Genomic DNA, 126,510 nt, shown 5'->3' on the forward strand with positions numbered 1-126,510 from the left:
TTTGTATGTAACTATATAACTTATATTTGCTTTTATATAAGCACAATTTGCAATGTACAAAATTGAAAGTACTCCTTACATTGACATCATGGTAATATTGTTCATTTTTGCAATACTCAACTTAGAATTAATTGATAATATATTATTTTTTATATAAAATTTCAAGATATTTTAAATTTAATTGATATTACATATTTATTTAATTGATATTCTAAATTTCGCTCCATTCCATTAGCTTCTGTAGTTATTATTATAAATATTTAGTAAAAAAATAGATTCATCTACTAATTAATTAATTTAGAAAAATGTTTTCCATCCCTTGGAAATTCATGTAACAAGATTTTAAATACATGGTCCCAACTCCCAAATAGCATCTTTTAATTATTACAAGCTTTTTAAGACAACTAATTAATAATTGTGGAGTCTGTCATGAATGGTTTATTGGGCCAACCCGTTTACTTGCCCCAAACCGCGTTATCACCATGTGTAAAAGCTTGATTTTACTTTCTTTGAACAGCTATATGGCTATTTATTATAATGCTAGTGTCCGAAAAGGAACACATGTAACCCAAGTGAGGATACATGTGATCAAACATTTGCATCAGGCTTCTGTTTTAGAGACCTGATCATATATAGAGAGAAAAAGAAGAAGAAGCAAAGATATCTATGGAAAGGTTAGGTCACCCGTATCCATAAGAGACGGTATCTAACAAGTTTGAGGTTTAAATCCTAGTGTCTGCAACCTTTATCTTATTCACGATCTCTTTTGCATCAAAAAATTTCATGGGAACAAAGCAAGACTTGAATCAAAAAGCTGTTTACGAAGATTCAGGATCGTCGAAAATGAAGGTACTGATGACAATTTTTTTATTTTTAAAACTGTTAGGATTTGAATTCGAGTTATGCAAATTAAAAGCCCAGCACCATACCAACAGGCTGTACAGCCGGTGATGCATGCTATGGCTTATTGATGCATAAAAATCACAAAACTGATGATGTTTTGTTATGTTATATTGTGCAGGGCAAAGAAGAAAGCAGTGATGAGGAAGAAGAGGTGGGAAAGTGGAGCAAAGAAGCGTCAGAGAAGAGAAAGACAAGTCAGAGGAAAAAGGTTGAAGCCATTGAATATAAATCTGAACAATTCCAGCAAAATATTTAGCCTGTGAAGCTTGTTATATATTTGGTGGTCCTGAATAACGAAGTTCACCTGTAATATTTTTTTATTCTTTAATTGCGGCTTTTTATATATAAAAAAAAATTAGTGGTTCCATTATTAACCAAAAAAAAAAAAATTTAAGAAGTGTTAGGAATGGCCAACCTGGAGAAATTTCAAGTGAGGGAAAATTTCAGAACAATTTTTATTAAAAAATTAAATTAAATTCTCTCAAAGTACAGGGAAACCGATGCAATTTGACAACTTCAGCTGGCCGGCTTCCTCCATTTTCCACAGACTACGTTTCACATTTCTTCATTTTCCACAGGCTCCGTGTTAGGCTCCGCGTTTACTTGTGTAGCCAATTTGCAATCACTGGAACTACTTGTAGAAATGTAAATTACTTAGTGAGTTATTTGACTGATCTCGATTGTTGTCAAATTGAGTTCGATTGAAATTAGATTATCGTCTAAGTTAAAAGTTTAAATTAATCATGTAATGAGTTAGTTAAATTTTAATAATTTAATACTCAATTCGAAAAGTTTTATAATCTTAATTGAATTTAAAAAAATTTTTAATATATTTAATAATAAATGAGTAATAAAAATATAATATTTATATCAATATTTATAATTTTATTTACATTTAATAATTTAAAATATGACAAAAAACGATACAAATAAGATAATTTAAAATTTTAACTAAAATCATAAATAAATTTAATAAAATAAAAAAATATATTTAATATTTTCAAATCATAAATTATACATAATAAGATACGAATTATCAAATCTAATTTATTAAATTTATTGAGCTTAAGAGCTAGAACGATTCTATTAAATTATGAGCTAAACTCAAGTACTAAGAAATGAATTTCAAGTTGTGCTTCTAACCTCAATCGAATATGACTCAAACCGAAGAATATATCATCTCAATTCGGCTCAATTGCACCTAGCTGTAGCATTTCTGTTACCGATTTGAATGAAGCTTTCTAACAATGATTTCTAAGAACATTAAAACTTAACTGGAAATTTAAGGCATCCGAAAATACAGGGAGGGATGATTTAATATAAAACAATCACTAGCTTATTATATATGAACTAAGCAATAGTTGACGACATGCGCCAATCCAAAAAGACAATTGGCCATGTGAGCATTTTTCAAGAATTAGAAAGGAAAAAAACTAATATTAACAATAAAACCATCTTCATGTGCTTCCTCAATCACTTGACACAGCAAAAACTACTAAAATAATACTCATTTTCCTCTGCATTGTTGCTCAGAATCTTGCTGCTAATCCAATTCTATGCATCTTTTTGGGTATCTCAAATCCAATTTTGACCCTTTTCCTTGCATTATTACATCTTCGTCGGCGAAATCCATAAGCTTCTGCAAATGGAAACAGAAAATGAACATAAGATCAGTAATCAGATTCATAATAGACATACACTATCTAACTGAGAAAATGAACATAAGGCTACTGGATCAAATGACAAAGACGTTGAGAAAAAGATGGCTTTTCCGGATGAAATGAAAATTGGATGAAAGGGATCTTATACTGACATATACAATGTAGATCTGTAGATGGCGTTGCAGGGACAACAACTTCATAATACTAACTTCGTTTAACCAAAGCCAAATCCTTCACTAGCTTCGTGGATAGCTAGCAGCAAACGTTGCCGAAGCTGTTCCTTGGAGGAATACTCGGGAAGATCTAGCTGGTTAAAGCTGGAGAGCAAAAATTAAAGGTTAAAAATAAATGAAAAGCAAATAAATTATAACTCCTAAGTAGAGAAAAATGAGGAAGAATTTCAATAGGGCAGACAAGAATTATTCTTCACCATGTATGTGCAGAAGGCAGCCGCTCAGGAGCTCCATATGACTTGTGAATCTGAAACCTTTGTGGACCAGAGATACCCTGCAATGCCTTAAAACCCTCCAATGGCACCTGAACACGCCCAACAGAATAGATAAGGATGTCAACCAACAAGACCCCAGAACATTTAATATAATCAATAAAAATTACCTTTGATGTTCCAGTGACAAACTGGAGCAGCCTTGCCATGTCCTCTTTATTAAAAGCTTTAACAACTTCCCAAAACCATTGAATAACAGGAGATGCAGCTGTGTAGCCAGAATACTCAGTGTTGGCCTTTAGATCATCCACTGCAAAATTACAATATTGTTAAGATGCAAAAAGAATCACAGGCAAACTCAATGACAAGTAAAAAAGCATAAGAATGGTAAGCTTACAATCAATTTCAGGAAGTCCACTGATTAGTAACTCAAGCTCTTTATCATTAAAAATTGAAATAAGTTCCCGTGGCACCAATTCGTTAAATCCCTCAAGGAAGGAATGGATTTGAGGACGGATAGCATTTGTCAAGATATGATCAGCAACAAGGTCTACATACTCATGTTTTGTTTCTTCAGTAACTCTGATATTTCTTCCTCCAGGTTTAAGCTCATAATCGGTAACCTTTTCCAAGCAAAAAATCACAACAATTTTGAAAATATGTGAGATATAACAAGAAAAGAAAATTCTTGGAAAAATATTTCATCATACAGCATTTACATACCTCGGTTTTTTCATAAAGTATGTGCTTTTCCTCATCAGCATCCATGCTGAAAGTCAGGTCAGGTATGTCACTCACATCGTTCTGGAATAAATAAGATCATTAAGAAAGAATGATGGATTAGTTCTTCATATGGACTCGCTGTAATGAACTATGTCAGAAGTCAGCTAAAAGAACCAGGGAAAGAAATTGCTTAATTAAACCAACCTCGAGCATCCACTTCAGATTCTTGTAATAATCAGGATCAACTGCCTCTATATCATGGTAAGTCACCTTAACACCAAGTATGTGCTTGTAAAAGGATCGAGTAAAATAAACATCCAAAAGTTGACCATCAAATAGTGCCTTTGCAACCTGCATTTGTGATTCACAGAATGAGAAAAATAAGAATAAAACTAATGCAAATCATGATAAACACCCAACTCAGAACTTAACAGCCCATTGACTTACAACACGGCCAACAAATTTGAAGTAAGAAAGATGCTCAGTCTGGTAAACAGAATTGGGATTTGGCTGGAATGTTGCATTGCTCCCCACAGTAGTAAAAAGTAATGCTCCTTTGTCAAATATAACCCTTGACAGCAACTGATACCATTCTCTTGTCAGACCACCAGCATCAATACCCTCTTCACCTTGAAACTGCACGTTCAAACGACCCTTTAAATCCTGAGTTGGCCGCATTCGTAACTGATTGTAAGAGTCTTCCAAAACATATGCCCGCCGCACACTTATTCGCAGTGTGCCAGCAAGGTGCTGTTCTTGCTGTTGTCTTATTCTTGAACAGAAATATGCTCTCTTGTTATCAAAATCGATCAATCTTGGAGCTTTCAGCAACATAGACACTGATTTTTCTAACAAGCCAGGATTCTGCCTAACAAAAGCATTCAGAAGTCGGCGATGCTTCTCGGCAAACCTTGCAAATGTGACAGAACCGTCAAGATTCTTCTGAGAATCCCCACTGCACTTAGAGGATAAGGAAGCAAAACACTCAGCCGACTCTTTTACTTCTCGTGCAGTCACATTTACGAGATCTTGCTGCATGATAGAATGATTTGCATGTAGCTTTTCACACAAAACAAAGAAAGCCTCAATGAAAGGAAGGAGTCTCTGAGTCCCGGGAGGAAGTGGTGATGATGAGGATGTTCCCTGTACATGCTCCCCAACGTTTATGTTAGATACAGTTGGACAGAGTGAGCGATGAGCCAGCTGTGCCTCAGTCATGCCAATGCAATTACTCAACTCTTCCCACAATGGCTCTAATGATGCATTTAATTTCACCATGGTAGCTTGCTCTTCCTGTTCTCCATCACCATCCTGTGGTGTATCATCACCAACATCAGTTGAAGTGAGTGAGCTAAGCACTTGTAACAGACGTAGAATAGCAGCTCCAACCATGGAACCTGCACTCAGACCCAGCATCTGTGTATTCCTCAGTGTCACAAGCTCATTAACAGCCGAACTACTCAAACTATTAGCTAATTCTGAAAGCTCTGACGCAAAGAACTTGCGATGGGTCACAGCAACTGAGGCCAACTTCTTCAGCACCTCACCAGCTAACATATAAACTTTATCTGACAGCCTGAACAAAAATATTAGAAAAGGTCAGCAGTGAAAAGAAGATAAAAAGATTTTCCAGGGGAAACATGGGAAAAAAAAAGAACGTGGAGTTAAAATCACAACTACTATAAGTAACTTTCAACACATCCTAGATAAGAATCAGAAAATAATACCCCTCACGACCAAGAAGACGGCACAAATTGCGCAAATCAGTCTCTGGCAGCTGCAAGAAAATATTATACAAATCCACATTTCTATAGCCATTGGATGCAGAGGATTCAGCATTGGTCCGTTTATCCTCCTGATTAGACTCTGGCTCTGATAAAGGATGGTCCTTATGAACATCACCAGAAGCTTCATTTGTGAGCAGGTTATGGGTATTTGTATTATCAACAGCCAGATTAGAGAGTGACCAGTTTTCTAATTTTGATGCTGCAGTGTAGACAACTACTTTAAGCAAGCCCACAACCTGCACCATTAAAAACCATATTAAAATAAATCGAAGAATAAAGGATATTATATCAATATCCAAAAGGAGTAATAGCCAAAACTAATGCATCCAAGCTGTTTAGAAGAGCAATTCATTAGAAGAGTACTACCTGCTCGAGATGGGCAGTGCCACGCAAAGACGGCGGGCAATTCAAGAGCTTGAGAAATAATATTACAGGAACATCCCCTTCCCAAGAATTTCCAAAGGGTTTTGATGCATCTCCATCCATAATTTTCTCTTTGCCTTTATCTTTCTTGGTTTCTGAGTTTTTTTCTGAAAGAATTGAAGGATCATAGTGGAACAACATATTTGCAACAGCAGAGTGATTTGTAGCCAAATAAGTCAAAGTCTCTAGAACTTGACGTAGAACAAGAGGTGGAAGACCTATTGCAACATGCAAAATCAAAGGTAAGACACAGGAAACAAATGCAGAAAGAAGCAATTACATCAGATGAAAGCATTACCGTCGAACAACTGTGACCGGCCATAAACAACATTTGACTGGCAACCATAAAGCCTTAGGGAATTTATTCTTGACAAACCATTGCTTGAGACTTCAGTTTCAGATCTAATCATATCAAGCAAGAGCTTTACCAAAGTTGCCCTTGTAACACTATGTGCACAAAGATTTAACAGAAGCCTTTGCAGAAGGCCTTTCCCAAGGGGCTACAAACAGATATATAAACAAAAACCAATATGTTAGAAATGTACAAGAGTTTTCAAAATTTTCACTAATTATTTGGACAAACTACATTACAACACCACCATAGTCTTTCCCGGACTAAAACTGAATATTGCATTTCAAGCATCAGATTGATGTTAAAAGTTGTCAGTCTACAACCACTTTGGCAAATTGGTCAGAGTCAGCAAGCCTTGCTTGTCCATTGAACCATGAAAATTAGTAAATAACAGTACCTGTGCTAGTCGTAGAAGGCGAATCAACGCTTTCAAAGAATTTGCATTCAGAAGAGGCTCCCCTTCAATTTCCTTCACTTTTAAGCTATCTGAAAGGGTAGAGCCCGGCCTTCGACCTATTGTAACTCCAACACCCCTGTCCATCATAGTCTGCCTATCCAAACCCAAACCATTCCTCCGATTATTTAGCCTGTGGCTACCTCCAAAAAGACTACGTGCCTGGTAATGACTCATTGCTCTGTCCCTAAGCATTTGAGCTTCAGCAAGTAATGAAGAAGGTAATGCTGACAAAACTGCTTCCGAAGAAGTCAAAAGCACCTGGAAAAAAGGCTAGAAAGAGTTATTATAGTTCAGTTATAAAGAAGGTGAAAAGTTTCTTTTTTTTTTTTTGGATAATTAAAATATTTTGTAATTGGTGAGATTTGAACCTTTGACCTTTCAAAGTTGCATTAAAGACCTTCAGAAAAGTTTATATTACAAACCTCTTCACGCAGATCAGCAGGGAAGGTGGCAATGATCGAAGCATTATCCATGTTCACAGGTTGACCCTCAGCTAGCTGTGCAACTCTCTGTGCTCTTTGCTGTGCTAACACTTCCGCTTGAATGTCTGGTGGAAGTGCAGCTAAAAACTCAGGATCAATATCATCTGCTGAAGGTGGCACATAAGTTGGAGGTTGAGCAGATTGAGCATGTTGGGAAGCCAAAACTTCTGCCCGTAGATCTTCAGGTAGTGCCTCCAAGAAGGTAGGATCAATGGCATTAGCACCAGGACCCTCATTATTAACACTAGTTTGTTCAACCTGATTAGCATCCTGAGCATCTAGCGTGTTTTGTCGAGAAGCTGGCTCCTCTGCACCAATTTCAGGAGTAATGGATTGTTCAGTTTGGTTCCCTTCAGCATGAGTTGAATTCATGTCGACATCAATACTTTCATGAAATGAAGACGCATTAGAATCACCTGGGTTACACATCTCCAAACCAGAACCTGCTAAAACATGATTACCTGCCTGACCATCTGCTCCTAACAATCCGTCAGCACCCATGGCCTGTAACGACAGATTTTCAGGTACACCAGAATCCCCCAAAGCCAAATTAACCATTTCAGAAACTCGCTCTACTTGATCAGCAGCAGTGTCATTCCCTTCCCCAATTTCCATGTTACCACGCTCATCTGGTGCACTGTTCAAAGAAATCGGCTGAGTTAATATCCCTTCATGTTCCTGAATAGATTCAGCTATATCACCAACGTCAGGCTGAGGATTGAGCTGCTCATGGCATGAAACACTTTCAACCATTGGATTAAGTTCATGTGAAACTTCATTAACATTTTCTTGCTGCTGATTTTCATTTAGCTGATTGCTGGCATTTTCTCCCTCTACCACAGTCTTGCAATCATTTGATGCAGGAGCATCTGATGGTTGCGTCTCCTGTATTCCAGAATATTGTGACTGCCTTTCTGCAAAATTATTGGTTGGACCTGAACTGCACAAATGAGATATAAACTGTTCCTCTACTGCCTGTGCAATTGCTGCAGCTTGAGCACATGCTTGTGGCTGACCGTCATCGGTCCACCGTCCATCACCAGGCCCCCTTCTCCCTGTCAAATGCAATGAGTCCATGCCTACAGAATAATCCGTCAAAGGTGGGGGTGCTGCACTGCCCAATCGATCACCAAACAGACTACTTGGTGTATGATCATATCGCAGAACAGGAGCATCAAACATGTAGAAATGAGTAACATCAAAACTCCCAGATGAGAGAGCTTCGAAATCCCTGGATGGATTCCCACCTGATGACCGCATTGAGCTTAAATCCCCTGACTGGGATGGTCTTGACAGAAGAGGATGTTGAAAGCCATTTACTTCTGTAGCAGTACGCTCAAAGGAAGACCTACCATTAGATCGCCTGCGTTCAAAACCTACAGGCCTATGAAGACCATAAAGATCATCCACATTCACGCCTTCAAAAGGCTCAGCAGCAACATCAATCAAACCACTTGCAGCTCCCGGATGACCGAGTACCTGCAAATGATCTAACCCATCAAAGGCTTCCCTCCACCTTACCTCTATAACACGATGCTCATGAAAGTCATCATCTTCTTCATCAATCGTGTCATCATTATAGTCATCTCCCAAACCAGTATCATCATGGTCCTCCATATCAGTATCAGCTAAAGACATCATTCCAGCACCATCTTCTGCTATATCATCATCCTCATCCTCCCCCTCATCATCATCCTCATCATCCTCCCCATCATCTGCCATGTCGTCATCATCATCACCCATATCATCATCTGCCCTATTCTCCACTCGGAATGTCATCTCAATTTCGTCGGGATTGTGTAACACACCTCCTTCCATTTCTTCACGCATGAAATCCATCCCCAGTTCCATGGGTCTATTGCTAGCTGCTGTCTCCTCCACTTCAACTCTCATATCTTGCTCGATAGAATCATTTGGGTTTGTGTGGTGATTGCCTTCACTTTGTGAAGTTCCTTCATGTTGCTGTTGTTCAGTCTCCTCCGCATCTACAACTACTTGTTCACCACCCCCATTCCGATTGTGCTCTATTGCCTCAGCAGCAGATAGAGTTACCTGATCAGCATGTCTTCCGTTTGTAGACAATGACTTCTTCTTGTTGGACCCTTCAGACTTGAAAACCTGCTCATTCGCATTAGCAGCCCTAGTCAGGCTTTCCAAAGCCCTGAGGATCAGATTTACAGTTTTGGGTGCATCAGGATGATCCAAATCAATCACTTCAAGAACGTTGGTTAGACACTGAACCACTCCTCCTTCAATCATGCTTCTTGCTATATCTGGTGAGAAGCCTGTACCAGGTAAGTTGCTCGATGACGAATTCTTCGACAAAATTGAATATGTCAAATCAGCAAAAGCAAAAACCCTTTTATCAGGCACCAATGAGCTATTCATTGAATTGCTCTCCAAACTTGAGAAAGAAGATAAGGCTTTCACAAGTTCATTAATCACCCTTTTACGGCCTTCACTAGAACGACCACATAGAACCACCAGAAACCATGAAGCTTTTTCTGACAACTTGTCCCTCCATTCATCAGGTCCTGTAGACTTATTAACAGACTGTGGGAGCAACCTATGTGAAATATGATAAAGAATGCCAAGGCTTCCAGATCTATCTGATTGATTAGAAGCACGAAGTTGACCCATTTCTGAATCCTTTTTCAATATGACACCAACCGCATGCACATACATTAAAAGAATATCACTCAGCAACTTAAGGACAAAAGTCACCTGAGCAAGTTGTGCAGATCTCTCAGTTTCAGACTCCATTTTCCTTGTTTCTTCAACCTTTGACTTACCCTTCACCTTGCTTACAGGTTCATCAATCTCCATTGAAGTTAAGTCAGTTGCACTATCTTCCAGGCCTTTGGCAGAAGGATGTTTCAAAACTATTTCGAGAAGCTGATCAATCACTTGAGCAAGACTGGCTGGAATCCTTTTGTGGCCTCTTGAACATCTACCTGTTCCGTCATTTACCTTATTCTCAGGAATTCGCACAGATTCATTTGAAGAAAATCCAAGTTCAGCACCAGAAGGCTTCAATTTGTCCTTATCTTTCTCCTTTTCCTTCAATAGAACTACAAAGGGCCTTCCCCCTGATGACTCCAACTGACAAACTGCAGCCGCAGCTTTCATAAAAACTACAGGATCTCTACAGATAACAGGTGCCATTAATGTTAAAAATTCCCGAGGTGAAACACGGCCGGCATGCCTGCTTCCACTCAAATTCTGCCTAATCTCCAACTCAATAGCAGTTTGCAAAGTCTGAGGATCTTCAAGGAGATGTCTGATAATGGCAGATGCAACAGTATCATAACCAGGGAAAAAACAATTTCTTGGAAGACTAAAAAGAGCAGCCAAGCCTCCATTCTCAAGAAAGTGCAAAGCTAGAGCATGTGATTTTGTTAAGCGAGCACATAACTGCAGAACAGCCTGCATGACCATCGCTGGAACATGCTGTCTGATTAGGTCGCAAGCAACAAGCAGCAACTTATGACTCTCTTCTATAGTCAAGTAACCAGTAGATTTACCCAATATTTTCTCAAATGTAGTTATAGAGTCTTTCTCATTCACATCTGAAGTTGATTTTTTCTCTGTCATTGATTCCGGAACTGACAAGGAAGCATGCTCCCCGGATGAGTGAGGTTGAGATACTGTCTGAGTACCCTCCACCGTCTCAGAAAATATTCTTGGACGAGACTGCAACATGTTATCCAAGATCAACAGTAATGCACTAATACATTTTGGCGCCACGATTTCATTCCCCAACTCATTTTTAGCCTTGAAGTTCATCAAGATATCAATAGAAGCAGGTACTATGCCATTCTGGGCAGCAATTTCACGTGTATTTCCATCCTCAGAAAGAAGCAGTGCTACAACATGAGATATCGTACACAAAGTAGTGGAATCTTTGGAAAAATCCAATGGACAGAGCCTCAGCTGCTGAATAAGAAAAGAGAGCACTCTTGGACGGTCTTCTCCTTTGTTACGATTACAAAGTGTTACAAGCAAGTCTGTCAGTGAAAATGCCATGTTATCACTACTCTGAAACAACTTCACAGATGCACTGAGGATATCATCAATTGGAGGTTCTGCAGGCCGGCCTTCTTCTGTCATCACATCCATTGGCTTGTCAACAACATCAACTTTGGATGTCTCTGATGAATTTCCAAGTGATAAAGCAAGCGCACGAGCTAGTTCATCATCCTCTTGCACAGGATCCTCAGCATGACTAATCAGCCACTCCATGGCCATTTCAACACTATTTGTTTCAACTCGTCTCAGTGCTTCCTCTGCCCTAGCCCTTGAAAAACCCATCTCAACAATGGTGGCTATGGTACCTTCATCAGGTGGTGGGGGCATGAAATGTTGGTTTGTACTTCCTGTCATGCCACTGCGATTTCGTTTCACATCTCCAACACCTGAATATACATGCATGACGATTGAAACAACAGAAGCCACAAAACCAGGACTACAATTAGGAAACAAAGGATGGTTCCAGATAGGTAGAATCACATCCAGAACATGACACTGCAGCATGCGCACAAAGGTTTCTGGGTCCCTTGGAACAGGGAAAAGCCCAATTGACAAACCAGCAGCAACTGGCTGAACAAGCAGCTGAGTCTGGGATGTAGAATTCCCAAACAGAAGTAATGTAGAATTAACAAAATACTCAAGCACACGGCAGTAGCATTGTAATGTATCAAGTAACCATGTACTGTGTGAGAATTTAGTTGCTTCACCTGCCTTCTCATCTTCAATACCTGGTGTAGGGATAGAGTATGGTATTGTCCACAATAACTGACTAGTAGCTTCAAAGGTGGTAAGTAGTTCCTTAAAGGTTCCATGGACATAAAAATTATTAATCATTGCTGCATAGCATGTACGCCGCCTGCTGTCAAATGACAGTGCTCCCATGTCATCAACAACTTTTCCAAGGTAGCGACACTTGACTGAAAGGGACATATTAAGTCCTGAAGATGAAGAAAACCCAGAGAAATCCAATGCCTCAAGAAATATTTTAGCCAGAGCCACACCAAGGGTCTTTGAAGCCGAATTTAATGATCCTGCATCTGCTCTACGACGGTTTGGTGAGGTAAACCCCTTGACAAGAGCTGTGAAAAAGGATCGTAACGTGAAAGCAAGCTTGTTAAGAATTTCTATAATTAGAAGATCAGGACTTTTTGTTTTCAAATCCAGGAGAGATGGCATCTCTGGTAAATTGTGAGAAGCTTCAAAATCAACATTTAAAGCATCCAAGTGTCGACCATTCCTTCCACCCCTTAAACGGGACAAACCATGTCTACTGCGACGGTGCAAACTTTCACCAGAACGAACAAGTGAAAGATACTCTCGTTCAGCACCCCACAAAGACTGAGAACCGTTTCTAATAGAAACTGGATTCATGTATCTCACAGCTGGAATACCGGTATCATCATCACTTTCTCTTCCAGCAGCAGCATTTGATGTACCTGTATCCGTACTCTCACTTTCTTGATCAGCATTCCGCTTCTCATTAGCCACGGAATCATTAGACAAAGAAATTTGCCATATTATTTCCCTATATGCCCTCCCAAGATCTTTCAATACATCAGCATCTGCAGTGCTCAATTCAGAGACAACACTAGTAGTGCCCTTCAAAAGAAAATTGGAGAGAGACAATATACCATCAAGACTAGAAAGAGATCTCAAAACCTTAGTCTGGTTTCCCGGTTCAACAGTAGCTAGCTTAGTTTCCCCAACTGAAGCCAACAGTTCATTTGTTGACTTCAGATGTTCTCTCAGGAATGAACAAACTGCCTGAGCCAGAGATGCAGAATGCTGAAGCGAAAAGTTCTTGAAGGCAACAGAAATGCTCTGTCCAACTGATGCTGAAAGAGGCATTAAAGGCAAGGTAAACAACTGTAGGACAGCATCGATCCCTTTCTTTTCAACAAACAAACGGCAGGTATCAGCATTCTGAAGAATGTTTTCAAGAAGACGGCCCACATTGCTTATACATTCTGGAAGAAACAATTCAATATTCGCCAAAGAAGGATCAGAAGAGGGCTCAGCCGTCTGCTCTGAACTCTCAATCCTTGAAGTTTCCCTGTCATCTCGATGAATCAAATTCCTCTCTTCAGCATCAGTTTCCATGGGTACCGGGGCAGACGATTCAGCAACAAAGTAAGAATTGTCAACCCCAGATCCAATTCCCACTATGACATATAAGATCTCAATCACCATATCCACTCCAAGCGCACGCAATGAAGAAGCATGCCGCATAAGTTCATCCAAGCCACTTGACAAGGAACCAGGAGTATCCCCAGTAAGAGAACGTGAATATGTTCTAGAAGTAAATATTTTGACGAAGCACCTCAAAGCATTGCGATCTCTTACAGCCTGAAGACCGTTAGGATTAAGACACAGGGCATCCAAACACTGAGGTATGCATGTTATGGCTTCCGCAGAGCAGAGAACACCATCCAATATAGCATCTAGGAAGGCAGATGGAAGACCAGCTGCATCTAGGACAGGAAAGCAGTTAGGATCCTTGTGTATTAGTTCACTCATGACGGTTGCAGCAAGAGCAAATACACCCCCACCAAAATCTTTTGCTCGTTTAAATATGATGCACAAGCATGGTGGCAACAAACTCTCCTCAGATCCATAAAGACGAGCAGTGTTTCCAGGGGCATATGTTCCAAGAGATATAGCACGTAATAAATATTTCATGAGCAGCCGACGGTGATAGGAAACTAATGCTTCAGAATATAATGGCTGCATGTGGTCAAGATCAGTTGAAGCACCTGCAGCTCCTTGTGGACTCCTCCCACTACAGTCAGGATTTTCAATTTGTTGCTTTGGACTGTTTTCAACATAAGAAACTTCAAGTTTCAAGCGAGAGATTGTATCATCTAAACCACCCAAGTCTCTGAACAATGCAGCAGCAGCAGAATTAATATACTCCATGAAGGCTTCTAGAATATTGACAGCTGTACTAACCAAATGCAGATGCTGCGGATCAGTATCTTTAAGCAGAGGTAGAAGTGTAGGGATAAAATCTGCTTCACGCATGGCCGAGCAACGTGATGATGAGGAAACCAAAACATAGACAAGAGATAGCAAACCCTCAACAAACACAACAGAGCACTTTGAGGTATTGCTAATAACAGAATCAACAGCTTTCTGTGTGAGGCTGGATAGAATGCCGCGGTGTCCACCAGATGTGACCGCAGTCAATACAGTCGGTTGGCGGGACCGGTCTTGACAAAGAGCAACCAGAGAAAGCACACATAAAATTCGAATCTTCTCAGGAATTGCATCTTCATAGCTCAGTAAAGTAACTAACTCATTGACAAACTCAGGCTCGTTCTTAAAGAAAGAAAGTAGGTCATCAGCATTACTGCATGCCTGAACAAGAACAATGAAGGCATACAAGCAAATGCGTGTATACTGCTGCTGAGTTGTAAAAGAGCCAAAAGCCCTTGCAAATCGCAATCTTGACAATAAAGAAAATCTTAAATTGGTGGGTACCTTATACTCACCAACTAATTTATTCAAGAGCTCCAAATCAGTCTCTGGATGAGTGTTGATATTAGGTAAATGAATAACTTGTAAACCTCGGGTTGACTGTTCTGAGGCAGAGAACTCATTCGATGAATAGAACTCAAAATGAAGAGTACACCCTAAGTCATAAGCAACTTTATCACATTCATTCTGTACAGCACATGCAAGCAATCCTAGACCCTCTTCTTTTCCCCCCCAACCTTGTGCAAGAGCAAATAACTTGGAATTTAGAGACGCATCTCTGATAGAGTACTTTCCAATTGTTTTCTTCAAGAAAGCAGCAAAAGTTTGCAAGCAAGCCTCAATGACATCAGCATCTGTAGATGCAAGCAAGGATGAAAGATGCTGCTGCAAATTGCAAGGAACCAAAAACAAGAAAATTAAGAAGAGAGGAGATAAAGAAGTAAAAATGATTGGCATGTTTATAGCCTCAAAGTAATTAATATGCCTGATCTCTCACTTGGAAAGAAAAGCAAAAAGATACCCAAGATTGTAAAGTATACAGATTTACTAATATATTTTTTGAAAAAATAAAATCTAGTACATAATGTAAGATAGCAGGATTTCTAAGACCAAAAAAGTACCTCATAGGAGCTATAAAAATGCTTATTTGGGCAGTTTTCCAAGACTATTCTTATAACACGAAGAATTTGAAGAACTGCTTCCCTTGGGAAAGGAGGATCAGATCCCAAAAAATTATCCTCAACCTGCAAATCTTTTCTTGATTTTATATGCTTATCAAAAAATGTATCAAAATGGTTAAAAAGCTCAACCCAATGATGAAAATCCCCCTGCATCAATAACAGCAAATTGTAAATAACTGCAGTACAGAAACTAAAACAATTTATCAAATAAAGGTTATAAAGGCACCTTATCAAACTCCCAAACAAAATGTTTTAGGGGTTCCTCTATATTCTCAAGCGGCACAGAAGTGACGCTATTGATGAAGGATCTGATTTTGGGAGGCTGATACCAGTCAAAAAGAAAAACAGTTACTTTAGTTTTAGGCATCAACATATTCCTGGATATTCATATCCTACCAACATAAACAGAAGCCAGATTGGCAAATCAAAAGAGACAGAAAACAAAGAAAAATACAGACAGTAATTAGGAAAACAAACCAATGGCAATACCTCAACAGCCTAAAAAGTTCATTAACTGCTTTCTAGAAGGGAAAGAAATAAGCATACCACAATGGAACCAAGTTTTGTTTCCATAGCTCTCTAAACATATAATCTCAAGCCTCCTCATAAAACCATTGCCAATAAAAATAGATTGCCCACCTTTCAACAACCAACCCTCTTAGCCAAGTAGATGCAACTTATACAACCAAAAGAGAATAAAACCTGTTAAGAGATCATCCTATATGCACATCAGCTACATTTGGCAAGCCCCACCACAGCCTACTGCTTGGGCACAAACCTAAGACTTACATGTATCTCCAGGCTTTTTGCAAACAACAGACAGAACTATGTTGCCACAAATGTAAGAAACTTATTTTCTTCAAATTACTAAAATGACACCACATTCAGAATTCAAGTAAACAATGCCCCACCATGTTGCCAATAAAATGTCAAAAAGAGAAGGTCAATTTTATTTTGACTTAGTTACTTATTTGATACCATAATTCTATTTGGGTTTTTCAAAACTGGAAGTCTGCTTCAAACCCCAAATGAGTTCAAAAGCCCTATCAATCAAATTTCAAAGTAAATATTAAGTTCATCTCAAAACTTTGCCACTAGTAACAAACTCCAACCAATCAAAAACGTAAAGAAATAAAATAAAAATAAAATATTTTACCTTGATCAATAAAAAAGAAATAAAAATTCAAACTTCACAGCATTTAAACAGCTTAAAAAACACCAAAAAAATATAAACAAACTAAAAATACAATCAAATTGAAAAAATGAACAATATTTTACTTACCAATTCTAAAGACCTCCTCCGCTTGAGCTTCATATTGAGCAAAATCGGCACATCTCACAAATTAAAAGTTACGATTTTGAGAATCGATCAACACTCAAGGCAATCGGGAATTGATCGAAGAGTTGAAAATGTTAGAAATTAAAGAAAAAGTTAGGGCTTTTTCCTTAATTATCACTGTTAAAATATTGGGATCAAAGAAGGATCCTAAAATTGGGAAGGCAAAAAGTGGGACTGACAATTAGAAGGGAATTTGGGGAAAAAGCTATGATTTTGGGATCGGAAATTAGGGTTTCTGATAAGATCAAAGAAAGAGAAAGAAAAGAAAAGAGAGAGAGAGAAGTGTGGGAGAATTGTGTTAAACTTGAGAAGATAAAAAAGAGTGTCCTGTAAATATTTATATGAAAAAGTTGAGATATTGCTTGAAGAAAATGAAAAGGAAAATATTTTTTTTTAATTTCTTTTATTTATTTTTTTAATTTCTTTGTACATTTTTTTAAATAAGTTTTAATTTTTGACATCTCAAAAAAAATAAATACCACAATGACATTACAAAGAAAAATAATACCCCACTATTCAATTTGAATTATTATATTTATTTAATAATTTTTTATAGTTCATTTTATTAATCTATTTTAATTTTCTAATTTCAAGGAAATTTTTGTATAATAAAATAGTTTTAAGACATATAATTATTGTTTTGAACTCTAAAAATTTTTTAAATTTTATTTAGTATATTTTATTTTGAATCAATTCAAATAAATTTATATTGTGGAACCTAATAAGTTTTTCAAAATTATTTTTATAATTTTTTAATAATTTTTTCTCCTTTTTATATTTTTGAGAATGATAGTTGCATTTGTTTGGATTAATTGCATCATTCCTTTGCAATTTGTTTGTAGCTTTCATTGTTCATTTTTTTTCTTTTACTTGAAACAAATTAATTAAATTCTAGTTATCCTTTTGTCCGATTTAAATTCCCTTCTTTAAACTATAAAAAATTTTAGATAATTGACTTGATAATTGTAGATTTAATAACATGATATGATATTAAAATAATATTAAAAAAATAAAAAAGTGATACAATTTAAAATTTTGTTAAAAATTATATATATATATATTTGATAAAAATAAAAATATATATTTTATATTTGACATGTTAAAATAAATTATAATATGATAATTTTATATTATATATATTTAATATAAAATAAATACGATATAAATATATAAATTATTATATCTATATTATATTTATAACATCTAACAGTTTTTTTTTGCCAATTTTTGAAATCTATTTACTTAAGATTAAAATTTGACTAATTGTAAATTTTGATTGAAAAATAAATAAATAATAGGAAAATAAAGCCATGATTTTTCAATAACAAATTGAAAATATCAGTATTAGTAGGTGAAACAAGGTGCTGTTATTTTCACTGAGATTAAAAAAAAAAAAGTTAGGGAGTAATCACAAAGATTAATTCGAGACGATGTCACCTTTAGGGGTCCCATGGCAATGGGGAAAAGAGGAACAATCATGTGCTTTTGTGGAAAACTTAGTAGAGAAGTTAAAAAGTTCTAGCTTAACACTTAAGTCCTCAATTCAACTTTATTTTTTTTATTATTTTAATATCCAAAATATTATTTTATACAAATATGTATATATACAAAATAATTTAAATTTTAAATGATATGATTTATAATAATTTTATATTTATAAAAAATTTATGATTAAATATTTAGATTTTATTTTTTAAAAATATTTTACACCGTTAATTAATATTATTAATCAAAATATCGATATAATAAATATTAATTAATAAAAATATATCATCTATCGTGATATTATTTTTTACTACATTAAGCTTCTATTAATAAAAATAATATTTAAAAATATTTAAAAGAAACAAAATTTAACTATTTAATCATGAAAAGTAATATAATTTAAAAGTTAAATCATAGGTTAATTACTTAAACCCTAATTTCACATCAGAATAATTTAAAATTTTGTTATCATATATATATATAAAGATTTAAATATAAACTTATGAAATGTCTTTTGTGAAATAAAATTATGAGATCTTCGAGCTAAAATAAACAATACTTCGCAAGTAAGATGTAGTATTTACAAATTATATCAAAATGATTACCTGTCAGATAAAAGTTAAATGCTATGTTGTAAAAGTCACTTCTAAAATCTTATAAGAGTTAAGTGATACACGGTGGGGACTTCTGCTAGAATTATAATTTTTAATGTGATCTTATAATTTGTATATATTTTATGTTAAACTTTTGATATGATTTAATAGATTTATATATTTTATGTTATATTTGATAGGGATATCAAATTTTTTCAGGAAAAATTTGTGAGATTTCAATTTCACATCACCATAATCTGAAAATTTATTATGATATATATATATAAAGAAATCTAAACTCAAATTTATAAAAAAAAAATTTATGAGATAAAATCATTAAATTTTTGAATTAAAATAAATAATATCTCACAAATTAAATATAAATCTTATTCTAACCTACATATAAACATTAAGTACCAATTAAAAAAAGTTGGCATCTATTTTATTATTTTATATTTTATGGATGAAAAGTATTGGCGTCTCTTTTTATGTATAAAAAATGACTAAAAAGTCATCTAAAAGGTGTCAAAGGAAGCCCTAATGGTGTCATGGCTGAAGTGGCATTTTGGAAAATTATAATAGAAAAAAATGAAACTTTGGAGTATGAATTTTACTATGAATAACAGAAAATTTATTGTGTATTCTTTTTCTTTATATTTTAATCTCATTTGTTTTTCTCTATGAAATTTTGGGGGCAGATGAGGAATATAAGAGGAGGAATAAAAATTGATGGATTAGCCAACATTTAATTTATTTTGTAATTTATTGATAAAATATTAAATTTTAATTTTAATAATTATGATTCGAATATTTTAAAAATTATTATATTCAATATCTTTTTCCTTTCACGTTGAGAAAGATAAAAAAAAACTTAAACAGCAATTAAAGTAAATATTATTTTTTGAATGTAAAATTTAGTTTCATTGATTTATATAAGTTTTTTTTAAGATATAATAGTTTGAAGTTTAAATCTTAATATTTTTTTTTTATTTTTGAGCTATGATTATAAATATAATTGAGCTGAATCGAATTAATATATTATCATGCTCGAATATTACTAAAAAGTTAAAAGTTCAAAACTTGATTAGAATTTTAATTTTTATGTTTGAACTTGACTTATTACTTAATTGAGCTATTTGAGTTTGGTTTGATAAACTCGATTTAGTTCGATAAAATTATAAATATTGACATTAAATATTAAATATTTTTATTATTTATTTATTTATATAATATATTAAAAATAAAACTTTATTACATTTGTAAATTTCTTAAGTCAAGTATTAAGTTATTCAAACTCAATTTGATTCATTACTCGAATAATTTAAAATTTAAATTTAAAATCAACTCAATAATAAATGAGTTAAATTAAAATTTTCTCAAATCAAACATAAATAATTTATGAACAATTTGGCTTATTTACACCTTTAGCTATGATCACTTTGTAAAATAAAAAGCAAAAATTATTCCTTTCTTCTGGTCTACTTCATTCTTGAAACTTGATTCAATGAATATGATTATAACAGGACATGCATGCATAGGAATTGACATTTTTATGTTTCCTGTTTCTCCTTCTAGACTTTGACCCTTCCTAAGATGAACTGGTATCAGGAAACACAGGTTTAAGCCTATAGGATATATATCAGGTGACGTTTAATAAGGGTGTGCTCGAGTAAAAGATAATACAGTGAGAACCTTTTGAATCAAAATTTATTATTCGAAATTTAGTTCTTGAATTTTAATTTTTAAATTTGAGCTTAATTTAAAATAAAAATTAAATTATTTGATTCAAGTATTAAAATATTTAAATTTAATTAATTTGATAAATCAAATTATTCAAATTAAACTTAACAATAATCAAATAAAATTTAAATTTTATCTAAACTGAATCTGAATAATTTATTAACATTAGTGTATCATTTATAGTCTAAATGTCTGCCAAGACAAATCTAAATGATCAAATAGAGCATGACTTTCATGGCTGCTACCTGTTTATTACTTTAAAAACAATCTGATCATGGCATGGACTCTTAGAGGTCAAAAGTAAAATAAATAGAAGCTGAAGAAACAAGGCACAGCATCAGCCTACAGACAATAAAATCCTGGGAATGGCCGATTGAGAACACAAGTGTAATACATAGGAGTGGAGTAACTTTTTGTACGTAACCATTCGTATATTTGTATTATGTTTATATAATATAAAATATATTTAAAATATAAAAAATTATCATGTTAAAGTTATGTCGATATATTAAATATAAAATATAAATTTTTTTTGTTAAATTTATATATGTGTTTAACAAGAAATATATAAAAATTTAATAAAATTAAAAAATATATTTTATATAATATAAATCATGAGATATAATTTTCATTTAAAATTCTATATTTTCAAACAAAGTCGCCTAATGGGCAGGTCCAATTCCTAGTTTGTTTCCATCTATTTAGAATCACCACTTTAGGATTAAACTGAGCCCAATGATCATGGCGACGCCGAGCTTGGACAAAGAACATTTTTGGCAATTGTCACTGAAACAAGGCCCAATCCAGACTAGCCCAGTCTACGCTTTGGAGCTTCGGACAAGCTCTGTGTCACGGACCTAAGGGGGAGTCCTGAATCCCACATCGAACATAATAGGAGGGTCCCTGGGGTATAAAAGGGTTCACACCATCTTCGCCTTGAGAGGCGCCTTTTGTAGGACAAAACCGTGAGGCTAAGGGGGCCAGAGCGGACAATACCTCACAAGGGTGTGAACCGTGGCGAGAAGGCTGATCTGGGACGCCGGAAGGGTGAATGCCCGGGTCCCGGAGCCGCGCGGGTTCGGAGCTTGAGTCTCGACCCGTGACAAGTGGTATCAGAGCCAGCCCTAAACCGTTCGATCCACGCCGAGCGCCTCGAGGGAGGTAGGCAGGGTGGCCGGCCTCCGTGACGAGGGCGTCACGAGGTTGGGTGCGGGAGAATGTCACGGACCTAAGGGGGAGTCCTGAATCCCACATCGAACATAATAGGAGGGTCCCTGGGGTATAAAAGGGTTCACACCATCTTCGCCTTGAGAGGCGCCTTTTGTAGGACAAAACCGTGAGGCTAAGGGGGCCAGAGCGGACAATACCTCACAAGGGTGTGAACCGTGGCGAGAAGGCTGATCTGGGACGCCGGAAGGGTGAATGCCCGGGTCCCGGAGCCGCGCGGGTTCGGAGCTTGAGTCTCGACCCGTGACACTCTGCCTGCAGCGTGTCAATGTGCGGGACTGATACTGGACGGTTATCCAGAAAAACAACCAAAGAAAACAAAATATAAGCTCATTGCTTCGCTCTGGTTGGCTTTCAATACGAGATTTCAGAGCATCAATGGCACAGGTGCTATCTCTTCGTGTCTTTCTTTCTTCACACACACAGAAACCTTCCCCCAAGTCGTTGAAACTCAGCAAGAGAACTAACAAGTCTAACACATCCATTTCTACTGCTAAAAAAGGTAGCTTTTTCAGTTTGTTTCCAGAAACTGTTTGAAGATTGAAAGTTTTTAAGACCCAGAAATGAAGATGGAAGACTGAAAGAACCCAACTTTTAATATAGGCTGCCGGTGTCTGGAATTCAACTTTCAATCCTTTTTTGTAGCATGTTTAGCTTTTGTTTTACATTTATATGAGTGTGAATATTGTTTTATTTATTTTTTATTTATTTTAGTTTAGTCTTATTATGCTTTGTTTTGATGATGAATGTGTCAATTCAGGTCTTGTTAGTCCCTCACACAAAATCCAGAAGTTGAATTTGGAGGTTTCTCCCCATAGAGCTGGTAATGTCAGCTTCTCTCTCTTGTTTCTTTTGGAATTCATTTTATTGTGTCAATTTTTATGGTGGTGTGATGAATGGTTGAAGTTATGGTTACACTTACAATGGCAAATGCATTACTTAATACTCATTTCATGCCTTTTTAACATTTGATTCTACATTTCTACTAGTACAGGTGCGGTATTTTTGCATCCATATATCATATCCCTTACTCTGGTTTTTTGAGATTAAATTTAAGGTCAGGCAGTTGGTTTTAAGAATATTCTACTTTTTTTTTTCTTATGTGGATTTTTTTATGATCTGTGCAGTATCTGCTGTGAGGTTGCTGAGAATTCAGTTTGGTGGTGCATTTGCTGACCTTTTAAATGAGAAAGGAAAGGGTTCTGGTGATAATGAGATGGGATATGTAGAAAGAACTCTTGGTTTTCGGACCCGTGATTTAGATGATCGGGATCTTAGATTGGTCACCTGCCTTTTACCTTTCTTTTCTTTAATGTGCTTTTGATGCTCTTTAAATATTGTCTTAGTGCAAGGTTAGTCTAGGAGTCATCAAGATAATTTTAAGAGAGTTTTATCTTCCTAATGTTAATGCTTAATCTAGTTTAAACATGCTGTATCTTGTGTTTCTCCATTTCTAACAGATGTTAGAAATGCTTTTTGTAAGGAATTTCTAGATTAATTTAAACAAGTCATATAAATGGCATTATGTTTTCAAAAAAAGTCATATGTGTGGAATGTTATAGGTTACAGATATTGTTGGAGGCACCATTCGCTGGAGGAGATATCTTGATCATATAATTGGATCACTATGCCATGATGAAAGTGTCTTTAGAAGCATGGAACCGCTTCTTTTACAGGTACTTTTTATTCAGATATTTTGTATGGTTCTGTTCTTACTACCGCATTGTCAAATATGCTTTTTCGTTTTATTAGTAGCATTCTCAAGTATGCAAGTGGCATATTCAATGTGGAAGTACTAACTAGCCTTAAAAGGTTATGTTTTTGGAAAAAGTATTATTCATTCACTCTTATGTGGTTTTTACTTATTTATTTTAATACTTTAAGCTGGCTTCATAAAGTGGATTTCATTGATAACAATCTACTAGTTTATCCATTTCCTCTTCCGAATTACTTGCTTCTGTGCTGACAAACAAAGCAGAGTCAATTTGGAGTGTTGGAACCTGAATATATTTTATTTTCTCTTGTCTATGCTTTTAGATTCTCCGAATTGGTTTCTACGAGATTCTCAACCTTAATATGCCACCATATGCTGTTGTAGATGAGGTAAAATCTGTTCATTTTTGTTATAACTGTATGTTTCTTTCTTCTTTCTACCTTGATGATCCTGCATGAGGGAATTATCAAGTTTTTTAACTCTGAAAGCTCTATATGTGATAAAATATGTCAACTTGGATCTGACCTGAGATAAGATTCTGGCCCAAAATCTTTTTTGTTGTCAACTTTGTTATGTATAAGTGCAGAATGTGAAACTTGCAAAGGTTGCTCTTCGGCCTGGTGCCGGTAACATGGTCAATGGGATTCTTCGGAAGTTAGTTTTGGTTAAGGTTTGCCACTTTCTTTTTATGTGATTGAAACAATGAGCAATCATCAGGTTCTTACATCTTCTTCACTTGTGGTTTGCAGGAAAATAACTCCCTTCCTCTACCCAAATTGGAAGGTGATGATCGTGCACAAGCACGTGCTCTTGCAACTCTTTATTCTCATCCTGTTGTAAGTCTGTGATAGTAAACTTTGTTTGTAGTTCCTATAGGATAACTTGGGATTGTAGTTTCACAATCCTGGCTGCCAACTTGATCTTTGATTTGTCATCAATTTGTAAATTGAAGAATAAAGCATTGTTTTATTTCATAATTTCCTAACTTTGTCCATATCCTTGTTGCTAACTTTTATGCTACCTATTTATTATTTTCTAGTGGATGGTAAGGCGATGGACAAAGTATCTTGGACAAGAAGAAGCAATTCGGCTGATGATGTGGAACAATAGTGATCCCAGTTTCAGCTTAAGGTTTTTGGCCACATTTTGCTTTCTTATTCATGTCGTTTTGAATCTAAGACTAACTTGTTTGATACTGAGGTCAGGGCAAACTCTGCAAAAGGAATTAGTAGAGATGACCTTGTGACGCAGCTTAATTCGTTGCAGGTGCTTGATTGCTGTTTGTAGTTTCCATTTTTCCTCTATTCCATTAAAAATTTGAGGTTATGCAAAATGTGCACATGATAGTATTGCTTCTAGCAATATTGCATTAAGTATGTGTTTCCCTTTAATACTAAATGTACTTAACTTTTATTATCGAATTCTTCCATCACCCCCACTTTTATTTTCTCATGCTTATGCATGCACATGGTGTTTTATCTGTTATAACTTACTACCATACGGTGCCCCATATTATTAATTTTCTATTTTTGACTGCAGGTCCCACATGAGGTTTCTTCGCATTTGGATGATTTTGTCCGTGTAAAAATTGGTTTGCAGGTAGGTGTTTGATTTATGATTTTGTCCAACATGAGTTCTATGCTCATATATCGTATGGGCGCCACTTTGGAGCCTATACTATGTGGCTACTAACTGTGTTGTAAGTTGAAATTTGTTGTTTTGACATTCACATTGATACATCAAATGTAGTTTGTCTTTCTTTCTGAGAGTAAATTACGGTGTCTCTACCAAAAAAAAGCACTTTGTTTGGCACCTGTAACAACCAATAGTCATGATTATCAAGAAACTGAAATTACTGTTCAGCGTTCGATATCTTGATCACCTACTTATCCAATTTCAGAATGTCATACGAGCGGGGTTGCTGAAAGAAGGCATCTGTTCTGTCCAGGATGAAAGTGCAGGTAAAGTTCACCATCCCAAAGCTCATTTGGATGAATAAAAGTTAAAGATACATAATCAAAGTATGATATATTACAATAACATTACAGTATGTTGGTAATGCTCTTTTTATTTCTTGATCAATTGAAATTGTTTTTTCCTTTCTAATTCTTCTGGACATGATTTGGACTTTATACAACTTGTCCTTTGAATTATATGACAACTTCATTTCAGGTCTAGTAGTTTCTGTTGTGAATCCTCAACCTGGTGATGACATTATCGACTGTTGTGCTGCTCCCGGAGGAAAGACTCTTTACATGGCATCTCATTTGAGTGGTAAAGGTATATTACAGGCTTCTTTTGATGGGCATAAGAACTTGTTTATTGCTTAAACTTACTTAACAGTCATTTTCAGGCATCAAAATATTTCATTTTTATATTAACTCCTCTTTTGCACTCGTGTATATGCACACACAATAAGAATGAGATCTTCCAACTTGAGATTGCCTTCTGGTCTGGCAGAATCTTTTAGTTAATAACACGAAGCACGGTCTGCATTTAGAACTTATTTGGCCATGTTAATTTGATTTTATAATTTCTTATAATCAGATGATGCAAGAACTTATTCATGTTGTTGGTTCTTATTAGGCAAAGTGCGCGCAATTGACATAAACGTAGGTCGTTTGAGGATTCTTACAGAGACGGCCCAGATGCAAAAAGTTGATGGTGTCGTTGCCACAATCCATGCTGATCTTCGTACCTTTGCGGTAATTGCTTGCCCTCTTAAAAGCTTAAAAATTTCAAGGAATTCGGAACTTCTTACATATATCTCTACTCTAAAATTTGTAGGTCAATAGCCCACTGAAATCTCATAAAGTTTTGTTAGATGCTCCCTGTTCAGGACTAGGTGTTCTCTCCAAGGTAACTTGATATGACCATGTATCATTAAGCGTTCGCTTTTAGCAAGCTTTTAACCATGTTTAAGATTTTCTTCTGATCCAGTTACCAACTTTTCTATTCTGGCGCGTTGAGCTTTTAACCATATTGTTAAGGTATAACTAACCGCTCTTTTTTCTTCTTTTACTGATTTGAAGAGAGCAGATTTGCGCTGGAATAGAAGATTAGAAGATATGGAAGAACTCAAAAATTTGCAGGATGAGCTCCTTGATGCAGCTTCCATGTGAGATCTATACTTTCGTCTATACGTAGTGTCTTACTCTTTGTTTGAATGTATTTGTTTGGAATTTATAGATTGGTGAACCCACAAGGAGTATTAATATATAGTACCTGCTCGATTGATCCCGAAGAGAACGAAGACAGGGTGGATGCATTTCTTGTCAGGCATCCTGTAAGAGCAATGGCTTTTTCCTGAACCTCTGTGCTAATAGAGAGCACATTACAATTTTCAGATCTTTAAGCATAAGATTAGCTGACTTGATTGTTGTCTTAACTTCCCTTTTCAGGAATTCAGAATAGATCCTGTGGGTAGATATGTACCATCTGATTTTGTTACAAAACGAGGCTTCTATCACTCCGATCCTGTAAAACATTCCCTCGATGGAGCCTTTGCAGCTCGTCTTGTTCGGACCTTGTGAAGAGCTCACTGGACAACCGAGTTCTCTATGTAGTACTGAGCCAATGCAGTGAAGAGCTCATGCTTACAGCATCAAATAATCAACCCTACTTTATTGAATCTGCCATGGAACTATACAGTGGTGATGGATAAAGATTTTACCAATGCTTCAGCATGGCCCTTGAGAAAGAGATCATGCCTATGCTTTAGCCTAACATATTGCCTCAAGATACAAGTTGATAACCAGGGAATCTGATGGTTGCAGCCTGGTGATGACAATAGCAGCTGCTTGAGGAGCCTGTTCATGGAATGTTAAAGCTCAATACAGTTGAGTAAAACCAGCCGGTCGTTCGCAGCGTTGGTGAGCTTATGGACGCGTTGGCCAGATATAATTTTTTTTTTTTTTTTGTCTTTTGGGTTACGACTAAAGTTCGAACTTGCGTCCTCAATTCGATACGTACTTTTTTCATGATTAATGCATTAACATCGTTGTTAAATGGATTATCCAGTGTTAGTTAATTTATATAATCACTTTTAAAAATTATATTTTATAGGTTTGAAGTATAAATATAAATGATATATTAGTGATAGTAAGTTATTTGGATTCAATTTAGATAAAACTTGAATTTGATTCAATTATTATCAAGTCAAATTTAAATAGTTTGACTTATCAAGACATTCGAGTTCGAGATTTTTAATATTCGACTTCAATAATTTACAAGTTTCATCGAATTTTTATATTTTAATATATTTAATTATTATTTAATTAAAAAATTATAATTTTATTTATATATATAAATTTGAATTTAAGTTTAAATTCGAACACAAATAATTAAGCTTGAAGTCAATAGAATAAAACTCTATTTTTATTTGATAAATAAACTTAATCGAATGAATTCATAATGTAACTTTTATCTCAAGCTGAGTTTGAGTTTAAAATTTAAAATTTAATTTAATTCAAGTCAAGTTTTAAATAATAAATTTTAAGTCAAATTTAAATTTAAAATTTTTATTATATCGATTTGATTATTGAATTGTACATTTCGAACATAATATATATATATATATATTAAAAAATATATATCAAAATTTTTTAAAGGTATATGTCTAGGTAAACTATACAAAAAAAAAAAAAAAGGAGGTTTTATATCAATTTAAAAAAAAAAGGGGAAAATCCCAAAAATATAGGAAAGAAAAAAATAAATTTAAATACACACAAAACGACATCGTTTGGCATCCAACTGCTTCGGCTTTTTTACGGCCTACAACTTTAAGGTTTAAACCTCGAGGCCCAATGGCCCAAAAACCCAAAACCACATCTCATCCTATATCCCCTTCTAAAACCCCCCACCACCACCACACCCGCCGCTGCTGCTGCCACCATCATGCTCTCATGAACACCACAAACCACTGGCCCAGGCGGGCCTTATTCCTCTCACGTGTCCTATCACGTGCCTTCTCCACCACTCCCACACCTTCCTCAACGTTCCCTCTGAAGCACGTGACACGATCCAACTTCGACTCCGTGCTCGTTGAACTCCGTTCTCACGTGCGAGCAGCCGACTTCGTGGCCATCGACATGGAGATGACGGGGGTCACTAGCGCTTCATGGCGGGAATCATTCGAGTTTGACCGGTTCGATATTCGGTATCTTAAAGTGAAAGATTCCGCCGAAAAATTCGCTGTTCTTCAGTTCGGCGTTTGCCCTTTTCGCTGGGATTCATTTAAGCAATTTTTTATTGCTCAACCGTTAGTTTTCTCTTTCCCTCATTTGAATAAATATTGGTGAAAGGGTAAAAAAAAAGCCCTTGAACTAAAATTCAATAATCATCCAAGCTCCTGTTGTTTTCGTGTAATGAGGGCTTAATTGCGTGAAAATACATCATAAGGGTTCAATTGAATGAAAATAGATGTTTAAGGGTTCCATTGATTTGAAATAGAAGATTCGATTGATTGCAATAAATTATCATAGGCTTAAATGATTATTGAATTTTTATTCGAGGGCTTTTTTGACCCTTATGCCATAAATACTTAATACTTGTTAAGAAAATAATCCATATCAAATTTTGTTTTTCTTTTCTTTTGAAGTTTATGTTTATACTTATTGTTAATGCCATTTCATGGTGAAAATGAGGGTCATTTCTTGTTATTTTAGAGAAAAAATGGTTTTGGATGGTTGAATTTAGCTTAATTTGAGCTGTTTTAGTTGTTTGATTGATGATAAATTAAGAAAGAAGAGGAAAAGAAAAGGGAATTTAAGTTCTTTACATGGAAAGATAGATCTTGCAGTTCTAAATACTCTAAACACAACACAATGGGATGATACAAAAATAATACGAAAAAAAGAGAAAGTGACATGGTTTAAAATTTTAGAAAAAATTGTATATGTATTTGGCAAAAACTAAAAGGATGTATGGTAAAGTTAACAAGAACAACGGGAGAAAGAAAAGGAAAAGAAAGAACTTTGGTGTAAATTCATTTTAATTGCTATGAGGAAAGGAAGTAGGATCTTTGTTTTCCCTTTAATCTGCAAAATTGAGTCTTTGAATCATGTTCTTATTAATGAATTCGACTGCATAATTTCCTTGACAGGCACAATTTCTTTGTATTTCCTCGTCAAGAGATTCAACTTGATGGGCCCTCTTATGAATTCCTCTGCCAGACAACTTCTGTGGATTTTTTGGCTAAACACCTGTTTGATTTCAATGCTTGCATACATGAAGGTTCTTTTACTTATCTTCCATGTCCCAATTCATCATTGTTTCCTTTGATGCTTGAGATACAGTTTCTTCTAAGTTGCCCTTACCTTGAGAATTGTCATCTCAGGAGTATCTTACTTATCCAGAGGACAAGAAGATGAGGCCCGAAAGAGATTAAAATCACTGTATGGAGATCAGTTAACTAATCCGTCGCATGATTTTAGAGAAACAATGGACTTGCCATTGGTCCGAGTGGCAGATGTTCTCTTCGCTGAAAGAATGAAGAAAAGATTGAGTGAATGGCGTGATGAGTTGTTACAACATAGGGTCAGTGGGTCTCAAGGTCATGGGGTTTCGGATGACTTAAATCAACAATTTCAAACAGTTTTCTTCAAGATGCGTCCTGCTCTGAGTTTGAATGGATTCACTTCTCATCAACTTAGTCTGATTCGAATGGTATATGTTGTTGCTTCTCTGTCTGACTCTATTTATAATGTCTTCTCATTTTATCTGATCTCCTATATTTAGCCTCTTCATTGCGGCTTTCATTTGGAAATATTCTTTAAGACCATTTTATTCTTGTATCATTAAGTTATAGTTTTAACAAGAATTATCTTTTCAATGGCTTTATATGAAGAAATAAGATTTTACTGCAGGTCACAAGGAAGCATTTCAAAGATCTTACTTATGTTCATTTCAATGGTGAAAGTTCCTCACAAGAATTAGTGGTTTATACAGATTCAGAGAGTGATAAGGATAGACTTGTGGTAAGATACACTACATCTGTAACGAAGATCTGTCAATTGGTTTCATATATTAGATGATGAATATTCTACTTTTCTTCTATATGCAACACTATTTCCTGTGTTCATGTTAGAGAAATTTCTAAAATTTTGAACCATAGATTCTATTCTATTTGTTTTCTTCCAGAGGTAGAATGGGTCTGCATTTTGCCTGGCAATGCTTTCTGAGAATTTAAGTTCATGAGTGCAGTAAATGGGAAAAAAAAAAAAAGCTGACCATGTCATGGATGTTGGTATGAATGTAATCTTATGCACAAACCTGATGGTGCTGAAATTACATACTGAGGCTATATAAATGGAAATATGAATCTGACTGCTGCATTTGGTGTGACATCATTTGCATGTTGTGATAACTCTTCTCCTGTGCCCCGATTTCCTGTAGGAGGAGGTGAAGAAAGAGCATCACAGAAGGGCAGAAATGAAGATAAATGCTGCAGTGGGGTTTCGTCATGTGATTGATCTCCTTTCCTCAGAAAATAAGTTGATTGTTGGTCACAACTGCATCCTAGGTATGCATACTAGTCTCAAGTTAGAGATGTCATATTAGTCAAATAGATTACTGAAATGCTTTTATTTTGGTGATACAGATATTGCTCACATGCACAGCAAATTCCTAGGTCCTCTTCCTTTGACTGCTGAAGAATTTGTCTCCTGCATTAACAAGTACTTCCCAAATATCATTGACACCAAAATACTATTGAATGCTGACTACACATTACAACGGCAGATAAAGAAATCTAGCACATCATTATCCTCGGCATTTTCCTTATTATGCCCAGAAATTGCTCACGGGTTTAAAAGTAAACTTCTGCCTTCTCAGCCATATGTTAAAGTTGAAGTCCATGTGGATGACATGAGGTTTGCCTTCCCTTTCCCAACTCTCCCTAAAATGTATAGGTTAAAAGCTGTTGATTCATTTTATCACAATAGCTGGAACTTCCCTCTCTATCCTCTCCCTTTCTCTCCTCTCTTAAATTCTGGCTAGTTTTGCAATCTCAATCGTATAGCTTAATATTAGCTCTTTTTTTTTTTGCATATTTATTAGAGAGATCTCATTACCCTTTATCACCCCTTGAGACTAATAAACTAAACACGGGCATTTTTTGATGGATGTTAGCATTAATAATGAATCTATAATGCTCCTTTCCCAAGTTGAGGAGCCAACTGTAGGTCCTTTTACACTAAAACTGAGCTTTAACTTGCAGGTCCTCTGATTGGAACTCTGGAGCCAAGCATGAAGCTGGCTATGATGCTTTTATGACAGGCTGTGTGTTTGCACAGGCGTGCAGTCACCTAGGCATTGATTTTCAACTTCATTCACCTTCTGAAAATCTTGCCCAGAATGAAAAGCTCCAGAAGCACGTGAACCTTCTGTATCTGAGTTGGATTAATGGAGACATTATCGATCTAAGGACTGGTAACCAGACTGCAGAGTTGTTGGGCTCTAATATCAAAAGAAAGCGATTTCCACCAATCTTATTTGAGAACAGTGTTTTAATCTGGGGATTCCCATCACAGCTGAAACCTGGTGTGATAAGAGAATGCATCTGCAAAACCCTTGGCCCTACCTCTGTTATTTCCATCTACCGTATTGATCAAACTGCGGTCTTCGTTCAATTCAGCAAGTCGGAGTTGGTATCAGACTTTCTGATTTTGAAAGAAAGCCTGGAGCAAACTAACGATGCAATTTCGGTTTTGCATCCTCTTTCACAACTATTGGAAGGTGGAAATACTTATGCCGCTAGATATGAAACTTATAAAGAGATCTGTGCGTCACCTATGTCAGAAGTGTTATTTGCAGATCAAGCAGAGGCTGTAGGTATCAAATGGAAGACCGAATCGATACCATCCAATGTAGGGGAAAATGCATCGGATACCCCAGAGGCTGTTGAAAAATCCAAGAGAAGAAAGACAGAGGATGTAGGGAATGATTCATCAAAGAAACAGTTGACATGTGATGAGATCATTGATTCATTTCTTAAAGTGGAAAAGATTAGAAGAACCACTAATTTGTAACTTGGGCTGTAAGGCCATTTTTTGAGCTCGTTTCCCTCTTACTTCATTGTGTAATCTGTATGACATCGAGATTTTGGTATACAGATGTAGGTTCTGAATTCGAAATGAAGGTTACATTTTGATGGCAATTTTTAAGCCATCTTCTGTACATGAATAATACTTTGTCTTCCAAATATAATTCCTATTCTTGACCAGATTGCATGTCTCTTTTGAATGGTTAGTTTATTCTAATTATTTTCTGCTCAATTAAAGTATTGAACAATTAAACAAATAAATTTTGTTCCGAATATGTACTACTAACCAGTATTTTTTTTTATTTGAGATTATCAAAAATCAAACTCTAATCACTGAAATTAAAAGGATTGGAAGTGCTATTATATGAACTTCAGACCTGTAAGATGTTACCTCTTAAGGGTTATTTGCATGAATCAAATGAGTTAAACTCTGGGTTCATCATATGTTTTAGACTTTTAAGTCCTACATTCATAAAACTATATGTTTAACATACAGTTATGTTTGTTTTGATTGCATCAGAAGCTCATCACACTAACATTGATAGATTCTTTATATTATTACTCATTAGATTTGTGGAAGAAAAGGATGATAAATGGACACCCATGATTTGTTTAAGTACATGAAATTGAAAGATATTCTAAACACCTTTTCTCTTTGTTTCTGCTGATGGCAACATGTGATGAGGTATTGGATTGGAGGCATGATTCAAACAAGCTACAGATGGAAGATCAATGCAGGAGGCTTAAAAACTATAACATGGATCAAAGAGCTGTGAGTTCACTTGTCACATGGGAAGCAAAGAACTACTCAGGAAACAACTATGAAATTTGAATGTAATATGAATTTGTCAGTTTTGGTCGGTTTTGGTCTAAAGTCTCATAGTTTTATCCTACAAAGTCTCTACATATATAATAAAATGGATCTTCAGAATATCCTCTGATATATGGGATTGGGGTATTACAAATTAGGGGCAAGAGTCTAAATCTAACTCAACCAATGGAACGAATCAGATGAACTAGCAGTGGCAGATCAGAGAAGGGACATCTCAGAACTTTGGAAAGCATATTATCCTCAGATTACAGAAAGAGACCACATAGTTCAATACAGTACTTTTGAACTCAGACTAGTGAACTTGGCAAACTTAAACGAATTAACACTGTAATAATGCTCTAAAACACAATGAAAGAATCAAACAATCAATGAATTTTGTATCTGAGAAAATGAAATCTAACTCAAGCAGTTGTTTTGTGTTGTTAATCATCGGAAACAATGTCCTCAACAGTTAAGCTACAAGAGAAAGTGAGACAGGGTTTCATCTTTGGCACAGCTATTGGCTCTGCCTCATTATTAAGGATCTGAAGGACTCTTCTGATTGAAGGCCTCTCAGCACTATCAGGGTGTGCACAACTCAAACCTACAAGCAGCAGCTTCCTCATTTCTTCCTCTATGAAATCCCCATTCAACCTTTTGTCAGCAGCTTCAGTGATCCTTCCCTGACCATGCAATCCCCATACCCAGTCAACCAAATTAACCATTTTCTGGCTGTTTTGTTCCCTCTCAATTGGCCTCCTACCACACGCCACTTCAAGAATAACAACACCATAGCTGAAAACATCAGTTTTCTCAGTTGCTTTCCCATACTGAAGATACTCAGGAGCAAGGTAGCCCATGGTTCCAGCAGTAAGTGTTGAAACTGGACTCTTGTCATGATCCATCAGCCTTGCCAATCCAAAATCACCAAGTCTTGGATTAAAGTTCCCATCAAGCATTATATTACTTGTCTTTATGTCTCTGTGAATGACTTGCTGCTCACATTCTTGGTGCAGGTATGATAAGACACAGGCCAATCCAATAGCAATGTTGAGCCTATGGGACCATGTCAGCAATATGCCAGTCTCAGGTTCTGGATGAAGCACCTTATCAAGGCTTCCATTAGGCATAAAGTCATAAACAAGTAGCAATTCACCCTTCTCAGCACACCAACCTTGTAGCTGAACAAGATTTTTGTGCCTCAAACAAGCTATAATGGACAATTCAGCAAGAAATTCAGTTTTACCTTCATGGGATTGTTTTGATCTTTTCACTGCACCAACAGTCCCTGAAGAAACGAAAATAGCCTTGTAAACATTTCCAAATGCACCACGTCCGATGATTCTACTTGAGTGAAACCCTCTTGTGGCTGCACATAGCTGTTTGTAACTAAACTCCCTTGGCCCTGTCAAAATCTCTGATTTGAGACACTTTTCTGTTCTCATATCCATCCATTTCTTCACAGAAACATAACCAAAAACAACAAGAACCACAAAAAAGAAAGCTGGACCGGCAATCCCAAGCCCTAAACCAAGCCTCTTGTGGTGTTTATTAGTAGAATTTGACACTGGAACATCTGATATTATTGTAACTGAACTATCAGACACATTATGAGGATGTGATCTTGGTCTCACAGGAAGGAAACCAAAGGTCTTGAAACTCCAATTCTCAATCAAATGAACTTCAGTGCTTCCTTCTGTTGAAGCTGAAAAGCCAACAAACATATCCTCTTTAAGATAAGCAGAAAAGTCAATATCCACAGACAATAATGGCGTTGGAGGCTTTAAAGTTGAATAGCTCAAGAAAACATTCAAGACCCTCAAATCATTCTTGTAATCAATCCAAGCAGTGATCAAATTCCCACTCTTTAAATCAATATCTTGCAACAATGCATCAGCTGTCTTGATTGAATTGAGCTCGTTAATATCTAAACCAACATGGTTTTCATTCGGGTCATTGAATTGAGTATCAAGCTTGGTATCAAATTCAATGGCTAAAAACTTGTTCTTGGTCAATGCTGACGAGTTAACGAGACCAAGATACCCACCTGGACTCCCAAGAGTTTGGTTATCAGGTGAAAGAAAAAATGTTAAGCCATCACCAAAAGAGCGTGGATTGACATTGTTGATGGCAAAAGAGAAAGTTGTGGAAAAAGAAGCTGTGATATTGGATTCTTGGTCAAAAAAACGAATTGGTTTGCCATAGATAAAGCTGCCTGAGCTTGAACAAGGAACACCAAGCTCCCTGGTGAGGCCTATAACGCCAGTTTTAAGATGGGAATCACCAAGAAGAGTGAGGTTCCTGACAGTGAAGAATGGGAAATCAAAGGTGGTGTTTTCAGCCAAGAAGGTGAAGGGAATGGTGAAGAGAAGCAAGAAAACAAGAAGGCTTGTTGGTAGCATTGTTTTGTTGGGATCAGATTCTTGGAATGGAAATGAAACTACCAAAACTGGAGCTTTCTGCAATAAATGAAAGGTTGTAATTGATACAAGCTATGAAAATCTGAAGCTTCTGCAAAGAGAATTCATGAGAAAACAGAGAAAGAGACAAGAGAAGTGGGGAAATGTGGTTTAAACTGTTGGAAAATAGGCGCCTGTGGGGTTTTGAAGAAAAAGAAAAGAGAATATTTTTCATAGGTTCTTATATATATATATATATATATATATATATATATATATATATATATATATATATATATATATACACTTTAATAATATGATAGTAAAACGGTTAGAAATATTGATGTCGATTGGGGGAATGGTGCTACAATTAGGGGCGAAAAAAATTAGAAAAAATCAGAATTATTGAAAATTGTAATGTTTGATTTAATTTAAATCGATTTTAATATTTGATTCGAATATTAAATATATATATATTAAATTTAAATTAAATTTTGAATTAAAAAGTAAAATATTCAAAAAATTAAATGGAATCAAATTATATATTTTATATTTTTATTAGATTTATATATTTTTTAAATTTTTATAAAAAAAAAAAAATAATTTTATATCAGAATTTATTTAAATATATTAAAATTTTATATTAAAATAATATATTAAAAAATTAAATTTTAAAAAATCAACTAAACCAATAAATTTTGATTTAGATCAAATCAAATTATATTAAAAATCGGTTCGATTCGAATTAAATTTTAAAAATTTATTATACTATGTGATATTCAAAAAATTTGAATTAAATTAAATTTAACTTGAATCGTTATCACTCGAACATAAATTATTTATTTGAGATAAAATGTGTAAATATAAATATTTTTGTATTATAATTTATGTAAATTTATTAAATATAAAATATGTTTTTTAATATTTATAAAAATTATATATAATTTTTATTAAAATTTAAATTATACAAATTTTTTTATATTTTTATATCTTAGATCCAAACTTATATTTGGTAGGGGTTTTCAAAAGTGACCGTTTTCAAGGTGGGTGGGGGCTTGTTAATAGATTATGGACTGTGCATTCTGATCAATTATTATTATTTATTAGAATTATTTCTGCCACAGCCACGTGAATAAATTTGATTCCTTTAACCAAGTTCACATTTGACCCAATAATGATGATAGGCTGACCCCACAAATATAAAATTAATGGGGTTGGAATTGAAATTGCAAAATAATATATTTATTATTAAATTTATAATTTGTTCATTTACAGATTTACTCAATAACTTAAATTCAAACAACACTTTTTTATATAAAAAATAAGATGATATATAATTTTATTTTCAATTCTAAAATGATATTTTTAAAGGAATGAATTGCCAAATTTATATGAGTGAAACAAAGTTTTTAAAATGGAAAATGATTAGAAAAGGATTAAACAATTTGGACCCGATATCCTTAAATCCTTCATCCCATGAATGAATAATAATGATGCTAAATTCTAGTGGAGGATTTAATTTTTTTTAGAAGAGTATTTACTTATAATATATATAAAAATTTATTAATAAATTTTTAAATTTCACCCATGTAAATGATGTTCAAAATTTTTTTTTTAAGATGTTCATTGAAAGGTCTTTTATAAATTTTATTTTTAAAATTTTAAAATATCTAAAAAAGATAAGTGTCTAGCATAAAATTTTCTTTTAAATTTTTTTATTTTTTTATTTTTGGTTATCTAGAGTTAATTATTTGTGTATTTATATTATATAAAATATTAAAATTTATATATTTATATTATATTTTATATAAAAATTATATGTTATATTTTATATTAATTAAAAATATAAAATATATTTTTATTTTATTAAATTTAAAAATAATATATAAAACTATTGTCACACTTTTTTCGTACCATATTAAACTGTTACGTCTGACAGCCCATTATAATGTAAATCTGTCACCGCTAAATTCCATGAGAAGTACTTACTTCAAGGTGGACCTTTTGGGCGGTGATTTGAAAAAGATTTGGGCTTGGAATGTCAAACTTTACAGCTTTTTGGGTGAATTGCAGACCCTCTAAGAATTTTTTAATTATATATATGGAATCTAACGGCAACATAGAAAATGGATCACAACGTAGAAAATGAAAATCCTAATTGCAATAGCATTTTCACGTCATGGAGCCGTTACAGAAATACACAATTTGTCCCCTACATATATGGGACACAATTTCTTAAATTTAAAATTGAATCTAAATTTAACAATTCGTCTATTTGAATTATTTTTTATTATATATAAATTTTACCGTATTTTTTATTTAATATGATTAAATTTATTGTATTATTAGTTAAATTTAAATATCAATTTTAATAAAATTTATTTAAAATAAATTTCTTATTAAATTTTTTTAGTAACTTCAGTAATTTTTTTTTAATTGTAGCTGTCATAACTTTATTATTAATTTTAATTTCACCAAAATTAATCTTATCATTCATTTAAATAAAATTATATTGTTTCAACCTTTTTGTCTGCAAAACTTTATTGCATTTTACGAACAGGTACAAAAGTTATTAAAAAGATCAAATACCTCTTAAATTTATAAGATACTTCTGGGCTTCAAATTCTAGGAATTGCTATCAGCCAGGATGATGGAAGCAGTGTTTATGGAGGGATTGAGAACTGGGACAAAACTTACTTTGGATTACTTGCTGCAGCTTCAATGGCGCTGAGTTATTGAGTTGAATTATGTCATTGAACAATAAGAGGGTTAGACAACAGCCATTAACATTGGCAACTTCGAATTTATAAGCTCTTAGCTGTTAGCAGTTAGGATATACATCATTTGCTACATTTTTGGCAATCTTCAGCAAAGCAAAAGAAATGTTGGAATCAGTAATCAGTAATCACCTGTTCTTAGTCTTCCAGAAAGTCTCTGTTGACTCTGCCACTAAAAGCAAATATTCATTAGAATATTTCAAGTAGAAATAACAACGAGACGAGAGGGTTTTTCTTCGTTTTGAACTCAATTTAACTATATATAATAAAAATTTGATTCGATATTAAAATATTATTTTTAATATTTAATCCAATCATATTTAAATATGCATAAAATTTTAATTGACCTAATTTTATTTGAAATTAATAAAATATTTTATTAAATAAAATAATATTTTTAATATAAATATAAAATTAAATAAATTATAAAAATATTATATATATAAGGTCGAAGAGGGATGAGTTTGCTTAAAACCTAACTCCAACTTATTTAAAAATAAAAATTTTAATTAAAAAAAAAAATTTAATTCTATAAGGTCGAGTAAAGTCAAAACCTGATGAATTCAGAATGGATTACCAACCCCAATTTCAAGCCATGAAGAAAATGACAGACATAACTCACTTGAATGGAGAATATCTATAGATAAACCGACAATTCTGTGTGTTCATCTTATGTAAAATATAAAAATTGCATGATGTACAAAAAAAATGAAATATATATATTTTTTATTAAACTCTTATATGATTTTTGTTAAAATTTTAAATCATATATATATTTTTAATCATTTTTGTGTGATATCATTGTTTTAAATTGTCAATTCTATCCATGGAGGTTCGGTTTTTATAAATTGGTAGTTGCCTCAGCATGTGATTTAGGCCTACACTAGTTACCGATCCCAAGAAGATAAGGCCAGTGAAACTGAAGAGACAGTGTACCTTTATATCCTAAGCAAGAGCTCTCATTGAGTCAGCAGAAGATACAATGGTTTTCAAAACTGTACCATCCAATTTAACTGGCACGATTTTGCTGGAGCTTTCTTGGCAAGAGAACTATGAAAGAAAATACTTCTTAGTTCAACAGCAAATGACATAGTATAGATTTAACAGTTTGTACAATATCACCTTGAGCAATACTGAGAAAGCTTTCTGGGGGGAATATTATTTCTGGATCCACTTTTTGCTGGGAAGTGACAACTAGAGCAACATGATTTTTGCTGCAAAAGTCACCAAGAGTCAAAGACTGGTTTTCTGGAACAAAGAGCTGAAAACATCTTAAGCTGGAATTGGAAACTTATTTTAGGATGAAAATTTGAGTTACATACCTGGCCCATGAAGGAATAAATTTGCTATTGGGTTCATCAACATCTTCTTCTTCTTCTTCATCGTCCGAAACTTTGTATGGAGAAATATCATATGATTGTTCCTGGCTTGTATCTGCAATCAGGCTATTGCTCTCTGTTGCTCTATCCATGGTGCTCATTACCTGAGAAAGGTCAAGTCTCCACATGAGGCTCTAATGAAAAATATTTGACAACCATTGAAATTAGCACAAGAAATGCCCAAGAGATGGTTTCAGTTAAAGTGGAATCAATATAGCAAAATATATAAGCCTTGAATAAAGGAGTAATCGTCTTTAGTCTCCTTGATGTCACAAAACATTGCAACAAAGAGATGCATAAATCTGTTTGAAAGGTGTCGCAGTTGAATCCTAAAGGTCCATTTCATTAGTTTGTTGCAGCACAGCTGCTGTCAAGCTTTTCATAACAATTCTCCTTAAGTTGGACTCTCGTAAGAAAATCTCATTTCAATTGCAGATGTCGCTTTTTTTTAGTGTACACGTACTATTCTCACTGAAAACTGAGAGAATACTTGAGCACTTCATGCATAAGGCTTAACATTGTCTGATCAAAAAGCTTTTCAGATAGTTTAACGATGAAGAGACATAGCATTTATAGTTTAATATAGCAGTAATACTGAGAGGAACTCTTAAAATTCCTTTGATTTAAGCCAAAGAAGGGATAATATCTTGACGATAAATGACTTTTCCAAAAATAAAGATCTGAAAAGTATGGTGCTAAAAGAACTTTACCTTTGCATTATAATCTTCAATGGCTGTGCTAGCTTTTCCAGCATCATAAGTTGAAACAACCGCTGCACTAAATTCCATCTCTGAAATTGTTCCTTCATTCTCGCCTGGTATTTCGTTTTGCATTTTCTCATGCTTCACTGCTTCATCATTAGGAACCTTCATTGTTTGTGCTCTCTCATCCTGAAGCAGATATCGACAATTAATGCCATTCAAGAAAGATTTAAGAACAAAACCTTGTTTACAGCACCAGTGGGTTTACCGGAGCTTGGCACTTCTTTTCTTTCTCATCCTTCTTTGCACATAACTTTTCAACAGGAGCACGCTGTTGCCTCCGTACATCCTCCATACGCTTTCGTTTTCTTTCTTTTTCCAACCTTTCTTCTTCTTCCCTCTGTCTCTTCTTTGCAGCCAAATCAGCCTCTTTTTTCTTTCGCTCTTCTTCTTTCTTTTTCTTCTCATGCTCCAACTGCCTCAAATTTTCTTGCTCCAACCTCGCTCGTTCAAGTTTCAAGGCCTCCTTCTTCATCTTACGATCATTCTCTTTCTTTTCTGCAAGTTTCTTTGCAGCTTCAGCAGCCTCCAGAGCCTTCACTTTAACATCTCTCTTCCCTAAAAGGAATTAAAGATAACTTAAAGCATCTGCATAATCTACACGTAATACAGCTTTCATAAAATGCTAGGGAGAAGTGAAAAAAAAATGATTACCAGTGATAATAGAAGCTGCTTGTTTTTGCTGAACAATTGGAATGAACGAAGTGACATTTGAAACTATATTATTGACCTTTGACTCCTTTTGTGAGAAATTTGGCCCACCTTTTCGCAGACTGGTTTTCTCAGATAGTTTTGGTTTACTGAACCTATTACGAAGTGATTCACTTGCCCTTTTGGTACCATTTTCCCCTGGTAGTATACTCTGGTTCTCTTTCAATTTCTTTGTATCTCTCCTCTTGCTGCCATTGTGTTTCTTAACCTTTTGCTTGATCCCATTCTCAGCCCCAGTGAAGCTGTAGGCTGTGTTCACAGAGTCCAGACTATCTCTAACAGTAAATTTTTCAGCTCCAGAAACTGGTGCAGGAATGTTTGGACATTCCCTAATCTCGGCAAGTGGTTCCCTTGTGACAGAGCAAGTCACAACTTCCAAAGCAGTGCCTTCCTGAAATGCATCAACCACCTCGTCTGTGTTCTCATTTTCTTCATTAATGCAGGGAAGCTCTGGATTTAGGCTACTTTGCTTCTCTGAAGTACCAGAGTTTGATGGAATTCTATCCCAGAGCTTCCCAACAGGTGAAAGATAAGGTTTCTTTACATCTCCAGTAACTTGAGAACTAGAAAATGGCAAGCAATCAGAAAAGTATTCTCCTACAAAAGTATGGTTCATATCCTCCCCGAAGCAACTGGTGCTAACTTTAAGTTGACCTTTTCTATTATCATTTTCGGGAAGGGTGCTCCTCAGTTCCATGCATTCTAGAAGTCCATTGGGAACAGACTGGTAAAGATCAGTTGTTCGATGCAATCTATATGTGGTTGGAAATTGGGACAATGGTGTATGGATGCAAGCAGACTTGCAAAGCTTCTCCAGAAGGCTAGCACGTTCTATTGTAGTCTTTGGAAGGCCCAACTTATCAAAGCTAATTCCATCTCCACCAACGCATATTTGTCCACTGTCTGTCTGCATAATGAACCCCTCAATTTCTGGTCTGCTTTCATCAGCATTGATCAAGTCTGTAGGTGGTTGACACGGAGAACTAGAGGGACAAGTTGAAAACTCACCATCTTCTCCAGGTTGAGATTTGCTTTCTTTCTTGCTCCTTTCATCACAAGTCAAACGTTCAATATTTCCACATTCTGATTTATCCCCAACATTCAACAAAATTTGGTTCTCATCTGCAGTGCAGTTCCTTGTTGAACCAAATATAATGCTGGATGAATCTACTGCTCTTGTTTTCTCTGCTGAGTGATCTTCAAAATTTTCAAGGGTCTCTTGGGGCAAACTCGAGATAGAAGGGGTGTTTTCATTTCTGTCCCTCTCTTTCCAAGTACATTTCCCCTGGCAAGCACAATAATAAGACATTCGCTTAGATAAAAACTGTTCTCTGGCAAATAGGAAAGCAACCTGTGCAATTATAAATAATCTGTTCCAGATATGTAAATATGCTACCTATGAAATGGCGATATAAAAGACCAGTAAAGAATATGCAACCTTCTAATAGTAACTGAGTTCAAAATAATATAGGCACAAAGCAAAAGAAATGATCAAGAATTTCAGATCAATTAGAAGAGAGATTAAGAGGAAAACTAGCAATCAATGGCAACCATCTATTGAGATTAACACTGTAAGTCTAAGCATAGCTGCTATCCTGATGACTTGGGAATGGCTGTGAAATCTTTTGCCTCCTAAAGTTTTTCACCAATTCAAGAGTAACCTCTTAAGAGGTAGTAGTATCATTGAAATTAACAGATAAGTTTAACTTAGTCAGTCGTTTTCATGACAAAGGTAAAAGTTAGTGAAAGTGTAAGCATTTTATAAAAGGAAGATAAAGTATATGAAATCAGTATCACATTGGAAATCCTAGTTATTAAAATAATAAGGAATTAAAACCAAAGGAAGATTCAGATCCGCCCATTATGTAACATACCGCATTCTGATCTTTTTCATCAACCAGAGACTTATTGCTATTTAATTGCAGAACATATTCCTCCTGAGATACGGAATAAGTGCTGAGATTTAAGATATGCTTTGGATTATCTTATCTAAAACTCAGTAAATACACTCAATTGGCTTTACCTTCAAGCTTAATGACAAAGACAGGGAATTACTTTGTTGACCATCAGTCTTCCTCCGCTTATGAGGCCATGAACCCACATTGGAGCCAGAATGTCTACCCAGCTGTAATGACTGAATTGCAACCTTATTTTCACTGAACTTTGCATGTGCGTGATCTAGAACTGAATCAACGCCATCAGCAATACATCTTCCCATTGAGTCTGCATTTCGATTATGAGAAGGACTTGACACCGTTTTCTGTTCCACAGAATGACCTTTAGTTTCTTCAATTAGTGCAGCACAAGGATGCTCAATTGCATCACTGGAAGTTACATCTGCTTTCCTTAGCAACGCAGGGCTACAAAATCCAGAGAAATAAATATTTGCTGAAATTGTAGGACCACAACATTCATCAGCATTAACATTACTTGCTTCTGGGACTGGCATTACAGATTTTACTACTTCAAGCTTCTCATAATCCTTCTCAAAGACATAATCCATCCCTGTATCAGTGTTTAAACTTGAAGTTCTACCTGGTCCAGAAGTCTTATTCAAATTTGTTCCAGACAGTTTCTCTTCTTTACTAAAAGTTTCTCGCTCGTCTGGGAACTGCTTTTCAAGGGATGAGTTGTATTTTCCTTGGTAGTGCACAGAACTTACTTCATCCAACTTATCTGCAGAAGGAAGTGGTGTAAGAGGCTTTTTCTCCAATGATTTGATCACTTCTTCACTCTCCGATACAAGACAAGAAGCTTCATTCAAAGTGGGCTCTCCCAAATCATCACAATCAAGTTGCCTGGGCATCACCATCTTAGCAGATGCAGAGTGTGGGTTTGTTCCTATGACTTCCATCTCAACTCTTCCACACCTATTCATTGACTTTGCAAGAGGAGGACCGTTAGCACCATCCAAGTTAGATGCAGAACCAGCTGAAAGAGTCTCAACTAAATCATCAGAATCTGTATTAGTGTCTGCTACAATCACATCACATTGATTCAAGTCAGCCAGACCACTGTCATCGGCACAAATCTGGGAATTTGCTTGAGCGCCAGAAACTTCCTTAAGTTCAACTCCTTCAGACCTGTCTGATGACTTTAAGTATGGGGACCTTTTGGAAGCTTTTGATTTGGACCGTGTAACTTCATACTCCAGAGTATTAGAGGAATTGACAGGTTTAAACAAATTTGTACTACGATTAGCTTTTGACCTGGTTCTACCATCATTATGTTGATCTACAACAGCATTCTCTTTTGTTTTGTTGTCACTTGTTTTGGCCTTTATCCCACAACTTTGATCGGTGATGTCAGAAAGCTTAATCAACTCCTTAAGATCATTAGCATGGCAGGGCTGTATTGATTTACAGATGCCATCATCCATGCTCCTATTGGGACAGCTATCCAGCTTTAAATGTTTATTCACACAGTTATGCTGTTGGCTAGAACTTCTGGATCTAGTTAATCTTCCTTGATAAACATTGTTTTCCTTTTCCTTGCTTCGGTGGTGTCTTGCTTTCCTAGAACCACAACTTTCATCAGAGATAACAGTAGGCTTTACCAATTCCAATAACTCATCGACAACATTAGGCTGTTGTTTTGATTCGCTGATGGATTCTATAAGCATATTGCCATCACACTTTGCAACATCAGAACTTTTTCCTGCACATGAAAGCCCATTTACAGACTTGGGAGATTGTACAGAACTTCTAGATCTTGTGATCCTACAAGAGTAAATATTTTCACCCCTTTCCTTGCTCTGGCATTGACCTCTTTCTTTCTTTGCTACCACACAAGTAACAATATTATCAACTGGTTTGACAAATCGCAATAACGCAGCAGCAGTCTCAGGCTGTAGTCTTGATTTGTTAATGGATTCTTTGAGCATAATACCATTTGCAACAGGAAAAATCTTCCCTGCACTTGTTGGACTGTTGACAGACCTTGGAGGTTGAACTGAACTTCTTGACCTTGTGATTCTACCGGAGTAAATATCTTCAACCCTACCCTTGTTCCTGCATTGACCTCTTTCTTCATTTTTCACTGCATAACTGACAGTATTACGAACAGGTTTGACAAATTTTGATTCCAGTAACTCATGAACACCATCAGGCTGTTGACTTGATTTGCTGATGGATTCCTCGAGCATCATACCATCCTGCTTTGCAACAAAAGAAGTGTTGCCTGCACGTGAAGGCCCACTCACAGACTTGGAAGGTTCGATAGAACTTCCTGATCCTGTGACTCTACCAGAGAAAACATTGTCACTCCTTTCCTTGCTTCTGCATTGCCCTCTTTCTTCCTTTCCCACCACACAACTCACAACATTATCACCAGATGTGATCAATTCCAACTTATCCAAAGGGTCAGACAGTAAAGAAGCAATCTTAGACCCTTTGTTTTGACTACTGCCAGCATCAACATTCTTTTCAAAACTCTCAATATTTTTACATGATTTCGCACTATTTCGGTGCTCTAAAGCCCGTTGCCTAGACTTAGATCTCTGGATTCTTGCCAGAGATAAACCAGGGTCAGGACAAATATCTGAGGTCATCCCATCTCTACAATCTTGAGGAGGAGAAGTAGCACTAGGATCAAGCTCAACAGCTTTGCCAGAAAGCCACTGATCTAAGCCTTCATTGGAAGCATCAATCCGGGAGCATAAAACATGGGGTAACTGCACATTATCTGTTGTAACAACTGGCTGTTGGAACAGAGAACAGTAAGGAATGGAGGGTTGGGGATGTGGAAGTAAGAGTCCTGAGATACGATCTTCCTTATTCAATTCTGCAATTAAAAAGCAGACATTTCCTTATTTAAAAATCCATTAAACCAACTGATAACAAATACGAGACGCATAATTAAAGTACTTGCTTAATTAGGTTCCAAAATCGAAATGCAATCAAGAATTCAAATGAAAAGAAGACCCTTTTTTTGGCCAAAAATAAAAAGATCACTTTGATAAATGAATTTTGAACAAAGAAAAATTTTCAAAAACTAATTCAAGTTTATGTACTTGAAAGCAGGAAAAAAAAATCTTGAAATGAAGGAAACAATCCTGCAAACATTTTCTATTCTACGTAGAATCAGGAGTGATACCATTTCAGTTTGGATTGAATTGGATTAAATTTTTTAGATAATATATAAAATTTTAAAATTCGATTTAAATTCAAAATGAATTTTCGTAGTATTAAAACTAAATCAAATTATATAAGTTCTATTCAGTTAATTGATTTTTTAAATTTAAATTTTTTATTTTTTATATATTATTTTAATATATTTAAACAAATTTAAATATAAAATAATTATTTTTATTTAATAAAAATTTAAAATATATATAAAAACTAATAAAAATATATAATTTGGTTCAATTTATTTTTTTTTTCATTTTTTATTTTTTGATTTGAATCTAATGTATATATTTAATATTTGAATTTAATCTAAATGAAATAAAAAAATTAATCCAAATCAATCCGAATGCTATAATTTCAAATAGATTTTTTCTTTTTTTCATTTTTTTCTCACCACTACGTAGAACTAAGCATTAAATCAAAATTATTGAAGTAATTAAAAGGTAAAATCCAAACACTAATCGAATATTTGAATTTCAAACAAATTCAAAGAAGGAATTCCATGAAGAAATTAAAGACGCCATTGCTAAAGAACACGTCAAATTGATTATGTAAAATAATAAAAAAAAAAACCCGAAAGAATCGAAAGAAGAAGAAATTTAACGATTTCAACGGAGAAGAATCAAATCTCAGCATTAATAAGTAAACTAAAACCACATTATCTCCAAGAAATTGTTGAAATGAATTAAAAAGGAAGAAATGAGAAATGTAAAGCTGAAAAAAGAGAGGAGAAGGAGATCACTGTACCGGTAATCTAAAATATGACATAATGACATTACATGAATATGATATGAAAAATGGATACCAATATTTTAACAACAAGAATACACAGTTCAGCAGGTCTAGAGATTACCGGAGGGAGAAGCGGAGAGGAGCCAAGGTGGAGGAATGAAGCCATCGATGAGACACTTGCTGGCGAGGTGTTGATCGAAGAGAAGGATTTGCTGCTTCGCGTGGTCGATTATTCGATTCTTCCTCTCGAAGATCTGAATCAACACCTTCTCCATCGTCGACGTTTCTCTTCTTCTTCAATGGCCGCGATTTTCCATCTACAGCAAAAGAAAGGACAAAGAAAAAAAATGGAGTTTTTTCGATTCTTTGAGAGAGAAAGAACGGCGCAGAGATGAGCGCGGCTCTCGAATTTGAAATTCAGGGGTGAATCTGATAATTTCTCGACTTTCAGTGGCAAAGTAGGTATTTCAGAAGTATATTGACTTCTACGACGTCGTTTTATAGCTCCTTTAAAAAAAAAAATTTAAATTCGATAATTTTAAATAAAATAAGTGACATGATAAAAAAAATTTGTGAAAGGAACACAATTTAAAATTTAATAAAAATTATATATAATTTGTTAAAAATTAAAAAATTATTTTTTATTTAGTGTATTAAAATTAAAGGTGTAATTGAGTTAAATCAATATAGTTAAAAAGTCGAATTCAAATTTAATTCCAAATTAATTATTTGATACTTAACTTGAATCAATTTTCAAATTTAAATTCAGTTCGATATAAAAATTAAATTACTTAAACCAGCTCGATTAAATTCTTTAATCAAATAAAAAAATTTGATTCCTATGCTCGATTTTAAATTCAATTATTTGTATTTAAATTTGATATTAAACTCAAATTTAAATTGATAAATATAAATATAAATAAAATTATAATTTTTAATTAAAATAATTAAAATATATAAATTTAATTAAATTTATGAATTACTCGAATCAAATATTATAAAATTTAAATTTACATTGTTTGATAAATTAAAGTATTTAAATTTAAAATCAATTCAATAATAATCAACTTAAATTCAAATTTTTTAAAAGCTAAATCTAAATAGCGGATAAATATTGGTATATTATTTACATTCTTTCCAAAAGTGAATTGCAACAAACGTGAAATAAACTAATAAACGAAAAGTCTGTCACAAACAACGCCGCTTAAAGTCAATTTACGTCAGGTATACGACGTCGTTATTGACACGGGAGATAATCAACAACTCCTCCCCTCTTTTCCTCTCTGCGTTTTCTTCGACTATAGAACTCTGTTTTTTTTTTTTTTCTTCAGAATTTTATTACTAAAAATAAAACAAACCCATTACTTAAAATGGAAATCCCGTTGCCTTTGGATAAACTTTCTCTTCCACCAATACCCAAGTTAGTTCCTTTCCTTTCCCTTTTTTTTTGAATCAATTCTCTTATTTTTCAATGCAAATTACTAATTTTATTAAAATAATTTCTTTTTTTTTTAATGATCAAAGTGGAGATAAAATTAATGTAGTTTTAGTAGCCACTGGAAGCTTCAATCCTCCTACTTTGATGCACTTACGCATGTTTGGTAAGTTTTTATTTTATTTTTCTTTTTTTATTAGTTTATTTTTTATTTTTCTTTTTTTTATTTATTTTGATATTGTTTTATGGTTAGAACTGGCTAGAGATGCGTTGAATTCAGATGGGTTTTGTGTTATAGGAGGCTATATGTCACCTGTTAATGATGCATACAAGAAAAAGGTTAATCTTTTTTATACTTCACTGAATTGTTAATGATAGATCTACAAAATTTTAAAATATTAAATTGTTAATGATAGATTTCTGTTTGTTTATATTCGTTTATTAAGCTTAACAAACGAAAAGAACATTTCAAGGGTCGTCAATTGAAGGAACAAATCATGAATATAACAAATTTCATTCATATTCAGATCGTGTACATTCGAGAGGGTAAACGAACAAAGTATTCGTAGAACATTGCGTGAACAAGCTTGGTTTACGTTCATTTATGTTTATTTATTAAGTTTAACAAATGATCACAAATAATAGTTCTGGGTTTGTTAGTTCAACAAACAAATCATGAACATAGCAAAATTCATTCATGTGCGGTTTGTTTACACTCCTAACAATTGGTGTATAGAATAATAACCCGAAAACAAAGAAATTAATGGATACTGGCAACAGTGTATCTATCGGAGTTTATATGTGCTATGTTGTTCTATAGTTATATACAACAATTGAGTAGCTTTGACTGATGATGCAGGGCCTTATAGCTGCAGAACATCGTAATGAGTTGTGCAATCTGGCCTGCAAAAGTTCTGAATTTGTCATGGTTGATCCTTGGGAGGTACTATTTCTCTGTCTCCAGCTTTGTTTCATTGGAAAATCCGAGTTGAATTGTAAAGAATATCGATTGCATTGCAAATTATGATTTGCCTTTGTATCTTTCCAAGCTTGTTTCTGTAACCAACTCAAATTTTTATGCTTTTTTCACAGGCAAATCAAAGCTCTTTTCAGCGCACTCTAACTGTTCTGGCTCGAGTCAAGAGCTTCCTGACTGAGGGTGGACTGATACCCAAGGGTATGTATGCAGAAAGTTATGCTTGCTTTCCTTGCTTTATAAATGTTACAGACACACAGCGATACACATAATTGATAGTTATAGACATGCATACACTTCAGTTGCAAGAGTGGGTTGATACGGGATTACATTGGATGATCTGGTTTTGTTTTCCAGGAACTGTCGCCATGATCTATCATATTAATTCAACAATTTCACTACCTTTTTATTTATCTTCCCATTTAGCTCTCCTCCTAATTAGGGGTGTCTTTGAGTCAATATACTGTAAGGCTTAAGCTCAGCTTGACTTTAAAACTCGAGGCTTGAAATTCAACTCAAGCTCTACCGGGTTTCGTTTTTTATACTCGAACTTAGCTCATAATTTAATTAAGCCACTCAAGCTCGGCTCAATTAAGCTTAGTAAAATTGTAAATATTTGCGTTAAACATTATATTTTTGTAATTTACGTTTATATATTAAAAAAATAGAAACTTAATTAGGCTCGCAAGCTCTACTTGTTACCTAAGTAGCGCGAGCTTGGCTTGAAAATAAATGAGTCGAACTCAAGTGTTTTTGAGTCGAGCCCAAATAGCTCACAAGTAGCTTGACTCGTTTACACCCTTACTCCAAATGCTGTTTATATGCAATTTCCTCATTGTCCCATGGGAGATACTAACAGCAATATCTCTGGCTTTTTGCAGAAACCCTTAAAGTCATGCTTGTTTGTGGTTCTGATTTACTTCAATCTTTCAGCATTCCTGGCTTTTGGATTCCTGAGCAGGTATATGCTTATATTAGTTTGTAGAGAAAGGATTGTAAGAAACAGTTATTCCACATCAGCATGTCATTTCCATTCAAATCATGCCACAAAATCATGTTAATGGAAAAGTTAATCATTTATTACACATCACATGCACAAGTCTGTTGAAATAAATATTTACCATTTAATTATCACATGTGATGTGTAATAAGTAGTTGACTTTTTCCAATAACATGATTACGTGGCATGGTTTGAATGGAAAGGACATATGTTGACGTAAAGTAACTGCTTCATATTCCTCCTCGTAGTTTGTATGATATAGGTGTTATTGGATTGAGGGGAGATTTAAGTTATGATTATTTGGTCCAAATTCAGTGCATACTCTAGCATAAGTTTAATCTGAAGTCACTAACCTTATGTTTTGCATCGAATTTCAGGTTCGAAGCATATGCAAAGATTATGGTGTGGTTTGCATTCGCAGAGAAGGACAAGATGTTGAAAAAATCATCAATGATGATGAAATTTTGAATGAAAACAGGGTTAGTAGAATTTCTTTGTTCTCTCCAATTTTTCACAAGAAGCAAATCAAGGTCTTAGTTCCTGGCCATTACTCTTTAGACGATTTTTGAATTTGGTTAACTCAAGAGTACTTGTGTCGTATTTATTTTGTGTCAAATATATGTAAAATAAGAAAATTATTGTATCACAATTTGTGTCGACACAGGAATAGGAAACATATTTTTTTGGTTTTCTCCAAACTCATATATGGTTTTTTGTCAAAATTTTAAACTGTACCATTTTCATATATTTTTTCGTGTTCTTTCAGGATAACATTAAAATTGTGGATGAAATTGTACCAAACCAAATCAGTTCAACTAGAGTGAGGTAAAGAGCATTAGTTATGGAGCTACTAGATACTGAACCATATATTAAACCTTATTCTCAAAGCTAATATCAATGGAGGTCTCTTGTTTTCTTCATTTGTTTCAGGGAATGTATTTCAAGAGGATTGTCTATAAAATATTTGACTGTAGATGAAGTGATTGATTATATCAGAAAACAGCACCTGTACTTGAACTCAGATGAGAAATGAAGATCAACTAACTGATCATATTCATAATTTTTAATTCTTATCTGTAAAGACCATTGATGATTAAAGCTCTGTTTATCATTAATGGAGTAATTTGTTTTCATTTGTATAGGAGCAACAATTCTAATATCTTACCAATCTGGCAGCCATTGATTGAACTGACTCTATCACTATTAGATTAAAGTTTTTAATCCTTATCTCTTTTCATCTTCCCTATCAAGGAAAGTTTAAAAATCCAATCTATAAGAATTGGTTTTCATTTGGAACATATCACCTACATTTATTATAGTGCAATTAATCAATTATAATTCAGTATTATATGAGATCCATGAAAAAGGAACTTGCTACATGTTTCCATAAATGGGTTCCAAATATTCTAGTTACTAATTTCAGATTAAAAGTTTATTTGAATGGATGACAATTCCGGTGAAATTAGAAATAATGACTGTGAGATTAGTTATTATATCGACAACATTAAAATTGATAATGAGGGTATGTGATTAGATGAAAACGTATTACAACAACAACAACAAATTAAGTCTTATATTTTATAATTTTAAAAAATTTTTAGATCAATTGTATGAAAGGGGAAAAAAATTATGTTAGATCAATTTTTTGAATTTTTTACATCATTTATTTTTATCAACAACAACATTTTCATTTATTTTTTTGACCATCATAATTTTTTATTACTTGTATTCATATTTTTTATGATCTACCTCTATAAATTTTGATCTCTCTTAAATTTAAAAACTCATCTTTTCTAACTGTTGCACAAATGCAACCGTATCGATGATGATAAAATCGGGTAAAACAATATTGAAAAATGTATGCAATTTTAATGTTACACTAAATCATGCTAGAGTGCTACTCTGACTGCTAGCCAAATGCATCATTTAATGTATTTGGGAAGCATAAAGGGGAATGCGATGGAATCCAAATACACCCTAAGCCAACGAAAACAAGAAATAAACCATTATGCATGTTTGTGTCAAACTTTGATCTTAAGGGTTTTTTGGAACAGTAAAAGAAAAGGACGATTTAAGGCAAAGTCAAAAAATGTTCTTTACGATTGTATTCCAACATGCAAATCAAAATAGGTAAGATCCAAAAAAAAATTAATAAAGAGAATTACGAATAAAATGAACTTATCATAATAGTATCTTAATCTTTATATTTATAAATAAGTAACGAGAAATCATTAAGGGATAGTTAGACATGACCAAATTGACGTGACATTGAATATATTAAACTAACTTGATATATAAGATCAACATAAACGTGAAAAATACTTATAATTGTTTGCTAAAACTTCTACCAATAATAAAAAAAAAAAAATATTATACCCTTATTACCACTAAACGCCTCCAACAATGCAAGTCATCTATTTTGGTGTTGTAGCAAATTTGTCCGTCTATTAATCTTATCAAACATTATCTATCAATAAATAAATAATCTTATCAAACATTAGTACCAGATAAGAGGGTAGAAAACCAAGGGACTGAATTTCATTAATCCTTTATTTCAAACACAACAATTGGTTACAAAAAAAAAAAAAAAAAAAAAACCAAATAAGGCCATCAAAGAACTTGCCTATCAGCAGCTTCAGCAACAATTGGCAATCTTGGCAACTGCCCAAACAAGCAAGAAGAGGAACCATAGATCAAACAAACCAAAAGGAACAAAAACACAGTGCTATCCAAGCTCATCACCAAATCCAAACCCAACCCTTCTCTTGGATTGAAACTCCTCTCCAACAGATCAGGAAATATCAACAAAACATCAAGCACAATAGCCTGCATAGTGTTAAACCTCAAATACCTACTAAAATTTGGGTTCCTAACAACCGCAAAGTACAATGTTAAAAACACTAAAAACCCATTTAAAGGGAAGCTTTTGAACAGTTTAATGGCTGGGAAAAGTGGTTGTATCAGCACCTGAATTGGAGTGAACTGTGTTATAACATACTTGCCATATTGTATGCCATCAAAGAAGGGATAAAAATAACATAATGCTGAAATCAGCCTGTCTGGGCCATCAGCTGAGTCATCACCACCTTTGGCTTGGACTGTGAAACGTTTTCTTCTTGTTGGGTTATTTTCTTTGCTGGGAAAGTTTGGTATGGTGAAAAAAAAGGGGTGGTTTTTGAGAGATAAAATTGAAGGGGAAAAATGGGTTTTTTGAGATAAGGTTAGAGGAGTTGGTGGTGAAGAAAGATGATTGAATATAAGCATCCTGCTTTCAAGATTGTTTGGTTGTTTTACAGAACAACAGAAACTAGGTTCAGAGAGGAAGACAGGAGGACTTGTAAGGTCTTGGTTTCTTCCTGCAAGGGAAAATGAGATAAATTTAGGAAGATTCTGTCAATATTTTTGCGCAGGGAGCACATCCGTTTTATAATATTACTAATTTCATTTATTTATTAAAGGCCAAAGATAAAAATTAAAAAAAAAAAAAGGATCCCCAAGTGTAACCATCCAAGTTTTTTTTTTTTTTTAATAATTAATTAAAATTTTAAATATTTATTTTCTATTACAAAAAATAATTAATTGTTTATGTTAAATAGAGATTTAACTAAGTAAAAATAGATGTATAAATGTTTAAAATTTTAATTGATTTGTAATAAAAAAATTCAAAATTTAATAAATTGTAATAAAATGTAAAAAATTTAAATAATTATTAAATTTTTATTTAGGAAAATTTTTTGACTCTTGTGCCTTTATTAAAACCATCTGACAGAATATTACTAAATGAATAACAGAAAATGAATATATTTCTCTCTTGGATTATTAGTCTATTGAGATGGCAATGCAAATAGAATGGACTTGGATTCCATGGATGAATTCAAATCTAAATATTATGGAGGGTAAATTTCAGATAAAATTTTCTTTTCTCTGAGAAAACAAATGAGTTGATCTCATTTTAGTTTTAGGATACATAATGTTAAGGAAATTTTTGGGTTTGATTAGAGCAGGATTGAAATTGATGTTTAGCTGGTCAGCTTGTTAGATCTGTCAAAAAAATAGAAGTTTAATGGTATCTAAATTAAGATTTCGAAATATATTCCGATGCTCAAAATAACAACGAAATATTTTGTTTACAAAAAAGAGAAAGTAAGTTAAGAAATAGATAAAAATATAATAAAATATATTTTACATATCTCGTATCATTTTCATCAGATGTGATAATAATTCAAATCAAATCATATTTGATTTAATTTAATTTTTTAAAATAATATATAATAATATAAATTTTTAAAATCTAATTCAAATTAAAAATTATTTTTTATATGATCTGAATCGAATCAAATTTTATTAATTCAATTCCATTTAATTCATTGGTTTTTAATTTAATATAAATTTTTAATATATTTAAATAATTTTAACTATAAAATAATTTTTTATTTTATCAAAATGTAAAAATACATAAAAATTAATAAAAATATATAATTTAATTCAATTCGATTTTTTTTAATTTTCACTTTTTTTTTTATTTTAAATCCAATCCGAATTTAATTTATACATTTAATATTTAAATGTAAACTAAATCAAATAAAAAAAATCGATCTAAATTAAACTAAACACAATAATTTCGAATTGGTTTCTGATTTTTTTGATTTTTTCTTACCCCTGCCTCAAATACCTATAAAAAAGAAAAAAAGCCGGACTGAACGACGATGGAAGGATGTATAACTAGATTTACAACAAGGCTACAAAAGCTTTTGTAATTCCCCCTGTCCCCCGACAGGAAAAAATAAAGGGCAGGAAGATGTTAATCAGCTTAGAAAATGGTATATTACAAATCTCTGCTCATCAATCTGACAAAAGGCACAAAGTTATTCCAATTTTCAACCCTAAATATACCATCATTCATTCTGAAATAAGTAAATGATCTTACAACTTCTGTCTGCCGATTATAACAGTTTGAATGAATTCTCCTTAGTCCACTCTGCAAGAATTTTTAAGAAAGAGTTCAATTATGAGTTATGTTAGTCAGAAAATACTGGCAAAAATAGTTAAACCCATATACAGTTTTCGTTAAAATTATAAACTGTCACTTTCGTATCATGTTATCGAGTCGTGTTTAAAATTGTTAAGTTTAATCACAAATGCCATACTTATCCTTACCAGAAAAACAAGACTGTGCTAAGAATAAGATAGAATGATACCTTGTCATGTCGTTCTGTAGTATTTCTTCCGATCAACTTAATTATCCTTTTCTTTGAAACAGACTGTATCTGCAGTGAAACTCAAAAGGTCAAAGAAATTAGTCTTTGGCACAAGAGAAGCACATGAATGAGACAAGTTGCATCAGATATTCACACTCTTTAGCAGTTATAAACCACATAACAACCTCGTTTAAACTTCCTTATAACAGGCAACAAAATGTTTCCTCTATAGTTGTCACAGATTACAACCAAGTTCTCAGGGGAAGTACAGAAAGAAGGTAAAGCAGAATTGTTTCTTGAAATATTGTATCCAGGGAGAAACTTTCGAGATATTTTCATAATTATACCAGATGTCGAGAAAGGATTTAGGCTTTAAAGGTTACATTGATTATGATAAATATAACATATTAGTTCAGTTCCCTTTGTCTTTTTATCTTTTAGGCACCGGCGGGTGAAGCCAATCAAGCCCTAAAAGTACACAGAATTAGGCCCTCTTATTACAAAATTATGGAGATTGAACAATGCTTCTTTTTTTTTTCTTTTTTCTCTTTTCAAGGGGGAATATCTGAGAGGCTAGACATGTAAACATATTTCGCTAAATACCAGATAGGTTCGAGACATCCAGTTGTAATATCATATACAAAAATTCTTTAATCAATTATAGCAATGAATTCAGATAGAGGAATAGTACTGTTTGTAGATTTAAACAGCTAAAATTGCAGCAACTAAAATCACAAATTTCAAAATCAAAGAAGAAAAGAAAATTTTATCAATAACGAGATGATTCATGCCTGTTTCAGTAATCCTTCAGGACTGCAAAGATATGTTGGTGGGGTTTCACTGTCCATCATATCTAAGCAGCTGCAGGGAAAGTTAAAGAAAATGAAAAAGCTGGTAGAAATACGACTAAATAGTAAATATCTACAACTATCAGACAGGCACGAACTTAGATAAACGGAGGGGAGAGACAATGAAGTAGCATAGAACTTCAACAATGAACAAAGCCAAACTTCAAATGACATTGATGCTTGATATTCCCTAAGCATCTTATACTTCATCTTGTAAATTTTATCCTTAAGATTTTATCAATCTACAAAAAGAAAGAATCAAATTGGTTTCAAACTTTCTACAAAATAAAGTCTCATTCAGGAGATTCACAGTCCTGCATGTGGATAAGTCCACTCTATTTTCAGGCAAGTATCAGTTTACAGCAAATATTGCACCAAACTATTTTCAGTCATTAAATGAATAATGCATTATGCTAAGGATTTTAGAAAAGAAACCCAACCAAACAAAAAAATGTATCTATGTAAAGAAGATAGAGAAAAAAAAAATGAACTAACTAGGGATGAAATTCTCACGGAATATGCAAAGCAGCTCCATGGCGAGAAAATACTGAGACGACTGGATCATAACCATCCCTGAGAGCAGTGTTGTAGTAACCAGCAGTAAGTTCAGCAGGGTGTGATACAGTCTGGTACCACCAATAAATTCCACCAATTTTAGCCACTAACATAACAGAAGTTTGCTCATTTTCTTGGTATTTGTTCAGTATCTTTGCTGCCTTTGCAAGAATGGCATCTGCATGACAAATTAGCCTACCACTGTACCATTCCTGCAAAAGATCATTCCAAAGTCTGGTTTTTTAGGTTCTTAATAACTCTAAGTTTCCATAATCATGTTTAATATGAGGCAGGGTATTGCACACTAGGTTTCTGAAAATATGATGTTATAAGCAAATTACACTTTTCCTAATTAATATATACCTATGACTATGAGTAACCTTGGTCTAAACCAATATATAATTTGATAATTTCTGAAATGATTTGATAGCTACTGATAAGGAAATAATGACTCCAAACAGAAGGAGATTTACCCCATATATCACCATTTTAGTATATGAATACCTTCTTACAAAATAAAACTGTTGTAGTAATGAAAATAACCTATCACTATGACTGTCGAGGAACACTAAACTCTGTACCACACTTCTGTATTGCAAATATCTTGGCAATGCATCAAATTCAAAGGGATGGTTTGAATCTTTGTCAGTTAATGTATTGTGACAGCAAAGATAGAGATAGTGCATGAATGTTGTAGAATATTATTAATCTGCCATAATTTATATAGAACTTTGTCAGACATATATCTAGTATGAAAATAGTAACAGATAAAGCATACATACCAGGAAGAAACGGCCATAATCAGATAGAAAGCTTTCCTGTCCCTCTTCAAAAAAGGGTACCCCTGATGGAAGACTGTTGTAACAGCCAGCATTCTGTGGTCCTCTGTCCCCCCATTGAGGCTTTCTTTCTCGGCATGCTGCCATCTTTAAGTCCTTCATCCTGTAAGCAAAACTATCTTGAGAATACTGAAACAACTGAGATTGCATCATAGAATGAAAAAGGTTTAAACCTACATGTACTTATCATAACACTGGAATTCACCAATGCCAGGGAACTTCCATCTACCATCACCAAAAGGATGAGCAGGGTACCTGCACTAAGAAAATCATGCAATGGCTTCATAATTATGTTTCAACAATAACTTCACAGTTTGAACAAAAAGAGGGAAAAGAATGACATAAGAACCATATAGTACCTAAGTTCTCCAGAGGGACCAAGACCAATGCTTATTTCTTCTATTACACTTCCAATATAGGATTCGAATTTATCAACAAAACTAACCATGAAGTCTTCATAACATTGGAGGGCAGTCCGCCCAGATAACAGAGGAACTTGGTCCACCCCTAGTGTAAGATAATCATTGTTGGAGAAGCCATGTTGGTCTCGATAGTATATGTCTTTATTTACATCACCAATCTGAGAGCAAAAGAAAGTATTAGTTAGCGGTACATTAGCAGTCACAATAATCATAATACAAATAAGGTCGTCTTTATATATTTCTCATTTGGTAACCTTTTCACTGGAGTAGCTTCATACTAATTGGAAGACTTAATGTAGTCTTACCTACAGGATTACAATAGTAGATTATCTACCACAAGGGATTGGTGGTGCAGGTAAAATAAATGACATTTTTCCATCCTAATTTATGACTTTACTGTTGGTGGATTGAATTGGAAGATTCCTACCAGTCTTATAAGTTACACCAAAACAAAACCTTCAGTACAAACAGTTAAAAGGACCATAAATCAACCATGCAAATTATAACTCAGTTTGCAACTATATGGCAGCATAACAAGTAAATGGCCAAACCTCTAAAATCCACAGTGGAAGACTCACACCCCCTTTTCCATTAGATGAGTGAATATTTGAGTGAAAAGACAAGGCAACATGCAACTTTAGCCCTGAATCAGATATCAATTTAAAAAGCTCTTCATACAGAGACCAACTGTAGTCAAAAGGAGAAGAACGCTCCACTATTCCCCACCAGACCTCAACTCCAATTCCGTGAACACCTGCCAACTTGAGTGCTTTTAGAGATACAGTTAAGGCCTTGATTCTGAAACAATAAAGCGCAAAATGAAAACCGTTTTATTTTCAAAAGCAAAACAAAACATAGTATCTAAGATTTAAAGAGAAGAAATCAGATCCTATAACATGATCATGTTAATTAGGATAAAGGTGATTGTATTCTCCTTATTTTCGATAGTATGATGAAGGCATTGAGTCAGCCTCTCTTTTAGAAATGCTAAACCATAACATATAGTGATAATCAAGCAAATGTAACATCAAAAGCTTACTTTCTAATCCTTGGCCTTCCAGAGGCATCAAAAGAGAATGCATCCACAGGCATCATTACAAAAATAGGCACCCTCTTATCTTTTGATGATTCCAGTATCGTGGATCTCGATTTCTCTCGAGCATCCATGCTGCAGGAAATCAATACTAAAACATCAGGGCAAGATACAAATCATCTAAAGAAGAAAGAAAAAAATACCATAAAATTTTTAAACTCCGTAGATTGGCTAAGTGATATTCCAGCATCACAATCCAACCAACTTAAGCAGGAACTTGTCCGAACAGAGAAAACCCTTTTCCAGGAAAACTAAAACATGAACAAGAAGTTATACTGAGAAACACTTATTATGCCAAGAGCAAAAACAAATGTTTAGGTCATGTTTGATGCATAGGATGGTTGATAGGATAGGATGATAATCATCCTATACTATGTTTGGTTTGTATCTAAAGAAAGAGATAGGATTGTAAGAAAGATTAATCAACCGCTTAGCATATCATGATTTAATCCTCCCAAAGTGGAGGGGATTATTTTAATCCATTGAACTTACATGTCTTATTATGCCCTTAAAAATTACATTAATAATTTAAATTCTATAAACTTTGAAGAAGGATATTTTTGACTAATAAATAAATTATCCTATCTTAATCCTTACATACATCAAACACAATATAGTACAATATTATTTAATCTAATGCTAATCATAATATCATCTTATCCTATCCGATTATAATCTTATGTACCAAACACAGCCTTAATTCACTTTACTAAGATAATTTCTCATTCATTCTCTCGTTAAAGTGTCACAAATTCCAATACTAAACGGAATTTCCTATACTAATCACTGATAGGTTACGTCTCTAACAATCAAAAGCGTGACTTTATCAATTCAAAATTTGATAATAAGGCATTACAAATGTTTTCTTCTTCTATTTATTAAATACATAAATAAATTTTATTTTAATTTGATATTTCAGCTCTAAAAAGAAACTTATTTTGATTTTTATAAATTCAAAAATTTTCCTTTTTCTTTTATTTTCTTGTCAACCAAACATTAACTGCAATGTACAGCTCAAAGATACGAAAAATCCAAAATTTTCTCATAAAATTAATGCTTCAAATTCAGCCCTTCGATTATCAAAATTAATTATAAGAACACGGACATCAAAATTTTCATTTCGTATCAATTTCTCGGTAAACAAACAGAAAGGAGAGAGATAACATGAAAATGTAATTCACCGACCTAATAATGCGACGGTTACCAGCAACGGATCGCCATTTACTACGGAAGAAGCCGTTTGTGAACATGCGGATCACCGAAACGTTTCGAAGAAGGAAGTTTCGGTTTTTCATTGAGTCACGATCGAAACTCACTTTTGCGTTCAAAGTGTAGTAGCAGCCTCCACACTTGCACGCCATCTTTGTTTCTTCTTCTTCTTCTCATAAATTCTCTGGCTTTGCAGAGAGAAAAGAGCAAAAACCAAAAAAACAATTAATTGTGAAAGCTGATTTTTCTTATAATTTTTCCTTTTTTTTTTTTCCCTTTTATATTTTATATTTTATATTTTTAAAAAAAGTTTTATGGAAAGTTTTGTAGTTTTGCCCTTGAAGTTCACCAAAATATTGAAAGTTACCCCTTTGTTTTGCCAACTACCTAATTTACTGTCTGATTCAATGAATTGATTGCATTAGTAGTTTTTTTTTTTTTTTTTTTTGCATAAATTGATTTATTTTTTCAATTTTTATTTATTTTCTTATATGAAAATTTTGCAATTTTTATTAAAAATAACCGCATAAAAAGTTTTGTTACATAGATAAATTATATAAAATTTCAAAGAATTTGAATATGTTTTTATGTTTTATTTAAATAAAATATTTGTGTTGAAAATTATAACAAAGTTTTCATCTTTCAATAAACATCTATGAAATTTTTGTGATTGGATGTTGTTTTTAATTTTTTTTAATTTTTTATTGAATTTTCATTTTTTATTTAATCAATTTTAAGGTAAAATTTTATAAATTTCATCTAAAAAAATTTACCTAAATTTTTCTTTTTTAAAAAAAATACCATATTAAATTATTTTTAATGTAATAGAACTATCACCCTATTCATCAACTATTGTATTTATTATAAAAATACAATAAATGATATTTTAATTAATCTTTAAAATATTAAGATGCTTCTTAGTAAAACACATTTTTTTTTAATAATTAAAATTCAGTTTTTTTTTTCATTTTACAATCTCCATTGAATCTAATTTTGTTTTCCAAATCTTTCATCTCCCAATTTTATCTTAATTCTAATAGATACATCCCAATGAAATATTTGATTCAATAATTGATAGATGATTTTCGTTTCAAAAGTAGATTTAATTTTTTTTTCAAATAACATAATAAAAAAAATAATTATTAAGTTTAACAACAAAAATAAAAAAAAATTCAAAATTTAAAAATAAAATTCCTAACGTGAAAATGGTTATCCAAAAAAATTGGATAAGAATAAAAAAAAAAGGTCATTGTTGACAATAAAACATTGCTATTATTGAAGTAGGTTACCTGCAGTAAACGACAATCAAGCCTCATCCCACATTTTTTTTTATTTGCAATTAGAAGTAAACTTAGCAGCCTGGTAAAGTTACAAAATTCTAGAATATAATCATTATGACATAACTTAATCTTTAAATTTTTACAGCAAAATTTCAAATTACAAGTTCATCACGTTAAAGAAATTTTTGATATGACGAGAGCGACATAACGGGAGGTTGAATTAAAAAAACGTGTTATATTTGTTACATGAAAAAAGTAAAAAAAATTAGAGATAATACTTTAAAACGTGTTGCTATAAACTTCGAACTATATGATATTAAGAATTAAAATTTGGATATTTATGGCCGAAGAATAATAAGAATAAGACTTTACTTGTTTTTATATTTTATTATGTAACAAAATAAAAAACGATATATTCTTTCATTTTTATTGAACAAAAAAAATGAGCAGTTTTAAATTCTATAAGATTAAATAAAATTTTTATTGATCATTTGATATAATTGTTATGTTTAGTATGTGATTTGTTGGGATTTTAAGTTTAGAATTCTAAAAAATTGACGAACCACAATATAATTTAGTAACTAAAGCATTAATAACCAACTTATCACTTGGGATTATTTAGATCCAAAAAGGCAAACAAGATATGATATATTGGTCATATCATTATAGCAACTTTTTTTTTTTTTTTTGCATTAAGTAAAAGAAAAAAATTAACTTGATTATGGATATATCTAAATTGTGAAGTAAAATAAAAAAATATGAAAATAAATAGAAAAATAAGAGAGAGAAAAAATAATAAAGAAATGATATATGATTCGTAAGTCATTCAAATTTAAAAAAAAAAAAGAGACAAGAAAAAAAAAATAAAAGGAAGAATAAGAGAGAGAAAAAGGATTAAAAAGAGTTTTAAGAATTTAAAATGTTACATAATGGTTTAATTTTTCTTTTTATATCTCATAAACGATAGCATAGATAGTTGATAAATAACTAGCTATCTTAAAGTTCTATGTGAATGTTAATAATGTAGCTGTTAAATTGTATATTACATTTAGTTTATTTATAAGGTTGAGCTTTATTTTCGGATATATCTCGTGGGCTATAAATTCATTTATACATTTGTATATATATGTATTTTATAACTCTAGAAATAATATTGTTTTTCACTTTTCAAGTCATCATGGTATCAGAGCTTTCGGTGATTGCTATTTCTTTTTGTTTCAGGTCACTTTGATTTGCTATTGTTTGACCTTTCTTTTTTTCCTTTAATGAGTGGTTGTTGCATTTTTTTTGTCCTTTTAAGAAATTAAGTGGAATTGATTTTTGTGCCATTGACTACAGCTTAGGTTTGGTGAAATTGAAATTACCTTTGTCTTTTCTTACTTTTATTCATTGGCTATGGGTTGACTAAATACTTTATTGATTTTAGATTGTTCATCTGTGTAATTGGGTTGTCTGTTTCACTTATTACGAATTGATCAATTTATTGGCTTGTTACAGGTTTATTAGTGTTTTGGTTTTGAATTGTTTTTTTTTCATGGCTCTCAGAATCATTATAACTGATTATAGTGAAATTAGATGGAACAAACTACACTTATTGGTCTTATTTGATGTAAAATTTTTTAAAAAGAAAAAGACATTAGAAAAATGTTACAAATGATAAAAAATCTTCGAAAGCTCTTGACGAATGAAAATTTTGTATCTGAATATGAACAATAGGAGATTAATAATAACAAAATTATTACTTGGATTGCTAATACTGTTACTCCTTCAATTAGTATACAACTTAGAAAATTTAACACTACTAAGGAGGTTTGAGATTTTCTTGAAAAACGTTTATGTTTAAACTGATTTTGCTCAAAGATATAAACTTGATTGGATCTTGCTACTTTGAAATAGAAAAAAAGATAATCAATTTCTGATTTTCATTATAAAATGTCGATTATTTGGGATCAATTAGTTCTTATGGAACTTAATGGATTGTTGATGCAGAATTATATTATTGATATAAAAAAAATTCATCTTGCACAATTTATAATGGCATTTCAAGATGATTTTGAGTCCATTCATGCTTTTATTCTATATTGTGTCCTTTTTCCTTTTGTTGATGTTGTTTTGTCAGAATTGATGGTTGAAGAAACTAAGAGAGGCATCCTCAATCAATCCAAAAAAGGGGATGATACTATCTTAATAACAGCTACATGTTTGAAAAATTTTATCTCTAATTCATTTGGCTCATCTAAACGAAGGGATTCTTTTAAGATTGAATGTTACTATTATTACGAGTTGCTGCAGTGATGTCGTGTACAGAAACTTTTAATGTTAACTCTTACTCCACTGCAAATCAAGCTCAAGAGATTATTCGATAAGTTATTTCTAGTATAAGTAACAACTCCATGGGTAATGATTCTTCTACATATGCATTGTCAACTACTCTATGTATGAATTCTAAGGATTGGATCATTGATTCTGAAGCTTTTAATCATATGACTTTTGATAATTCTATCTTTGACTATTCAAGTCCTATTACTTGTTCACCTTTTATTCATACTGATAATGGTTCAAATATGTCTGCTACTCATACTGGCTCTATCTCATGTTTTAAAAATGTTTCTTTTGATAATGTTCTTTTGGTTCTATCACTTTTCATAAATTTGCTATCTGTTGGTCAATTATGTGATCAAAGTCTTGATGTCATTTTTCGCTCTCGTGGCTATATGGTGCAAGATTGCTTGATGAGAAAAGTAATTAGGATAGGTCTTAAAATTGGAAGATTATTTATTTTGAAAAACTTATATGTGTCACATCGTCCATTTGGTCAATTTGATCATCTTTTTGTGTGAAAATCCTTATTAGTTTCTGGTGTTCAAAAGCTTTCATCTTTTTCCCTCTAACATCATAGGTTAGGACATGTTTCTTGTTCTAGACTTCAATATATGGTATCTAGTGGCAAGTTAGGTTATGTTAAGTCAGAAACGTCCAATAAGTGTATCAATTGCAAACTACCAAAATAGTTTGCTTTACCTTTCAATAAATGAATCAATTTTTTTATCTTGTTCATTTTGATGTGTAGAGCCCATCTCTTTTACCTACTATGAGAGTTTCTTGTTATTATGTTATTTTTATTAATGATTATTCGAGGTACACTTGGATTTATTTGTTTCAGTATTGTTTGGATTTACTTAAAATTTATCATGATTTTTCTGCCATGATCAAAACATAATTTTTTAAAACAATTAAATGTTTTCATGCTGATTTTACTAGAGAATATCAATCAAGTAATTTAAAAAAGTTTCTTACTTTTTAAGGTACTCTTCTTGAATCATCTTATACTAATACATTATAGCAAAATGGTGTTGTTGAAAGAAAACATCATCATATCATGAAAACCACTAGAGCCTTGTTATTATCTTCATTGGTTCCTAAGAAATTTTGGGGGGAAGCTACACTTATTTAAATTTATGTTATTAATCATATTACTTCTTCTGTCATTGGTGGAATTTCTCTTTTTAAACGCTTGTATAATAATACTCCTATTTATTCTAAGCTTCATATTTTTAGTTCTACATGTTTTGTTTCGCCTTTTAAAGTTTAGTGTGATAAATTATTTAAAAAAACTGTCATTTATGTGTTTTTAAGATATGATATTGGATAAAAAAAGATATCATTACTATGATCCTATTGCACAAAAACTTCGTGTTTCTCAGCAAGTTACTTTTTGAAAAAATATTTTGATGTATTCATTGCCTTGTTTTCAAAAATCTACCAATGATCCTCATGAGTCTGTAGTCTTTTTTTATCATTTTGTTGATTAAATGAGTCTAATCAATCTTTTCATGTGTCTCAATGTTCTCCAACTCTTCAGTAAATTCATCCAAATGAAGCTTGTCCCATTACTGACTCTACCATTCCCAATGTTCTCCAACTCTTTAGTAAATTCATTCAAATAAAGCTTGTCCCATTACTAACTCTACCATAAGCAATCATGCACTGTTATTGTCTAATTCGATAGAGTCGTCTGACTCTACCATAAGCAACCATGCGTTACCATTATCTAATTCGATAGAGCCATCTGTCCCAGAACCTAGACATTCAACATGTGAGCAAATTTTTTAAAAATATTATCATGATTTTCATTATTTTTTATTTATCATTCTTTTTGTTTATGAACCTAAATCTTACCATAAAGTAAGTTCTAATCTTCTTTGGCAAATACCTATGAAAGAAGAATTAGATGCCTTAGAGAAAACTTATACTTGGGATCTTGTTAATTTATCTCTTGAAAAATCTGTAGAAAATTGTAAGTGGGTATATAAGTTAAAAACTAAATCAAATGGATCTATCGAGAGATATAAAGCCAAATTGATTGCAAAAAGATTTACACAGAAGTATGGTATTGACTATGAAGAAACCTTTGCTTTTGTAGCTCGAATTACTTCTATTTGAACTCTTATAGCTATTGCTTTTATTCAATGATCGACTTTATTTCTATTGGATATAAAAAATGCTTTCTTAAATGGAGATCTTTGTGAAAAAGTTTATATGAAACATCTTCGTAAATTGTCTTGCCAAACTAATCAAGTGTGTAAGCTTCGACGAGCTTTATATGGTCTTAAATAAGCAGTGTGTGCTTGGTTTAAAAATTCAGCACTATTATGCCTGACTCTAGATTTGTGTAGAGTCATTATGATTCATCATTGTTTATTCGTCGATCTAAAAAAGGTATTGTATTTTTGCTTCTTTATGTTGATGATATGATGATAATTGAAGATCATAACATTGGTATTCAGAATATAAAAAATCGTCTTAGCAAAACTTTGAGATGAATGATCTTAGTCCATTATGATATTTGCTGGGAATTGAAGTTGATTATTTCTCTCATGGATATGTCTTGTCTCAAATGAAAAATACTTTTGATCTTATTTCTAAAGCTGGCTTATTTGATAATAAAATTGTTGGCACTTCTTTTGAAATTAATGTCAAATAAAAGCTACTAATGGAAAACTTCTCAATGATGCTACTTTGAATAGACAATTGGTTGGTAGTCTTATATATTTGACAGTTATAAGACCTGATATTAGTTATGCAGTTCAAATAGTAAGCCAATTTATGACAGCACCTTGGACAATTCACTTTGCTGCAGTTCTTAAGTTATTGAGATTTTTGCAAGGAACACTGCATAAATGTTTGCTATTTTCATCAACTTCTAAACTTGAACTTTGTATTTTTTTTTTTATTCTAATTAAGCTGGTAATGTTAATGATCGACGTTCTACAATTAGTTATTGTGCTTTTCTAGGTGATTGTTTGATATCTTAAAAAGGAAAAAAAGTAAACAGTTGTGGTGTGTTCAAGTGCTAGAGCAGAGTATGGACCTTTATTAGACATTACAGCAAAAATTATGTGGTTGTATCGGTTACTTATGGATTTAAGTGTTGATACGCCTACTCTTATTTCACTTTTTTGTAATAGTAAAAGTGCAATTCAAATTGCTCAAAATGATATTTGTCATGAACGAACGAAACATATTGAAATAGATTATCATTTTATTAAACATGAGATACGCAAAGGCACCATCATGTTACCACATATTTCTTCTAAATCACAAGTGACAAATCTTTTTACAAAGTCTCTTTTAAGTTCATGTTTTTGTTATTTAGTTTTCAAACTTCAGATGTTTCATTTCAAACCATCTTCAATTTGAAAGAGGCCTGTTAAAATGTATATTATGTTTAATTGACTTATAAGGTTGGGCTTTATTTTCAGATATATCTCGTGGGCTTTAAACCTATTTACATATATATATGTATTTTACAACCTTAGAAATAATATTGTTTTTCACTCTTCAAATCATCAATAACAACCAAAATGTTGTTGACACAGATACTAAACTATAATTATACATGAGCTCAAAACCAAATTACCTAAAATCTAAAATACTTGATTCATAAAATCATTTTTAACAGGTGACATTTAATAATTTTTTAAAATTTAACTCTTAATACCTATAATCCTTCCTCTATTCTCAAACTGAGATCTTTTTATGAAAAAATAATCTGCTTATAATTTGCATTTTATGAACCATTTTTATTACTATTCAAAATGGCAAGTAAAATCAAATTTTGAGCATTTAATCTAAAATAAAATATTATTTTCTTAAGCAAAATTGTTTTCTAAAAAGAATCTAACATTTAACTTTACTTAAAAAATTAAAAAAAATCCATCCAATAATTTTATTATTATAAAACAATAATTGATCATAAATTGAATTCAATGTGAAACTAAAAATTTAAAAAATGTGATCTAAAAATAGAAAATCTAAATAACCAAGGCGGCCTTGATAACCAAATTAGTGTTTAGATTGGTAATGAAATTAATTCTAGTAAAATTGGCTCTAGTGAAATTAGCTTAAATGATATTTGAATAGGCGGTGAGATTGATTCTGATAAAATTGAAAACAGTAATAGATGTAAAATCAGTTACTATAACAATGAAATTGGTTATTATAGTGGTGAAATTAAAATCAATGGTAAGATATGTATTTGGTTATAAAAACAACGATAATAGTGAGGTAAATTATACCGAGATAAAAAAATAATCATTAAAGCATTAAATTAAAATGCGTATGTATTAAAAATATTTAATTATTTAATATTTATAAAATTAATAAATAATTAAAAAACATGTTAACTTATTTTGTCCCTACACTATACCTCAAGATTAATTATTTAAAATTTTTTTAATGAAAAAACCAAAAAAAAAAAAAAGAAAAGAAAAACCAAGATTCGTAAATTGTATTTCAAGAATTAAAATAAAAAATAAAAATGCAGGGGTAAATTGAAAATTAAAGTTGAGATGGAAACAAAAAGTATCTATTATAAATGTGAGTACATTTGTGCTGATGACCCATGGGAGTATTTTTGTTTTTTTGCTTCTTAGTATGTTTTTCTTTTTATACCTTTCAAGTTAAGTTATAAAGACAAATTTGTCCTTACAATTTTTTTTTATTTTTTCATTTTAGTTTTTGTTTAAAATTATGAAATAATAAATAAACTTTAAATATTTATTAATAAAATTATTATTTGACTTAAAAATAATTTAATATTTTTAATTATTTAATAAATTTATAAATATTAGACAATGTAAAATTTTTATTATATATAATTTTATTTTAAAATTTTTAATAATTATTTTCTTTTTCACTATAATTTATTACTGGCTTTAAATCTAAATATATATTTCATTATTTATTTTAATTTTATTATTATAATAATTAATATTATCTCTATCAATATTTTTAATTTCATCGAAATCAATCTCATTATCTATCTAATTCAACCTTTAGTTACAGAATATTAGGAATTGGGTTCAAACATTCAGTTGATATTAGCTGTACTTTGCATTGAAACAACCTGAAAACTAGTAAGCTTAAAGAAAGCAAAGACGTACAATTTGTTGCTATACGACTTTTAGTATTCTTTTTGTTCTGATTGTTTATCGAATTTTTTTTTTCATTTTAGTTTAGAATTTATTTGAAATTGCAGTGAAATAGAATATCCATCATGCTCGAATGTCAAAACGACTTGAACCCAAATCAATTCATTATTAAAATGAAATTCTTGTACAATAGAAACACGTTGCTTCCGAACTAAGCCTTAACTTATTGTCTCGTGTTAATTATAATTAAGAGTGTAATTGAATTAAATCTGAATAAATTTTGTTATATTTATAATCTGTTATTTAATTAAAAAAACTTTTAAATATTATTCATAATTGTTTGTTAATTTTAATAAATTAACATAAATAACAAAAATTAAGTTTATTTTTGAATTGTTCGTTAAATACTTAATTAAATATGAATGAATTTTATTATACATATAATTTATTTATTTAATCAATAAATTTTAAAATATTACTTGTGATTATTTATAAAATTTATTAAATGAATATAAATAAATAAAAATTAAAAATATTTACGAATTATTCATCGAACATTTTCTTCATTTACGTCCCTAATTATAAACCCACCCATGACCCACAATGTAGTGGTTGAAATATCCGAATAATGTGCTTTACTGTAGAGGTTTACCAATGAATTTACAAGCACTCTAGCACACACAAATGGGGAACCCGGTGGGGGCAACAGTTTCACCCACTAACAAAGAAGCCGATTCTTGTGGTAGGATTAGGGTTCGCCAGATTGCCAACATCCATTGTAGGGCTTAACATCAAGAGGATGTTTCATTTGTAGGCATGATAGATGGCCAGTAGATCTTTCAAGGTGTTTCATTTCTCTTACCCTTGTTTTGATGCAGCCTTGTTGATGACAATTGAAAGTGTTTGTCATGATTTCAGTTATTTGTAAGCAATGTATGTAAAATCTGAAATTCAATTTTATTGATTCATATCGGTAGTTTTAAAAAATGTTATTCAACAAATCTAAAATTTAAATTTTAATATATTAAGGTTTAATTAATGAATCATCTAAGTTTAGATTATATTTTAAAAAGGCTCCATCAAGTTTTACATGTATACTACCATGGGATAGAATCAACAAAAGTGAACTAAGTGCTTATGATTCAATCAAGGGGCATATAATTTATAGATTTCACAACAAAGATTCGAATAATTAGGTAATTTTTTTTTAATTTCAAGATTCTTTTAAAAGGGATCCAATTCAAGATTAAAAAATTTCAAGAAACTCACAACCGATAAATAATTCAAATTTAATGGTGATTGGAACAATTATCACATTATTTAATCTCGATTACTAAAATGAAATTTTCATATAGCAATTAATTACAATTCAAACTAAATAATTTTATAAATAGGATCATATAATTTTCATCTATATTTATAAATTACAATCACAATTGTCATAATTATTCAATTAGAACTATTTTAATGCAATATGTAAAACTTGCACATGCCTTAAACAAGAACAATTCAAATTGATCATCATTTTTATAATATGCTTATGGCCATGAATTCCCATTCAAAAATGTATAATCAACTAAAGGTATTAGTCCTAAGATAAGATCATATTTCAAGAATTCAAGATAAAATTTACATGAAATTTTTTAAATGAAATTTGTGATTTTTTTAAATGATTTAACAAAAATTTTAATAAAAAATTCATGCTGATAAATTAATAAAATTTAATGTAAAAATCAATAATATATAAAAAAATTATTAAAAAAATTATTTATAATTTAAATTTAATTAATACTTATTCAATGAAAAAATTATACCAATATTTTTTTAAAATATCTATCTAAAAAATATATTATAATTTATAATTTTTTTTTCAAATTTTAAACCTTTAATCCATGTAACATAATCTTTCAATTTATTAATTTTAACTTTAAATTTTAATTTTAATTTAATCATTTCTAATAAAAAATCTTTATTTACTTCATCCAAAAATTTTCATTTAAATCTTTTTCTAAAACTTCATTGTATATTCAAAAGGAAGTACAAATTACAAAATATAAAGCACAATCACTACCGTACACGTGTCCCGTTCCATGGCCCAGAATTCTACCAACGAGCCCAAGATACCAAACAAAACTGATGGACTTACCTGGTCCAACCCAATTTCACGTGGGCTCAAACATATCAAAACCAGATCTTTTATCAAATTCATAACAACCATACACGTGTCATGATGATGACAGAAGAGAAACTACCTCGGCCCACCCAAATTATTCCCCGGCCCACCTTTACCCAACCCACTTACCATTTGATGAAACCCACTGGAACCATACACGTGTCCTTGATGCTGATGTACCATCATCCCATACATCCCACTGCCACCGGCGACGCCACCAGCAAGAGGCGCGTCTTTATCACGTGCCATCGCAGTCTTCTCTCCTTCCATCTCCCTAAACCTCTGCAAATAAACCTTCAAAGGCTCCACGTAGTCTTCAAACCCTAACGTCGTCATGGCCCACAACAGATCATCACCGTTTATAGTCTTCCTCTTCTCCTTTTGACACTTATCAGACGCTTCTCCTGTGACGAAGCTGATGAACTCAGACACACATTCCTGCACCGTTTCTTTAGCTTCCTTCGATATCTTTGCGTTAGCAGGCAAAGCTTTCTTCATGATCCTGCTCACGTTAGCTATAGGCAAAAGCCTGTCTTGTTCTTTCGGGGACAAAAGGTCGCTGTTCCCTGTTGCGTTTGAAACGTTGTTTTGAGCTCCTCCTGATTCACTGTCTGACTCTGCCATGGCTGTTCTTCACTACTATTTGAGGGGTGAGAAAACCCTTAAAAGGGTATCCGAATATGGGATTTTTGCAGTGAAAAAGCGTGGTTTAAGCTGAGTAGTAGGTTTCTCTCTTTTGTTAGCTTTTGGTGAGCTTTTGATAGGGTTTTATGGGTGATAAAAGGAAAATAGGGAAACGGTCTAGAAGCTTGTTGAAATGGAACCAGATAGAGAGAGAGAGTAAAAGATATTGAGATCTTGACTTTTTGAGAGTGATCACTTGACTTAGAGAGATTTGGTATTTTGATAGTGATAAAACTGTAGAGACGTACCTACCAGAGGCAGGCACAATTGGGAAGATCATTTTTTTTTTTACGTAAAAATTTTTGATCCGAGTTTAATTAATAAAATTTTATTAAAATTATCTCTAATATATAATTTATTATTATTATTTTTAAGTTTTCGAGTATGATATATTTTATTTTAATTTATTAACACTGAATTTTTTATTAAAAAAAAATATATGAAAGGAGAAGGTGGACATATGGTATTATTGATTTGGGAAAAATTTAATCGAAATTTTTTAGTTTAAGTTTGTGAAGTTCTCAACTAAAACTGAGTAAATAAGAATTAAAATAAAAAATCAAAATCAATAAATTAAAATGTCTTATTATATAAATTAAATGTGTAAATTTAAAAAAAAATTAATAAATTTTGATATATATTTTTAAATAAATATTTTTAGTAAAAATATTGATAGAATTTTTATAATTGAATAAGTATATTGATCAAATTTGAATTATAAATAATATTTTTGATTTTGTTTATATATTATTGATTTTTACATTAAATTTTTTCAATATATCAATTTATATTTTTTATTAAAATTTTTATTAAATTATTTTTTAAAATTTTCATAAATTTTATCTAAAAAATTTTATGTAAATTTTCTCCTTCTCGTTTTACTTTATTCATTGAACTAATATCATGAATCTTAGGACTAGAAATTAAGGATGGATCTAGCTTTTTGTTTTTTTTTTTTTTTTTGTTGGCAAAAGAATATAATGTTTGATCTTGATTAGGGAAAGAGAGGTTAATCATTTTCATTTTTTTTTATGTCAATATGTGAAGATTTGACTGTGACCATTAAGAATTCAACATTTTACTAATCACACTATTGTAAACAAAAATATAAAGTTTTTCATCTAATAAATTTTTATATAATATAATAAGAAAGTTTTGCTTAAATCTAATCTTTTGTTTAACGATTTTAAAAATGTAATTTTTATATAATTTTTTTTTTACTTTTGAGGTATTTTTTGCAAAAAAATTGAATTTTAATAACAAGTAAAAAAATTTCTCTTCTTATATATATATATATATATATATATTGAAATTATAATAATTTTTAAGTAAAATAATACAATTTAAGAACTTTTTTATTAGTTTAATCCATTTTTTTTTACTATCTAAATGAAGCATTAGTAAAAGGCGTAAAAGACAATTAATTTATTAAAGTTAAATTATAATTAACCATATAATTAAACTTCCCCCGGCAAAGTCATAATTGTTAGTTGAGATGGTTTAAAAATCTCTTAGAAAGTAACAAATTTATTATTAAATAAAATTTTGAAAGTGATTTGAGTTTGACTTATTGTCTAACACCCATTGTTTATTATTAATCTTCCAATAACTTGTTTATTTCATGTATTCAAGGAGTTTAATTTTCTAAATGGTACTAATTTATTTATAAAAAATTTGTAATTCTTTTTATTGCTTTGTTGTTTTCTAATGTCATTAATTTTGATTTTAAGACTTTTTTTTTTGGATTTAATGATTCATGTCCCATGCTTTTAAAGATAATTTTTTGATAATACGATCAAGGTATCCCTAATTTTTTTTGGAACTATCTTATTTTTGGTAGAAGGATAAAAAAAAGCACTTGAATTAAAATTTAATAATCATCCAAGTCATTTTTTTTTATTTTTGTAATTAATTAAATTCTCAAATATTTTATTTTTATTAATTGAGTTTTTATTAATTAGAGAAAAAATGGTTAATTGTTTCTTTTTAATTAAGGGCTTAATGAGTGAAAATAAATGTGTAAGAACTCAATTTGAAAAAAAATAGATGTTTAAAGGTTCAATTGATTCAAAGTAAAAGATTCAGGATTTAATTAATTATAATAAAATGTCAATAACTTAAATGATTATTGCATTTTTGTTTGATAATTTTTTTATCCTTATTTTTTTGTATCCATTTAATACATTTAGATTTTTATTTTTGAAATATTTTTTACAAAAATATTTTTTCTTCTCAATATTTACTACATTTTTAAGGATTTATCCCTTTTTTTTAAAAAAAAAAACCATTTTAATTTGTCTAATTTTAGCCTCTGAATAATCCAAACTTCAATTGCTAACAAAGATTTATTATTAGTGTTAGATAAAAGTGTGTATCATCTACTTTAATTAATCCAATCTTTTTTTTTTTTTTTTTATGTTTATGGGGTTCTAAAATTGATAGCTAGAGTGAGTGAGTGGCCCACTAATTAATGGAGCAACTTTCTTTTAATTCTAATTAGTGTTGGCCCGACTTCGCTCAGTTTGATATAAGAATAATTTTTACTATTTATTAAATTGATATTTATTTGACTTAAAAATTAAAGTGATATATACAATTAATATAAAATAATAATTTTAGAGAAAGTTAACATTGTTAATTATTAATTTTATAAGAATTGGACAATAATACAACCCTATTAGAAAGCTAAACTCTTATAACTACTTTAGTTAACACAAACTTCTTAGAAAACATAACTTATATAATAATTTGTAATAGTTAGGTTAAATTCGAAGTTACAATTCGAAGTTACAAGACATGTACGAATAACTCTATTCATAGTCACAATAGATGATAACTTTGAAAGTGTTATATGTGATCATTGCAAAGAGATAATAATCACCTTTTCTCGAGTTATTATTAGTAACAAATTTGTTTTAAGAGATCGACCAGTATAAAGTTAACTTTCTTTTTACAAAAAAAAACATAAACACATAAACAATTCAATAAAAACAATGGACATTATACTAAAATTAACTAACTTTTTCTCGATAACAAATTTTCTCACTTAAATTCTCCTCATTCATCTCACATCATTTCCATCATTTGCCTCAATAAAATATTTCTACCAAAAAAATAATGGTATTGTCAATATTTCCACTTATGAAGTTTATAATAAATGTCATAAGAATTCATAACCATAATTTGTTAGTGATTATAAGGATGAAGGATAAATTATAGATGAATAGAACAGCAAACATTCACATCATCTTCATCAACCACTTTCCCCAAAACAGTTAATGGAACTAGCTGAAGTTCCAACTCAATCTTGTAAACCTTTTGCATTTCTTTTGCAATAGCTTAAGCCAACGTATCCTAGATTGGGATTAAAGAAAAAAACAATATCTCACCTCATAAAAAATAGAGTAAAGAATGACATAGACAATATATGCGACTATATATTTGGAAATTGACTTGATGACTTTCAAATGACAGATAGTATGAACATACTAAAGCCTCAACTTTCACTATAGGAATTATTGACTATTTCGACACCTTATTAGCTTTGCCACTATGTTGGCTAAAAAAGCATAAAAAGAATCAAAATTAGCATGCAAACCCATAATAAAAATCACATGAAAAAGAAAACTAAAAAAAAAATTAAACTTTTAAAAGGATAATACCTTCATTTCCCCATATTGGAACCATGCTAAAATCAAGAATAGAATCCTCCTATATTAAAACAAACCAAAATCATTTTCTTTTTATAAAAATTAGTCTCATTTATTAAAAACCCAACAAAGTTTTATTCACTTGAGCAACTTCTCACTTTTGAACATTTCAAACTATAATAACAAAACCACCGATGATCCATGCTGAGAGATAATGAAAACAAATATTTCAAGTAATTAGTATAAAGCACAAAACTTACACTTGGTTGATCATTTTTATCATAATGAGCTGCATATCTTTTAAGCTTCTTTATTTAAAAAAAAATGTACATAAAGTTTTAGGGTATTTCACCAAAAAATAAGATAAACTCCTTTACACTTAAAATCATAAATAAATGTATCATTTTGCCTTGATATCTTCATTTGAGACTTAATGATCTAAGTTGGACACATATAACTTGGTGCCAACTTTTGCTCCTAATATCCCAGCAGCTCTAAGGCTAGCTTCAAATAAATCATGCTGCCATTGCAAGCCCCTAGTTATGTAGGAAGACCAATGAAAGCAAATATAATGTGTCAGCTTATGACTCGATAGCAATATCACTAGTCTTTAATATGAACCAAGATCAACTATATTCCTAAGAAACATTTAAATAAAGGTACTAACAGTAAAGTCTAGTTTAGTAAAACGCTGCAGTAATCTAGTAAAACATCAACAGATTCAATTACTAAACATAAATGAGAGTTCAAGATTAGGCCCATGTTATTTAAATCAATGCTACATTATGGGTGAGCACTCCAGTATTAAAGATATGAGAAGAAAGCTTTTTTACAAAAAGGCTATGAACAGAACAAAAACTAAATCTTGCACAAAAAAAAATTTCAAGAATAGAAAAAGGATCCATAGATATAACACACAGGTCAGTAAAAAGACCAAAACGTCAAATCCAAACACAAAAATGAAACCTAAAACCAACAAAATAAAATTTCATTCAACTTAAACAAACACAAAAACAATTATTGTGAATCTGAGTTGCATGTTTGGTTTCTTTAATTTTTTTGTTACAAAAAAAACCAAGACAACCAGTGTGAATCTGAGTTAAAAAAAAACCAAAACAACCATATAAAAACCAACATACAATAGTAATTAAACAAAAAACACAAACCAATCTACAAAAAAACCCAATCCAACTATCATCCATGCATCGTGCAATAAATAGGGGTGAGCAATCGGTTAGTTCGATCTGAAAAAATTAATAACCAAAATAACTAACTTTTATTCTATAAGTAATCGAACCGACCAAAAATTGGTTTGGTTTGGTCAGTTCGGTTAAATAATCAAATTTTTAATCATTTTTTCTCCTTTTTAAGATAATTATTTAGCTACAAATTCAATCCAATAAAACTTAAATTCACTTATCATTCAAACTAAATCACTAAAGAACTTAATAATTTCAATAACATTTTACAAGAAAAAAGATATATAAATACTTATCTAAACTTGTTTAATCAAAATAAATTAAAAAATAAGTTTTAAAAAGTGTTATCCTCGAGAAAATGTGATACCTAAGGTTTTTTTTTTATTTTTAGGGTATCCCATATTCAAATTCACTCGTTTGGATAGGGAGAATCTATATATATTAAATCTTAAATAATTATTATAATCTCCTTGACATATATGATAGTAACTTAAATAATCTAATTTTTAATTAAAAGGGATTATTGAAGGTATTTTTTGGCTAAAAAATACCTTCAATAATCCTTATAAAAAATTTAATTAGGTTATTCAAGGCATTTGTGGTAAAAAAATGCCTTGAAAAATTCCTGTCAATTTTATGACAAGATTATTGAATGGGAGATTTTGGCCAAAAATACATTGAATAATCCCCTTCAATTTTTATAAAGGGATTATTTAAGGCGTTTTTACTAAGAAAACTCTTTGAATAACCCTTTGCAAAAAATTGAATGGGGTTATTGAAGGTGTTTCTAGTCAAAAATACCTTAAATAATCCATTACAAAAAATTGAATAGGATTACTCAAAGCATTTCTAGCCAAAAACACCATGACTATTCCCCTTCAATATTTTTAAGGGATTATTAAAAGTATTTTGATTAAAAACGTCTTTAATAGTCTCATCTTTTTTTTTTTAATTATTGAAGGTGTTTTTGAGAAAAAACGCCTTGAATAATTTCTTATAAAAAATTGAATAGGGTTAGTAAAGACTTTTGTAGCTAAAAACACCTTGAATAATCACTTAAATTTTTAATTTTTTATGAGGGGAATATTCAAGGTAAAACTCCTTAAATAATCTCATGCAAAATTTTGAATAGAGTTATTGAAGGCGTTTTTGGTAAAAAAACGTCTTGAATAATCTATTACAAAAAATTGAATGGGATTACTCAAAGCGTTTCTGGTCGAATAATCCCTTAAAAAAATAGTATGAGTTTACTTAAAGCGTTTCTGGTAAAAAAAATGCATTGACTAATCCCATTCAATTTTTTGAAGGGATTATTGAAAGCGTTTTTAGCAAAAAACGCCTTCAATAGTCCCATCCCATTTTTGTTGCAATTATTGAAGGTATTTTTGAAAAACAAAACTTTGAATAATTCTTTATAAAAAACTGAAAAGGGGGTTAGTAAAGCTGTTTGTGGCAATAAATGTCTTGAATAATCTCCTTCAATTTTTATGAGGGGATTTTCAATGCGTTTTTTGTCAAAAAATACCTTAAATAATTCCTTGCAAAAAATTAAAATGAGGTTATTGAAAGTGTTTTTAACCATAAAGTAAATTAAGTTTAGTGCATTTTTTAGAGGAACATACATATTTATTTATAGTTATTATAAAATCGATTAATTCGGTTAATTTAGTTATTAATTTTGAAAATCGATAACCGATCGATTTAATCAATTTAACCGATTTCAAAACTAATTATAACTGAAAACTGACTAGACCGAACTAAAATGACCATATTTCATCGGTTTTAATTGATTAAATCAGTTTGATCCGATATCTGCTCGCCTCTAATAATAAATATTTTACATAAATATTTTAAACAAATAAAAAAAAAACTAACATGCAAATCTCACAACAAATATTATAAAAAAAATAACATTGAAAAAAAATTGTTCAATAACAAAAAAAAAGTAAAAACCCAAATCACATTCAATAATTCAATTACATTAAACAAAATTAAAGTTTATAACACCAAAATCAACCAAAAAAAAAAAAAAAAAAAGAAACCCACATTCAATTAAAGAAAAAAAAAAAACCAAAAAAAATTTACCCAAAAACGCATAAAAAATCAAAAGCCAAAAGGAAAAAACAAAACACATAGTAACGTGTTTCGCACCAAGATTCCGCTGTTTCAAACTATAAATAAAATTGAACACAAAATAAACTTGAAAATCACGTTAAAAACATCTATCAAGTAGAAAATAAACTTCCAAAGCAAAACATCCAATATAACTATTAAGAAACACAAAAAAAAAAAAAAATACCTGTTAAACTTTCAAAGCAAGTCGTGCAATATATCTATTAACAAAGAAAAAAGACAGGTGTCATTATAAGGATCCTTAAGATCTTTTTTATATAATGTTGTATTGATTTAGCATTATTTAACCATAAATTAATCATTATAATCATGATTTAAGACTTGCAAATTCATCAAATCTACTAGCTCCTTTGCATACTTTATATTATTATCTACATCAATTAACACTTGAATGATCGATGAAAGAGATATCCACCATACCATCGCATTATTTAAGATTCACCGACAATCCAAATAAAGCATTAATCATTTCAATGATTCTTTATTTCGAGTTTTCTTCATATATATATATATATTCAATTCTTCATATATTAAAAAATTTTATGTTTTTGTAATAATGTCAGTGCCAAATGTCATCTGTGTCTTCGATGTTTTTGTTAAAAGTGTGATATATCAGTACATATTGATGTTAAAAACCGTTTTCTTAAAACAGAAATCCTAGAGATCAACAAAACTAATACCAAGCAGAAGCATGAGAAAATTTCAACAATTAATGACCATGGCGACTGGTGGTCAGTCATGGTCCTATGTATCCAAAATATCAAACAAAATTCAAGCTCTGTCCGGTAGAGTCGGTCTGGAAACCAACTCAGCTATCAGTGACTCTTCAAATCAACTGGCCCACCTTTCACCAAATTTCATGTTACTGTAGCACAGAAAACAAAGATGATAGCAAAAGGTGCTGTCAGTTCGAATGTTGTACGTGCATCGAGTGTGATAGTAAGATATTTTTAAAATTTAAAATAAATTTATATAAAATAATTGTAAGATTTATATTATTATATGAAATTAAGTGTTAAATTATTAAAAAATAACATGAAAAATAAATGAACATAACAGAGATCCAAATGTTTAAATAAATATATGATAAAACTAAAAGAAATAAAATCAAAAATTAAAAAATTAAAAAAAAAATGAAAGAATAGGAGTTGTTGTGATAGTTTGAATATATGAAACATAAATCTAATTGTATATCAACGAGAAAAATTAAATTTTTAAAGATAAATTAAAAAAAATATGAATACAAATAATAAAAAATAATATAATAATTTAAAAATCAAATGAAAAGATTATCATTCATACAAATAAGTTATGCAAGAAGACTCAAACTCCAACCTAATTTGATTTTTTTATTTGATCTTTCATACAACCAATCTCAAAATATGAAATATAAAACTCAATATGTTATTTTTTGTTGTAATTTATACAATTATTTTTAAAAAATAATATCAGACAAATCTAAAATTTGATTCTCAACATCTGAAATAGTTTTCCTTATCTCTCCACACTCGGCAATAATTTCTCTTTTATCTCCAGATTATGGCTTCTTATATGTCAAAAGATCATGCAGTGAAAGTGTAACATGAGCAAAGCACACCTCAGTGATTAAGTATGCTACCAGGGTTTGCATTACAGAGGAAAATGAAAAACTGGGTTCTATAATTTAAAATACATGGTTCTCAGATTGGAAAATTCCTACAGATTATGTTAATGGTGTACATATCAAGCTGCAACCCTGCAGCACAGATGGGTAGTTCCAGCTCTAATATTTGATAAATGTTAACTTCCCCATAAAAAAAAAAAAAAAAAGCAACAATAAATTACAAGCTAGGCTTCTAAGTAACGGCTAAAAGTACATAATGGCACAAGACACAAATAACTACACTATTTCTGTGGAGTTATTTTTCATCTTTTAGGTCAGGCAGCTGCAACAGCTTGACCAGCAGACCGATTTTCATCTTTCTCGGCATCGCCTTCTCCATCTTCATCATCTGCTTCGTCAGCTAGTTTGGTAAGCTCTTCCTGAATCATGAGCTTTATAGATGACTTCATTGGGGTGAGGTCAGTATGAAACTGTTGAGCTGAAAGGTACCAAACTCTCCATTAGGTCATCCATATAAGAAACTTACACAGATCTCAAAATAAGGCCGGCACCCCAAAACAAGCATTTCATATTCTAAATCAAGTTGTCATCAAAGTTTACAAAGAAATTTAGTACGCAAATTACTAAGATTTCCTTATAAAGTATGAAATTAATCAATGAAATGTTTGGCTTTCATTATCAGTTTTCATAATTCACTGTTGGGCACTTGATGTGTTACTATATTACTTTGTTAAAATAGCCAAATAAACAAAAGTTGAAAAAATTCCCAAGTCTAATAAGAAATGCAACATATTTATGTTACTAAGTTTTACCACTTATCTTCAGAATTTCAAATAAGTGAAAAAATCATTTGTGGGTGCCAATAAAAAAGTGAAAGATGCATACCAAGTTGCTTCAGAATGTCTGTGAATGTCGCCTGCAAAACAAAATAATACAACTTATGTCAGCAAGAATATTAGAAACAGTATCTACAAGGAAATGAAAACATGAGACTAAGATTTTCAAATTCCCTTAAGCAAAAGAAATCGCAATTCTAGATAAAACTTGAAAACACTTGAGACTTACTGCAATCAAATTGATCAAAAAGGATTAAGGATGGCGTGTTTCAGAAAATTGAGTACCAAAAGCAATGTCTTTGTTATAAACGTTCCCAAAACTACAAAGCGATGGAAAAGACTTTAGCCTATTTTCACACTGGCAATTTGAAGCAGATAGGCAGCACGTGCTAACCTCACTGCATTTCAATGTTTTGCCAAATATTTCCAGAACTAATTCTTCAGTAAAATGATTCAAAATAGAACATCACTAGCAGCAACGCATTCAATGAAACAGCTAAGAATGTTACAATTCATGGTTACACAATCAGACTAAGTAATAATGATCCTCAAAGGTTGTCTTAACTTTCCAATAAATGGAGGTGGTGGATATTACAATAAGTTTCATGGCAACCTACAGTGGTGTAGCCAAGGGGGGAAGGCAGTGACCACGGCCCCCCAAAAAATTTTTTACCCCGTTATAGAATTGTAACTAATCCCACCATATATTATACCTAGCCTCCCCTTCTCCCTTGAATTTATTATTTGCCCCCCCCCCCCCCCCATTTTCAATTTTCCTAGCTTCGCCACTGGTAGCCTATTTAGCACTGAACCAAAAGTCCTGATAACCTGACTTTCTAGTTTAAAACCACAATAAGCTTTGGAGTCAGGACCAGACCAACAATGCTATTAAAAAAGTCCAGTGATGGATGCAGCCAATATAGGTAGTATATTTTTAGCAGATCTTACCGTATTGAAGTCTACTTCCTTAAGAATTTGACAAATTGCAGTCCTTAGTTCATTATCACTTGGCTTCAATTTCTCCTCGTTAGCTTTGTCCTTTCCTTTTGCAACCTTTTTGCCTTAATAAAATATACAGGAAAAGATAGCATTATAAACACCCATAACCAAAAGCTTATCTTATCAATTTTGGCACAAGAAACAACCATTTTACAGTTTCCTTAACAAATAGTACAGACAAGAAAAGAAAATAGAAAAAAGGCCACTATCTTACCGGTTTTCTCCTTGGAGGCAGATTTAGTTGGTGTGTAGGACTTTTCTTTCGTGACTTTCTCTGTTTTCTTCCTTGAAGACACCTTTGGACTTTTGTCACTGTCCTCATCAGCCTTTGAGCTTTTAGATGATGGTGTTTTTGGAGTTCTTTTCCGTGGTGTAGTAGACCTTTTAGGAACTATGACTTTCTTGGTTTTAGCTTTTCCAGCAGATTCCTTCTTTCTGGATGGTACCTTTGAACTCTTTTTCCTCTTCCCTACATCTTCTTCAGATTCATCTTCAGATTCATGTTTCTCCTCACTTTCGGAATCCTCAGGCATCTTGTCCTCAGATTTTTCAGTAACGCCATTTTCACTTTCTTCTTCTTCTTCTTTCTCTTTTTCCTCTTCTTCTTCTTCATTCTCTTCCTCTTCCTCCTCCTTTTCTTCATCTTCAGACTCATCCTCGGAATCAGGTGTACTCTTTTTTGCTGATTTTGGAGTATCATCACTTTTTCTTCGACTCTGCATAGTACATCAAAGAAAAAAAAAAAAGAAAGATAATAGCTGAGAAAATGAATGTAAAAAAAAATGGTAAAACCATATAATAATGACATCTAAATCCCCAACCAAAGAACTATATATAATATAGTAAGGTCTCATATAGCTCTACAAGTTATTTATACATAGGAGACCTAATTGAATGGAAAACTAATATTTCCTTAAACATGGTAAACACAGGTGAAGGCCTAAAACAAGCCGCAATGGTTAAAGAAATATCATATTTCTGATATCAACAAGGAGAAATTAATACCTTTGTTGATCGCTTTGATGAGGTCCCAGACTTGGTAGACCTTTTGCGCTTTTTACTGTTACTTGACTGGATAAAATAGAAACTATAGGTTAGAAATGAGGCATGTAAAATTCAACATTAGTAAAAGCTGCAGTTAAAATTAAGAAACCTTATCTTTTTCAGCAAGTAGAACAGTAGTTGTAGTATGAGGGGCCTCCAAAAAGTCTATCAGCTTTGCAATGATATCTTCCTGCATGTCCATTTTAAGCCTATTAACAACCATTAGAGATATTTAACTTCTTTAGCATCAAAATCATTATTCAGTTCAGGCATGTGAAAGTAGTATTAACAAGCCCAAATATAAATGACACTGGACTTGGGTGATGATACAAAATCAGAGCTTCTGAAACTACAAAACTCACCCTAGCGTTATTGAACCACAATCCTAGTAACAGGATCTAATTCGTTATAACTGTTGCATTCCTAGATAGGAACAGGGATAAAAATTCTCTGTACTTTCCAAACTAAAAAAACTAATCACTTAAATGGGGGTTTCTCAGCTAAAACAACAAAAGTTGGCTTTCTAGAGAAGAAAAATAAAAAAGAAAGGAAAAGATTACCCATAGATATGTAACTCTACATACATACATGCTTGCCCACCTGCCATTTTACTGCATCCTTTGTGAGAAATAGAGCCCCTTTAACAAGCCTATATTACTGTACATGCACACACGGGGCTTTTATTGATCAATTTGCATGAATGTTGAATAGCTATCACTAAGAAAATGTTCTTCATGAATAAAAAAAATGGAATGACCATCATTTCCTTAACATATACACAGAATTAAAGAACAAATCACAGTAGTAAATCAACAAACCTTCCTCGTAGTAATCTTCGTAATTGGTATGTCCAGCACATCACAGAACTCCAACAACTTCTCTTTATTAAACTTGTCAAACTTTTCTTTTACTTTAATTTTTTTCTTTTCCTGTAATTATCACAACATTTGAATGAAATAAGCCTGAGAAAAATCTACAACAGTGCATTAATAACAACAAAAACAAGGTATCCATATAGCTGGCTGAAACTAGCAGATAAACTACAAGCACCTAAAAGGTTAAAGCCCAAAATTGCAATTCCTACAGAAAAAATAAATTATATACAACAAAAATCCTGCTTCTTAGTTTTATAATCCTCTCACCTCATTTTCATGCCACACAAAACCAGAAAATCGGGATATATTGCTCTTGATCTGAACTGCCTGCAAGAGCCAGGAACGTAAGCCGCATAAACTAAAAGCAAAATCAGAAAAGTACTTCTACAGCAACCCAAAACCATCCAAGCGTAGTTTCTTTGCAAACACACATGCCCATACTCATGCACACATGTATCACAACAGACTCTGTTTAAGCATGGTTGCAAGTTTGATACGCCCTTGTCATCAAATTAAGAGAATGAAGAGAGAAATAAAAAATCCTGGATATAAACAAACAAAAACTTTGACAGCAATCAAATTACCTTCCCTCTCCTTCCAAAAAGAATAGTATGAAGCAGTCTGAAAGTGTCATCAGTCTTCCTTCTAGACAACTTGAATGCCACTGCAGAAGATGACATAGCAGATACCATTTCACTTAACTGATAGTTCTGAACAAACATCAAATACCTAAACCATATTTACTTTTAAAAGAAAAGGAATGCCAACATACATTCAAGGAACTTAGCAGAAATACTTAAGGGAAAGAAAGCAAAATTAAGCTAAAGAAACAGCATCCTGAATTTCATTTGTATGTACAATGTTTTGATGACAATGCAAGGAGTATGAACTCGATGACAAACATTGATAGGAGAAATAAGCTGTTAAGATTTACAACTACAGGATCAAACACCCCTATTGTAGGTTTTTCTTCATAAAAAATACAGGACATTAAACAAATAATGAGTGATACAGGACGAAAAAAGAACACACCATTAGGAATATCTTTAAGTGGAGTACCACGACCCTGCAAAGGAAAAGCAACCTATTAATTCCTATGGACCTTCAAAATACAGAATTTAAACATCTAAATCATTAGGAAAAAAAGGATAGCCAAGCAAGAAAGGCAAAAAACCTTTTCAATTTGGAATTCCCTAGAAGCATCTTTGTCAATAGATGCAACCAGCCTTTCAACAGATTTACGCTCACGCACAGGGCGATCTGTGAGAGGAGTTCTTTGCTCTGGCTCCTTCTTCTCCTCCACCTTTCTTGCCTTCCCTTTAACTTTCTCCCCACTGTTTTGAATTTTCCCACGCTTCTTTCTACCTTTTTCCTCCTTGCTCTCTTCAGCCTTCTCTTCTTCCACCTCTTCTTCTTTCAACCCATCTATTTTCTCCTCCACCTCATCTTTGTTTTCCTCCTTTTCAACTTTCTTGTCATTTTCTTTCAGATAGGTTTCTTCTTCCATTGCTTCAGTTTTTGGTTCCTCCTTTTCTTCTTTTTCCAGTTTTACTTTGCTTTCCTTGCCTTCCTTGAGCTGTTGGTCTTCATCCATCTTCTCAGTCTCAACTTTTCCATCATCTTTCTTATCTTCTTCCATTTCCTTTACCCCATTATTTTCTTCTACTGTTTTCTCAGCTACAGCTTCACCAGGTTTCCCCGACAGAGAAGTCCCATTAGCCACCAGCTCAGGGACTTCAGTCTTTGTTTCTTCTTCACCCATAACCAATCCAATTCAAAGTAAATGTTTTACACAGCAACGCTTCTTTCCCCGGCCTTCTAAAGTTGTAGGATGGAATACCAAAAAGACTACGGAAACGGAATTAAGGATCTATATTAATAACAAAACAAAAGAGTTATTGCACTCAACAAAAAATAACAAGGTAAACAGAACCTACCACTCAGCAACAAACACCATACCCCCACTAAAAACACCAACATTGAAAATTTTTATATGAAAATTTAAGTAATACTTAATACATTTGGAAACAATTGGCTCATTCAACATTTCCAAATTCGTGGCCATACAATTTTTACACACAAATTTTCCAAGGCAATCTTTTCACATAACAAAATAAATTTATTTTCCACACACAATAAAAATCTCCTAAGCTTCACAAGGAATACAATGAGCAAACAGCTGTAACCATGAAAAACAGTTACACTCTCCACATAAGAAAAAATATACTAAGAAAACAAAATCTCCTCACTGAAATAGTGAAGCAAACAGAATTCAACCAATCAAAACTTGTTCCAGACTAGAATTTTTGTAAAAAAAAAAAAAATTGCATTATTAGAGATCCACATGAGTTTGAACATGTTCAGAAAAAAAATTTTATTCCAAAAAAGAAAAAACCCAAACTTGCTCATAAAACTAACTATTCAAAAAAAAACAAAAAAGAATCCCCTGTTTGGTTACTAAGGAAAAAAGTATACTTTAAATCTCACAATTATTTTTTTGCTTCTCTACCGATATAAATAATAAATTCCAGTTTAAAAAGGCTAAAAACAGAGTCTATTAAGCTAAATTTTATGAAAATTTCAATTTGGGCACAGAAAATGTCCCAAATCCAAAAATCGAAAATTCCTCTTCATTTCCCACATTTTCCAGCAACCAAACTAACTCAAAAATTTCCCACAAAAACCCACTAAAAAAATTTACAATTTTCAAAACATTGACATCCAAACCCCTAACGTCTTGGCACACTAAAAATCCCAAAAAAAAAAAAGAAAAATTGAGGACTTATTACCGAATATCAGCTGAAAAATGTAAAAAAAAAAAAAAAAGAGAAACTTACTGTGATTTACGAGCTCGTTGTTACCATTCAAAAGTTGACCGAAAGCAGAGTGTTTAGTGAGTTTTTTTTTTTATTTTTTAATTTCTGGGAAACAAATGAGCTTCAATATTTTCAAAGTTCCGGACTTGAAACACGGATTTCAAATGCAGTTAATTAAGTGCCACGTCAGATTGGAGAATGTCAGAAAAGGGACGATAATGGAGATCGGATTTAATGGACGACTCTGATCTTGTTTGGTTCTCGTTTATGTAAATCCAAGGGTTGAGATTTTGTTTTGGAGGTATTTTGGAAGTAGAGGGCCCACATTTCGGGGGTGTGGGTGGGACCTATGTTGTGAGGAAATTTGTGGGCCGATTATCGGTGGTTTTTTACATTAAATTTTTCACTTTTTCTTTTTTTTTTTTAAAATAAAATTTCCCCTTTCTTTATTAGGCTAATAGGAGAGTATTACAAATAAATATTAGTAATATTAGCAATGTAATCAGTCACACTGAATCAATACTGTAGATAGCATTTTTTTTTCTTTTTTTTTTTTTGACAACTTTTTTATCGGTCGTCAATAGTCGCACTGTTAGCAGCTCTGACAATCGCTTGTAACTGCTAATTGCTCTAATAGTCACCGACAGTTGTTTTGACAGTCAGTGGTCACCTTAATCTTAGATAATCAAAATTTCATATTTTTTAAGATTTTAATCTTCCTTTTGCTCTATAAATAAAGCTATAAAAACATTAATGGGACAGAGGAAAAAAGAAAGAGACCCTAAAAAAAATACTCTACCAAAGAAAAAATAAAAAAACACAATCCTTTGAATGGGGAACCCAACGTCGAAAAAACCTGAAAAAAAAATCAAAATTAGTTGCAACAAAAAGTAAGTCAGAATATAAAAAAAAAAAAAAGAGAAGGTTTTAGCTGAAAGTTAGAAAGCATATCTAGGGAACTGGAGACTACTTTTGGTGAAAAGAAGGTCGGATCTATGTTAAAGGGGTCGAGAAGAGTTTTTGGGTGAATTTCAAAAATTTTCAACGATCGACACGACGATCGGAGTTCACCTCCGATAAGAACCACGACGACCTTCAGGACGGACAGTCACCAGCCTCTAACCTATTTGAAAAGAAGGAGAGAGAGATTTTTTAAAAGGGGAAAGAAGAAAATTAACTGAAAAAAAAAATTGGGCTTTGATAGAAACCCCTAAAGGCCAAAAAGACGTTATTTTATTAAAGGACCAAAATGACATCGTTTTAAGCTCAGGATCCGCGCGTCAACCTATCAACCTGACTTGGGGTCTACACAACCGACTTGAAAACCTGGCTCCCCTCTCCTTAGACCTGTTTAGTTCGATTGGTGCTGAATCGATCCAGATCGATCTGAACCGACTTCGAACCACTGAATGCGATCAGATCGTCCAACTGCCCGGATAGAAGTTAATCGAATCGTTGATCAGTCCGGTTCAAGTGAATTTTTTTTTTGAATTTTTAATATTATTTTTGTTACTTTAAATTTTTATTATTAATATTTATGCATGTTGAAATGTTTAAATTTGCTAGAATAAATTTTTATTATTTTATAAAATAATTAATAAAAATAAATAATAAAATATATAGTAAAAATTTATGATAATTTTGTTATTTTTAAAAATAAATCTTATAAAATAATAATAAAATAATAATAAAATAATAAAATAAATAAGAAAATAAAAATTTTATCCGACGATGAGATTTAAAGGTACTCCGAGTAATGATGTCTACAAAATTTTTAGGTGAGAATTTTTTTTAAATACTACCAGTGTATTTGAGTATTTATAAAAAAGTTTTCAATACAATAATTTTTTTAATTATAAAATAATAAATTAAATTAACCAATAAATTTAAAAAACAATAAAAAATAAATAAGAAAAAACAAAATTTTATTGAAGGATGAGATTCTACAAGTATTTCGAGTAGAAATGCTTTAAGAAATTCTTAGGTGAGAAGATTTTTTTTAACAGTACCAGTGTATTGGAATGTTTATAGAAAATATTCAATATAATAAAAATTCATATTTTCTTCGATTAAATGAAAAAGATTAATAAAAATCAATAAAATTTCTAAAAAAGAGAATAAAATACATGCATTAACATATTAGCATTTTGCATTGCATGCATAATAAAGTTTTTTACGAAAAGTAAATTTGAGCCTCCAAGGATGAGATTCTAAGGTATTCCAAGAAGTGATGCCTAAGAAATATTTAAGTGAAAAAATGTTCTTCTATTGTTGCCAATGTACTAAAATATTTTAAGAATAATTTCGATAAAAAGGTTTCTAATTTATTTTTCTCGAATAAAATTTGAGCACTAAAAAAATAAAATTAAAAAAATAACTAATTTCTAATAAATGAAAAAATCAAGAAAATTATTTTTCGAACATCGAAAATGAGATTTTTTTTATCAAAATTAAATAATAACACATAGTTAAGTGGTATCATTTTTAAATGATCGTTGTGGGGATACTAATTATTCCTCACCTATAATCAACTTTCGAACCCAAACCATTTCGTAGACCATAAAAATATCTTTTTAATATATTTTAATTAATTTTAATATTTTATTAAAATGATATGTTTTAATAGATGGTCAATCGCACTTAGCCAAAAAAGATTGGTGGTGACTCTGTTATTTTTTATTTCGTTTCCAAATTCGTCAGATAGATACAAAATCATTATGACAAATACAGTAAAAATTTTAAATTCAAGCTTGATCAAAAATTTATTATTTGAAATTCGATTCAAATTTAATTAAATTTAATTTTTAAGTTCGAACTTAAGTTAAATTAAAAATTGAGTTATTCGAATTTACTCAATTAGATTCGTTAATAAGAATGAATTCAATTTTTATATTTGATTTTAAATTTGATTATGTGTTTGAACTTAAATTTGAACTCAAATTGATATATATATATATAAAGATAAATATTTAATATTTAATTAAATTAATAAAAATATATTCAAATTTAAAAGCTTAATTAAGCTCGTAAGCCACTCGAATTGGGTATTAAAATACTCCAACTCAACCCAATCAATGAGTCGAGCTACTTAATTCAACAATAATCGAGTTAATTTTGAATTTTCTTTAAACCGAATCTGAATAACTTATGAACATTAATTAGACCTGACAATTTTAGATACGACACGCTAATACAACACAAAATGACACCAAAAAAATTATATATATATTTTTAAAAAATATGTTTTGTGTTTATTTGTGTCGACACCATATAATTTGTGTTATATATATGTTGACTCGTCTAAACACGAGACATAATATAAATAATATATTTAATTTAATCTTATCATCTAAGTACACGTTTAATATATTTAATACGTTTAATATATTTTTTATATTTATTTGAATTTAATATAAACCTTTAAAGATTATTTTAATTTTTAATCTTTTAATTATTATACTTAATTAATTATTTAATATTATATAAAAATTATTTTAAATATGTAATTATGATACTCATTTAATAATTATTATAAAATTATTTTTTATAGTAAGAATATATATACAATATTAATATTAATATTAATCATATATATTATTATTTTATTCTGTAATCTTTAATAGTTTATCATTTTAAATTTGATACTAAAAATCAATATAGTTATGTAATATAAATATAAATTTAAATATATATTAATTATATATTAAATGAGTATTAAAATTTTTTTTAATATGTAAGTATTTTTTTATATTATTTATATGTCAAATTTATTAAATTATAAATTATCGATAATTTATGGTTATTTATTATTTTAGTCATATTTTTATATATATTTATGTTAGTTGTATATATTCGTGTATATCCATATTTATTGTGTCTCTTTGTATATAATTATATTATTTATATTGTGTTTAAATAAATTAATTGTATATGCGTTAATCGTATTATGTCGTATGTAACACATATATTAAACATGTCATGTTATATTTAGGATTTAAACATATTTTATAATTTGTATCGTATTTATATTTTAATAATTTGTGTAATTATACATGTCAAATATGATGTGAGACATGACACAAAACACGAATTGTCAAATCTAATATTAATATATCATTTACATCTTAACTAATATTCGTAGTTTTTTTAGAGTTTGTTTTATTTTTAAGTTTAATATTCAAATGTATCTTCACTTTTAGCACAAAATATAATTAAAATTTTTATTTTTTATTACATGTAAATAAATTTATAATTTTTTTATTTTACAATAAATATAATAATAAACTTTTAAAATCACAAAAAAAAAAATTCAATTGTCGTAATGTAGCATAACTACCACAACATAAAACATGTTGACGTCAAAAATAATATGCATGTGGATTGATGATGTGGTATAAATGAAAAAAAATTTGAAAGAGAGAAAAAGGGAAGACCAAAATCTTTAGGGATTACAAAATATTATATACTTGATAGATTTTGATTAGTTTCAATTTAATGGAATCAAATTTATTTTAAATAAAAGATCAGATTGGGTTTTTTTTTTTAAGATTGAGTTTGGATTGGAGTTAGGCTTTAGGTGGCATCATGATCTGACCTAGATATATATCAAAATATATTTTTATTATTTATTTAATTTTATGTTTATATATATCTATTATATTAATAAAATTATTATTTAATATATTAATTTAATAAAATGTTATATTTATATATAGTTAAAATATAATTTATTTTAAAATATTTTATATTATACTAAATTAAATTATTAAATTAATTTCGATTTCAATCGATTATAATTTATGAATATACATATTAAATCAAATATAAAAAAAATATTTTAATATCAAATTAAATCAAATTCAAACATAAATATTAAAAAATCGAATCCAATAAAAACCCATCCCATTATCATTTTTAAAAATGAGCAATGGATGAAGGAAAAAGGGAGAAGAGGGAAGGGTCCATACAACAATGATTGACAGTTGCTGATCAATCTCTCTCACTAGATTTGATAATTCATATATTTGTATTATGTAAAATATTAATAATTTATGCATTTATGTTATGTTTTACATGAAAATTACGTGTTATAAATTTTATCAATACAAAAATAAATTTTTTTTTATTTTATTAAATCTATTTATAATTTTTGTTAAAATTTTAAATTATTTTATTTTTATATTTTTTATTCATATTATTTTAATATTATTGTATCATATTTAAAATTATCAGAGCTACTCCCATTTCCTTTCCCATTCATACTTTGAGACAATTTTCAATAACCTTGTCTACGAAGCTTAATATCTTTAAATCAATTTTTGATCGAAGTCCATAACTTAGGATGTATCATATCAAAATTTGGAGACTTAGGATCTATTGAACGGCAAAATTAATTTTGATGAGATTAAAAATAATAATAGAAATAAAATTAATTATTATAGTATTAAGATTTAATATTATAATGATGAGATTAAAATCAGTGATGAAATATATATTTATATGTAAATGCAACGGTGACGATAAAATGAAAAGAAAAAATAACTATTAAAGACATTAAAGTAAAAATTATATTAACAAAAAATTTAAATTATTTAATATTTATAAAATTAATTAGAATTTTATTTATTTATTAATTTATTATATAATAAATAAAACTTATTTATTATAGTAAATTAATAAATTTATTTTATAATTTTAAATAAAAAATAAAAATAAAGTATAAGAATATTTTTGTCTTTGTAATATAAAATGAAAGATGAAAAAAGAAAAAAAAATGAAATCGAATGCATTTTTTCAATTGGAACTAAATCTTCCAATGAAGAAAAGCAAATAAACGTGATGCAAGCTTTGATATCCAAACAAATGTTAAACATTAATGAAATCAAATTTTGTCAGTGAAGTGCAGTTAAAATCAAATGGAGCTTCAATTTCTTTTTAGATGGATGATGGAATTGAAAACAGTAATAAAAATTATTATAATAATTATTAAAAAAATTATTGTAATTATAATTAAAAAATAAATTTTAATAAAAAATTTATATTAAATAAATTTAATTAAAATTAATATTTAAATTTAATTAATAATGTGATGAATTCGATTTCACTGCATCAAAAATACACGATAGAATCTAAATCTAATCTCATTTTGTTTGAAGCTTTTGTCCAATTTTGTTGACAGAGATACACTAAGATGTCGACATATTTCACATTTTGGCTTGTGCACAGTCAGAAAGAAGAGAACATCTACTTGGGACCACTCAGTGCTCCCCCTTCACAATTGTCGGTGTCGTATTCTGGAAGATCGAAACCTAGGTGGGAAGCCGGTTAATAACAAAGGTAAGAGAATTTTTTAACGTTTATATTTCGTCATTCACATAAATACTAAAAAAAGAGGAAAATTTTGAAAATAGATGTATATGAAATTGAATTAATAATATGTGACGGAGTTATTTATAGTTGTATGATGAAAATGTTAGGTCTGGGTAGCCTAAGCTTCGAAGGTGTTACAGGCTTGATTTGAACTAACATTCAATGAGTCAATTAAGAGATGACAAATTGATATTTTTATGTTATCCGGAGCTCATTTGAGATGATCAAAGATGTGAATCTCGGTATTTCAAGTTGACAAGCTTGAATTGAAAAGATCGAATTGCCTCCATCTAGCTGATGAGTGACGTTCTGGAACAAAATATCTATTTTATCTCTTAAACGTCTCTAACAGCAATCAACGCCGCAAGAGCCGAATCCATCCAGTAAGCAACGGTTAAGACAGAAACTGAAAGAGGCTGATAGAAGGATCAGTGAGACAGGGCGGGAGATTAAGGTGGAAAATTTAACAGAGCTTGTAGGTGGCGGGAAAGTAAGCCCCAACGTGTCCGAGGGTTCTTTCAGGGACTGGCTAGACCCACATTGCAATGACTCTGCAGTTCGAGAAGTGCTACCCCTGTAACCAATCATAATTAAGTCTTTGTCTTGTTGGAGGTAAGTGAATTGAGGTAATGTTTTTTGACAATTATCCATCAAGCGGACCATTTGGTTTCAGTGGCAAAAGACAGATTTTTAAGTTTTTTCACTTCAATTTTCTTAGGTAATAGCATCAATTTAAAATTAATTGACAATAAATAAATTTTTTATTAGACGTGAAATAAATCATTTTAACAAAGTCTTATTACGTGTAAGCGAATGTAAAAAAAATTTATTACATAACAGATTTAAAAATGATAATAAAAAGAAATTTTAACTTTTAAATTATATTAAATATTTAATTTAAAATTAATTGATAATAAATAGAAGGACTCAACTTAAATATAATAGAAGAAGCATATTACCTAACAAATTTGAAAAGGGCAACGAAAAGAAATTTAAACTTTGATATCACGTTAAACATTCAATTTAAAATTAATTGACAGCAAGTAAAGATGTTTAACTTAAATATAAAATTACAAGACGTAAGATAACATCAGGGAAACTTGTGCCAACATACACATTGGTGTTCTTGGAATCTTATCAGGTTTCACCATAACAGTATAAACTTCCTTCGTTGCTTAGCCACTAAGTGGTATTTTGTGTAGTCATTCGCATAAAATAAGGTCACTTTGAACCGAATGGCTTCTGAAACTTGTTCAACAGACATGGCTAGATATGCCTCCTGACCCTACAGGGAATGCCTGAAAGTACCAATTGAACATCTTAGCAGGTTTCATTTGATGCTCATGAAGTCTAATACAGTTGCCGTAGGTGTCAATCCATGCTGGGACAGATACTTAGCATCATACAATTTGTTTATATGCCTCATCTCACCACCACATAGAATGGTTGATTATGATGGTATTGCCAGGGACAAGAGCCTTTGCCACTTCAGCAGCTCCAGCACTGTTCATGGCTGAAGAACTCCCGAAAAAGAGCTCCTCATCTCTCAAAAGAACCTGAAATGTCAAGCAGGTGCAAGATTAAAGCCTCAGAGCCAATCAAACATTCTAACACAAGAACGTGTGCAAACCAGGCAAGACAACTTTACCATCATTTAATATCAGATTCAAAATAAATAAGCAGAGAATAAGGATGTATTCTATTTTGAAAAGAATATGTATCTTTTTTAACCACTGAAGGAATGGTCAGGGGAGTGGTATGAGTGATGAGGAAGTAACATGGTAACAACACGAAAATGATATGATTTAAAATTTTAATAAAAATTGTATATGATTTGTTATTTTAGTAAAAAATGTATATAAATTTGATAAAAATAAAAAATTATATTTTATATTTAACGTGTTGTTACGAATTTATATAGTAATCTTTTATGTTTTATACATGTTTAACACAATAGGAATACAATATAGATACACAAATTGCTAGGCAATATCATCCAAAGCACAATTTCTATCCCAAAACTTGTATGTTTAATTTTTCTAACAATGTGGGAAAGAAAATGAGAAACAGAGCACATATAAAAGATGATAGACAGACCTTAACATTTCAACAGCCTCCTTATCTTTGCCTTGAAAAGCCCCATCAAGCTTTGCCATCATAAAATTTTGAGTCAATCTGTTGATTCCAATCCCTTCTGTTATGGTGTCAAATGGATTCTTCAGCTTTTGTCCTTCAGCTTCCTCCCCTGGTTGCCTTATTGAACAAACCAGAACCAGGAGGATCTATCAAAGAACATTTGATTTCGGGACTCTTCTCCTGTCCAAAATTTATACAAATACATACAAAATGGTTGAAAATCGGTCAAAATTTCTACCAGGAGAGACTTGGAAACACCAGCCACATTGCCAACAGTGCCTGCAGCTGCAATAAATGCATCTAGACCCCATAGTGAGCCCTGAAGTTTGCCAAATTTTCACATTGATTGGCAAAGAAACCACCACTGAATGGCTAAAGAAACCTGGATTTTTTTTTCTCCTGGTCAAGTGTGCAACCATTCATTTGATTCAAGTCTTGGCCATCCACTTGGTTGGCTTTTTTATTCTTGCTGCTAATTCATTTGCCTCCTAGCAACATCAACATAATGGTCTTTGTGTGTAATTGATGCTGGTCTCACCCTTTCGACAGTTGCTCCCATTGCTTCAAGTATTTGAGACTAAGAGATGTTTGCAACATTCAAAACAGATTAAAGTAATTCATGGAATGTGCTCATCCACAGTACATTTGACACATACATTCTCAATAGCAACATCATCTGGAATGACAAAATGACATTTGCATCCATAGGTAGGAGCTTCCCTGCGGCAAATACTCCACCTGGAACTAGATCACCTGATTCTAGAGCCTGTGGTATATCAGAAATTGGAAAGTAAACGGAGAAAATGAACTGGTTAACGAACAGAACTTCCAACATTGATGATCACAAACTGTACAGAATAATTGAGTTACATTTTTTAACAATAAGGAAAGGCATAAGCACCATAAAACTGTGATGAATATTAAAAACCCAAGTTTTAAAAACGTAAAAAGACAAATCCATGCTCAAATTATGAATTTATTATCTAATGTGATATTTAAAAAACTATTTATCAATCATGCATTATCATTTGAAGTTAATCACGTTAAAAGTAATGATCATATTAATTAAAAAATTAAAAAATTCATAATTCAGTTATAGCAATAAAAATTTTTAAAATTAAGAAATTATATTAAATATTTCAGTATAGTTTAAAAACTATTCAAGATATTAACACTATCCAAGAACATGTCAGAGGGCTTCAATTTTCACTGTATGGTTAAAAGTGCTATAATTCAAGTGCAAGCGTTTAATGTGAAGCATGACCTATCATACAAGATGGAAAGAGAGTCATTATACCAAGTACATAATAGCTTGAATGTCTCTTTGTGTTAATAATCCATGATGATAATTCTTATTTCTTTTATTTTTATCACAATTTCGGATGCTTTCATGCCTAAAGCAAGATTCTTTAAACCATGAACTATGGCATGTAAAAAAATCAATTGAAAATGTACGACTTACCTCAATAATTTTCACAGCAACTAATCTTTCACACTTGCCAAGAATCTGAAAAACTCTTATATGAGTATCCATGAAACCAAGTCAATAAAGCATTGATTAATCACAGAAATCAGAAAAGACCCTGATCTCATAATCATACAAAACAGTAGCTTTAAGGCTAAACATTGATAAAATCGAAAAAGGCAGTGAAGATCAGTGTCACAAATTCAAAGTTTCAGACAAAAAAGCATGAATTAAAGAGACATACTTGAAGACTAGATACCAAACAACAACACCAACAAATTAAGTTTTATATATCATAATTTCGAAATCAGTAATATGAAAAGTCAAAAAATGAATTATGTTAAGTTATAATTTTAAATTTTCTTACGTCACTTATTTCTATCAATAATCCTTATATTTTCATCTAATCCTTAACTTTTATATAATTTCTTATTATTTATATTTATATCTTTCATGATTTACTTCTAAAAATTTCTTATTAAATCTGCCTATCTGTTACCATATTATTAGTCCCAAGTCTGAATAAAGTAAAGAGAATTGTGATAGATTGATGACCAACGTAAAATATAATCAAACCATGATAATGAACCAAAATAGGATCCAGGTATCAAAATCAAACTAAAACACAGAAAATTGCAAACATAATAGTTTAATCTAAATTGGAACCCAGATATCAAAAACAAAGTCTATTGTCATGTTTTATTAGACAATTGAATGTTTTAATTCTAATAATAAGTAATTAGTAATTTCTTTAATCACAAGTAACTTATTAATTAATATAATATGAAAATTACAATTAATCTTAAAAAAATCCTTATTTCTAATAGATATCATTAGTCTATTTTAAGAAATTTATACTAATTTTTAATAAATTTAAAAGAAAATATCTTAATTTATCTAAGCGATTAATAAGGTATAAATAGAGCTTTGGGTAGGGATAATTGTAATTTAGTAAGGAGGATAATATTACAAATCACTCTTAAATATTATAATAAAATGTTCAATATGATATTTAAATTTTAAAAATTTTTAATGTAATATCTAAACTATTAATTTATTAATTAATATGATATCTAAAAAATTATTTGTCAAAAATGTGTATTCATTTGGAACTAATAATATTAAGAGTGAATATCATATTAATCAATAAATTTATAATTTTGATATCTCATTAAAAATTTTAAAAATTTAAATATCATATTAAATATTTTAATATAATTTAAAAATCGTGATATTAACCCTAATATGGGTGTATAAAATAAAAAGCTTTTATATAAAAAAAATCTCCAAAAATTTAGTCATATCATATATCATATGTCCAAAATCTTAAGTTCAGCAATAAATAATGAAATGAGAAAAAAAATCTACTAGGGTTTTCAAAATTTCCTCCCTGTCTCTTATCATTTTTTCTTTTCTTTCTCATAATTATCACCTCCTATAGCACTAGTCTAATGCTAATCTAATGCTATTTTCAGCACTTAGGAAATTGTATGAAGGCTTCCCTTTTCCCATTCTTATCAAAATCAAAATAATTTAACTTTGATTATATATCAAGAATTCATAATTTTTATTGCTTTATGTCCAAATCAGGAATACTTATTGAAAACTGATATTGACCCATTTGCTAATGCTAGTCAATAAAGGAAATGAGTAAATACAATGTCACTTTCCTCTATCTATTTCAACTTTTTCCCAAGAAAAACCCAACCTTCCATGATCTTTCTTTCCTATACATGTCATTTCTTGGTTTTTGGTTCTTTTACTTTTACAAGCAACACCCATATTTGATTCATTGGAGTGGTTGATGAAATTATCTTGAAGCAATTTATACTTCTCAACCCTCAACATGATATTTTGGTTGTTGGGTTTCAAGATTTACTAACTTTCAAGCCAGTGATTTCCTCTTACCATTGCATGAAATAATATCCAATAGCTCTAATGTTAATGTTTTTCTTCACTTCTTCCCTATTACCACACTTAGGGGTTTAGCATAATTCGGTTCCCACTGACTTGATAGATTAAAATTGACTAAATTAAATTAAATTAATTTGATTAATTAAATTTTACTGATCGGTTAAATAAAAAGTTTAATTAATTAATTTAATTTTTTAAATTAATAATCAAATTAATTAAATCGACTTAATCAAAATAAGTTGGTTAATTTCAATTTTATAAGAGGTTAAATAAATTAATTTTTAATTTTTAAAAACCAAAACAATTGGTCACTTATTTTAAATTTGATAATTTAAAATATAATAAAATAATGTTATATGAATATAAAATATTAAAGTGACAGAATTTAAAATTTTAATAATAAAGATATATAAATTTAATAAAATAAAAAAATTATTTTATATTTTTATATTAATATAAATTAAAACACATAATTTTTATATAAAATATAATATAATTATATAAATTTTAATATTTTATATTATACAAATACATTAATCTTTCAAACCTACTTCTAACTTCATCTCAAAAGTTGATATCCCAATCTGAAGGATGAAACAAAATGTGGGTTTCTGTGTTTGAGCCCAAAATTTTAAAATGTTAGTCAGGCCAAATCTAGAAAATATAGTTTAAAAAAGAAAAGATTTTTAATGAATATAATTATTCTGAAAGTGGAATAAAATTCAGGCCTTTGGTTACTGCACCATATGTCGGATTGGATCTTATCTTCGTCGCAAGCTTACAAAAACTTTAGTTAAAGCTAAAATGCAGTCTCATTTTGAAAAACTCGAAAGTAACCGACAATTTCAGTGAAAGGACAAAGGATCTGTGTGTCATTTTCCTTAATTTTCTCATTGAAATGTGAAATGTTCCATGCACCTTCCCACTCTTTTAAAACTAGCTAGTTAGATACTTTAACTGAGCAACATAAAATTTTAAGTATACGGTAGAGTGATACGATAAAAAATATGAAAATAATAAAATTTTAATAAAAATTGAATATAAATTTTGTAAAAATTTAAAAATATTTTACATATTAAATATATTTATATTAATTATGATATAGTAATTTATATATATTTTTGGTTAAAAAAATTTAAAAATAAATAAATTGTTCGATTTTTAAATCAAAATAAAATATATTATACATAACAGTCCAAAAATAATAATTAAAAGTTATGCATTTAAAATGATCTCAACATAATATTATCAACTAAAATCAAACCCAAAATTTTTGCATCTGGGTGAGTGATTTTTGTCAATTAAACTAAGATCTTATTGATGATTAGATAATTTTTAAAACTTTACCTAATCGACACAAAATAAATATAAGACAAATACATTAATTATCAAATTTACTATCGGATCAATTTATTTTCTTTTCATTTTGGATACAAACTTTAAACTTAGTTACCTCAAATGACTTGAAAGTTGACAGCTTTCGGTTTCTAGGGCAAGATATCAATTTTCATAGCAAGGTTTATAGAAAAATTTGGAGCCCTTGAAATGGTTCCCCTCCTCCCCTACTCTCCTATACTCTATCCAAAAGAAGTTCTCCATATAGAAAGAATTAGTACATTCTTAAATCCCATTAAATTTTCACTCATTAATGTGCAAATATTAAAGAGAGATGTTGGCATGCCTGCTTTCAAACTTTGAAAAAATTTGGTGATGGTTATAAATGATTAAAGTAAAAAAAAAAAAATTAGATTATAAGTTTTTAATCTCAAAATTTACTCTTCCCACAAAATTAAAATAAAACTTACAAAATTATGAACGCTATATTATACACTCCTAATCCTTACTTCTTAAAATAATAAAAATAATTTTTATTTGATAAATTTTTAAAATTTGAGATCGGAGATGGGATAAAATTTATTTTATTGAAGATGAATTAAGGATTATATTAATAAAATTATTATTTAATGTTTTAATTTAAAAATTAAATTTAATAAAATATTATGATGTAATTTGTATTTTTTAAAAATATATTTACATTATATTCTATTATATTAAAATAATTAAATTAATTTTGTATCAAATATAAATTATACACATATATATATAAATCAAAATAGATTATGGTTTGATAATACAAAATAAAATAAAACAATTAAAAAATCAAATCAGATCGTGATGCCTATCAAATTACCATCCCAAATCACAACAATGAAATGCAATATGAATAAGAAAAAGTCCTGAAGGGCATATTAGGAAAGTAATATTTATCTACAACAAAACTAAAAAGCAAACGAAAAAAGTAATCACTAATCTTGGATGGACCGTATAAAAAAATTATATTTAATTTTATATATTATTAATTAAATGATATTATTTCATTAATAATGTAATTTAAATTAGATCATTTTAAGTAAGTTTTTAAAAATTATTAATTATTTTATATTTATTTTGATGATTGATATTTATTTATTAATAAAATATTATCATTTAATTTATCAAAAATGTATTTTTTTTCATTTTAATTTGTTTATTTTATATTGATTTTCATGAAATTTTAAAACAATGATTTTAATGTATTTAATATTAATATTAAATTTTTTTTATGAAATTAAAATTTCATCATTTTTAATGTTAAAAATAAAAAAAATATAAAAAATAATTTTGAAATAAAAAAAAGAGTTTTAGTTGTTTTTAAAAAATAAGATATAATTTTAAAATATTCAAAACAATGGATAAAAAAAATAAAGTATACAAATATAAAATCTATATATCAATAATACATTAGATAAAATTTATTAAAAAACAATAACTAAAGAACTCATCATTTTTTTTAAACCTTATAATTTAAAATACTACATAATTATCAGTACAAAAATTTATAAAAATAAAAAAAATAGATAATTTAAAATTTTACAAAATTTATATATAAATTTAATAAAAAAAATTTCTTATTCTTTTAATAAAATATGCCACAAATAGACACATTATCATTATTTTACTTAATTTCACCCATGACAGATCTCATTTTCACAATCTAAACTCAAAAAAAAAAAAACCGTTTACTTTTTTTTTTCCCCTCTCTTCACTTCCCTAAAAACCACACCAACCCTTTCAATTTCTGTGTCTTCCATTTCTATAACCATGGAGATCCAAGAAAAGCTGCTAAAGTTGAAGTACCCCATAATCATAACCCTCACTCTTTCAATTACCCTTACTTCCCTCGTCGTTTTTGCGCCTTCTTTCCTCACCATTTTAACCTACTTTTGGCCTCTTTTGCTCTCCACTGCTCTCTTCCTTGTTGCTGTTATCTTCTTTGGCAAGACCTCTGCTCATCCTGCCGGCTCTGACTCTCCGGCGGACAAGGCCGGTGAAGGCATCCTTAACTATGTTGCCGCCGGCCAACCCCAACTCACCGTTGACAGTTACAACAAGGCTGAGTAGGAGTTGCAACTCGTTATCACTGTAATCTCTAACTCTCTCTCTCTTTGTTGTAACTTTCACTTTTTTTTTTCTTTTCTGTTAACTGTAAATTTTGGAGGTGTAATAATTATTATTAATTACTTAGATGAGTAGTATTATTTTTTAATTTTTTTTTTTAAGATGAGAATGAATGATTAAAGTTGGCAATCTAACTCCAATTCGTTTGATTTTCATCCGATCTTATATTAATTTTTTATAAATTGAATTTCAAATCGAATTTAATCAGTTTTTTAATAAAAAATCGAGATTGGACTGATAGATCCAATATACATAATATATATTTTTATTATTTATTTAATTTTATATTTTAAAAATAATATTTATTAATTTCATATATTTTTATTATATATATTAAAAATAATATTTTAATATTAAATTAAATCAAATCAAATTTAAATATTTATTATATAAAATTAGATCAAATTTATATAAAAAAAAATGCCAACTCTATGTACTGTCATCTTTCTATATGATTGGGTTATTAGGGATTAGGGATAGCCGTTTTTGCAATTTTTTAGTAAGTCATGATTGTGATTTGATAGTGATTGCATTAGAATCTAGTCATTTTAGTTGTTTTATTAATTTGTATGAAAATGAGACTGAATTTTATTTTTTTCAAATGAGAAATAACATTATTATCATAAAAAAATAATAGTATTATAAAAATTGTTGCTAATGTGATTAATAAATTATATTAATTATTAAATTTTACTTGATAATTTTTTTTAAATAATAAATAAAATTAAAAATTAAAAACATATAAAAATAAGTGTTTACAAAATAAGTTAAAAAATGATAACGGTTTGGATTCATTTTATTTTTTAAAAATATTATATAATATTATAAAAATTTAAAATTTAATTTAAATTCGAATCGAATTTTTATTCTATTTGAATTGAATTGAATCAAATTTTATTGATTAAGCTTGGTTTATTGATTTGTAATTTATAATTTTTTAATTTTTATATATTATTTTAATATAAAAATTTAATATATTTAAATAAATTTTTATATAAATTTATTATTTTTATTTTATAAAAATTTAAAATATATATAAAAAATAAAATGTATATAATTTGATTCTATTTTTTTAATTTTTTACTTTTTAAAATTTAATCTAAACATAATATATATATTTAATATTTAAATTTAATTTAAATTAAATAAAAAATTAATATCAAATAATATAATTTTAAATTAATTTTCGAATTTTTCGTTTTTTGTGCTTAAAATAGTAGGTGTACTCTAATATTCCCTCACGTTTAATCTGTGACGTTCACGTTCTGATGTGGGGCTCAGGCAGGATGGCTGTCTACAATCTTGTTCTTATGTTTTTGATCGTACGACCAAAATGGTCCAGTGATGGGTCCCACAATGGTTGTTTAACAGTAAAATTCAAAGAGGATTTTCCATAATGATCTAGTAAGTATTGGGACCGCTGTTTAGATGGGTCCCCTTTTTAACACAATCATTCAGCCTTTTGATCTTGATGTATCATGATCGAATATGCGTGATGCTTAGCTGTAAACAATAATTTGATTGGCGTATGATGGACCATGGTCCTGGGTCACTTCGACTTTGACTGGAATGATTGTCGGGTGCCCATGGTTGGACAACGCATGTTATGGGTCGAATCCTTGCAAACGAGGCAGCCAAGCCGATCCACTTTGTGATCGTCGATAAAATAATTCGTATTTTTTAAATTTTGATATATTAAAATTAGATTTTTTTATTTTTAAATTGAAGGGCGGATTGGGTTTTTTTTTTTTTTTAAGTTGGATTTGAGTTTTAAGGTTACCGATTTAATTTGATTTGATTTGACTTTAACATATATAAAATATTTTTTATTATTTATTTAATTTTATATTTATATAGTATATTAATAAAATTTTTATTTAATATTTTACTTTAAGATATTAATTTAATAAAAAATATTATATTTATATATAATCAAAATATAATTTATATTAAAAATAATATTTTATAAATATTATATTAAAATAAAATTATTAAATTAATTTCAAGTTACGTTGATTCTGGTTCATATAAGTCTATGTCTAGTATGAAAAAAAAATTGTAGTTTTAGTTTCAAGTATAAATATTAAAAGATTGATTTAGAGCCGGATCGAGCGAAAAACTTATCCTAACTAATTGTCATTTTTAGATGTGATATGAAAATAATATAAAAAAAAAACTAAATTGATATGAGTTAAAATTTTAATAAAAATTATACATGAGTTTAATAAAAAAATATTTTATTTTTTGTATTAGGATGAATTATAAAATTTAATTTTTGTGTAAAATATAATATAAATATATAAATTATTAATATTTGACGTCACACTATACGAACCGTACCAAGTTAGGAGGTGACTCATACCATAGATCTGGTAATTGATATATTTTTATTACATTTATTTTTATGTTAAACATACATTATATTTATGTAGGGTTTGAAAGGTTCTTTTCTTAGGAGCATTTTCATCATCTGTTAAGGTTAGAGAGCTTGCAGCCATTGCCAACTTTGCCAACTTTGCCAACTTCGCCTGCTTTGCAGCATTGGAGGCCATTTGATTTGAAGTGATCCAGCAATAAGACCTACCTGCTAGAAGCATTACAACATAGAATTTCATAGTTGTAACATCCTTTTTAAACATTTAAATAAATTTGTAGAGCTAGAAACTAAATATATATATATATATATATGTGTGTGTGTGTGTGTGTGTGTGTGTGTCGAAACTATCCCAAGTCCACATGTTTGATCTTAAAAGATAATTGAAATCTACATATTTGTGTTTGTGCTGCAGATATCAGCCATAAGTATGCTGATGAGAGTACGTTCAGAGTTTTTCGAATTCGATTCCGGGATCCAATGTAGTATTTACCATGTAGATTTCAAGAAGATTTTGGATTGAAAATACAAAAACAAAGTTGATTCTTCATCACAATTACTTGAGTTGTTGAGCATGAAATGGCTTGTCATCTATATTTTACTTTTTCTGAAGCTGCATTGAGATCCTTCTCGAAAGAACGAACATATCGTTTTAGTTTCTCCAATTAACATGCACCATTGAAAATTTGGGTAATAAGCAGTGAAGCACGGACAAAGACACACAGCATGACCTAGGAATCATTGACCTGTATTATGTGTCCATGTCCATGCTTCATAGGCAGTGGCTGTGAACAACTTGTTGAAGAGCAATTAGTCAATAACTGGAAACAGTTATATATATAAATGATTAAAAGTTGGTGTTACAGATTTAGTGAATAGCTCTAGGATTATTCACTTGTTCAGCCAACAGAAGGCGGCTAATGCTAACTGTTCTTTTACATGTATGGTGTCTATGACCTCCTAGTTTCAACTGATTGAGCTAGAATTATGTCAGATACCGACAAGGTTCCAGACTGGTCGACATCCAGCACCTCAAATTCCTCCATGATAAGTGAAATATCTTCTTGGCAAATCTTCCCCATCTCTTTAAGTTTGAATAGAACAAACTCAGCAGCCCTGTAAAAATGAAGGAAAAGGAAAGATGTTATATGATGGAACTATCAAAAGGAGAGCAGATCACAGAATCTAAGCACATAATCTGCAAATCCTTACCCAACAACTCCATCATCATCAAGATCAGCTGCCTCCAAATCCACATTTGTCACTCTTCGGGTAAGAACCCACTTGGCCAGTGCTTTTTGTCTGTTCTCAGTGTTTAGCTCAGCAATGTAGAGAAAAAACTGAGCCAGGCAAATAGTGCCAGCCAATATCCAAAATACAGCAAAAATACGACCCCCTTTAGTTGAAAAGCTTTTATCTCCATATCCCAAGGTTGTGATGGTAGAGCAAACGCAATAGAATGCATCAACAAGGTCTAAATTCTCAACTTTATATAGGAAGACGGTCCCGGATAATATAAGCAAAACAAGAAGGATCAAGGCTGTATAAAACTTGTATTTCACCCTATTATTCTCAATCTCCTTTAGAATCTCAAGTTCACCAACTTTTTTATGCATATGGAAGGCTTTAACCAGCAATGTTTCTTGCTTCTCTACCAAGTAGTCTGCAGCTTTGGTCAGTACAAGTCCGATTAGAGCCATTCCGGTGAAGACGAAAGCACAGGCTAGTAGTTTTGCGAGGTTGCTGTTAGGAACAAGGTCACCATATCCAACAGTTGTCATTGTAACAACACAGAAATAAACAGCATCAAGAATTCCATTTGTTTTATCCCCTTTAATTTGGTTCCTGATTATATAGAAGCAAATGGTGCCTAAGCCAACGTATACCGTCAAGAATAAGGCTACCTTCTTAAAACTTGGGTGAAGTCTCCCAAAAATGGACTCAGAACGTGGAAGTGCAGCATCACCATTGATATCAGTAGGACAAAACTCTGCTAAAGGAGCACTTCTAATGCGTCGAAGTCTTCTCCTCTTTGGTGCATCACCATTAGTCTTTTGAGTTGTAGATGTTGCTAATCCTGATAGCAAAGGCTGGTTTGCACCATTACAGGCCATTATGAAGATTTAGCACACACAAATCACTACCAGGACCTAGCTCTGCAATAATCAGATTCGTGGATTTTAAATTAACCAACGTGTTTATGTACCATGAAGTATAGGACTTCAGTATAATGTAAATAGCCCAATGTTTGCAAACAAACTGGAACATAAAACGTGCTTCTGGCATTAAGAAGTACCAGGCTACCAGCCTTTAAATAAAAAAGGGGGGGGGGGGTTCAAGGGGGCTGTGAAACCAACCAAGCAGCATGGCTCTTTGATTTGCTAATTATCATGTGATCTTGTTTTTGTTTCAAAGCAGATCCGACAATATTAAACACGAAATAAACAGACACGGATACACAAATTGCTAGGCCTATTTCGAAGTCAATCTACTCAGCCTCCAAATTGTGAATTTTCTTTCAATTACAAGTAACATATCGGATTTAAGCAAAGCATCTGGCAGTTCATCGAAATTCATCCTGATTCAGTGTTCTTAAGCCGAATCCTAAATTTCACTCTTTAAATCCCTGATCTGTAAAGCGTCCCAAAGCCAAACATAATTTCCAACAAAAGAAACTAGCACAATCAAAAGTGAAATCCAATGCAGTGAAATCAACGTTTGATCCAGCAAAACTCTTAACTTTTCACATGATCATATATGAAAAAGGCCAGCAAGACTCATATTTTTAACATCAATAACCAATAGTAAAAATGCCAACGACGCTTTACTCAGATCAAGTAAAAAAAATCCTGAGGTTGATAGTTATGCAAAGTAACCGGTTTTAAAGAAAGCCATGGCTACAAACTTGGGTAGCCATGAAAGTTCATGATAAACTTAGAACCATAACTGAAACTAATAAAAAAAATGATCTACCCGGAAGGTTCTCGAAGTGAATTACCTGGGGAAACTGGATCTTGGAAGTGAAGCTATGGAGAAGAATTAGGACAGCTAAAGCTTTTGGAAATTGTTGGAAGATCCAAGTCTCTGTCAGTTCACAGTTAAAGTTTTGTCTTTTTTGTTGGTAATTGGTCGGGTTCACTTTTCAACTGAAACTTGGCATTGATTGAAGGGATGGATTATCCTTTCTTTTTTTCATTCCACTCTCCATAAATGTCTAATCTTAGGTGTGAAGGTTGATAAAGGTTAGCATAAATTAGTTGTGCTTTTATTTCTGGGGGTAGATTTTGTATGACTGGATCAAGAATCGGAGTAGAAGCAAAGATATAATTAGGGCTTGAGAAAAAAAAGAGAAAATCCAAAATTAATTAGAAATGGTAGTGTTTGTTTTGTTTGAATTTTTTTTTATTTGGATCGATTTGGATTGGATATTTTAAAATTTTTAATTCGGTTTGTGTCGGTTTTTGAATCATAAAATTAAAAATAAAAATATTTTAATCAAATTATTTTTTATTAGTTTTTTATAAAATTAATTATTTTATATTTAAATATATTTAAAAATAATATTAAAAAAATAAAAAAAGATTAAAGAAAATTCAAAAATCAATTAATCAAACTAATAAAATTTTGTTTAAATCAATTTGATTTTTTAAAGAGATCGTTTTAAATTCAAGTTGAATTTTTAGAATTTATAATATTATACTTCAAATGAAATAATCAAATTGAATCAAATTCAACAAATTATAACCTTATACCAATTTAAAGGTCCATATTAATTGTAGACACTCAATTTGATTCAGACTCGGATCAATTGGACATGATCCAATGGGGTCAACTAGACTTAAAGATTTATTTATTTATTTATCTTTTATATATTATTTGTTATTTATTTATTTCTTCTTCTTTCTTTCTTTTGTTCTTCTAGAATTTATTCCTGACTACTCTTCGGTTGCTAATAATGATTAAGATAATAATAAAAAGAGAATATTTTGCTAAGGATCGGGATTGACAGAGTTGCAATAGGATTCAAAGACTCTAGGATGAATTTGATGATCTGTGGAACCTAATCAAAATGGAAGTCCGAATTAATAACAAATTCTGTGATTAATCGTTATAAATACATATTGATCAAAGACAATAGGGGATAACAAAAAAAGAAAAACGTAAAAATACAGAGAGACGAATCAGATAGCTAAAAAATAGAAGGCAGAGTCTAAAAATATTCTAGGAATGGTTAGAAACAATTTAAAAATTTTAGGAATTTTTGGAGAATTTTTGGCTTTTTTTTTTTTGAAAATTTTTCAGAATCCAACGAAATTTTTTGGGGAGATTTAAGTTTTTCGATGAGTATTTTGGTCAACTTTGAAGTTTTCGACAGCTTTTCCAGATTTTGGCAGAACTTCAATCGAAATTTGAGTTTCGTTTAGAGAGAAGGGGGGAAAAGAGAAGAGAGAGAAGAAGAAAGACGCATATATTGAAAAAGACTAAAATTTGCCTTTTATAGTGCCATAAAACGATGTCGTTTTGGCGTTAGTAAATCCTAGGATCCTCGCGTTTTCATTCGGGTGACCTGACCCGTTGCGCTGACCCATTTCAGCCCACTCCACGGATCCTACTGTTAAGCCGAGCCGATTGCTAGTCGAGCCACGTTTTGAGCCGTGGTTTCTGTTTTAAGCCAAGCTGATCTCAACTGCAAGCTAAGCCATTTCCATTTTTTTTTGTATTTTATTTATTTATTTATTTAAAATTTTATGTTTATGTATTTTAGGAGTATTTTTTTATATAATTTAATTTAATAAAATAATAAAAATAACAATTTTGAGAATAAATATTAATTATCTAATGATGAAATTTATAGAAATTTTAAATGGTAAATTTCTATAAAATTTTTAGGTGAGAAATTTTATCTAAATTTGTCACAAATGATGAAATAATTTAGATAAAATTTTAATAACAATAATTAATATTTATTTTCAAAACAAAAAAAATTAAAAACATAAAAAGCATAAAAATATAAACATTTTTGAAATTAAATACAAATTACCCAAGGATGAGATTCTTAGAAATTTCAAATGGTAAATTCCTAAGAAATCTCTAGGTGATAAATTTTCTCTAAATTTGGCCCAAATGGTGGAATGATTTAGATAAAATTTCAATACATAATTTTATTTTTTTTAAATAAAAATTTGGATTGAAAATATTTGATAATTATCTAAGGATGAGATTCTTAAAAATTTCAAATGGTAAATTTCTAAAAAATCTCTAGGTGAGAAATTTTATCTAAATTTGACCAAAATTGTGGAATAATTTAGACAAAAATTTTCAATAAAAGTAATTGTCATATTATTTTCTTTCCAAAGAAAAAATAAAATTTTTTTTTAAATAGGCCCAAATGGTGAAAAATTTTAGAGATTCAAAAAGAAAAAATATTTCTAATTTGACCCAAATGGTGGAATAATTAGATATATTTTCAACTAATAATAATTAAACCTTTTTTCGACGACAGAGCCTCTTCAAGGAAATAAATGAAATTCTTGAATACTCTTGATGTGAAAAAATATTTTTTAAAAAGTTCTACTAGATTGATGGAGAATCTTAAAAATTGTTTCCAATATTTAACTTAAAATTTGAAACAATTAGACTCAATACCTTAGGATAAATTCGAAATAATATGGTACCATTCTTCAGATGGGCATGTGGGGGGTGCTATAACCTTTCTCATATGTAATCGACTCTCGAACCCTGTTCTAGTTAGTAGACCCGAACTTATTTTTTTAGGGACCTTAGTCAAGTTTAAGAGTTCCTTAAAATGAAAGATTCCTTAGGTGAACAATCACACCAAGTAGAAAAAATTGGTGGCGACTCCATTCATTTGATAAATCTAGCTATAGATTTTTGAATCTATATGTTATGACAGTTTGGCGACTTCACTGGGGACGCTAAAGAGTTAAACCATAATTTTTGAATTTATCCTATCCTTTGAACTAATGGTTTTAAGTTATTTGTTTACTAATGTTTTTCTTTTTTTGTTTCTTATTTGATTTATGGGGTCGATAACCATATGTTCCTTCACACACACTATCACATTACATAAGCTCTATGCTCGAGCTTCATCCCTCTTAGGGCAACGTAAAGTACCTACGCTTTCATGGAATGATAATCTCCGTAATGGCTAACGAAATACTCCCATTCAAATTGAATCTTTTTCGTTGGTAGCCTATGATGGGCGAAGATTGGAATGCCTTACTAGTTTATGATAGATAATGATGTAAGGAACAATTTGAGAACCTTTTAGTGATCAAAATTGTTTAACCCTACATATAGTTCACCCCTAAGAAACCAACCTAAGATAGAGCCCTTCCTATCTATCAATATATATACCCAAAATTAAGACACAAAAAGGAACAATTTGTTATCTAATCATTTTGTCTGCTTGGTTTTGTGCATCTATACCATCTTCATGTCATTTCATTCTATGCATCATTTTCATTCTCATGTTCTAGTATTATCATATCATTTCATTTTATGCATCATTTTCATGATCATGTTTAATACTATCATTTGCATCATTCTCATATAGAAAATATATACCACATATCAGTTATTGATAAATCAGATCTCACACTTACATCCATGAAAAGTCAAATGCAACCAAAGTCTACATCAGTCCATTATGAGTCTGCTCATCAATTGAAATCAAGTCAGAGAAAGGTCAAAGAGAATAAGAAAATTGCTTGCCTGAGGGTTTTATTTCATCATTACCCAAGAAAGTTCATCTCGAGCTACAGCAAAATGATTTAACTGACTTAAGTAGTGTTTGGGATGCATTAGTAAAATAAGACAAGAGGCATTTGAGAATAGATATGGAGACATAGTTTCACTGCTTCAAGTGAAAGTGGACCATAATTTGATTAGAGCCATCATTCAGTTTTAGGATCCTTCTTATAAGTGTTTCATTTTCAATGAAGTAGATATGGTACTCACAATTGAAGAGTATATGGTCCTACTTCGCTTTGATTTGCCAAACTCAAACAAGATTTATTGGTCCAACAAGGTGGGTTATCGTAAAAAGCTAGTGCAAATGCTTGGACTTAGCTTGCCTCAAGTCGATGCATGTGTCAAGATAAAAGGTGAAAGTAAGGTTATTTTATGAAATTTTTTACGAGATTTTATCCAGGGGCATATAAATGATGATCAAAGATTAGTGGCTATGGCTATAACTTTATATGGACTGGTGATCTTTTTGAAAGTCATCAAATATATTGATGTTACAGTTGATCAGTTAGCATACCAGGTAAATATAACACCGATTATTTTGACAGAAACCATTCGTTCTATAAACTTTTACTGTAGAAATGGTAAAGGTTGATTTAATGGGTGCCTACAGTTGCTTTAGGTATGGATTAAGAGTCACATGGAATGTAAAGAAAGTTAATTCCATAAATCATACCTTCGCTCCATCATCCCCATCAAAGAGTTTTGTTACAGCACATGACCTCAAGCAAAGACAAAAGAAGAATGGATTTCTTACTTTTGAGCTCTTGATAGTCAAGCAATAGTTTGGAAAGCACTTTGGATGCGTCATGACATAGTGTTATACAGTTGTGAAGATCAACCATAGGTATTCTTATTAGGCCTATGGGGTGCTGTTATTTATGCCTCAATTTTAGTAAGAAGATAGTCCGGATGTGAGCAATTCATTCCATAAACCTATGGACTTAACCAGTAAAAATTCTCATTCACTAATAAAGGGGCACATGGAATGGTTGAAAAGATCAAGAAAGCATGAAAGCAAACCATCAGGGTTAACCAATGGAGGTTTACTTACGATGTCACATCGAAATATAGTGTATGGCATGCGAGGAGAGGAAAAGATATTGTGATTCCTAGAGGAAAGCCTCTTCTTTAGGATCTTTTACTTAAGGTAGAAATAGCAAAGAAAAAATTTCAAATCGAGAAAGATGAGCTCAAACAAAAAAACAAGCGATTGAAGTTAGAAATGAAAGAGAGTTTGAAGCTTCAAGAATTGAAAATCCAGAGCCTGACAAAGCAAAAAGATCAATAGAGAGTCTTATTTAATGATCTAGACATGACACATTCATCAGTCACACCTGAGCTTGCTCGACTTTTAAAAGAAAATAAATTGTTAAAAGCAAGGGTAGAGGAAGAACAAAAGGCCATTGTTAGAGCACATAGACATAGCCAAATGCTACAAGAGATAGTGGATTAATGCATAGCACAAGTAGAAGCTTTATATCTAATGAATGCAAAAAATAAGCTCAACAGAGTGAGTTATAAAAAGACATGTGCACAAAAAAACAAAGGCATCTAAGGCATTTGTTTGATCAAATATGCATTGCTGTAGATAAAGCAACAAAAATAAGAGAAAAAGTAGAAAATTTAAAGGCTGTGGTACAACCAATGAGAGTCCATGGATAACAGTTGCTTGATTTCCTAGATGAGGCACAAAATTATTACCAGCAAGCTAGGATGTTTATAAGGAGGCATTAGAAATAAATGATGATGTTTAGGACTTTAGAATATTGCTTTGATTTTATTAAGATGTAATTTTAAAATTTTATTTAATAAAGTTTTAAATGGAGATTTCTTTTATCAATATTGATAATGTGGCAAATATTAGTATATTTCATGCATACATTTGCATATCATACATAGAATACATAATTTTTAATAATTATATAATTATGGTACTTAAGGTTCAAAGATAGCTCCATTCAGTAAAAACCCTACTAATCGATACAACACAAAAGTTAGAGCTAGACAAATGAAACAAGAAAACTATCATCGGTTTGAAAAATTAGAGAAGGCCTGGGAAAAGCTTGAAAATGAGTTAAGTAAGATTCTGGATGCTTTAAACAAATTAAATAAGGGGAAATGGGTAGAAAAGAACACGAGCCAATAGGGTCCTACATTATAAGAAGTGACTGATCTCTTATATCCATTTGGTTTTGGTTCACCTCAAGCCCAGTCTACACAAAAAGTTCTATTACAACAATTTACATATCTTACATATCTTAGAATACCATCAGCCTCTAATCTATGGTATTACCATAGTTATATGAATCTTGTCTTTATTGAAAAGGTAGTAGAACCAAATCAAGTTCCTGATCTAAATGAATTGAAAGAAAAAGAGAATGAAAAGCTAAAAGTCGAAGCTTATGAAGACTCAAAAATCAGTATGCTAGAACAAAGGCTACGGGTTATGGAAGAAATTGGTTTTTATGGTTCTGTTGATGCTATTGGGCTTTGATTAGTCCATGATGTGATCATTCCTCCTAAGTTTAAAGTACCAAAATTTAAAAAATATAATGGTACGAAGTACCTAAAGACTCATATTATCATGTACTGTTGAAAGATGGCAGCCATGCTCATAATGAAAAACTACTAATGCATGTCTTTTAGGATAGCCTTATGGGTTCCGTTATCAGATGGTATGTCCAGTTAGATAGAATTAGTATCAGTTCTTGGAGTGACATGACCCATGATTTTATCAGTCAATACTGATATATCATGAATTTGGTCCCTGATCGTTTATCTTTGCAGAATATAGAAAAAAAGGTAAAAGAGTCATTCAAAGAATACGTTCAGAGATGGAAAGATGTAACTTCTCAAGTGCAACCTCTTCTAACTGAAAAAAAAATTGTAGTGTTATTTGTCAGCATTCTAAAATCTTCATATTATGAAAAGATAATAGAGAATGAAATAAAGAATTTCATCGACATGGTAATCTCTGGTAAAATTATTGAGAGCGTCATAAAAAATGGTAAGTTAAAAAGAGGGGAAGCATCTACTAAAAGGGCTTCAAAGAAGAATAAGATTGAAGCTCAGGCTGTGAGCTTTGATAGATAATTCAGGGGATATCAATCCTATCCATCACAAGATTACTCTCGATACTATCCAGCTGTAAACAATACTTCATCTTATCTATACTAGCTTGCCCCATTATTATCTTATCTATCAACATACCAGCCCGTTTTCAGTCCCCAAACTCTTGTATACGACCTTAATATTCAACCTTCTTTGAAACGTCAAACCTATCCTATTAGCCTAATAGGTGGTTTAAGAAAGTAACGAACTACTTGAAAAAAACCTATATTCGATCCAATTCTTATGACCTATACGGAGTTATATCGAGAGCTCTATAACAACCACTTGATTGCCCATAATCATGTAGAGCCGCTCAAGCCACCTTATCCTAAGTGATATGATCCTACAGCTCACTGTGATTATCACTATAGAATTATTAGCCATTCCACTAAAAATTACACTGCTTTGAAATGTAGAATGCAACGGTTAATAAAAAATAAGATAGTACATTTTGATCAAAGAAGAGAACAACACCTAATACTAGAGGTAATCCATTACCTAATCATAATGTCAATGTTCTGAGTGAGAATTAAGAACACATGGATCAGAAAAGGCTTATAGAGTTACAGTGAATCAGAGGGGGTAAGATATCAATAAAGATCCTGATTGCACATGGGCATAATTTTAGAGAATAAAGATAAGGCTGATTGAAAGTTTTTTTTTTTTTTTTATCATTTTAAGACTTCTTTTAGAGTAATGTTAGGATTTCTTTTAGGTAGTAGGATTTCATTTGTTATCATTTTAATAAAAAGCAAGTATATGCATTTCATTACATTTTCTCTTTCATTCAATCATTGTTCCATGCTTTATCACGTTTCATAACTTTTCATTCCCGTTCTCAAATTTTAGATGATGAATATTTAGACAATGATAACAATAATTTTAGGATTTAATTTTGAGGACTCATTCACACTAATATGAAGATATGGTTTGAGCAAAAAAAAAGTAAACTATTGCTAGAGGTGAAATAGATATGTTTTGAAGATGTGCAGTCTTTTATACAGATCCATGAGCTTGTTTTTGTTCAATAGATGGTGTTCGAGAAAAATATTCACAATTGAGATGAAAAATGACCACCTTTCTTTTACCATTTGAAAAACTATTCATTGTTACCCCTTTGAGCCTATTATTATTATTTTTTTTAAAAGAACCCTGACCAAAGATCATCCTTCACATTGAAAGTATTTTTGAAAAAAAAAAGAGACAAAAGATCGTAAAAAGTCTCAAACAGAGAAACCAAAGCAAAATAAAAAAAAAGAGAGAAAAAGAAAATGCCACAAGCAAATTAAGACAAAGTAATGAGAATTTTTTGTGTAAGGAATAAGATGGAAAAAAAAAGTAGTGAGATAATGTGTGGGCAAAATGCCAAGTTACATCAAATGATCCTTTGATTTTGAACCCTTTAAACACATGTTTTGAGCTTATTTTATCCATTTCTTTCATGACCCTTTATCGTGGCCTACATTACAATATTTAAAAGTCTATTTAGATCAAGTGTGAGTGCTCAAATTGAATGGTCATATGTTGAACTAAGGCATGCTTATGATGAGGCAATCGAATTGCTTTGTGTGTTAGAGATTGATGTGGCAAAGATATCAATAATGAATGGAAAAAATGAAAAAAAAATAAAAAATAAAAAATGAAAAAATAAAAAAATAAAAAAAATAAAAAATGAGAGTAAAGGAATACTCAAATTGAAAACCTGAAAAGGCAATTTGGGTAGAAAAATATTTGAGCTAAAAGTTTGATAGAGAAGCAAGGTATCTGAAGACCTCTCAAAATTGGGGTAAAGTTTGATGAGCTCAAAATGATTTTGATAGTCAATGGAATGAGTTTTTGAAAAGAATCCTGAATTAATGAGTTTTTTATAGTCTTTAGATACCTTACTTCTCTATCAAACTTTTAGCTCAAATATTTTTCTACCCAAATTGCCTTTTCAGGTTTTCAATTTGAGTATTTCTTTACTCTCTTTTTCATTTTTTTTCCTATTAAACTCGTCTTTCATTATGTACCTTTCTTTCAAATTACCCTCTGTTCCCTTATTATTGCATCCTCAGAATAAATCGAGAAAATGTATGAGAGCATTATATTTGTTATGATTTGAAATAATGATGAATGAATGATAATGTGCATAAAAGAGTCTTGCATTCCTTTGAAAAAAAATTTAAAATAATAAGAGAAAAAAAGGAAGAGATGATAGAAACCTAAAAAGGGATGAGTTGAGAAGGCACATGATGTGACCAAGTGATGAATACGGGACGAGTTGGTCAACATAGCTTGTCAATGATGATCAAGTGATAAAATAATGAAGATCAATGGATGAAATTCATTCTTGAATGGCTAGTGCTGAGAAGCCTGTAAATGAGTGATGAACACAATATGGATCAATTGACAGAATTATTAGTGTTGAGAAGCCTATGGATGGTGATCAAGTAATGGAAGCAATGATGATTAGTTGATGAAACTTGTTCCAAAGTGTTGAGAAGCTAAACAAAGAGAAAACATAAGATAGCAGAGTCTTGAGTGCCATATTACCATAATTTTTTAAGATTTCATGACATTATTAACATCCGCATTCTATGCATCACGTAAGCATTGTTGTTTGAATAACACATGCACATAATTTGATTGTTGCATTTGCATCATTAAAAAGGCATTTGCATATTTGATCATGACATTCACTCATGCAAAATTTTGGGTCACCTAAAAGGAAATTATGAACCTTTTGATGAAAATCTCTGAATTTCAATTGAGAATCTTTGAGTTTAAAAGAAAAATCTTAGAGTTTTAAGTTTTAAATGAGAATTTTTGAGATATGAAACTTTGAGATTTATTGAATAAGAACTTTTGAGCTTGAATGAGAAGCTTTGAATTTTTTGACGTAAATCTTCAAAATTTAAATGAGACTCTTTGAATATGGATGTGAGTCTTATAATTTGTGAATGTGAATCTTAGGATCTTGCATATTTGAATTCTTGTGAAACTAAAATTTTGATAGTCAAATTTCAGTGAATTCTTATAAAGTTGAAAGGTTCTTGTGAATCTGAAACTTTAAATTTTGAACTCAAATTGAGAATCATTGAGTTTCCATTATAAATTTCATTAGATCTGATCTATAACTTCTTTGGACATGATTGTCGATGAGCAATTTATTTTTTTTAAAGTTGTGGTTGCCTTTGTTTAGAGGAGCAATTTATTTTTTACAAAGTTATGGTGACCTCGTTTAGAGAAGCAATTTATTTTTTTCAAAGTCAATGGTTGCCTCTATTTAGAGGAGCAATTTATTTTTTTTCAAAATCAGTGGTTGCCTCTGTTTAGAGGAGCAATTTATTTTTTCCAAAGTCAGTGATTGCTTCTGTTTAGAGAAGTAATTTATTTTTTCAAAAGTTGTGGTGCCTTTGTTTAGAGAAGCAATTTATTTTTGAAATTGTGGTGCCTCTGCTTAGAGGAGTTTTGTTTATTTTTCAAAGTCATTGAGCCTCTATTTATAGGAGCTTTGTTTATTTTTTAAAAGTTGTTGAGTCTCTACTTAAAGGAGCTTTAATAAAAAAAAAACACAAAAAAAGAGTGTCGAGTTAAGTCTTGAATGTGTGTCTACGTCTTTGTATAATTTTTGTTTCATAGAAAATGTGAAAAAAAGGGATAGTTGTGGACACCCAATTTGGTCTAGGCTCAGATCAATTGAGCCTGGTCCAATAGGGTCAGCTAGGCCCAAAGATTTATTTATTTATCTTTTATATATTATTTGTTATTTATTTATTCTTTTTTCTTTCTTTTGTTCTTCTAGAATTTATTCCTGATTACTCTTTGGTTGTTGATAATGATTAAGATAACAATAGAAAGGGAATATTCTGCCAATGATCGGGATTGGCAGAGTTATAATAGGATTCAAAGACTCTAGGATGAATTTGATAATTTGTGGAACCTAATCAAAATGGGAGTCCGAATTAATCACAAATTCTATGATTAATCCTTATAAATACACATTGATCAAAGACAATAGGGGAGAACAGAAAAAGAGAAACGCAGAAACATAGAGAGATGAATTAGAAAGCTAAAAAATAGAAGGTAAAGTCTAGAAATATTCTAAGAGTGGTTAGAAGCAATTTAGAAATTTTAGGAATTTTTGTAGAATTTTTGGCTTTTTTTTCTAGAAATTTTTTAGAATCCGACGAAATTTTTCAGCGAGATTTAAGTTTTTCAGTGAGTATTCTGGCCAACTTTGAAGTTTTCGATGACTTTTTCAGATTCTGATAAAACTTCAACCGGAATCTGGGTTTTGTTTAGAGAGAATGGGGAGAAAAAGAAGAGAAAAGGGAGAAGAAGACAGACGTATCTACTAAAAAAGGCTAAAATTTACCTTTTATAGTGCCATAAAATGACATCGTTTTGGCGTTAGTAAACCCTAGGATCCCTGCATTTCCATTCGGCCGACTTGACTCGTTACGCTGACCCGCTTTAACATGCTCCACGGATCCTGCTGTTGAGCCGAGCCGATTGCCAATCGAGCTGCGTTTTGAGCCGTGGTTTTTGTCTTAAGCCGAGCCGATCCCAGCCGCAAGCTAAGCTGTTTCCATTTTTTTTGGTATTTTTATTTATTTTTTTAAAAATTTGTGTTTATTTATTTTAGGAGTTTTTTATATGATTTAATTTAATAAAATAATAAAAATAAAAATTTTGGGAATAAATATTAATTATCCAATGATGAAATTTATAGAAATTTTAAATGGTAAATTTCTATAAAATTCTTAAATGAGAAATTTTGTCTAAATTTATCCCAAATGGTGAAATAATTTAGATAAAATTTTGATAACAATAATTAATATTTATTTTTAAAAGAAAAAAATAAAAAGCATAAAAATATAAAAATTTTTGAAATTAAATACAAATTACCTAAGGATGATATTCTTAGAAATTTTAAATGGTAAATTCCTAAGAAATTTCAAATGATAAATTCTTAAGAAATATTTAGGTGAGAAATTTCCTCTAAATTTGGCCCAAATGGTGGAATGATTTAAATGAAATTTCAATACAAGTAATTCTATTTTTTTTCTAAATAAAAATTTGGATGAAAAATATTTGATAATTATCTAAGGATGAGATTCTTATAAATTTTAAATGATAAATTTCTAAAAAATCTCTAAGTAAGAAATTTTCTCTAAATTTGGCCCAAATTGTGGAATAATTTAGATGAAAATTTTCAATAAAAGTAATTATCATATTATTTTCTTTCCAAAGAAAAAATAAAAAGAATTTCTAAATAGGCTCAAATGGTGAAAAATTTTAGAAATTCAAAAAGAAAAAATATTTCTAATTTGGCCAAAATAGTGGAATAATTAGATATATTTTTGACTAATAATAATTAAACCTTTTTTCAATGATGGAGCCTCTTCAAGGAAATAAATGAAATTCTTGAATACTCTTAAGTTGAGAAAATATTTTTTAAAGAGTTTTATCAGATTGATGAAGAATCTTAAAAATTGTTTCCAATATTTAACTTAAAATTTGAAACCATTAGACTTAATACCTTAGGATAAATTCGACATAATATGATACCATCCTTCGAATGAGCATGTGGGGGTGCTATAACTTTTCTCATATGTAATCGATTCCCGAACCCTATTCTAGTTAGTCGACCCGAACTTATTTTTTTAGGGACCCTTAGTCAAGATTAAGAATTTCTTAAAATGATAGATTCTTTAGGTGATCAATCACACCTAGTAAAAAAGATTGGTAGTGACTCCATTTATTTGATAAATCTAGCTATAGATTTTTGAATCTATATGTTATGACATTAATGATAAAATGATTGAATAAATATTTTTAAAAAAATGACTTAGGTCATAGTACTAATTTAACTTTAGATATTGATAATGATATCTAATAAAATAATTAAATAAATATTTTTAAAAAATAAATGTTTTTTGATGAACCTAATAATTTAATATTGAATCATTTTCTCTCCTTACAAGTTTTATTAAAACATTTACTAAATATATTTTCTTTTTAAAATACTTAAACAGAATTTGATTAATAAACCCATGGCATAACAAAATAATTAAGTTTGTAGTATTGGGTTGAATGCAGCTGTTGCAGCTTTAATAAGCCCAATGATATGAAATTACTAACATTAGATTGCCTCTTTTTTTCGTATATTTTTGAATTCCAAGTGGGAAAATTTGATTGGTTGGTTTAATTTCTTTCAGTTTCGTTATTGAAGAAAAACACATCACTGAGTAAGATTGATGTTTACACTCAGCTTCTTCAATAACTTTTGTTAGGGCCATTTTAAATTCAAAGGGTAAAATAGATATTTTGTTTTAGAATATGAATCATCAATCAAAGGAAAGTAATTTAATTATTTTAGTGTAATCAAATTGATTTGAAATCTAAAGAGCTATGCCAGATTGGACTTTCAATTTATTACCTAAAGTCATATGAGAATGTAAATTAATTTGTTTACTCTCAACTGAATTATTGATTGTCAAATTAGATTGAGGTAACAACATCAATCTTATCTCTACTACTTGAACTCGAGCCATCTAGAATCGATATTTTCACCCTACAAATATAAATAACTCCTCTCATTTAGATGTTATTCATTTTATTTTTTAATTTTTTATTATTTAATTTTCTCTTCTTCCAACCTCATAGTACAAGAGAAACCTCAAACCTTTACACACTAAGTTTCTGGTTTCTCTTGCTGATACTTTAAGCTACGGAAGCTATTTTAATTGGTCTTTTTAAAACTGTTAAAAAAATTGATATTGATTTTAAACATCTAAAATATGGAACACTATGAAGAAGATAACTGTATTTGTTTAGATAAAATTTATAATCATAGTCTGCATATAGATCTATCTTTTGAAATGCATAATGTCTTTATAAGTAGAACTATAAATGATATGGTAGATCTTACTTCTTCATGGTAGATCTTACTTCTTCTTTCTTTAAAAAACCTTTTATAAAAATTGATAATATTGAATAAAAAATAGATAATATTTCAGAACATATGGAACAAACCTTTATTCTATGGAAAATAGGTTCATTATTCTATGGAAACACTAGTACTATTTTGGTCATAGATGAAAAACCTTTATCTTCTTCCCAGAAATCACCTCAGTTCACATAGCAAAAACTTATGGACTTCAAAGTATACAAAGAACTAATAGAACACTTCAAACAGAAGATGAAAAAAATAGATAATCCACAACCTTATTCAGATCATAAAAAGATTTTTCAAAAATTTAATTATTATTACATACTAAACTACTACACAACCAGTGAAAGTAGTGAAGATAGAACCAACATTGATGATAATTTTGACATCTTAACAACTAACCCAGTTGTTAAAGACAAAAAAATCTCAGATATAGAAACATCTGATGATGAAGAACATATTCCCCTTTTGTAAAAGGTAGATTGAGGTAAAAGAAAAATAGGTGAAATTTCTAACTTAAAAATTGATGATTTACTTAGATTTCCAGATCAAGCATATCTAGAAAAGTTTCACCCATTTGAAAACCATTTGATTGAACCAATAATTTCATTTAGAAAGGATGAAATTAAGAGTACTACAGAAGCTGGCTAAACAAGCCAAACTTCTTAAAATAATATAGCTCCAACTATAGATTCTTTAAACAAAAGAAATGCAGTTGTGGGTGGCACATTTTTAGATATCTACAAGAAAATGAAAGATTAGTGGCAGTTTTATAACAGCGTTTCATTTACAAACATTGCTAGCTTCTGTATTTTTATAAAACTTAAGGCATTTATTATCAAAATGCCACTAAATATTTAAATAATGGCATTGTTTATCACAAACACAGTAAAATCTTTTAGTGACATTTATAAACGTCACTAAACATTAAAAAAAATGCTACTAAAAACCTAAACCCCTATAGTGGATCTTTCTAAAATTCTAATTTCTGACTATGGAAAAACCATAAATGATTGGACATAATCAATATCTATTGTAGTAACCCATTACAAAGATCAATGGAATCATGAAAAATTTTTAAATTATTTTTGTGGAACTTGGCAAGGAGATGTCTTGCAGTTTTTAAGAAAATGGGAAAATATAAAAACTTTGTTTTAGTTGTCTGCTACAATGATTGTTGTTGGAGACCAAGCTATTTTAACTGTTAATTGTGGATAAGTTTGAGAATAACTTATCCCTTTTGCTTATTGTCTAGATTTATTAAATTTTCATTTTTTGGATCATGGATTTGATTAAGAGAATTGCTTTTAGACTGATTCCATAATGCCCATCCTTTTTGATACTGCACTAAGAGATATTGATGATGATCAATATCTTCCATAAAGGATAGCTTCTGGAATAGTTCTAGGGCTGCAGGTTCTATGTAACCATTGTTGCATCCTAGATTTTAAAAAATAATTTTATAACCATCTGTTTCAAGATTGCAGCAAGATTGTCTGAAGTTTTTGATTTTTTCATATAGCTCATTGGTACGAAATTAAATTTTAGGTTTTAGGTTCATGTCCTTGTCAAAACAGCTTGGTACCGAACAAACTTGTTGTTTGTATTATTCATGATGTTTACAGTTCGTACGGAATTGATATTATCACATTTTTTTTTGTGTGGTAAGAAAGCAAGAAAGATACTATTGAATAGTTGTTATTCCACGACAGGAAGCATTGTAAACAAGTAAAGCAGGATGCATAAGAAGACAGTAAAAAGAAAGATTGAAGCGAACCTCAAAATATTGAGTGTGGTGATAGATAACGATTTAGAGGGAAGTTGAATTTGAACATACATGATCATCGAAAGTGGCAGGAAACTAGTTGAATGAAGCTAAATTATTGATCTGTAATGTTCTTAGGATAAATCTTCTCAAACATCTCTATTGGAGTAGGGTTAAATTTGCATGGGCCATGCCATTGATTTCTAGCTTGAGACCCTACATTATAATTGATTATTATGCCTGCATTGCATTTGTCCAATTGCATACACCTCCAAATCAACGCTTAGTTACATTTGTCGTAACGTCTAGATCCGGGGATCCATTGCTAGACATTGACTTAAGGAGTCGCCACCAATCTTTTTTATCTAGTTGCCATTGGCCACCTAAGGAATCTATCCTTTCAAGAAACATCTAAGTTTAAGGGTCCCTAAAAAAATAGGTTCAGGTCTACTAATCAGAACAAGGTTCGAGAGTTTGGTTACGCGTGAGGAAGGTTATAGCACCCTCACAATGCCCATCGAAAGATGGTACCAACTTAATTTTATGTTATCTAATAAGCCTTAAAAATTTACCAAGTAATTAATTATTAGAAATTATTCTCAATTGATTCTAATACTTTTAGTAGAAAATTGAGAAAATCCCCTCACCTTAAGAGTATGCAAGAAAACTACTATTTCACTTACAGAGGCTCCATCGTCGGATTATTTAACATTAAAGGAAAATTTAAGAAAATAAAAAAGAGGAAAAAAAGATTACTTTTGTACAAGAAAAATTGATACTTTCAACTTTTTCTTAAAATATTTTTTAGAAATTTTAATTTCGAGGAAAATTAGTACTTTCAACTTTTTCTCAAAAATCCATTTTTGAAAACTTATTCTTAAGGAAAATTGATACTTTCAACTTTTCCTCAAAAATATATATTTTTTGAATTTTATTTAAAGAAAATAAAATAATAAAATTTTAAAAAATGAAAATAAAAATAAAGGAAAATTAAATAAAAATAAAAAGTACTAAACAAATACAATATAATAAATAAATAATAATAATAAATAAATATATAAATATATAAAAAAATAAAATAAAAAATGAAAAAAAAAACTTGAAAACGACTCGGCTTAGCGGCTCAGTTTGGCTCGGGGGTGTCGGCTCGGCTTGGCTAACGGCTCGAAGACGTGGGTCGCACGTGGGTCGAAAATAGGTTGGCGCTCAGGTCAGGTCGAATCTTGATAAAACGCGTGGATCTTTTGGGTTTACTAATACCAAAATGGCATCGTTTTCATTGGGTATAAAAAGCTAATCCCTTTATTTTTTCAACAGACCGAGCCTTCCCTCTCTCTCTCTTCCCTTATTTTCCTTTGTCTTCTCTCTAAACCGTAAAGAACTCCGGTGAAATTCTCGTCGGATTGTGAAAATTTTCATCGAAATCTGGGTTTTTCATCAGAAGTTCGTCGAAAAACTGATCGATTTTTAGAAAAGTCACCGAAAACTAAAAAGTTGACCAAAAAATTCAAACTTGGCCGGAAAAGTCATCAAAAAATTCAAACGTTGTCAAAAACTTTAACCAAAATCTGGAAAATTTTCAAAAATTTTCAGAAAAAATTCACAAAAAAAATTTTCTAAAAATTTTCACCGATTCCTAAAGCTGTTCTAACACACCAAAACCTTTTTTAGCTTCTGTTTCTTCTCTATGTACTCTCTCTCAGCCAGTGTCTCCTTTTTTTCTGTGTGTTTTCCCTTTGATCCGTGGATCTATTTATAGGGATTGATTAGAAGAGTTTCTGATCAATCCCAAGTCCTCATTGGATTGAGATTCAATAATTGAATCCAATATGAACTCTGATTGAATCCCCATTCACGGTAGGACTCTCCAAAAACAATTCCAATCTCCATCGAAAAAAAAATAAAAATAAAAATCAAATAAAAAATATTAATAGATAATTAAAAAAAAAAATCAGATAAATCAAAATATTAATAGATAAATGAAAATAAATAATAGATAAATTATAATATATAAATAGATAAATAATAATAAATACATATATATAATAATATGTAAATAGCTAAGTAATAATAAATATATATATTAACACAAATAAATAAATAAATAAATATTAATAAATAGTAATAATAAATAAATAAATAAGTAATACATAAGATACATAGAAAAAAATATAAAATATAAAATAAAAATAAAATTATAAAAATATAAAATACAAAATAAAAAATAAAAACAAAATGGGCCTATCCAGTTGGACTAGGCCCAATTGATCTGGGCTTGGATTAAATTGGGTGTATATAGTTACCCCTCTTTGCACATTTTCTGTGAAACAAAAATTGCGCAAAGATGTAGACACCCATTCAAGACTCAACTCGACCTCTTTTTTCATTTTTTTGTGTTAAAGATTTGATCAAAACTCCTTTAAGCAGAGGCTCAACGACTTTCAAAAATAAATAAACAAAGCTCCTCTAATCAGAGGCTCAACGACTTTGAAAATAATGACTCCTCTAATCAGAGGCTAAATGACTTTTGAAAAATAAATGGCTCCTCTAATCAAAGGTTCAACGACTTTGAAAAATAAATGGCTCATTTAGTCAGAGGCCCAACGAC

General features: G+C 30.9%; 10 protein-coding genes and 3 pseudogenes across 35 annotated transcripts; 4 read left to right on the plus strand and 9 right to left on the minus strand.

Annotated features, from left to right (window-relative positions):
* Positions 1 to 2,216: 2,216 nt before the first annotated feature.
* On the minus strand, positions 2,217 to 17,064 carry LOC111289084 (E3 ubiquitin-protein ligase UPL1-like). Of its 2 annotated transcripts, none has more exons than XM_022879938.2 (16): positions 16,702 to 17,064; positions 15,646 to 15,741; positions 15,360 to 15,566; positions 7,174 to 15,123; positions 6,692 to 7,009; positions 6,241 to 6,442; positions 5,886 to 6,160; positions 5,460 to 5,755; positions 4,180 to 5,308; positions 3,937 to 4,083; positions 3,733 to 3,813; positions 3,407 to 3,632; positions 3,180 to 3,319; positions 2,995 to 3,101; positions 2,717 to 2,881; positions 2,217 to 2,542 (listed from the first exon to the last, which is right to left on the minus strand). In XM_022879938.2, exons 1-15 carry the CDS (start codon positions 16,732 to 16,734, stop codon positions 2,779 to 2,781), a joined length of 11,310 nt encoding a protein of 3,769 aa, XP_022735673.2. In that variant the 5' UTR covers positions 16,735 to 17,064; the 3' UTR covers positions 2,217 to 2,542; positions 2,717 to 2,778. The 2 variants fall into 2 exon arrangements, with proteins under 2 accessions (XP_022735673.2, XP_022735674.2); XM_022879939.2 differs by having other exon boundaries at positions 7,174 to 15,120; positions 16,702 to 16,869.
* Positions 17,065 to 22,080: 5,016 nt separating this feature from the next.
* LOC111288454 (NOL1/NOP2/sun family protein / antitermination NusB domain-containing protein) lies at positions 22,081 to 27,572 on the plus strand. Of its 2 annotated transcripts, none has more exons than XM_022879352.2 (17): positions 22,081 to 22,305; positions 22,564 to 22,626; positions 22,931 to 23,085; positions 23,366 to 23,479; positions 23,841 to 23,906; positions 24,104 to 24,187; positions 24,267 to 24,353; positions 24,557 to 24,648; positions 24,723 to 24,783; positions 25,057 to 25,116; positions 25,418 to 25,478; positions 25,690 to 25,797; positions 26,104 to 26,222; positions 26,305 to 26,376; positions 26,550 to 26,635; positions 26,707 to 26,803; positions 26,919 to 27,572. In XM_022879352.2, exons 1-17 carry the CDS (start codon positions 22,182 to 22,184, stop codon positions 27,048 to 27,050), a joined length of 1,581 nt encoding a protein of 526 aa, XP_022735087.2. In that variant the 5' UTR covers positions 22,081 to 22,181; the 3' UTR covers positions 27,051 to 27,572. The 2 variants fall into 2 exon arrangements, with proteins under 2 accessions (XP_022735087.2, XP_089615539.1); XM_089759413.1 differs by having other exon boundaries at positions 22,098 to 22,305; positions 22,931 to 23,155.
* Positions 27,573 to 28,386: 814 nt separating this feature from the next.
* AHG2 (Polynucleotidyl transferase, ribonuclease H-like superfamily protein) lies at positions 28,387 to 32,740 on the plus strand. Its single transcript, XM_022878640.2, has 7 exons — positions 28,387 to 28,777; positions 29,621 to 29,751; positions 29,855 to 30,183; positions 30,384 to 30,494; positions 30,913 to 31,039; positions 31,118 to 31,388; positions 31,736 to 32,740. Exons 1-7 carry the CDS (start codon positions 28,422 to 28,424, stop codon positions 32,544 to 32,546), a joined length of 2,136 nt encoding a protein of 711 aa, XP_022734375.2. The 5' UTR covers positions 28,387 to 28,421; the 3' UTR covers positions 32,547 to 32,740.
* A 467-nt stretch (positions 32,741 to 33,207) lies between these two features.
* Positions 33,208 to 35,958, minus strand: LOC111288114 (putative L-type lectin-domain containing receptor kinase S.7). The gene has a single exon (XM_022878878.2). The coding sequence runs from the start codon at positions 35,771 to 35,773 to the stop codon at positions 33,815 to 33,817; it is 1,959 nt and encodes a 652-aa protein (XP_022734613.1). The 5' UTR covers positions 35,774 to 35,958; the 3' UTR covers positions 33,208 to 33,814.
* A 2,401-nt stretch (positions 35,959 to 38,359) lies between these two features.
* Positions 38,360 to 47,675, minus strand: LOC111288554 (uncharacterized). Of its 7 annotated transcripts, none has more exons than XM_089759418.1 (11): positions 47,378 to 47,638; positions 43,422 to 46,180; positions 43,273 to 43,335; positions 41,342 to 42,683; positions 40,896 to 41,245; positions 40,637 to 40,816; positions 39,870 to 40,030; positions 39,670 to 39,761; positions 39,484 to 39,597; positions 38,680 to 38,719; positions 38,360 to 38,497 (listed from the first exon to the last, which is right to left on the minus strand). In XM_089759418.1, exons 1-9 carry the CDS (start codon positions 47,529 to 47,531, stop codon positions 39,557 to 39,559), a joined length of 5,142 nt encoding a protein of 1,713 aa, XP_089615544.1. In that variant the 5' UTR covers positions 47,532 to 47,638; the 3' UTR covers positions 38,360 to 38,497; positions 38,680 to 38,719; positions 39,484 to 39,556. The 7 variants fall into 7 exon arrangements, with proteins under 7 accessions (XP_089615544.1, XP_089615541.1, XP_089615543.1 ...); XM_089759415.1 differs by having other exon boundaries at positions 38,382 to 38,497; positions 38,680 to 38,713; XM_089759417.1 differs by having other exon boundaries at positions 38,495 to 38,713.
* A 786-nt stretch (positions 47,676 to 48,461) lies between these two features.
* On the plus strand, positions 48,462 to 51,888 carry LOC111288175 (nicotinamide/nicotinic acid mononucleotide adenylyltransferase-like). 2 transcript variants are annotated; one of them, XM_022878949.2, is made up of 9 exons: positions 48,462 to 48,676; positions 48,781 to 48,857; positions 48,945 to 49,030; positions 49,551 to 49,634; positions 49,784 to 49,868; positions 50,549 to 50,628; positions 51,045 to 51,146; positions 51,434 to 51,492; positions 51,598 to 51,888. In XM_022878949.2, exons 1-9 carry the CDS (start codon positions 48,627 to 48,629, stop codon positions 51,698 to 51,700), a joined length of 726 nt encoding a protein of 241 aa, XP_022734684.1. In that variant the 5' UTR covers positions 48,462 to 48,626; the 3' UTR covers positions 51,701 to 51,888. The 2 variants fall into 2 exon arrangements, with proteins under 2 accessions (XP_022734684.1, XP_022734683.1); XM_022878948.2 differs by lacking the exon at positions 48,462 to 48,676 and having other exon boundaries at positions 48,697 to 48,857.
* Positions 51,889 to 53,177: 1,289 nt separating this feature from the next.
* On the minus strand, positions 53,178 to 53,931 carry LOC149519094 (protein TIC 20-v, chloroplastic pseudogene; annotated as a pseudogene).
* LOC111287051 (inactive beta-amylase 4, chloroplastic-like) lies at positions 53,886 to 61,968 on the minus strand. 9 transcript variants are annotated; one of them, XM_022877223.2, is made up of 11 exons: positions 60,808 to 61,967; positions 59,569 to 59,697; positions 59,081 to 59,327; positions 58,467 to 58,687; positions 58,285 to 58,362; positions 58,051 to 58,210; positions 57,227 to 57,480; positions 56,657 to 56,726; positions 55,866 to 55,934; positions 55,595 to 55,645; positions 53,888 to 54,023 (listed from the first exon to the last, which is right to left on the minus strand). In XM_022877223.2, the coding sequence occupies exons 1-11, from the start codon at positions 60,981 to 60,983 to the stop codon at positions 53,958 to 53,960; spliced, it is 1,521 nt and encodes a 506-aa protein (XP_022732958.2). In that variant the 5' UTR covers positions 60,984 to 61,967; the 3' UTR covers positions 53,888 to 53,957. The 9 variants fall into 9 exon arrangements, 6 of the variants coding, with proteins under 6 accessions (XP_022732962.2, XP_022732958.2, XP_022732959.2 ...); XM_022877224.2 differs by lacking the exon at positions 53,888 to 54,023 and adding an exon at positions 55,259 to 55,339 and having other exon boundaries at positions 60,808 to 61,968; XR_016341503.1 differs by lacking the exon at positions 53,888 to 54,023 and adding an exon at positions 55,365 to 55,514 and having other exon boundaries at positions 57,209 to 57,480; positions 60,808 to 61,966.
* Positions 61,969 to 71,533: 9,565 nt separating this feature from the next.
* Positions 71,534 to 72,615, minus strand: LOC111287777 (nuclear transcription factor Y subunit B-3 pseudogene; annotated as a pseudogene).
* An 8,410-nt stretch (positions 72,616 to 81,025) lies between these two features.
* On the minus strand, positions 81,026 to 87,662 carry LOC111288308 (DEK domain-containing chromatin-associated protein 4-like). Of its 3 annotated transcripts, none has more exons than XM_022879138.2 (12): positions 87,578 to 87,662; positions 85,915 to 86,588; positions 85,773 to 85,806; positions 85,325 to 85,404; positions 85,008 to 85,067; positions 84,684 to 84,794; positions 83,975 to 84,055; positions 83,827 to 83,892; positions 83,036 to 83,537; positions 82,771 to 82,883; positions 81,872 to 81,902; positions 81,026 to 81,464 (listed from the first exon to the last, which is right to left on the minus strand). In XM_022879138.2, exons 2-12 carry the CDS (start codon positions 86,500 to 86,502, stop codon positions 81,301 to 81,303), a joined length of 1,830 nt encoding a protein of 609 aa, XP_022734873.2. In that variant the 5' UTR covers positions 86,503 to 86,588; positions 87,578 to 87,662; the 3' UTR covers positions 81,026 to 81,300. The 3 variants fall into 3 exon arrangements, with proteins under 3 accessions (XP_022734873.2, XP_022734872.2, XP_089615546.1); XM_022879137.2 differs by having other exon boundaries at positions 85,915 to 86,610; XM_089759420.1 differs by lacking the exon at positions 87,578 to 87,662 and adding an exon at positions 86,678 to 87,121.
* A 7,245-nt stretch (positions 87,663 to 94,907) lies between these two features.
* Positions 94,908 to 98,403, minus strand: LOC111287927 (cysteine synthase 2-like; annotated as a pseudogene). Its single transcript, XR_016341504.1, has 4 exons — positions 97,524 to 98,403; positions 96,718 to 96,827; positions 96,023 to 96,638; positions 94,908 to 95,481 (listed from the first exon to the last, which is right to left on the minus strand). The product of XR_016341504.1 is annotated as a cysteine synthase 2-like (transcript).
* A 4,057-nt stretch (positions 98,404 to 102,460) lies between these two features.
* LOC111287863 (uncharacterized) lies at positions 102,461 to 105,868 on the plus strand. 6 transcript variants are annotated; one of them, XM_089759423.1, is made up of 2 exons: positions 102,461 to 102,902; positions 105,394 to 105,726. In XM_089759423.1, the coding sequence occupies exon 1, from the start codon at positions 102,582 to 102,584 to the stop codon at positions 102,879 to 102,881; it is 300 nt and encodes a 99-aa protein (XP_089615549.1). In that variant the 5' UTR covers positions 102,461 to 102,581; the 3' UTR covers positions 102,882 to 102,902; positions 105,394 to 105,726. The 6 variants fall into 6 exon arrangements, with proteins under 6 accessions (XP_089615549.1, XP_089615550.1, XP_089615552.1 ...); XM_089759424.1 differs by having other exon boundaries at positions 105,417 to 105,726; XM_089759426.1 differs by having other exon boundaries at positions 105,422 to 105,726.
* A 262-nt stretch (positions 105,869 to 106,130) lies between these two features.
* LOC111287862 (two-pore potassium channel 1-like) lies at positions 106,131 to 108,654 on the minus strand. Its single transcript, XM_022878537.2, has 3 exons — positions 108,311 to 108,654; positions 106,525 to 107,468; positions 106,131 to 106,428 (listed from the first exon to the last, which is right to left on the minus strand). Exons 2-3 carry the CDS (start codon positions 107,424 to 107,426, stop codon positions 106,263 to 106,265), a joined length of 1,068 nt encoding a protein of 355 aa, XP_022734272.2. The 5' UTR covers positions 107,427 to 107,468; positions 108,311 to 108,654; the 3' UTR covers positions 106,131 to 106,262.
* Positions 108,655 to 126,510: the final 17,856 nt, after the last annotated feature.

Source organism: Durio zibethinus, chromosome 4, assembly GCF_047325235.1.
Source record: "Durio zibethinus cultivar Kanyao isolate XHJ-2024 chromosome 4, ASM4732523v1, whole genome shotgun sequence".
Classification (NCBI taxonomy): Eukaryota; Viridiplantae; Streptophyta; class Magnoliopsida; order Malvales; family Malvaceae; genus Durio; species Durio zibethinus.

Coding starts and splice junctions, on each gene's coding strand:
- LOC111287863 (XM_089759423.1), top strand. CDS start 102,582: ATGGAGATCCAAGAAAAGCTGCTAAAGTTGAAGTACCCCATAATCATA.
- LOC111288114 (XM_022878878.2), bottom strand. CDS start 35,773: ATGCTACCAACAAGCCTTCTTGTTTTCTTGCTTCTCTTCACCATTCCC.
- LOC111287862 (XM_022878537.2), bottom strand. CDS start 107,426: ATGGCCTGTAATGGTGCAAACCAGCCTTTGCTATCAGGATTAGCAACA. Junction 106,429..106,524: donor GATGATGATGGAGTTGTTGG/GTAAGGATTTGC, acceptor TCATTTTTACAG/GGCTGCTGAGTTTGTTCTAT.
- LOC111288175 (XM_022878948.2), top strand. CDS start 48,728: ATGCAAATTACTAATTTTATTAAAATAATTTCTTTTTTTTTTAATGAT. Junction 49,869..50,548: donor GGGTGGACTGATACCCAAGG/GTATGTATGCAG, acceptor GGCTTTTTGCAG/AAACCCTTAAAGTCATGCTT. Junction 50,629..51,044: donor GCTTTTGGATTCCTGAGCAG/GTATATGCTTAT, acceptor ATCGAATTTCAG/GTTCGAAGCATATGCAAAGA.
- LOC111288454 (XM_022879352.2), top strand. CDS start 22,182: ATGGCACAGGTGCTATCTCTTCGTGTCTTTCTTTCTTCACACACACAG. Junction 23,086..23,365: donor ATGATCGGGATCTTAGATTG/GTCACCTGCCTT, acceptor GGAATGTTATAG/GTTACAGATATTGTTGGAGG. Junction 26,636..26,706: donor CTCCTTGATGCAGCTTCCAT/GTGAGATCTATA, acceptor TGGAATTTATAG/ATTGGTGAACCCACAAGGAG.
- LOC111288308 (XM_022879138.2), bottom strand. CDS start 86,502: ATGGGTGAAGAAGAAACAAAGACTGAAGTCCCTGAGCTGGTGGCTAAT. Junction 83,893..83,974: donor TACTTGCTGAAAAAGATAAG/GTTTCTTAATTT, acceptor TATTTTATCCAG/TCAAGTAACAGTAAAAAGCG. Junction 81,903..82,770: donor AGGAAGTAGACTTCAATACG/GTAAGATCTGCT, acceptor TTTGTTTTGCAG/GCGACATTCACAGACATTCT.
- LOC111287051 (XM_022877221.2), bottom strand. CDS start 60,983: ATGGCGTGCAAGTGTGGAGGCTGCTACTACACTTTGAACGCAAAAGTG. Junction 59,698..60,807: donor GGTAACCGTCGCATTATTAG/GTCGGTGAATTA, acceptor GATTTCCTGCAG/CATGGATGCTCGAGAGAAAT. Junction 59,328..59,568: donor GGAAGGCCAAGGATTAGAAA/GTAAGCTTTTGA, acceptor TTATTGTTTCAG/AATCAAGGCCTTAACTGTAT.
- LOC111289084 (XM_022879938.2), bottom strand. CDS start 16,734: ATGAAGCTCAAGCGGAGGAGGTCTTTAGAATTG. Junction 7,010..7,173: donor CTGCTGATCTGCGTGAAGAG/GTTTGTAATATA, acceptor CCTTTTTTCCAG/GTGCTTTTGACTTCTTCGGA. Junction 6,161..6,240: donor CCGGTCACAGTTGTTCGACG/GTAATGCTTTCA, acceptor ATGTTGCAATAG/GTCTTCCACCTCTTGTTCTA.
- AHG2 (XM_022878640.2), top strand. CDS start 28,422: ATGAACACCACAAACCACTGGCCCAGGCGGGCCTTATTCCTCTCACGT. Junction 30,184..30,383: donor AACTTAGTCTGATTCGAATG/GTATATGTTGTT, acceptor ATTTTACTGCAG/GTCACAAGGAAGCATTTCAA. Junction 31,389..31,735: donor GTCCATGTGGATGACATGAG/GTTTGCCTTCCC, acceptor TTTAACTTGCAG/GTCCTCTGATTGGAACTCTG.
- LOC111288554 (XM_089759414.1), bottom strand. CDS start 47,531: ATGGAGAAGGTGTTGATTCAGATCTTCGAGAGGAAGAATCGAATAATC. Junction 42,684..43,272: donor ATGAAAAAGATCAGAATGCG/GTATGTTACATA, acceptor TGTGCTTGCCAG/GGGAAATGTACTTGGAAAGA. Junction 40,817..40,895: donor AAAAGAAGTGCCAAGCTCCG/GTAAACCCACTG, acceptor TATCTGCTTCAG/GATGAGAGAGCACAAACAAT.